This window comes from Lolium perenne, chromosome 6 (genome assembly GCF_019359855.2).
Source record: "Lolium perenne isolate Kyuss_39 chromosome 6, Kyuss_2.0, whole genome shotgun sequence".
Taxonomy (NCBI): Eukaryota; Viridiplantae; Streptophyta; class Magnoliopsida; order Poales; family Poaceae; genus Lolium; species Lolium perenne.
In genome coordinates, this window is record NC_067249.2 from 11,574,901 (window position 1) to 11,719,079 (window position 144,179).

At 42.0% G+C, this 144,179-nt stretch overlaps 3 protein-coding genes across 5 annotated transcripts; all 3 read right to left on the minus strand.

Annotated features, from left to right (window-relative positions):
• Positions 1-4,779: 4,779 nt before the first annotated feature.
• On the minus strand, positions 4,780-8,080 carry LOC127308889 (receptor-like serine/threonine-protein kinase NCRK). The gene is made up of 8 exons (XM_051339793.2): positions 7,780-8,080; positions 7,345-7,478; positions 7,138-7,263; positions 6,928-7,047; positions 6,544-6,801; positions 6,180-6,421; positions 5,745-6,047; positions 4,780-5,645 (listed from the first exon to the last, which is right to left on the minus strand). The coding sequence occupies exons 2-8, from the start codon at positions 7,415-7,417 to the stop codon at positions 4,929-4,931; spliced, it is 1,839 nt and encodes a 612-aa protein (XP_051195753.1). The 5' UTR covers positions 7,418-7,478; positions 7,780-8,080; the 3' UTR covers positions 4,780-4,928.
• A 26,906-nt stretch (positions 8,081-34,986) lies between these two features.
• Positions 34,987-50,249, minus strand: LOC127308888 (uncharacterized). 2 transcript variants are annotated; one of them, XM_051339788.2, is made up of 21 exons: positions 50,076-50,249; positions 49,063-49,743; positions 48,259-48,479; positions 47,335-47,432; positions 47,148-47,205; positions 46,825-46,964; positions 45,735-45,913; positions 45,502-45,647; positions 45,129-45,410; positions 44,537-44,677; positions 44,036-44,290; positions 43,711-43,848; positions 43,337-43,633; positions 43,036-43,209; positions 41,136-42,084; positions 40,973-41,058; positions 40,499-40,603; positions 39,303-40,403; positions 36,863-38,884; positions 36,563-36,758; positions 34,987-36,170 (listed from the first exon to the last, which is right to left on the minus strand). In XM_051339788.2, exons 2-21 carry the CDS (start codon positions 49,718-49,720, stop codon positions 35,311-35,313), a joined length of 8,106 nt encoding a protein of 2,701 aa, XP_051195748.1. In that variant the 5' UTR covers positions 49,721-49,743; positions 50,076-50,249; the 3' UTR covers positions 34,987-35,310. The 2 variants fall into 2 exon arrangements, with proteins under 2 accessions (XP_051195748.1, XP_051195749.1); XM_051339789.2 differs by having other exon boundaries at positions 41,136-42,087.
• Positions 50,250-60,922: 10,673 nt separating this feature from the next.
• LOC127308887 (pre-mRNA-processing protein 40A) lies at positions 60,923-73,252 on the minus strand. 2 transcript variants are annotated; one of them, XM_051339786.2, is made up of 29 exons: positions 72,932-73,249; positions 72,129-72,219; positions 71,958-72,026; positions 71,551-71,859; positions 71,321-71,443; positions 71,116-71,177; positions 70,893-70,962; positions 70,233-70,285; positions 70,082-70,139; positions 69,661-70,001; positions 69,499-69,571; positions 68,487-68,585; positions 68,328-68,396; positions 68,178-68,255; positions 67,978-68,064; positions 67,868-67,902; positions 67,616-67,721; positions 66,859-66,939; positions 66,689-66,781; positions 66,563-66,616; positions 66,364-66,480; positions 65,517-65,615; positions 64,466-64,513; positions 64,250-64,342; positions 64,013-64,120; positions 63,284-63,348; positions 62,577-62,679; positions 61,965-62,297; positions 60,923-61,292 (listed from the first exon to the last, which is right to left on the minus strand). In XM_051339786.2, exons 2-29 carry the CDS (start codon positions 72,162-72,164, stop codon positions 61,158-61,160), a joined length of 2,997 nt encoding a protein of 998 aa, XP_051195746.1. In that variant the 5' UTR covers positions 72,165-72,219; positions 72,932-73,249; the 3' UTR covers positions 60,923-61,157. The 2 variants fall into 2 exon arrangements, with proteins under 2 accessions (XP_051195746.1, XP_051195747.1); XM_051339787.2 differs by having other exon boundaries at positions 61,066-61,292; positions 61,932-62,297; positions 72,932-73,252.
• Positions 73,253-144,179: the final 70,927 nt, after the last annotated feature.

The following is a 144,179-nucleotide window of genomic DNA, read 5'->3' on the forward strand; positions in this document are numbered from 1 at the left end:
CCATGTTGTGCACCTTCCTCGACGGCCAGGCGAGCGGGGTGGATGTCGACCCCTGCACGACACGCATACGGTGAGGAAGTGTGGATGCGGTCGACGGTGCCAACCCCCTCCTCCTGATGCTTGCGTCGGTGGTGTCGATGACAAGTGCCTGGATGGGAGACGTCCCAGCGGCTCGTCGGCCGCCGATGGCCCCTGCATCGCCACCAGCTTGCCCCTCTTGGAAGCCGCCCTCTTCGCCTTCTGCGTGGTGATAATAGCCCAGCGGTGCCCTATTCATCTTCCTCCAAAACTGACCGGCAAGTTTGACACGTTACCCATCATTTCATGTGCCCTTCATGTTACACATGCTGTTATCATGTGGAAGAGCTGGTGGCATGACACCCGTCATTCCAAGCGGCTCCTCGCCGAAGGGTTCCTCGGAGACCGTATCCATTGCACAGGGAAGGCGAGTACCTATCATTTTATGCACGAACCACAGAGTGCACACCTTTGGTTGATGCATAAAGGTGGATACTCATCGCGTTCATGCTCGCATGTCTGGTGTCTCTTTGGCACATGCGACATCGCTCTGGGCCTGTTCGACACGAGTGTCACAAATAACTGCAGCACATTTTTTGTGACGTTTGGCGACCATGTCCGGAGTACCCAATGCACGGTTGAAAGGACACGGATGTCGCCTAGAGGGGGGGGTGAATAGGCGATTTAAAACTTTTACGAGATGGGCTTAACAAATGCGGAATAAAACTAGCGTTTACTTTGTCAAGCCCAAAGCCTATATACTATTGTTCACCTATGTGCACCAACAACTTATTCTAAGCAATGGTTCACCTATGTGCACCAACAACTTATGCTAAGCAATACAAGCAAGTATGTGATAGCAAGATATATATAACTTCAAGCACGATGGCTATCACAAGGTAAAGTGCATAAGTAAAGAGCTCGGGTATAGAGATAACCGAGGCACGCGGGAGACGATGATTTATCCCGGAGTTCACACTCTTGCGAGTGCTAATCTCCGGTGGAGAGGTGCGGTTGCTTAGTGCTCCCGAACGCCACAAGAGGCTCACCTTGAGGTGTGGTTGCTCGATGCACACCAACGCCACAAAGGCCTCACCCCAAGATGCGGTACTCACACCACACACCGAACGCCACGAAGGCGCCTCACCTAAATCTCCGGTGACCCTCGCCACAAAGGCCTAGGTCACGGTTCCACTAAGGGATTTCCTTCGAGGCGGAAACCGGGCCTTACACAAAGATTGGGGCACACATCCACAACTTAATTGGAGGCTCCCAACAAACCACCACAAAGGCCTAGATCCGTCTAGGGTTCCAAGAACCCAAGAGTAACAACTTCCTTGCTTTCACTTCCACGAATCACCGTGGAGAACTCAAACCGATGCACCAAATGCAATGGCAAGAACACCACAAAGATGCTCAAGTCCTTCTCTCTCAAATTCCAACAAAGCTACAAAAGCTATTGGGGGAATAAGAGAGGAAGAACAAAGAGGAGAACACAAAATTCTCCAAGATCTAGATCCCAAAGATTCACTCACAAAGAGGTGATTTGGTTTGGACAAAGTGTGGATCTAGATCCCCTCAATCTATCTCTCAAAAAGATGCAAGAATCATTGGTTGGGGAAAGAGAGATCAAGCTCACAAAAAGTCAATCAACAATGGTGGTGAGCTTGAGAGAGAGAGGAGGAAGAAGAAGAAGCTAGCAGTAAAAAACAAGGAGAGAGAGGGGCTTAAAAAGGATGCCCCAATTTCTGCCCGTTGGAGTGCTGCGCGCGGGGAAGAAGAGGACCGGTAGTACCGGCCAGGTTGGGCCGGTACTACCGGCCAGTGCTGGCAGGAGGCGGCGGGGGGCGAGCTGCGGGCAGGGAGGGGGAGGCCGGAGCCTCCGGCCATGGTACCGGCCGGGGTACCGCCGGACCTCCCCAAAGCCCTGGAGCTTCACTGAGGCACTCGGCGCCTTAGCGGTACCGCGGGCGGTACCGAGCCCGGAGGCTCCGGCCATGGTGAGGCCGGTGGTACCGCCCGTGCCTCCGGCGGCTGCCCCTCCTCTCCTTTTCCTTTTTCCTTTAAATCAAATTGAAGACAAACTTCAAAAGACAATATCTAGAGTTTGGAAACTCGGATTAAGACGAAACCAATTTTGTTGGAAAGAGGACGACAAGAGCTACCCAACACCTCAACATGAGAAACTAGCTGGGGGTGATTTTCTATTATTTTTAGAGGTGCAACACCTCAACATGAGAAACCGAGAAAATCACCAAACTCGAAAACGCAACAAGTGATCTATGCGAAATCCGTTTTCGAAGAACTAGAGCTTGTCATGAGAATAAGCACAAGCTCTAAAACATCACAAGGATAAGATCCAAATAACAACCAAGAAAGATGATGCAAGGATGCAAAGGTTTGAGCTCTCTCCGAATGATACGATCGAGTTACTCACTCGAGAGCCCTCTTGATAGTACGGCAACTAAACTAAGAACCGGTCTCCAACTACACCATGAGACCGGTGAGAAAGAAACCCTATCAAGAGCAAACCTTAACCTTGCGCATTCCACTTGAGCTTGATGATGATGGTCTTGACCGCAACAAGATGGAACGCCTTTCTTGATTGTGCTTGCTTGACGAAGTCTTGTAGATTGCTCCCCCATAATCCACCATGGGAGAGCTTCTTCTTCGGCGCATCTTCTCAAATCCATGAACACCATATGGATGGCAAGCTTCAAGCATATGATCTCTTCGAGTTGGCTCATCTTGAACTTGCACATCATTTCTTCATTCTTCATCATGTTGATGTCTTGAGATAACTTGAGGGCTCACTTCATCTTCATCTTCAAGACATACTTGACACTTGATATCCTTCATCAATTTCTTCTTATTGCAACCTTGAAGCCAACATATGGTTCAAGAATTGCCTATGGACAACTCCTACAAATATAACTCAATGCAAACATTAGTCCATAGGGATTGTCATTAATTACCAAAACCACACATGGGGGCTCCATGCACTTTCAATCTCCCCCATTTTGGTAATTGATGACAATCTCTTTGAGAGGGTTTATATAAGGAATTATGAGAAATGCACAAGCTATTTTTTGAGATCATTTTCTGTTCTTTTCTTTTTCATTTCTGTTTTCTTTTTCATTCCTGTTTTTTCTTTTTTGTTTCTTTTTATTTTCTGTTTATTTTTCTTTTCTGTTTTTTTCGTTCTTAAGATTTAATTTTTTTAATTAAAATATATATTTAAATGTAAAATGTTTTATCTCAAATATTCGAGAAAATTCAAATTCGAAAATTGTTCAAATAAAAAATTGTTCAAATACGAAAATTGTTCAAATAAAAAAATTGTTCAAATACGAAAATTGTTCAAATAAAAAAATTGTTCAAATAAAAAATTTGTTCAAATTCGAAATTTGTTCATATATAAAAAATAATAAATTTTGAATTTTTTTGTTCAATTTTAAAATTTGTTCCAATTTAAAATTTGTTCCAATTTGAAAATTGTTCCAATCTAAAAAATGTTCAAATTTTAAAATATTTAAATTTCAGAAAAACTAAAATAATTTTTAAAATCGGGTCTAAAAAGAATCAGCTTTTAAAAAACGTAAAATGAAAATTAAACAGAAAAATCAAAAAAGCAAAAGAAACAAAAAAAAGAAAGAGTGGGAATGTTGGGCCGGCCCAACAAACCGCCTGGGGGGTGTGCGGCGCCTGGTCCGCACCGACCAGGTCGGCGTACAGCACCCCCCGCTCTCCCCTCGGCTCGATCATACCTAAGAAACTGCTCCAAGATTTGGTTGATTTAGGTTGCTGTATCGCAGTTGTTGAGCTCCCGCGACTTGATTCGAGGGATGGGGGTTTGGTCGATCCGGCCCATGGGGAACTGCTGTAGCCCCAAGATCATCTTCCACAGCGCCGCCTGCTCGCTTTCAGGTGCGTGCTCCTTCTGTCTACTTCAGAGCCCTCAATTGTGACGAGGCTGCTTCGTCTCTACTTTCCCCCACAGTTTCCCTTATCAAGTCTTGAATGAAGTTCAGTAGTACTACTAGAGCAAACAACTGCTTAATCAATCGATCAACAAATGATTTGCTCTAATTTTGGAGTACTTTGCATCTGTTGATCTCTTCTCTTCTGCAAACTAGTACTATTAGGTTATCCTGATGACGGCTCAGTTTAACTTGCTTATCATGTAGGCTAGTCTTGTCTGTAAGATTAGTTTTTAATCATAGACTTCATCGTGACTGACTTGGTCTACAAAAACTAGGTCGGGCTCCTAGTATACTTACTTAGGTTATGCTGATTCTGTTTCAATTTAACTGGATCAACATAGACCAACCTGTAATGACCGCAAACTTTAATATGGATACTAGAAAAAATCAGATCATCCTTTTTTATATATTAAAAAAAAATCTACCTTTAGCTTAGATTCTTCGTATTGGACTTTTCCATAGGCATGATTCTTAAGCGATTCTTAATCACTACTAGAAAACAAGCATTATTCATCTTTGACTGTTTCAAATGAACATTATGAAACTGGGAGAAAATAGGTACTGTAATTATTGTATTTCGTTGACACATAAGATATTATAACACATTATGTTTATTAATGTATTTTTTCAATTGAAATAGGGGCCTATTTCGCATACGGCCCCGGATATTGCCGGCTCGGCCCTGCTACGAATATTGGGGTTTATGGGGGCTATGCACCCATGTGCCAAAAGTTCGCCTCGGATTACATTCCTTCTTTCTTATACCATGAGACAGAAATATCTCAAATAAATTTATTTTTTGAAAATTACTTTTTCGATAAAGGGAATTTTGAAAATTACTTGTCTGTACAAAATCTTGCTAACGGACTAGTGTAGTCTACCTATCTATTCTCCGACGTACAGTATGTTTGATCCATCTTCATTCGTTCACCTGAAGAGGGTCGTCGTCGTCGTCGGCTGCGTGAACGTCTCCAGCCGCGGCTCTGTCAGATCCACCTCCTCCGGTTCGGGGGACCGCCAGCTACGACCTATCGTCGTCGCGGGCATGCCGACGTTAACCGCAACCTCCCCCGACACGGCAACGTTACCGTTCCCTCTGTGTAAGTGATCGCGGTCACCGTCCTGCCACCGTTCTAGCGACACCGAGCATTCCCGCGGCCTCTCGGCATGGAAGCCTGCGGCGGGCAGGTGGTGGCGGCGGCGCTTGTCTCCGGCGTGGGGCGCGATGGTGGACAGGATCTGGACGACCTCGGTCATGGTGGGCCTGGCCTCCGGGTCCCACTGCAGGCACTCCCTCGCCAGGTGCGCCATGATCTGCATCTCCTCCGGCGGGAACCCGCCCTCCTTCAGCGCCGGGTCCGGCAGCTCCGCCACCACCAGCCTGCTGTCACGCAGCCGCGACGTCGCCCACATCACCAGGCTCTCGTCACCGCCTGCGCCCCTCCTGTGCACCGGCTGCCGGCCGGTGATCAGCTCCAGCACCACCACGCCGAAGCTGAACACGTCCGACTTGAGCGACGCCTTGCCCACGATCGCGTACTCCGGCGCAAAGTACCCGAACGTGCCCAGCATCCGTGCCGGCGAGCTCGAGCAGCTCGTCACGCCGTCGTTCATTAGGCACTTGGCCATGCCAAGATCAGTGATCTGCACGCACCAAAATGTATCGAGTATCGATCATCTCCCCAGAACCTCGAACGGAAATTTTACTGACAAATTAAGAATGATAATCGAACCAAACTAGACCTTGGCTCTGAACTTGTCGTCGAGGAGGATGTTGGTGGATTTGATGTCGCGGTGGAGGATGCGCGGCGCCGCCGCCTCGTGGAGGTACTCGAGGCCCCTCGCGGCACCGAGCGCCACGCCAACACGCGTCGGCCAGTCCATCGGCTTCCTCCCTTGGCTCTTGAGGTCCAGGCACTCCCTCAGGTTGCCGTTGGGCATGCACTCGAACACAAGCAGCCTCTCCAGCTGCCGGCCCTGCCGCTCCGAGCAGTACCCCAGCAGTGGCACCACGTGGCAGTGGTTCAGCCGTGACAGCAGCTCGATCTGTTCATTGTTTGTTTGTTTGTTCATGGAGGAAGAAGATGCAGATGGTCATGGATGCGTACTTCTTCAGCGTTCAGAGAAAGCTAGGTGCCTGATCATGGTGATAACAGAGCATAATTTGCATTTGCGTACCTCGGACAGGAACTCATAGTCTTCATCCGCGCCTCCTAGGGGCCGAAGCTTCTTCACGGCTACGACTTTGCCATCGCTGAGCTGGCCTCGGTACACCTTGCTTGTCCCGCCAACACCGATGAGATGTTCGTCCGAAAAATTTCCGGTTGCTTGCTCCAGCTCCACATAGGAGAACCGGAGAACGACGCCGGGGAACGGACCTTCTTCGATCCGGAAAATTTGTGGGCAGCTACACAAAAACCCTGCAGGTGGTAGCAAAATGAGTCTCTACTATGTTCTGAAACCCTGCAAGAACCAGGGTATGTCTCTACTATGTCCTGAATAAAATTTTGAAGCAATTCAGTCTTGTAAATGTCTGCCATGCCTTTGATGACACTGAACCCCGGTTTTGGTTTCATTTGGGGAAGAGGAGAAGATCGGTTGCTGACGAGGTTGGATCTGCTACTCCAGCTTGCGTACTTATCAACAGAGTGCATCCGGGAATGCGGAGAGAGAGCGTCCTTGCGGCGGAAGTAGTACGCTGTGGTGACGATGAAAGCAACAGTGGTGAGTATCACACATACTAGGAGTGTAGCGATGACTGTTTTGCTAGAGAAATGCTTCCTTCCTTCTTCAGAATTTCCTGGAGAGTTGAAGTAGGCAACTTCAGTTAATCACCAGTAGCCACAATACAGATTTCCATCCCAGAATTTTGTATCCAAAGCTTATATGATGCATGTCTGAATCAATAGAAAAGAATGTCATATACCGGATGTGCAGTTACAGGAAGTGAAGCAGCTCGTGTCGTGTAACACAGCGTGTTCTTGTTTTTGAAGGGCCTTGTCAGACTGGCACGAGCAGTTCCATGACCCTGTTCCGCCGTTGTCATCTGCAACGGCAAAGACCCCAGTTCAGGTATCTTGTTGTCTAATGACTTGATAACTGCTAATAAGGATGAATTGTGATTAATTGCTCGTACCTTGTAGGCAATGGCACGACGAAGAGCAATTGGATGACACGCTGCTATTTGAGTTTGGTTCACCTAGTGGATGAGCGGCGCATACGCAAGTCCAGTTTGTCGCTCCAGGCCCCCCTGTGGTATTATCTGTATGTCAATGTGAAGTTCAGATGTTAAACTCCATTCCGTCGGCCGTTCCATAACAAATAATGAGTGTTCGGTACTTACCAGATGATGCTCTTTGAATCAGAAGTAGACAGCTGAAGGAGGCAAGGAGAAGCTTCACGCGAAGATCCATCATCAGCTAATGTGCAGGTAGAGAGTGGAAAAAATATCAAACAGGCCCCATCCAGCTGCAATCTCTGAAAATATGACAGTAAAATTACAACGGATGTTTGAAATCACCACCGCTTATTGACCAAAATGGGAGGAAAAAACATCAATTCGATACATGAGTAGCACTATGAACAAGTACACTTTTGATATTGCTGGACAGTACATTGTTGACTATCTATTAGTACTATCAAATTAGGCCTATATATAAATACCAACGAGAATAGATAAAACAAAAAAGTCAAGTACAGATAACCACAAACACATTCAGTTCATCATGAACAAGTATAAACTAGGAGGAGAAATGGGCACCACAGAAATTATACTTACAGCTAATTAATTGCTATATAGATCTACGATGCTTGCTGAACCAATGACACTGACATGATCTCTCTGAGAGTTTGCAGGTAGAAATCCGCCAAAAGATCAACAAGACTATAGAAGGACTAACTAATGAAATGCTTCATGCAGTATCCTCATCTGAGAGTAGAACCAAATAGAGCTAGTGTTCTAACTTCTAAATACTGATTAACAAAGGGGTCAGCTTATATGCAGGGAAGAAAACCCGAGCAATGAAGGGACAGGAAGCTATCAACTTCAGCAACAACAACAAAAACAAGAAGTCATCTAAATGCACTGCACGTCCATCACTGTAATCATAAACTCACTTCAGGACCAGCACAAAGAAGATAAGGGACATCTCAACCTACAGCACTACTGCAGTAGGAAAGGCAAGTAAATAAGCCTAAAACGACTAGACCAGGAGCCACCTGTTTCCAATTATAAAGGGACTGGATTGCATGTGCTTAGTTAGGTGTGATGTTGGATGGAGATTTTAGAAGTTGAAAGGACAACTGACCTGAGACAAGGGATGTTACGGACGCTTAGTTTGGCGGTGGTCGCAGATTTCAGGCTTGGCAAAGCTTCTAGAATCCACGCTGTGCAAGAACATAGTTGCACCGAATTGTGAGTTTATGAGTATGGCCAGGTTCCAACTTATCTTCTACTATAAAACACAATGTTCTCAAGTATCCGCTGAAGAAGACAAAATCAGGGCCTTCATTCGTACCAAGTTTTTACAGGAATTTGATCACAGCAGAACATGTTTCTCTGATATCAATAGCAACTTAGCACCGCAATTCTCAAAGTTATAACGAGTGGCACTACTTTTGTAATGAACACAATTTTGGCCATTGGATTCTGTCGGCAAAGGATGATACAGGAACTTCTTGAAGAGGCCAAAACTTTTATTTTCAGTTCAATGTATTGCTTACTCTGATGGTTACACCTCAACTCTAGCTGCATGCTCAAGGACGTGCCTTCTGCAACCACCACTGCTTAAACTATTCCATCCATGTTGGTAGTAGTGGGCAGCAGCTTTGCTTGCGTTTTTTAAATTTCATTTGGTGGTTCCGTGTGCTCCATCCGAATACTAATGATTACGTTGCCAAAATGGTTGCGATATACACATCGATGGCATTGTACGTAGATTCTATACTGTATAAATAATAACAGTAAGATTTGTAATGGATTAAGCTAATTAATAACGTTTTCTTGAGTATGTTAGGTGTTGACCAGCACTCGAGAGCCAGGTTTATCTTTCCCCTTTGAGAACCACTGAGAAAACAAGGTATACCACCAATCAGTAGCGTGGGCCTGTTCTTCAGATAAACAGATCCCACATAACTGTTGAAATGTTTGTTGACGCCGACATGGCGAGAAAACAAAAAATGAAAATTCATTCGAGGATTGCATCCGTGACGGCTAAGCTGGGTAGGCCAAGGTGGAGAATGCTGAAAAGAAAAGGAAGGAAAATGATTTAAAGAGCTGCTGCTCAGTGCTACTGCTACCTGATAGGCATCACTGGGTTTCAGGCCAGGCAACTTAATCTTCAGACCACCAGGAGCAGAGTTTCCAGGCCGGCTACCCGCACGCAGACCAGAACTATACCCATGAGGCCATCTAGTACGAACGGCGCGCCGATCGCCGACTGGCCGGCATGGGATCCACGGGTGAATTTGGGTGCAATGCATCTCGATTTCCTTCTTTTTCCTCTTTTTGTAACCACTGTAATAGTAGACTAATGATGGCTAGAGCGACTGTTATCGGAGGCTAGAGGTGATATTAAACTAATGGTGCTCCTGACAGCAGGTAATACTGTAATACTAACAGATAGCACGAGCAAAGGTGGAAACTGTCAGAAGAATCCTATGTTTCTCTGCAGCACCTTGGGCCCATGTGGTCGATTCCTTTGACAATAGGAGCTGGATTGCATCGGAGGCGGAGAAGAATTCCCCAATCGATCCAACCTAGAAATTGGTACTACTACTATCTTTGTAAGGGAAATGTGGGCAGGCCACCTTGGAGGAGGTAATTTACCGTTCCCCAGATAGGTGGGCTGGCCAGGAAGGTCAGAAGATGGCATCTTCCCGTCAGAGTCAGGCTCCCATGTTGGCATGTTGGGACTTTAACCGCCCTCTTTTCTTTTGAAGTCTATAATGCGAGTGGAGACGGAGAGTGCAGTGGGGCGATCTTCTTCTTGCCCGAATTCAGACTGACCAAATCAAGAAATGAGAATTCAGATTGCACATTCTGAAATTGGCAGGTAAGGCAGCGGGGCGGAGGTGGTTGGGGGCGAAGCGGGCGGCGGCGGACGAACGGGCAACGACAGGCAGGCAATGACGGCATCCGACGAGGGAAGAAAATCGAGGAGCATGAACCAGACATTGAGGAGAGCAGCAGCCATTGTAATCGGCACAAGGAAATAGCTAGAGTTGAGAAGAGGAAGATACCTCTCAACGGTTCAGCTCAGCTTCTTCCATGGAGCTCCTCCTCCTCCATTTCCAGCTCCGGCCATGCCCCGCCCGCGTTCGTCCGGAGAGGGAGAGGGGCTGAGATTGGGAAGGAGCGTTCTCCGTTTGGGTTTGGAGCGAGGTGAGTGAATGGCACTGTAGATAGACGACGAGGAGCGGAGCCCGTTGGTGAGGTCAGGCCATTAAATTAGTAGAGCAGGAGGATGAGGGAGCGTGATGCTACCACCAACACCAAGTCCACTGCAGCTTCTGTCTGTCCTCACGCACGACACCGCCCGCAAAATCAATCCATCGCACACACAATCATAGCAGTCACGCGCCGGATTTATGCGCTCCCTACGTACGCACCGCACCGCTTGCATTTGCAGCACACCTCGGTCCCAAGACCAAACGCACCGTCCGGATTCTGAAATTCTTGCCAAGCACGGGGCAGCATGCAACCGGGCACACAGCACTATGGTCGAAATCTACCGTGCGAGGTTCGCTTGCATCTAGGGGTGTTCCAAGCGGTTCAAGGCATATTTTTTTTCTATGAAAATCCATAATTTACATAATTGTAAAAGTACATAAAAAACTAAATAATAAGGGGCAGCAAGGCCTACTAAAACTTAGCTACGAACTAGTGCTCGTCGTCGCTGACGAGGTCGGTGAACTTCGGCATCTGTCATAGGAGCTGGTAGGCCGGTGGTGGAGGAGGAAGGGCGGCCTGCGGTGACTGCTGCCAGACCGTCGACAGAGCAGGATCCCAGACCGTTATTGTCCTCCTCCTCGCTAATGTCCGGCGGTTGGGTCTCTGGATCCCACGCTGTGCCGCCGTCGTCATGGCTGTTGTCTCCGCCTTGGACATGGCAGTCCGACGGGGCCTCGTACTCGGCCTCAACGGCGGCGGCGGCATCCAAATCCTCGTCCACGTCGTCGTCGCCGTACTCGCCCTCGTCGTCGTCATCATCCACGGCGAGCTCGCGGTTGAAGTAGTCGATGTCGTCGAGGCATCCCGCTCAGTGGCGCGGGTCGAACTCTCGCGTCCCGAACGAGATCTAGTTGTAGGAGTTGAGCGCGTACGTCGGATCTTCTCGCAGGTCGTCCGACAAGATGGCTCGGCGGCACACCTCGGCCCTCGCGTGGCACGGGAGGGACCGACACGCACCTGGAGTTGAGGTACCAGCCTCCTCCCGGCAGGCTCGCATCCAGCTATAGCACTGGTCGGTTCTCCTCCCAGAGGAGGCGCGCGAATTCGATGCGAACCGGCTTCTTGTCGGACTGCGAGCCGCTTGCCTCGTGGTCGTTCTTCGTCTTATGGTACGTCCAACCCTTTCCCATGGCGTCGGTCGGTCGAGTAGTTATGAAATGCTCTAGCAATGGCATGATCGAGAAAATGGGTGCCGCCAACGGACTTTAAAAAGGCTCGGACGCCACCTTGCCTTCAATGCTCTACCATTAAAGCCGATGAGTCTATGCCCACCAGTGCACGCGGTGGAAGGCGAGGCGCGCCATTAAGACGGCGCAGGAAAGCTGCAACGCGCCACCCGTAAGTTATGCCGCGCTGAAGATGAATCATCTCTGTCGTTGCCAGGCGGGCCCATGCAAGAAGCGAGCGAACGACCGCGCTGTCTGATACGTCTCCGACGTATCTATAATTTCTGATATTCCATGCTAGTTTTATGACAATACCTACATGTTTTGCTCACAATTTATAATGATTTCATGCATTTTCCGGAACTAACCTATTAACAAGATGCCGAAGTGCCAGTTCCTGTTTTCTGCTGTTTTTGGTTCCAGAAAGATTGTTCGGGCAATATTCTCGGAATTCGACGAAACGAAAGCCAAACATCTTATTTCACCGAGACGGACCAGAACACCGAAGGGGAGCCGGAGAGGAGGCCCAGGGCCTCCAAACCATTGGCTCGCGCGGCCTAGAGGGGGGCGCGCCGCCCTATGGGGTGGGCCCCCCAGGCACCTCCTTGTGCCGCCTCTTCGCCTATAAAACCCCTCGTGACCTAAAAACCCGACACGAATTGACAAAACTCCAGAAAGACTCCAGGGGCACCGCCGCCATCGTGAAAATCCGTTTCGGGGGACAGAAGTCTCTATTCCGGCACGCCGCCGGGACGGGGAATTGCCCCCGGAGTCATCTCCATCGACACCACCGCCATCTTCATCGCCGTTGCTGTCTCCCATGATGAGGAGGGAGTAGTTCTCCCCCGAGGCTGAGGGCTCTACCGGTAGCTATGTGGTTCATCTCTCTCTCCCATGGTGTGATCTTTATGTGATCATGAGTTTTGTATCACTATTAATCTATGTGCTACTCTAGTGATGTTATTAAAGTAGTCTATTCCTCCTCCATGATGTAATGTTGACAGTGTGTGCATCATGTAGTACTTGGCTGTCAACACCCGGATTTTTAAGTCCATGTGCCTGTTATGCCATACATCGCAATCCCAGGAATATTGTTGTTGCGAGACATAACAGTTGAATATCATAAGTCATCATTCATTACATACCATAGTCGTCTTACAAATAGAGATCACATGATCCAATATTACACAAATAGTTGATCTATTGATCAACAGACACAAGGTTCATAGTTTCATAGCGGAAGCGTAAGTAGAAGGGACTCTCTAGTCCACAGGCCAACGTCTGACGTCAGAAGATTCCCTAGTTGTCGTAGGCGTCCTGTTGGTCGTCATCTTGATAGTTCTGCTCCTCTTCATAGTCTGGCCATTTGAATAGCCAGGGACACAGCCGTGAGTACTTTAAAGTACTCGCAAACTAATACTAATGTAAGTGCTAACAATTCTAGTAAGGGGTGCTAAACTCTAGTTTATTTTGCATAAAGCCAATTTTAGTTCACAAACATTTTAGTAAACAACTCTTCATGTGCTAACTAACTCAAGTGGGAACATTAGTGTCATTCCCACAACTTCGTTGTGATTCAAGGTCAATGTCACCTTTCAAGTTCAAATTCACAAGTCACCATTCATAGTTTTTAGAAAAGTTCTGATGACGGAACAGTATGGCCTTCCCAACTGTCCATGACCGCGGACGCGGCTATTCGAATAGGTTTAACTCTGCAGAGGTTGTACACTTGTGCCACAACAATTGCAATAGCTCGTCAGGGGTAACTGGCCCTGATTTATCGTACGCGGTACGCGAACTACCAATCCTAACCTTTCATTTACATATTCTAGTATAGGCACCTCTCCCCATGAGCTTGGCCTCCCAGTGAAGACACACCGTCAGCCTGGGAACTGCACAGGGCTTGGGCCGGACATTCACCTCATTTCATGTCATTTCATATTACTTCACCAGTACGGAGGCAGCCTCGGCATAACCCCTATGACGCTTGTTCAGAGGGAACCCATACTAAAATACATAAGTGTCCAGCTAAGCCTTACCCAGATTCAGGTATTGTGGGGGTACTTGTAAAATTGGAATGGTATCACATCCGAACCCAACCATCAGTTTTTGTAAAGTTCACCAAGTCATTCACAGATCATATTCACCTTCAAAATCTTTCAAAGAGAATGACTCATCATTCCAAGGTTTTCAAAGTCATTTCATTTCACAAGTTCCCAACTAAGGTAGTCACTTTTAATTTAGCACTAGCATCTAAGTATGAGGGGTGCTAAGTACTTTGCTTTGCTTCTAGGCTAACCTTGATACTTTTGTACTAATCCAATACTAATCAAGTGAATCATAAATAAAAAGTACTTTGATAAAACAAAAGTAAATAAAGCTTGTAAAGCAAAACTGGGAAATAGGATCATAAGCATAAAGTAAATGGGGTAATGCCTTGCTCATGGTGAGCTATGCACTTTGCAAGAGTATTATCTTGCTTTGCTTGAGGGAGACTAACTTTACTACTCTAGTAAATTTCTCTACTTTGACCCAAGTTAACCATAAAAGTAACTTCTTGAGAACACAAGTAAAAACTTGTAAGATATAAACTTGGGATAGGCTTATGTAAGAAAAGATAAGATTCATGGTGCCTTGCCCCAAGGGGCTTTGCACTTTGCAAAAATATTAGCTTGCCTTGGTTGAGGTGGTGGTCAAAGTTCTCTTCTCCTTCCTCTTTGTAGAAGACCTCCTCCTCCTGATAGTCTCCGGTACTAGCGTCTAAAATACAATACGGGGTACACAATCATCATACCATTTAATAATGCCTATTATGATTTAAATTCACCAAGCATTTCATTTGAGAGTATTGGACCAGGGGTCAATACTTCATATGAAAGTATTTGGGACAAGATTTAAATGAAGTGAACACTTCATAGAATTTACATAATAGTTTTGGACAATATCAACTAACTAGAATAGCCATATAGTCCTTTAATTAATCTAGGCCATGATCATGTACAGAACCCATATCATATTTTTACATAGTAAATTAGAGCTTGTTAAATGTGAATTATTGCAATTGGATTCACTTCAAAATTCAAAGTGGTTGATTTTTAAGATTAATTTGAATACTGAAAAAGTCTCTGTTTTGTTATTTTTGTTATTCAAATTCTACACAAGATATGTGGTTGAAACCAGTGGCAAATGTAGATAATTTCATAGGCTTTCCAGAGATATGTAGTTTGGTAAATTTGGTGCAGTAGTTTGAAAGTTATTAAATTTTGAAGTGGGCATCAGTATTTGAAATTTGCTGAATCAAATTAATTGAATTTAGCCAAATGGGCTCGGCGGGAAAGCAATTGGGCCGAAACATTTGAAAACAGAGAAAGTGGCCCAGTAACGGTTCGGGCCTGCTGACATGGGGTCCCACACGTCAGCGACTTGTTTCCTTACGGAAACGGTACGCCGCGTCGGCCGTTGGATCAGACGACGATCGCACGGCTGTGCGTCTTCGTCGTCATCGGGGAGAAGGGGGCTGCTGCTCCGGCGAGGTAGGGGGTCGGCAGCGCGACGGAGGTTCCCGCGGGGGCGGCGTTGGTGCTGGAAGAGGTTGTCGACGACGAGGATCTCACTGGTGGTCGTGGGAGGAGCGGAGGTGGTCGGGATCGCTGGCGTCACTGAGCTACTGTGGCGGTGATCGATGTTGCAATTGGGGCTATTCCGGCGAAATTGGGATGGGGGAAGTGGTCGAGGAGCTCAAGGAGGAGGAGGGGAGGCGACTGGTGTGAATGAATTGGCCGCGGGTGTCCTCCTTTTATAGGCGCTCGAGGTGGTGCGGGTGCCCGTGGGAGGTCGTCGACAGTGTGGCATCTCCGGTGCTCGAAGGGGCAATCTAGGGGGCGCGTCGTGTAGGCGACGTCTAGGCGAAGCTAACGCGCGTGATGGCGAGGTGGGGGACGGCCAGTTGAGCGCGGGCGACGTCAATGTCTGGCGACATGGTTGCGGGTGAACGGCGAGGTGGTCGACGGCGGCGGTCCTCGCGCGAGCAACGGAACGTGTCTGGCGGGTTGGCGTTGCGACGGCGATGCTCAGCAGGCAGGAGTGGGGTCTGGGGGAGGCTTCGTTCGCCGTGGCGACAGGTGGCCGTGGCGCGCTCTGGTGCGTGCTCACGTCGTGATCGGCATGCCTGGGCCGCCCTGGGCGCGCGATTTCCGGCTAGCCTCGGCATCCTCTCCGACCAGGGTTTGTATAGACTGAACTAGGGAGGTGAGGTGGAGCTAAATGGCAGCAGGGCCATGGCTGGAGAGGAAGGGGAGAGGAGATGGCACGGCATGGTTGTGACATGGCCGGCATGGCCATGTCCTTGCTCCTCTAGGGTTTTCCTTAGGGTCTCTGTGCTGCTGTGAGGAAGAGAGGGGACAAGGGGACAGGGTAGAGGAGTTAGGGACATTAGGGTTGAGGGTAGAGTCACTATTCCAAATAGTGGCAAATAGTTACATATTGGTAATTTACAATTTTGCCCAAATTTGGTTGAGTTCATATGGTTATAAAATTTGAAAGTGATGAATTGAGTTGAGTGGTAAATGATCAGAGACCACTATGTGTGGTGGTGAAATTTTAAAATTCAAAGAATAGCAAAATTTGATAAGGTGAGATTGTTGTTCATATTAAAAAGTCTCAACTTTGCATGAGCATAGTTTTTGATCCAAGATAAATTTGGCATGGTGGTCTTTACCAAAGTTGTTCACCTTGATGTGCTCTTGGATGACATGCAAAGAGTTGGGAAAGTTTAGTTTGAAAAACTTGAAATAAAGAGGCTCAAAGTAGTGATCAGGCTATTAATGGCAGATTTGACCATTATTGTATGTGAGCCAATTTTGAGTTTGAATTTGATTTGAATTGTGTTTCTTTGATTCCAAAAGTTGTAATAAGTGTTTAGTAACATTATTCAACTAATGGTGAAGACCAGATTGGTCTAGGGTCAAAATTTATAAAAATGGCATAAGCCATATGTGAGGGTTTTGTGAATTTCTAACTTTTATTCTTTTACTTTTCTTTGCTTCCTTTTGACAAAAGTGAGGTTTAGTTGGGGTTAAATTGAGTTAGGTGAAAGGTTCAAACCATTTTGAGGTAATGGAGGTGGCTAGGTCCAGATTTGATAATTTGGCCCTATGTGTATGTGAGTGAAAATGGAATTATCTTACTATTTGATTTCTCTCCATTTGATTTGACTTTTATTGACTCTAATGTGATTCTTATTAGTTTAGAAACATTTTCAAACCATTGAAACCATTTCAAATGGTCTTACTCAACGATTTGTAAAATTGGCCATAACACATGAGAGGTGGCATGTCAATTTTTCTTATTCTTGTAATGTGCTCCCCTTGCTTCACTTGGGCAAGGTTGAGGGTCAATTTAGGGTTAGATTAGGTTTAGAGATGGTTTCACACCATTTGGTCAAAGTAGAAGTGCATAGGACAAGAATTGGTGAAAATGGCTATGTGTCACATATGCCTCTATGCATATGTGGCATTTGATTTTTAATTTGACTAGGCTTGACCCAATTGATGTTGTTGAGTGCTGAAATGGTATATAGGAGTGCTCCAACCATTCACTACAAGTCTTAGGGTCAAGATCCTTAATTTCACAAATTGGATATTTTGCTCTCATATGCCTCTATGGCATTATTACTTTCTTTTAAAAATCTTTGTTTCACTTTGGATGGTGTTTGAGAAGTACTAGATAAGGTTTATGAAGGTTTTCCAATCCTCTAAATAAAGTAGAAATGCCTAGGGTAAAGTTTTACAAAAATAGCCATAGGCACATATGCCTCTATGCATATGTTTGATTTTATTTTGTTTCACACTTGAATTGGTTGGTAAGTGCTTTGTTGAGTGTGTTGAGGTATTTCAATTCATCTACTCAAGGTAGACAAGGCAAAGCTCATCATTTTCAACAAGTATCCATAGGCTTGCATATGCCTTTTTCTTAAATAAGATCCTTCCTTTTTATTTTATTCCTCAAAGATTGATGACAAGATGGATGAGGTTTAGGGTTTAATAAGTTTTGCAATGGTTCACCATTATTTAGCAAAGTAAGAAAAGGTAGGGTTCCAGATTTACATATTAAGGCTATAGGCCCACATATGGCTTTTTCTTTAATTTAGGTTTCTCAAAATAGATCCAAATGATTTTTGAGAAGGTTAGGGTTTAGGGTTTTTCTTATTTGATTTCTTTCTCTTTTAATTTCATTTGGTTTGTGATCTTCACTTGATCACTTTAGGGTTTTAGGGTTTATCACATTAGCATAATAACACTCATCATGGCAAAAACACAAGTAATAGGTAGGAGCACTAAGCATAGCACCCTATATAAGAAAAGTTTTTGTTGGTTCTCATTTTTGGAAAAAGGAAATTTATTTTCTCTTTGTTTTGAAATTTGGGGTGTTACAAACCCTTCCCCCTTAAACAAATCTCGTCCCGAGATTTTAAGAAAAGTTAGGTTCCTAAGAGAGATTGGGCGATATGATTTAGCAGGGAACATACTTGGCATGTTCTGAGGTGCTTCTTGAGCTTCGGTGGCCATCATGTTGTAGTAGCGGCCGTTGTTGTTCGGGTTCTTTCTTGCGGCAAAGCGGCGTTGGTTCTGAGCCGGTGCAGCGGTGTTGCCGGCGAGCTTGGCGAGCCCCTTGGGACACTCGTTGGAGTAGTGCCCCACTACACCACACTCATAACAAGTGATGGTGGCCTTGTCCTTCTTGTTCGCAACAGGGACGGCGTTGCTTCCGGTTCTAGTGCCAGTGTTGTGGTGGTTGTTGTTGTTGTTCCCGTTGTTGTTGTTGTTGAGGTTGTTGTTGTTGCCTCCAGGCTTCGGGGGTCCTCCGTGGTTATTGGTGTAGTTTGGGCGGTAGTTCTGAGCAGGGGGCTTGTTGTATTTTGGAGTATATCCTCCAGATGAGTTGTTGCGGTACTTCTGGGTATTGCTGGACCCATGCTGGTTCATCATCCGGCGTTTGCGGTTCTCGTTGGCTTGATGAAGCTTGCCCTCCATCTGAATGGCGGAGTCCACCAGGGCTTCTAGGTCAGCAAAGGGAATGTTGACCAGTACAGTCTGCATCTCGTCGTGGAGTCCGTTCAGAAATCTTTCTTTCCTCTTCTCATTGGTATCGGTCTCGTCCGGGGCGTACCTTGACAGAGTAAGAAATCTGTCGCGGTATTCTACCACGGACATCCTGCCTTGCTTGAGTTCGCGGAACTCGTCTCTCATCATCTTGATCAGTCCTTGGGGCACATGGTACTTGCTAAACTTGAGCTTGAAATCCTCCCAAGTCATGAACTGACCTCCGTTCATGGCACGGGTGCTTGTCTACCAAGCGCGGGCTGGTCCGGCAAGATAGTGGGTTGCAAACAAGACCTTCTCATTGGCTTCCACTCCAGCTACTTCCAAGTTATTCTCCATCGTCTGGAGCCAGTCATCGGTGTCGAGGGGCTCTTCGGTCTTGTTGAAGATAGGTGGGTTGGTGTTCTGAAAGTTCTTCAGTTTTGACCCAGGGTGGTCATGATTTCCATGGCCCTGATTGGCAATGTTCTGCAAAGCAGTGAGGTTGGCTTGGCGTTCGGCTCTTTCGGTCTCCCTGTCGGCAAGCAGGGTTTGCAGCAGTTGCATCATCGCGTCGTTGGTGCGATTGGGAGGGGCCATCTGGAGATATGGAAGATCATGAGGTAAGAGGGAAATTTCTACGGTTTGTTTGAATTAAAGTTCACGAAGTTCAAAACTTGAAAGTTGAGTAGTGTTGAGGGGGTAAAAACCAACAACACTTTTTCATTCATACCAAACATCACACATTACAAATCTAACACACCGTTGGTTTAAAGAACCATTCATTCGCTCTACGATACAAGGGGATCTTGATACAACTCACACCTACTTAAGTGCTGGGGTGATACTACTCTTCCGGGTGGATTCTTCATCTTCACGGGTGATGTGCTTGGCGAGAGACGAGGGCGTTGTCCAAATCCCTGCGGGTTTTGTACAGCCTGAAGTCCCGGTGTGCTACATAGGGGTTCATCTCCATGTGTGGGGGAATGGTCATCAATTGTCCCATGGAGTCATGTCTTGGGTAGTAGATGAAGCGAGTGTTCTTGATCTTGTTCTCATTTTGTCCACACAGACGGGAAATTGCTTCTTGCATAGCTCTGACTAGTCCTTCCTTCCAAGTGTTTCCCGTTACAGAAATCCAGATGGTTTCCCATACCGGGGCTCCAAGCTTTCTTCGTAGATCAGTAGAAACTTCCCACCGAGGTGTTTCTCCGGAGTGGTTGTTGAGGGGTATTCCGAAGAACTCGGGATACGGGTGTCCTAGATATTCCACTAGTTGCTTCAAATCCTTTTCGAACCTTAGGTCGCCTCCGGGACCAAGCTGATAGAACTCCCATTGGTACTCCATCTGTGAGCAATTAGGATAAGTAAGTTAAAGAAGTAGTCAAGTGTGCAAAGTTTTAGGTAGTTCTACAAGGAAAAATTAGGGCATGAATTTCTCATTTTTGAAAAAGATCTCAAGGATGAGAGGGAGAATAAGTTTTTCCAAGTATTCACTTCTTTGGTTTTGAAACTAAGTTTTTCAGACGTCCCTTCTAACTAGGGTCTTCTAAGGTCAAACAATGGCTCTGATACCAACTTGTCAACACCCGGATTTTTAAGTCCAGTGCACATTATGCCATACATCGCAATCCCAGGAATATTGTTGTTGCGAGACATAACAGTTGAATATCATAAGTCATCATTCATTACATACCATAGTCGTCTTACAAATAGAGATCACGTGATCCAATATTACACAAATAGTTGATCTATTGATCAACAGACACAAGGTTCATAGTTTCATAGCGGAAGCGTAAGTAGAAGGGACTCTCTAGTCCACAGGCCAACGTCTGACGTCAGAAGATTCCCTAGTTGTCGTAGGCGTCCTGTTGGTCGTCATCTTGATAGTTCTGCTCCTCTTCATAGTCTGGCCATTTGAATAGCCAGGGACACAGCCGTGAGTACTTTAAAGTACTCGCAAACTAATACTAATGTAAGTGCTAACAATTCTAGTAAGGGGTGCTAAGCTCTAGTTTATTTTGCATAAAGCCAATTTTAGTTCACAAACATTTTAGTAAACAACTCTTCATGTGCTAACTAACTCAAGTGGGAACATTAGTATCATTCCCACAACTTTGTTGTGATTCAAGGTCAATGTCACCTTTCAAGTTCAAATTCACAAGTCACCATTCATAGTTTTTAGAAAAGTTCTGATGACAGAACAGTATGGCCTTCCCAACTGTCCATGATCGCGGACGCGGCTATTCGAATAGGTTTAACTCTGCAGATGTTGTACACTTGTGCCACAACAATTGCAATAGCTCGTCAGGGGTAACTGGCCCTGATTTATCGTACGCAGTACGTGAACTACAAATCTTAACCTTTCATTTACATATTCTAGTATAGGCACCTCTCCCCATGAGCTTGGCCTCCCAGTGAAGACACACCGTCAGCCTGGGAACTGCACAGGGCTTGGGCCGGACATTCACCTCATTTCACATCATTTCATATTACTTCACCAGTACGGAGGCAGCCTCGGCATAACCCCTATGACGCTTGTTCAGAGGGAACCCATACTAAAATACATAAGTGTCCAGCTAAGCCTTACCCAGATTCAGGTATTGTGGGGGTACTTGTAAAATTGGAATGGTATCGCATCCGAACCCAACCATCAGTTTTTGTAAAGTTCACCAAGTCATTCACAGATCATATTCACCTTCAAAATCTTTCAAAGAGAATGACTCATCATTCCAAGGTTTTCAAAGTCATTTCATTTCACAAGTTCCCAACTAAGGTAGTCACTTTTAATTTAGCACTAGCATCTAAGTATGAGGGGTGCTAAGTACTTTGCTTTGCTTCTAGGCTAACCTTGATACTTTTGTACTAATCCAATACTAATCAAGTGAATCATAAATCAAAAAGTACTTTGATAAAACAAAAGTAAATAAAGCTTGTAAAGCAAAACTGGGAAATAGGATCATAAGCATAAAGTAAATGGGGTAATGCCTTGCTCATGGTGAGCTATGCACTTTGCAAGAGTATTATCTTGCTTTGCTTGAGGGAGACTAACTTTACTACTCTAGTAAATTTCTCTACTTTGACCCAAGTTAACCATAAAAGTAACTTCTTGAGAACACAAGTAAAAACTTGTAAGATATAAACTTGGGATAGGCTTATGTAAGAAAAGATAAGATTCATGGTGCCCTGCCCCAAGGGGCTTTGCACTTTGCAAGAATATTAGCTTGCCTTGGTTGAGGTGGTGGTCAAAGTTCTCTTCTCCTTCCTCTTTGTAGAAGACCTCCTCCTCCTGATAGTCTCCGGTACTAGCGTCTAAAATACAATACGGGGTACACAATCATCATACCATTTAATAATGCCTATTATGATTTAAATTCACCAAGCATTTCATTTGAGAGTATTGGACCAGGGGTCAATACTTCATATGAAAGTATTTGGGACAAGATTTAAATGAAGTGAACACTTCATAGAATTTACATAATAGTTTTGGACAATATCAACTAACTAGAATAGCCATATAGTCCTTTAATTAATCTAGGCCATGATCATGTACAGAACCCATATCATATTTTTACATAGTAAATTAGAGTTTGTTAAATGTGAATTATTGCAATTGGATTCACTTCAAAATTCAAAGTGGTTGATTTTTAAGATTAATTTGAATACTGAAAAAGTCTCTGTTTTGTTATTTTTGTTATTCAAATTCTACACAAGATATGTGGTTGAAACCAGTGGCAAATGTAGATAATTTCATAGGCTTTCCAGAGATATGTAGTTTGCTAAATTTGGTGCAGTAGTTTGAAAGTTATTAAATTTTGAAGTGGGCATCAGTATTTGAAATTTGCTGAATCAAATTAATTGAATTTAGCCAAATGGGCTCGGCGGGAAAGCAATTGGGCCGAAACATTTGAAAACAGAGAAAGTGGCCCAGTAACGGTTCGGGCCTGCTGACATGGGGTCCCACACGTCAACGACTTGTTTCCTTACCGAAACGGTACGCCGCGTCGGCCGTTTGATCAGACGACTGATGTCTACGCCCCCTCCTTTTCCTATAGACAGTGTTGGGCCTCCAAGAGCAGAGGTTTGTAGAACAGCAGCAAGTTTTCCCTTAAGTGGATCACCCAAGGTTTATCGAACTTAGGGAGGAAGAGGTCAAAGATATCCCTCTCATGCAACCCTGCAACCACAAAGCAAGAAGTCTCTTGTGTCCCCAACACACCTAATAGGTGCACTAGTTCGGCGAAGAGATAGTGAAATACAGGTGGTATGAATAAGTAGTAGCAACGTCACCAGAAAAGTGCTTTGCCCAGGACAGTAAACAAGCAGTAGTAACGCAGCAGTAGTAACGCAGTAAAACAGTAAACAAGCAGCGATAGCAGTATTTAGGAACAAGGCCTAGGGATTATACTTTCACTAGTGGACACTCTCAACATTGATCACATAACAGAATAGATAAATGCATACTCTACACTCTCTTGTTGGATGATGAACACCACTAATTGCGTAGGATTACACGAACCCTCAATGCCGGAGTTAACAAGCTCCACAATATTCAATGTTCATATTTAAATAACCTTAGAGTGTAAGAAAGATCAATACGACTAAACCAAGTACTAACATAGCATGCACACTGTCACCTTCATGCTAAGAAAGGAGGAATAGATCACATCAATACCATCATAGCAATAGTTAACTTTGTAATCTACAAGAGATCACAATCATAGCATAAACCAAGTACTAACACGGATGCACACACTGTCACCATTACACCGTGCAGGAGGAATAAAACTACTTTAATAACATCACTAGAGTAGCACATAGATGAATTGTGATACAAAACACATTGCAATCATAAAGAGATATAAATAAGCACTTCACTATGCCATTCATAACAGTGAATAAGTATTCTGTGAAATATAGCCTAAGAGACCCACACGGTGCACACACTGTCACCTTTACACACGTGGGACAAGGAGTCTCCGGAGATCACATAAGTAAAATTCACTTGACTAGCATAACGACATCTAGATTACAAGCATCATCATATGAATCTCAATCATGTAAGGCAGCTCATGAGATTATTGTATTGAAGTACATAGGAGAGAGATGAACCACATAGCTACCGGTACAGCCCCGAGCCTCGATGGAGAACTACTCCCTCCTCATGGGAGACAGCAGCGTTGATGGAGATGGCGGTGGTGTCGATGGAGGAGCCTTCCGGGGGCACTTCCCCGTCCCGGCGGCGTGCCGGAACAGAGACTCCTGTCCTCCAGATCTTGGCTTCGCGATGGCGGCGGCTCTGGAAGGTTTTCTCTGGTTTCGTCGAACGTATCAGGGTTTTCGCGACGGAGGCTTTAAATAGGCGGAAGGGCAAGGTCGGTGGACTTCTGGGGGGCCCACACTATAGGGGGGCGCGGGCCACCCCTAGGCCGCGCCGGCCTATGGTTTGGTGGGCCTGTGCCCCCTCTCTGGCGGTTCTCGTGTGTTCTGGATGCTTCCGGGCAAAATAGGAACACAGGCGTTGATTTCGTCCAATTCCGAGAATATTTCTTTACTAGGATTTACGAAACCAAAAACAGCAGAAAACAGCAACTGGCACTTCGGCATCTTGTTAATAGGTTAGTTCCAGAAAATGCACGAATATGACATAAAGTGTGCATAAAACATGTAGATATCATCAATAATGTGGCATGGAACATAAGAAATTATCGATACGTCGGAGACGTATCAGCATCCCCAAGCTTAGTTCTGCTCGTCCCGAGCAGGTAAAACGATAACAAAGATAATTTCTGAAGTGACATGCCATCATAACCTTGATCATATTGTAAACATATGTAATGAATGCAGCGATCAAAACAATGTATATGACATGAGTAAACAAGTGAATCATATAGCAAAGACTTTTCATGAATAGTACTTCAAGACAAGCATCAATAAGTCTTGCATAAGAGTTAACTCATAAAGCAATAATTCATAGTAAAAGCATTGAAGCAACACAAAGGAAGATTAAGTTTCAGCGGTTGCTTTCAACTTGTAACATGTATATCTCATGGATATTGTCAACATAGAGTAATATAATAAGTGCAATATGCAAGTATGTAGGAATCAATGCACAGTTCACACAAGTGTTTGCTTCTTGTGGTGGAGAGAAATAGGTGAACTGACTCAACAATAAAAGTAAAAGAATGGTCCTCCATAGTGGAAAAGCATCGATTGCTATATTTGTGCTAGAGCTTTGATTTTGAAAACATGAAACAATTTTGTCAACGGTAGTAATAAAGCATATGTATCATGTAAATTATATCTTACAAGTTGCAAGCCTCATGCATAGTATACTAATAGTGCCCGCACCTTGTCCTAATTAGCTTGGACTACCGGATCATCGCAATGCACATGTTTTAACCAAGTGTCACAAAGGGGTACCTCTATGCCGCCTGTACAAAGGTCTAAGGAGAATGCTCGCATCGGATTTCTCGCTATTGATTATTCTCAACTTAGACATCCATACCGGGACAACATAGACAACAGATAATGGACTCCTCTTTTATGCATAAGCATGTAACAACAATTAATTTTCTCATTAGAGATTGAGGATGTTGTCCAAAACAGAAACTTCCACCATGGATCATGGCTTTAGTTAGCGGCCCAATGTTCTTCTCTAACAATATGCATGCTTAACCATAAGGTGGTAGATCTCTCTTACTTCAGACAAGACGAACATGCATAGCAACTCACATGATATTCAACAAAGAATAGTTGATGGCGTCCCCAGAAACATGGTTATCGCACAACAAGCAACTTAATAAGAGATAAAGTGCATAAGTACATATTCAATACCACAATAGTTTTTAAGCTATTTGTCCCATGAGCTATATATTGTAAAGGTGAAGAATGGAAATTTAAAGGTAGCACTCAAGCAATTTACTTTGGAATGGCGGAGAAATACCATGTAGTAGGTAGGTATGGTGGACACAAATGGCATAGTGGTTGACTCAAGGATTTTGGATGCATGAGAAGTATTCTCTCTCGATACAAGGTTTAGGCTAGCAAGGTTTTATTTGAAACAAACACAAGGATGAACCGGTGCAGCAAAACTCACATAAAAGACATATTGTAAACATTATAAGACTCTACACCGTCTTCCTTGTTGTTCAAACTCAATACTAGAAATTATCTAGACCTTAGAGAGACCAAATATGCAAACCAAATTTTAGCATGCTCTATGTATTTCTTCATTAATGGGTGCAAAGTATATGATGCAAGAGCTTAAACATGAGCACAACAATTGCCAAGTATCACATTATCCAAGACATTTTAGCAAATTACTACATGTATCATTTTCCAATTCCAACCATATAATAATTTAACGAAGAAGAAACTTCGCCATGAATACTATGAGTAAAGCCTAAGGACATACTTGTCCATATGCTACAGCGGAGCGTGTCTCTCTCCCTCAAAGTGAATGCTAGGATCCATTTTATTCAAACAAAATAAAAAACAAAAACAAACCGACGCTCCAAGCAAAGCACATAAGATGTGATGGAATAAAAATATAGTTTCAGGGGAGGAACCTGATAATGTTGTCGATGAAGAAGGGGATGCCTTGGGCATCCCCAAGCTTAGATGCTTGAGTATTCTTGAAATATGCAGGGATGAACCACCGGGGCATCCCCAAGCTTAGACTTTTCACTCTTCTTGATCATAGTGTATCATCCTCCTCTCTTGACCCTTGAAAACTTCCTTCACACCAAACTTCTCATAAACTTCATTAGAGGGGTTAGTACATAATCAAAAACTCACATGTTCAGAGGTGACACAATCATTCTTAACACTTCTGGACATTGCTCAAAGATACTGGAAGGTAATGGAACAAAGAAATCCACCCAACACAGCGAAAGAAGCAATGCGAAATAAAAGGCAGAATCTGTCAAAACAGAACAGTCCGTAAAGATGAATTTTTAATAAATACTTCCGTTGCTCAGATCAGAAAACTCAAAACTAATTAAAGTTGCGTACATATCTGAGGAACACGCACGTAAATTGGCATATTTTTCTGAGTTACCTACAGAGAAAACAGCCTAGATTCGTGACAGATAGAAATCTGTTTCTGCGCAGAAATCCAAATCTAGTATCAACCTTCGATTAGAGGCTTCACTTGGCTCAACAAAACACAAAACTAAGATAAGGAGAGGTTGCTACAGTAGTAAACAACTTCCAAGACACAAATATAAAACAAAGTACTGTAGCAAAATAACACATGGGTTATCTCCCAAGAAGTTCTTTCTTTATAGCCATTAAGATGGGCTCAGCAGTTTTAATGATGCACTCATAAGAAATAGTAGTTGAAGCAAAAGAGAGCATCAAGAGGCAAATTCAAAACACATTTAAGTCTAACATGCTTCCTATGCATAGGAATCTTGTAAATAAACAAGTTCATGAAGAGTAAAGCGACAAGCATAGGAAGATAAAACAAGTGTAGCTTCAAAAATTTAAGCACATAGAGAGGCATTTTAGTAACATGAAAATTTCTACAACCATATTTTCCTCTCTCATAATAACTTTCAGTAGCAACATGAGCAAACTCAACAATATAACTATCACATAAAGCATTCTTATCATGAGTCTCATGCATAAAATTATTACTCTCCACATAGGCATAATCAATTTTATTAGTTGTAGTGGGAGCAAATTCAACAAAGTAGCTATCATTATTATTCTCATCATCAAATATAGGAGGCATATTGTAATCATAATCAAATTTATCCTCCATAACAGGCGGTACTAAAAGACCAATATCATTACAATCATCATAAATAGGAGGCAAAGTATCATCAAAGTAAATTTTCTCCTCAATGCTTGGGGGACTAAAAATATCATGCTCATCAAAGCCAGCTTCCCCAAGCTTAGAATTTTCCATATCATTAGCAACAATGGTGTTCAAAGCGTTCATACTAATATGTTCCATAGGTTTTTTAATTTTCGCATCAAACCATCCATGTCTTAAATCAGGAAATAGAATAAGAAGCTCATTGTTGTCCATTATGCCAAACTAGTGTAAACAAGAAACAAAAAGATGCAATTGCAGGATCTAAAGGAAATAGCTTCGAGTACTTACAACGGCGGAAAATAGCTTAGTAGCCGAGATCCGGAGTGTGAGTACCTTTTACCTTTCCTCCCCGGCAACGGCGCCAGAAAATAGCTTGATGTCTACGCCCCCTCCTTTTCCTGTAGACAGTGTTGGGCCTCCAAGAGCAGAGGTTTGTAGAACAGCAGCAAGTTTTCCCTTAAGTGGATCACCCAAGGTTTATCGAACTCAGGGAGGAAGAGGTCAAAGATATCCCTCTCATGCAACCCTGCAACCACAAAGCAAGAAATCTCTTGTGTCCCCAACACACCTAATAGGTGCACTAGTTCGGCGAAGAGATAGTGAAATACAGGTGGTATGAATAAGTAGTAGCAACGGCACCAGAAAAGTGCTTTGCCCGGAGACGATAAACAAGCAGTAGTAACGCAGCAGTAGTAACGTAGTAAAACAGTAAACAAGCAGCGATAGCAGTATTTAGGAACAAGGCCTAGGGATTATACTTTCACTAGTGGACACTCTCAACATTGATCATATAACAGAATAGATAAATGCATACTCTACACTCTCTTGTTGGATGATGAACACCACTAATTGCGTAGGATTACACGAACCCTCAATGCCGGAGTTAACAAGCTCCACAATATTCAATGTTCATATTTAAATAACCTTAGAGTGTAAGAAAGATCAATACGACTAAACCAAGTACTAACATAGCATGCACACTGTCACCTTCATGCTAAGAAAGGAGGAATAGATCACATCAATACCATCATAGCAATAGTTAACTTTGTAATCTACAAGAGATCACAATCATAGCATAAACCAAGTACTAACACGGATGCACACACTGTCACCATTACACCGTGCAGGAGGAATAAAACTACTTTAATAACATCACTAGAGTAGCACATAGATGAATTGTGATACAAAACACATTGCAATCATAAAGAGATATAAATAAGCACTTCACTATGCCATTCATAACAGTGAATAAGTATTCTGTGAAATATAGCCTAAGAGACCCACACGGTGCACACACTGTCACCTTTACACACGTGGGACAAGGAGTCTCCGGAGATCACATAAGTAAAATTCACTTGACTAGCATAACGACATCTAGATTACAAGCATCATCATATGAATCTCAATCATGTAAGGCAGCTCATGAGATTATTGTATTGAAGTACATAGGAGAGAGATGAACCACATAGCTACCGGTACAGCCCCGAGCCTCGATGGAGAACTACTCCCTCCTCATGGGAGACAGCAGCGTTGATGGAGATGGTGGTGGTGTCGATGGAGGAGCCTTCCGGGGGCACTTCCCCGTCCCGGCGGCGTGCCGGAACAGAGACTCCTGTCCCCAGATCTTGGCTTCGCGATGGCGGCGGCTCTGGAAGGTTTTCTCTGGTTTCGTCGAACGTATCAGGGTTTTCGCGACGGAGGCTTTAAATAGGCGGAAGGGCAAGGTCGGTGGACTTCTGGGGGGCCCACACTATAGGGGGGCGCGGGCCACCCCTAGGCCGCGCCGGCCTATGGTTTGGTGGGCCTGTGCCCCCTCTCTGGCGGTTCTCGTGTGTTCTGGATGCTTAGGGCAAAATAGGAACACAGGCGTTGATTTCGTCCAATTCCGAGAATATTTCTTTACTAGGATTTACGAAACCAAAAACAATGCAGAAAAACAGAATCGGCACTTCGGCATCTTGTTAATAGGTTAGTTCCAGAAAATGCACGAATATGACATAAAGTGTGCATAAAACATGTAGATATCATCAATAATGTGGCATGGAACATAAGAAATTATCGATACGTCGGAGACATATCAACGACGATCGCACGGCTGTGCGTCTTCATCGTCGTCGGGGAGAAGGGGGCTGCTGCTCCGGCGAGGTAGGGGGTCGGCGGCGCGACGGAGGTTCCCGCGGGGGCGGCGTTGGTGCTGGAAGAGGTTGTCGACGACGAGGATCTCACTGGTGGTCGTGGGAGGAGCGGAGGTGGTCGGGATCGCTGGCGTCGCTGAGCTACTGTGGCGGTGATCGATGTTGCAATTGGGGCTATTCCGGCGAAATTGGGATGGGGGAAGTGGTCGAGGAGCTCAAGGAGGAGGAGGGGAGGCGACTGGTGTGAATGAATTGGCCGCGGGTGTCCTCCTTTTATAGGCGCTCGAGGTGGTGCGGGTGCCCGTGGGAGGTCGTCGACGGCGTGGCATCTCCGGTGCTCGAAGGGGCAATCTAGGGGGCGCGTCGTGTAGGCGACGTCTAGGCGAAGCTAACGCGCGTGATGGCGAGGTGGGGGACGGCCAGTTGAGCGCGGGCGACGTCAATGTCTGGCGACATGGTTGCGGGTGAACGGCGAGGTGGTCGACGGCGGCGGTCCTCGCGCGAGCAACGGAACGTGTCTGGCGGGTTGGCGTTGCGGCGGCGATGCTCAGCAGGCAGGAGTGGGGTCTGGGGGAGGCTTCGTTCGCCGTGGCGACAGGTGGCCATGGCGCGCTCTGGTGCGTGCTCACGCCGTGATCGGCATGCCTGGGCCGCCCTGGGCGCGCGATTTCCGGCTAGCCTCGGCATCCTCTCCGACCAGGGTTTGTATAGACTGAACTAGGGAGGTGAGGTGGAGCAAAATGGCAGCAGGGCCATGGCTGGAGAGGAAGGGGAGAGGAGATGGCACGGCATGGTTGTGACATGGCCGGCATGGCCATGTCCTTGCTCCTCTAGGGTTTTCCTTAGGGTCTCTGTGCTGCTGTGAGGAAGAGAGGGGACAAGGGGACAGGGTAGAGGAGTTAGGGACATTAGGGTTGAGGGTAGAGTCACCATTCCAAATAGTGGCAAATAGTTACATATTGGTAATTTACAATTTTGCCCAAATTTGGTTGAGTTCATATGGTTATAAAATTTGAAAGTGATGAATTGAGTTGAGTGGTAAATGATCAGAGACCACTATGTGTGGTGGTGAAATTTTAAAATTCAAAGAATAGCAAAATTTGATAAGGTGAGATTGTTGTTCATATTAAAAAGTCTCAACTTTGCATGAGCATAGTTTTTGATCCAAGCTAAATTTGGCATGGTGGTCTTTACCAAAGTTGTTCACCTTGATGTGCTCTTGGATGACATGCAAAGAGTTGGGAAAGTTTAGTTCGAAAAACTTGAAATAAAGAGGCTCAAAGTAGTGATCAGGCTATTAATGGCAGATTTGACCATTATTGTATGTGAGCCAATTTTGAGTTTGAATTTGATTTGAATTGTGTTTCTTTGATTCCAAAAGTTGTAATAAGTGTTTAGTAACATTATTCAACTAATGGTGAAGACCAAATTGGTCCAGGGTCAAAATTTATAAAAATGGCATAAGCCATATGTGAGGGTTTTGTGAATTTCTAACTTTTATTCTTTTATTTTTCTTTGCTTCCTTTTGACAAAAGTGAGGTTTAGTTGGGGTTAGATTGAGTTAGGTGAAAGGTTCAAACCATTTTGAGGTAATGGAGGTGGCTAGGTCAAGATTTGATAATTTGGCCCTATGTGTATGTGAGTGAAAATGGAATTATCTCACTATTTGATTTCTCTCCATTTGATTTGACTTTTCTTGACTCTAATGTGATTCTTATTAGTTTAGAAACATTTTCAAACCATTGAAACCATTTCAAATGGTCTTACTCAAAGATTTGTAAAATTGGCCATAACACATGAGAGGTGGCATGTCAATTTTTCTTATTCTTGTAATGTGCTCCCCTTGCTTCACTTGGGCAAGGTTGAGGGTCAATTTAGGGTTAGATTAGGTTTAGAGATGGTTTCACACCATTTGGTCAAAGTAGAAGTGCATAGGACAAGAATTGGTGAAAATGGCTATGTGTCACATATGCCTCTATGCATATGTGGCATTTGATTTTTAATTTGACTAGGCTTGACCCAATTGATGTTGTTGAGTGCTGAAATGGTATATAGGAGTGCTCCAACCATTCACTACAAGTCTTAGGGTCAAGATCCTTAATTTCACAAATTGGATATTTTGCTCTCATATGCCTCTATGGCATTATTACTTTCTTTTAAAAATCTTTGTTTCACTTTGGATGGTGTTTGAGAAGTACTAGATAAGGTTTATGAAGGTTTTCCAATCCTCTAAATAAAGTAGAAAGGCCTAGGGTAAAGTTTTACAAAAATAGCCATAGGCACATATGCCTCTATGCATATGTTTGATTTTATTTTGTTTCACACTTGAATTGGTTGGTAAGTGCTTTGTTGAGTGTGTTGAGGTATTTCAATTCATCTACTCAAGGTAGACAAGGCAAAGCTCATCATTTTCAACAAGTATCCATAGGCTTGCATATGCCTTTTTCTTAAATAAGATCCTTCCTTTTTATTTTATTCCTCAAAGATTGATGACAAGATGGATGAGGTTTAGGGTTTAATAAGTTTTGCAATGGTTCACCATTATTTAGCAAAGTAAGAAAAGGTAGGGTTCCAGATTTACATATTAAGGCTATACGCCCACATATGGCTTTTTCTTTAATTTAGGTTTCTCAAAATAGATCCAAATGATTTTTGAGAAGGTTAGGGTTTAGGGTTTTTCTTATTTGATTTCTTTCTCTTTTAATTTCATTTGGTTTGTGATCTTCACTTGATCACTTTAGGGTTTTAGGGTTTATCACATAAGCATAATAACACTCATCATGGCAAAAACACAAGTAATAGGTAGGAGCACTAAACATAGCACCCTATATAAGAAAAGTTTTTGTTGGTTCTCATTTTTGGAAAAAGGAAATTTATTTTCTCTTTGTTTTGAAATTTGGGGTGTTACATTGGCGTAGGTTATGATTGTAATCTCTTGTAGATTATGAAGTTAACTATTACTATGATATTATTGATGCGATTTATTTACCCTTTCATAGCTATTGTTGACAGTGTGTATGCTATGTTAGTACTCGGTCTAAATTGCAACGGTCTATTATGCACTCTAGAGGTTATTTAAATATGAACTTCGGATGTTGTGGAGCTTGTTTACTCCGGCTTGAGGTGTGCTTTTATAGCCTACACAATGAATGGTGTTTGTTATCCAACAAGAGAGTGTAGAGTAGTTTTATTATGTGATCATTGTTGAGAGTGTCCACTAGTGAAAGTAGGATCCCTAGGCCTTGTTTCCAAATATTGAATCTCCGTTTCCAATAAGTTTTGTTACATGTTTGCTTGCTGCCATCTTTATTTCAGAATGCAATTACTACTTATAACCATCCATATTACTTGTATTTCACTATCTCTTCGCCGAACTAGTGCACCTATACATCTGACAAGTGTATTAGGTGTGTTGGGAACACAAGAGACTTCTTGTATCGTAATTGCAGGGTTGCTTGAGAGGGATATCTTTGACCTCTACCTCCCTGAGTTCGATAAACCTTGGGTGATTCACTTAAGGGAAACTTGCTGCTGTTCTACAAATCTCTGCTCTTGGAGGCCCAACACTGTCTACAGGAATAGAAGCGTGCGTAGACATCACTGTCCGTGCAGACACAAGCGTGCCACATATTTGGGCCACGTTCGCGTCTAGACGGACGGGTCGGACGCTATGCGTCGGGCTGCTGGGCTCGGGTACATACGCATTTTTCGACTGCACGGTCGCATATATGCGTATGTTTGTGTCGCCCTGTTGGAGATGCCCTAATGCTTGTTAGGTTACACCCATTCATGCCTCTTCCGGGTCGCTTGTGCGGGTGACCTCGAGGAGATCCTATCCTCCCAAAAAAAATACCTAGCTCGGGCATCTGTTGGCCGGCGCTAGCGCAGGTGGTGGTGGTGGTGCGCCAGCCGCCGAAGGCTGTAGGTGAGGATGGCTCACCCCTGCTCCATCCCTTCGCGTGGATAGGTGGTCTCGGCGGGCCAGCGCGGCAGCTATTATGGCGTGGCGGTGGAGCAGCGAGCCATGGCGGAGGTGCAACACGGCGATGACTATCTCGCTTCGACCGTGCCGGAGGACCGCGGCAGCTGCGAGCAGATGCAGCTGCCTTGCAGCGGTTGGTCGACCCTTTGCCCGGATCTCGGCCGTAGCGTTGCTCCTCGTGTTGTTCGCGGGCATCGTAGCCAGGGTCGTCCTTGATCTGCCAACAAAGTTCTAGTGGGGTCTAGCTACGAATAAAGGTGGTCTGGCCCTGCTGCGCTTCAAATACCATGGACGTCGATCTGCTTCAAGTCGGCTTCCTCGATCTAGCCGTAGATGAGTTCTGTTCTTCCGCTTGGAGGTTTCCAAAATTTTGCGCAATATGTTAATGATTATCTAGAGCGAAATCGATGCGGTCGTGTGTGTCCTTACCTTCTACCAGAATGGCGTGAAGCTTCGCCTTCTTGCCGGTAACATGGTTCATGTCTTAATATATATTTCCATGGGTGGAGAAATCCAATGGAGCTTTGATCGGAGGATGGCATAGGCGGAGAGGGTCATGTTTGCGATGAGGATAATGCAACACAGGTTCGCTCTATGTGTCAGGTGTTTGGCGACTTGCAGCAACAACATTGGCAAATGGGGGTACCAGCACACATGGAATCCACTCTTGGTGGTGCTCCTCAAGTACCGAACCATGATTTCCAGGATGAAAACTTAAGGTCTGACCTTTAATTGTTGTGCATGGCAATGGTCTTGCCAAAGACATATTTTTGGAAACTCGAGTTTTCTCCAGGGTGAAACCCTAAGATTTTCGATCGGGCGACGACAACAGTTGTACATTGTTCCCTTCTTGGAGACGTTCCTCGAGTACTGAGCCATGATTTTTAGGGTGACCCCAGATAAAAAAATGCAGAAAATAATGAAAGCGCAAAACTAGTTAATTGATTAATTCCCTGGCATTCCTAGACCTGGATCAGTGTTCTTCCCTCCCTTGGCAAGTTGACATACGCATCTGCCATGTGCAGCTGAGTTGACTCAACCCGAGCCATACCACACCTCTGCATGTCAATTTTAACAGCACGAACTGTACCAGATCGGATCGAGTACAGGTCAGCTCAGCTCAGCTTATTTCATTTCCCAGTGAAACCAACCAACCTCATTGCAGCAAAAGGAGGAGCAGAATACAACATATGAAATAAAAAAGCAAAATCAAAGAAAAATCTGAGAAAGCCATACAATACGGGTACTCCCTCCATTTCAAAATAAGGGTCGCAATTTTTTCTAGATTTGTATGTATCTACCAACTAAAATGTGTATACATGCAAATCTAGAAAAATCTGCACACTTACTCTAGAACGAGGGGAGTATATATTAAGATTGTCACCAGACATTAGGAGAACCCTGGCATGGTAGTAGACTCAAGCCAGGACTGGTCTCAAGCTAACAAAGGGTCAGCCAGCCTGCCTGCCAGTCAGATTCGCATGAAAAGAAATTGTCAGACATTTGCTATGAAGACTGGCACTACACAAAACTTTGTAATAACATCAGTACAATGTTCTCTCAACAGGTGCAATGTTCTCCCTGATTTGCAACTGTCCATCGCTTCGCTACATAGATAATGATGCGAGAGGCGTTAGATTGGCGGCTACTAAGTCAGTAAGACATCGGACTATTCGTCGTCAGAAAGGCACACCACCGCTGTGTCCGTGGGACTGCTACCCAGGCCGAACCTAGCTGGCATATACGGGTTCAGCGACGCCGGTTCAGAGCCAGGCTGATTGTGATTCACGCCGGCTATCCGAGCGCCTCTGTGCTGCTGGATTCCTGGCGCTGCATTCTGCGGACCTGAGGCGCAGCCCAAGGCCATGCTTGGATATGGTGATTGTTGGTGGGCTGGCATGAAGATGGGGTTTGAACTAGATGGCTGCAAGTTGACCATGGACTCTGGGTGTCGGCCGGGTGGCAGCGAGGACGCTCGGCGAGGTGGGCGTGAGCTTGATGCTGGTGGCAGCATTGCTTGGTGAGCTGAACTTGGGTCCATGGAGTTCAGTACGGCGCCTCCCTGTGGAACTGCCGATACGTAGCTTCCCATGGTAGCAGCGGCATACTGTCCCAACGAAGCAACCGCTGTACTGGCAGCAGGAAGCTGCTGCTGGTCCGTGTGCATGGCATGCTGAGAGGGTATCCTGAGCTGCTGGAGATGAGGAGAGGACGGACGCAGTTGGTCTGTAGCAGATCTGTAGCTGCCATGAGGCAGATGCGGCGGAGGAACATGTGACATTGTTCTTCCATAGAGATTGCTGGCTAAGGCTGATAGTGGTTGGACAGCAGTTGGTTGTGCTCCAGCGGATCCGTAGCTGCTGTATGATGACGATGATGATGATGATGATGATGCTTCAGCCACAAACGGAGGTCGGACATAAGATCCTGGTGGTCTGATGGCTGATGAGGAAATAACTGGTAATGCTGCAGTCTGAGCAGCTGAAGAAGACTCAAATTGCCGCTCCATTACAGGGTTCGTCGACCTCCCTGCATTGCACGGGGAAAAAGCAAACCATTACTCACCTGACTACAGAACAGATCCTAGATCTAAATTGCCCTTTTACTTCTGAAGATCAATGTAACGCAGCCACCTAGCATGGCATTACTGGAAAAGAAGCCAGAAATAGCGAGAATGACACTGCTAAGAGATCACGATATAATATGTTCGCCATATAAGACGCCCAAATATACACAAGACGCTGGTAGATTGAATCATGCAAGAACAACATGGTCCACATTATAGGTCCATCAAAACAAAAATAGTGGAGTTGAAAACTATGCATTAAACAAAGCAAAATGGTGAAGACTAGTTATGAACTTATCATCAGAATATTATTTTGGAAAACAACGAGATATGCTAGTAATTTTTAGTTGCATACCTTGAGCTGCAGATGATGGTGTGAACATCCCTTGAAAATTATCAGCTAGTGATTTGTTTACAAACACTTTCCTGAAGAGATCAGTAAGCTCACGCTGGGTGTGAAGATAAGCGGAATCTTCTTTCTGAAGTAAGAAGTCATACTTCTTTTTTATCTTCTCTATTTCTTGGTTGTACTCTATTACAAGTAGTGATTTCTGTTGAAAAATAGAGGTGCAGCCAAGGAAGAAATGAAAAAACTGACCGACTAGCACAGACAATTCACAGTAAAAACAGATAACAGACAGAATAAAAAGCAAACCTTATGTTCATGGTCTTTACTAAGCACATTGTTGCAATGCATTAACCTGTCCAACTCATTTTTCAGCGGTTCGTCACTAAGAATTGGATTATTAAACACTAATCTTGTGACTGGATGTTGTTGGGTGGGCTGCTCAAGAGCAGGTACCCTATGTGGCTGAAAACCAATTTGTGTCCTTTCTTCAGTGTGCATTCTTTCAGGTGGAACATGAACTGTGGTTGATGATTGCAGTTCAGGCTGCAAATCCTGGGCTGCCGTGGAACCTAACATAGCTGCTCCTTCTCCTTCTGCAGGTCGATCCTGCATTGAGCCTGATGGACGTACTTCAGTATGCAGATCATGAGCTATCAGTGAACCCAAAGTATGTGTTGATTCTGCTCTGGCATGTGGATTCAGTGAAGATTCTACACTATAACTTTGTAGCACAGGCATGCCAGCCAGATAGGTTCTTTCAGAAGGAGCACTCTGCGCTGATGTTGATGGTTGTGTTCCAGGCTGCAAGCTCCGAGCAGCTATGGCGCCCAAGATACATGCTTCTCCTTCTGTAGGTTGATCCTGCATTGTGGTTGACACTTGCACTTCACTTTGTGAAGGCTGCAAATCGCATGTGCCCTCTGCCTGTTCAGCTTCTGCTGGTGAATGTCCTGAAGTTGCTAAACTTTGTTGGGCAGGAAGGCTTGTACTTTGTTCCGTAGGCACTGAGGCTGATGGTAGTATTTCGGACTGGGGATCGTGAGCTGTGACCATGCCTGCTGAGTCTACCATTGCATGTGGATCCAGTGAAGGTTCTACATGCGTGGTTGATGATTGCATTTCAGGCTGCAAATCCTGAGTTGCTATGGCACCCAAGGTACCTGCTCGCTCTGCCTCTGGAGGTTCATCCTCTTCCTCAAGTACCTCAGGTTCATCCTCTGCCTCGGCAGGTTCATCTGAGGTTGATGGTTGCACTTCGGGCTGCAAATCGCAGACTGCCTCTGTGCCTAATATATCTGCCTGTTTTGCTTCTGCTGGTGGACGTCGTGAAGTTGCTAGACTTTGTTGGGCAGGCAGACATGTACTTCGTTCAGCAGGCACTGAGGCTGATGGTTGTATTTCGAACTGGAGATCATGGGCTGTCACCATGCCCACTGGTTTATCCTCTACCTCAGGCTCATCCTCTGCCCCAGGTTGTATTTCGGACTGGAGATCATGGGCTGTCACCATGCCCACTGGTTTATCCTCTACCTCAGGCTCATCCTCTGCCCCAGGTTCATCCTCTCCCTCTGCAGGTTCATCCTGCATTGAGGTTGATGATTGCACTTCGGGCTGCAAATTCCAAGCTGCTTCTGTGCCTATACTTGATGGTTCTGCTTCAGCTGGTGGATGCCGCAAAATTGCCAAACATTGTTTCGCAGCCATACTTTGTTCGCAGATGTGGGATTCAACTTCCTTAGACACTTGTAGAGTGACTGTGCTATCTGCAGGGTAAGTTGGAGGCTCTGGAAGCACTGGATCAGCAACTACATTGCCATCATCTTTTTCCTGGACTTGCATTCTGACATCACCTAAATGGTGAGAAGTTGCTGCACCTCCCTTTGACAGTCCAGTTGCTCTATCTAGTTGACAACCTGCTTGGCTCCTGTCATCAGGGTGCTTCTTTTGAGGTGGAGCATCTGAAAGTAAGATTGATGGTTGCATTTCAGGCTGCAAAACTTGAACTGCCTGTGTGCCCGACAAACCTGTCTGCTCTGCTTCGGCAGGTGGACACTGTGAAGGTGCTACAGTTTGCTGAGCTGACGGATCTGTGCTTTGTTGGGGAGGCATGCATGATAGAACAGCTTGAGTTCCCACCAAAGCTGCAAGGCTTTGTGAGGAAGTCAAATTTGGCGACTCCAAGTGGACTCCATCTGTGTCAAGAATGCCATCATTGTTTGCATGACCTCCCCTAACAAGAGAAGTTGCACCTCCCGGCAAGATAATTGGCTTCGCAATATTGTCTATCTCAATATGTTCAGTATTTCTACACTCACTGGTTGAGGATTCCTGATAATAGTGATAAATGAACACATAAATAAGTCAAGTATAATAATACGAGGAGACACAAAATGCAAAGCATGACGCACTGGTGATTTATGAACAGTGGAAAAAAGGACAACTTTGAAAAGTTCTGCACCAAACAAAAGAGCTAATTGCTCAGAAGAATACTCTTGTTAAGGTAACATGTATCACTCTCAATGCCTAGAGCACAGCGGTAATACAGGCAGCAAAAAAGATAATAGGGTGCATACACATCAGTACAATCAGGACGAGCCAAATAAATGGTGTACGATCATTTATGTAGTCAAATGTCATGCGACATAAGGAGATTTTGTAGTCCACATGTAAGTCAAGAACAAAGAAGCTTATGCACATATCAGCATATCACAAGGATAATGCATTTTAAAAATGAGCAACATAATACCTGACCAGTGGAATCGTCATTTGCAGGAATAGTACTTGATGAACAACCAGCTCTTTGTACAATAATGCCATCAGAACTAAATTGGATGTTGTTTTCTTGAAAATCAGTGGCTTCTGACGCTGGTCCTCCGCCAGAGCCCACAGAAGTCTCAACTGGCTCATTTTCCATTGCATGTATAGATATGGGCTCTGACAAAGCTTCACTTCGTACTAATGTACTTTCCATCGACAATGCGTCATTTGATGACTGCTGACAATCTGACACAGAACTTTCAGCAATGTGATACTCATCATTCTGTTCCTTGAGATGGATGAATTCCTCCATAACAAAGTTTGAGTCAGGTAGAGCAATATGCCGATCAAAGTCTTTATCTAATTGGCCTGATTTTGCTACCTGGTGGAGCTTCTCCTTCAGTTGACGCTCTAAAGACCATGTATCAGATTGCAGTCCCTCAAGCTTGTCATGCTGGAGCTTCATATGCCCCAAAAATGCATACATGAGCATAACGAACCACTGAGCAGTCAGCTTTATTTTTTCAGTCCTGGTCATTTCATCAATGTGACTTCTACGAATATGTTCGAGAACTAACGTGCAAACTTCTTTCAGTCTCATGACATTGTTCTGCCTGTGTGTCACTAAACCTGATATCTCAAGCTGTTGTTTGCAAAGGATATTATTTTTTCTTAGGGAGAAAACACTATCAATTAAATCTATGTTTTTCTCCACAATCATATTAGGAGGCTCATCATTTGGCACGTGACACTCTTTGCGAGTTTCTTCAGCAACAGATGAGACCTCTTGTGGTGCACCATTTGTGAAATTACCATGAAGATCAATTTCCTTGTTTTGGAACATGTTGTCATTTTCCAAGTTAGTAGAGGTTTCTTGCCATGAAAGCTGGGTGTCCTCTGCTGATACTGGTTGACCCTTGATACTTGTTTCACCTGCTCTATTCGGGAATTTTTTCTTTAGGGTCCTTAATTTCGTATAGATCAAACCCGCAAGCACTTCATTGTACTCACAATTGAAGCTTTTTTCAGCAAGGGCAACTGACTCTCTGCGATCTACCTTATAATTTACATGAGAAGCAGCACGCCAACACTGATGAAAAAATCAAAGAACATAAGCATATTTGATAAATATAAACATGAAAAGCAAAAAAACATTAAAAAAAATTGTATGGGTGCCTTTCTTACCAAGGCTATGTTGAATGCATGCAATATGTCCACTGGCTCGGGTGGAACTAGATGATTGTTCAAATAATATTCAAAGAACTGTTCAGCCTGAAGTCTTGCATTATCCTGCAATTGTTATTTATACAAAATGCATGTCAGATCAAATAAGCACAAAGAAGCAGTGAGAGAGCCAAGGAATAAAAAATCAAAAGAACCATTAGCAAGAATATTATTCCAGTCCTAAATCATTATTTCAACTTCCACGTGGGTGTAAAAAATGTATAACCATTAGGCATATCAGATAAAATTGCAGAAAATGCAGATGAGCATGTCTGAACTAGAAAGTTTGGTTTTGCATGCAGGATTTTGTGCACTTCGCATAACATTTTGTACATTAGCGGAACATACTCTGAGCATGAATAAATGTTATTTTGATGTCAATAGTGTATTATAACGAAAACACAGATTAGGTGGAAGAACTAAGAAAATGCATACCGGCAATTGTAACACCTTAATTAGTTTTGACAGCTCTTGCTTAAGTTGAACGTGAAGATTCTTTGGTGTCGTCGGTTTTTTCATCCCTTCAGAACAAAATCATATCAGAACAATGTAATATGCATATCTGCAACAGAGTGTATTCTTGACACAAACATGATACCTTCTTTTTGGTGCGTGTCATGAAATTGTTGAAGATGGGGGCTCACTGTATAACAATTTTTAGGTAAGATATCATCATGACTGTTGTAAGATGAACGTTTTGAAGATGGAACTGTGATTCCGTCAACCTTTCTACGCTTCCTTCTGCCTTCATCGGCTTCTTCAGCAGGAACTCTGGCTGGTTCTTCTCTGTTCTGTACCAACCTGTGGCTTGCTTGTTGTGGCTCCGATATATTGCTCCAGCAAGGGGATTTCCCATCCAGTAAATTTAACCAGAAATTAGATGGATCTCCATCCGAAGCAGGCATTGCCACATTTTCGCCTATTAAAACAATGCTTCTTGAATAAAACTCCCCGCTCATATTAGCTTTCGATATGGACGTGCAATTTATTTCAGTGTTGTCTTCAACATTTATGGCCAATTTTAAAAACTCCAGAATAACTGTATCCCTTTCAAAACTTTTACTTGCATAGTTACCATGTTGAAGCTCGTCAAATCTGGTGAAAAGAAACAATGCACCCCAACTGATCACTGAATGGCACAAACTATGTGGCATATCCTTGTAGTTACCAATAAGCACGCCCTCTTTTGCAAGCACGAGCTGCTTCTCTTCCATTGTGAAAGGAGTGTATAAACGGAAAATGCCCGGATACTTCTGTGATTCTATTTTGATTCTTTGAATAGCCTTCAGATCATTTAGTGGGTTACAGTCACTATTGTATATGATAACAGCGTCAATAGATGACAGCTTAACACTTGGGAGGCATGCCCGACTTTCAATCAGAATAACAAATCTCCCCTTAGTCGTGTCATTGAACATGTTTACTGCTGCATGTTTCCTTGACAATGGTGCACCACTTTCAATACGCTCATATGACTCACGGCCAAATCTGTCACAAACAACACCTTCCAATATATCACCCATTGATTTCCCACCTGCTGCACCAGACTTCTATAGCACCCCAAAAAGAATGCTGAATTAGTAAATGAAGAAAATTAAAGGAAAGTTGCCAAAGGGACAAATTCCCGAGAAGAGCACAAAGGAGATACTTCAAAAAGGAATAAGAGTGATGAGTACTTAAGGGAACAAGTCCGTAACAATATGAGAACACGTTTGGAACAATATGTGAGATGGGATTTATAGATCAGACTTAGGAAACTGTCATATATAATTCCTCTGCATTGTTAGTTACTTGTTAAGAAAAAATACTTCTGCAGGTCACCATGTTCATTCATGTAAATATCTGCTGGCATAAATAGCATATGGAATTTCTGTAGCATGATGCCATCAAAACCAAGGCAAGATGCAAGCACCAAAGCTAATGAGCATACTCTAGCAATGTACAGAATAGTATTAGGGACTATTTACGATTTTTCAAAGTTCAGATGCTAATTATACCTATCCAACTTCTAAGGAATTTATAGGCAGCAGTGTTCGCAAAACAGAGATTGTATGGTATAAAAAGGAACAGGTGCATCTACATGTTCCCGTATAATCACCCGTTATGCCCCATAACTGGACCAGTTAGGGCCACACGATCGCTACTAGGTGTCTAGGTGTATGACTGAACAAATATAGGCAGCAAATGTTCAAAAAATAGAGATCTGAGATCATATCATATGGCATAAAATGGAACAGGTGCCTGTTATATGTTACCGTAAAATTACCGGTTAGGGCCCATAACTGGACCAGTTGGGGCCACCTAATCACCACTAGGTGTCTAAGTGTATGACTGAACGAAAACTTTATAATAACATTCAGAAACTTGAATTGTTGATTACTGATTACCATCAGGGTTATACAATAGATAGCAAGAAACCTTCCAAGATGATTAACTATTTGTATAACATGGAACAGCATAGGTAATAAGTAAAGAGGGTAATGACATGAGCATCTCACTTGAAAAAGAATAATGACTCTCAGCCTCTTGTTCCTTATCTCCTTGAGCATGTTTTCAAGAAGCAGTAATTTGCCACATGCTTGTACTCTGGTATCTAGAGTATCACTACGATCGTGATTGTTGACAGGCGAATTTTGCAGGAATTCATCAACGAGGTAAGGGTGATCACAGCACTATAACATGAGGACAAGAACAGATCAAATTCAGTAACTTCACAGAAGAAGAAAAGTACATCACTGCAGATTGCACAAAATGATTACTTGTTATCATGCAAGCTGTATATATGTTTGCAAAGCACACCTTTGAGAGGGACATAATAATGCCGCAAAGAGAGCCATCACTTTTCATCTTTGACTGGAGGATAGATGAATTTGAAAGAAGTATGGAGCAATACATCTCTAGCTGCAATTGTGAAATGTAAGCAGGAACCCAGTGCTCCGATATTTTTGAAGAATCTGCTCGGCGCTCATATGCGATATGACTTTTGAAGTTTACTTTTGACATCACAAGGGCATCAGCAGTATCAAGGCAACTGCCATTTTCTTGCTCTCCGGAATTAAGGAAACCTAAGAGTTTCATGTACTCAGGAAGATCGTCCTGCAAAATAGCAAGATTCAGCACGGCTTATTTGTGGCACAGAAGCAGTTATACAGGCGAGAGCTAGTGATAGGCACCTTAATTGGGGAGCTCACAAGCAACATTCTAAAATCAGTGGAAAGTTGCTTCAGTTGTTCGAGATATTGTAGGGTTGATTTTTGATAATAATCAACTATAACTGCCTCCCAACCAATGCGTGCTATAGGTTCGATATCCTGTGCCATGGCAGAGAGAATGAAATTAAATGAAAAAACATATGCTTAACAGAGCTAGAGGTGTCTTAACTAGTACCAATGACACCAATATGATCCAGGTGGCTCTGTGCAATTTATGTGCTCTTGAGTGGTAAACAGCATTTGCTTGCTAAGACTAGCAAAGAGATACTTAGCAGTTGGCACTTACCTCTAAGATAGCATCAGCATGGCATAAGAGAACCTGCAACATAATAGAGCTTCCGCTCTCATAGAATTCCAGATCTTGAATTAATTTGAGCGTGTCTTTCCCTCCTTCATACACAACAACATTGATAAATGGTGCCAAGGTATTGAATTGAACCTCCCATAAGGATAGAGAAGCAGGAGTTGTGACAATTAGGATGGGTTGATTGACATCAGGTAATACAGACATTGTGAATAAGACAGTCTTTATTACAAACTCCTGCACGGTAGTTAACACGGCATCCTTTTTATTCAGGAAGGAGTTCAAAAATAACCAAGTACAACTGTAAGAGATGTACTTATAACAGTACAATCTGACATTCATGTAAGGAAGCAGTAGAACATATGACCTTGCCAGTGGCCATAACTACTACAAACAAGTATATGGGTGGAAAACTTGAATAGAAGGCTTGTTTCTTGAACTTTTTTAAGACTAATGCTGCTAAGCTACTTGCATTATTCGTACCTTATCATCAACTAGAACAGCACCACGGGATTTATACCAGAACTCTCGGAGGTGATTGATAGAAAACAAGTGATCATTGTCAAAATCAGAATGGCATCCATCTGGTAAACTCTCAAGTTTCTGAAATGAGCTTTGCTTAACCTGTAAAGACAAGTAATAATTCCACAGAAGAAGAAAATTAGCAGTTTCATGAATATGTATAGTAGGTTTTAAGCACACAGGCATATCTAACACATGACAAAGAGAACAGACGTACTATAATATCAATGCTGTGATAGTTCAATACAGGTAGGTGAAAAAAAGTGTGGAAAGATAATATGGTGCAGTTAATATGCACTTAACCTTTTTTATGGAATTATCAAACCAGCTAACCTGACTTTCAGTTTTCAATTTTTTGGTGGCTAGTTTATCGATCATCCTAAACATCGATAATCTTAATAGTGTATATAACCTAATAAATGATGTTACGTTTCCACGAAGTTTATTATTTTCAAACTGGCCAGGCTACTCCCTATCATACTTGTATCCTGCATGGATTTTAAACAATATTAGGAGTACAAGAAAAGCATTAAAATTAGGTTTCCCATCACACCTTTGATTGTGTAGGGATAGATGATTGTTTTGCAGCTTCACGGCGGTTCTTGTAGTTCTTTTTAAGTTGGTCAGCCTCAGGCGTACATAAACAGGGCGAAGTCTCTAATTCCCATGTTGCATGATCATAGCCAAGACCCCTCCATTTAACTAACCATTCAAGAGTACAATATGAGTATTTAACACCAGATGAGGAAAAGAAATCATCAGCTAATTTTGGGGGCATGAGTAGCCTCTTCCTTAACAGGCGGTGTGGCTTAGTCCATTCCTCCTTCCAAATTGCCTGGAGAATCATTAAAAGAAAACATCAGCACAGTTCTTTTGCAATCATCTCTCATATGCAAAATAAAATAAGGAAAGAAGAAATTAATCACCTTTTCAGTATGATTCCTCTTGTTAAACAAGGAAAGAAGATCAGGACCTCCAGGAGTGATATTGATATCAACTTCTGGAACCCAACGATTATGGACATGCGCCAGATTCTTATATTTAACAAAATACAGCTTGCTATTTTGCATTCCTACAAACATAGAGAGGTAATAAATTTGGAAGTAGAAGAACTGCTTTAATAGATTTTGATTCATGCCAGAAGAAAAATTGCACTTACCCTCAGCCTCCTTGACATCCCAGACCGACTCTATTACATCAACAACAGAATGTAAACCAAACTGGAACCTCTTATTTGTACAGCTGGTACAGAACCAAATTCCAGGAGACAAATATTCCAGAGAAGGATCCAGACAAGAGATATGGTATCTAGTTTGGCAACCTTTTCCATCACAAGACCTATTATCAATTGAATATATATATCAGAACATAAAGTGAATGTTGTGCATGATGGACAAAAGTGTACGCAGAACATCAATAAAATACACAGATCAGATGACATGTTTTGATCGTGTGTTCTCTTACCATGCAACAGTACAAGAGAACAGGGGATTTACATGTGCACTTAATTGGTATTCATAAAACAGGTTATCTGATTCCGATACATTTTAGGTAACCCACTCAAAATTAAGTAAAGCTTTTTGTGTAGGTTCTACTAGCCTGGTGTTCGGCTGAGATTATACCCATCCATACAACCATTAATATGGGTGACATATTATGATAACTCACCTAACAAAAAATGCAAAAAGTAGATGATTATAGAGATTGGAGATGTGGAAAGTGAAACTGTGAAGAAAGCAAAACCATGTCCAGCACTCGATCGTTCGTCAACGCACAGTCATCACACGGCATGACATTCCTCCATTCCTCATGATGGAACAAGGCCAAAGTATACATATGGGGCTTAATATGCATGAATCCATATATACTTTGAGTGCAGTAAAAATTGGTATGTTCTTCAGGATGAGAATTTAGTAAGATTTGGCATCATAGAAGCCAAAACAGAATTCAGTACCAGGGTAACACACATACTGTGTACTGCATGGTTCTGTAACAAAATGACTGAAGAAGACATAACCAGCATAACTAAAATTCAGAGCAGGTCCTTGGATCCATGGGGTAATAAAGAGCATACAGGGCTGAACATTCTATTTGAGTAGAGAAACCCGGAATTTTACCATAGTTCAGGAAGGGTAGATGATTTTTCATTTATAGATCACAACAATTAGTTCTTATGCTATCCTGAATAAATGGCTTCATTTACACGACTATTTTAATATGACATTGACAAGAAAAATGAATCAACTTACCTAAGAGTTCCTGAGGTTCCACAAGCAACACATATGTTGGAGTTACCATCAGTTTGATCAGATGGGATCACCTTGCTATGCCCTGAAGCTGAAACTTCTTTCTGAATGCTAATAGCACCATCTCCAAGTGTGTTTTTGATCTAACATGATGTCCAAGAGCAAACATTGATCAAAACGAAATAAACAGAAAAAAGTTTGGATATCACATCCGTTGATGCATAAAGTTATGAAAGCACATCATGGAGGGGGCAGGAGAGTTAGTGCATATAAAGATGTTGCCAAAAGAATCAAAGTACTTGTGAGTTATAGTTAAAGTGTGGTACCTCTTCACAGTGAACAAGAGATACTGGCACACTTTGCAATGATGATAAACAGCTTTGTCTGCAAGATGGCAAGGTTAACACAGAATCGGCATGGATCCAAAATGCATACCCAACTGCCTAGTATATATCAAATAAGCCACGAAGGCTGAGTTGAAAATAACGATTCTTGCTATGACAAAGAAAGCACCTTGCAGGGACAGTGGATCGATTTCTAGCCTTCCCTGGAAGACTGCTTTCATCCGTTATATTTTGCAGGGGCACATCGGTAGGTTTACGCGGCTGCACCTACAAAAATTGACGACAAAAGTTAGTCACGGACACTGTTTCAAATGGTTTCCCATGGAGTACAGGGCATCTAACTGCTGTTAGTGATTGGATGTTGCAGTGTGGTGCCTCTATACAGGACATATATTGGCACGTTGCATCTTCATAAGCATATGCACGTCATTTATCATGAGCAATCAATGCATGCAATTGCACTTAACATGCTTGTGCCTTAATACTCCGTCATCTTATCTAGCCATCTGTCACTAGGAATCTCTATCCATATCCAAGACATGCACATAGACAACCAAATAACAGAGGGAATGAAGAACGCATCGGTCCACAACCTTCGTAGGAGAACGAAAGCTATTAATTCATGATGCTAGATTTTACATTCTGGTGGTATTTTAATCACGTTTACTTATATATCTTAATTCTTCAGTATTCTACTGTAAGATGGATGGAGTTGAGTGACTTAACAAACTTGCAAATACAGCAAGAGTTTTGCTACAGGAGAATACACAGCCACTATGCTTGCACCACACGCTATTCAAAACACTGGTCCTGCCTGATGCACATTCCAAGGTACATGAGATGACAGCAGAATCAGAATACTGTAGAAACTAGCAAATAGCTATCTATGTAGCTCGGAGATGTTTTTTATTAGATGTATAACTTTTCCAGTGTAACAAACCCTCTGCCAGTAACATGGAGGGAAAGAAATAAGTATCGCAACATTAGAAAAATTCTGCAACCGATGTTGTTCAAGTCTACCAAGAACTCGCAGAGAGCGAAAAAGATGGCATTGCCGCTGGTTAAAAAGAAATATAGACATTAGAAGACAAACCTCTGAAACCGGTACAGAATCTTGGTTAACTCTTGTCTCTGAAGTTTCATGTAGACCAAAACCAAGACTTTTGGAAACTTTGCATGCATCATCGCTTGAATGTCTCTTGTTGTTCTCAGTTAACCTGCTACCTTTGCGTAGCTTAGAGATGTTGCTGTCTGCGACATGCCCGCTTGAAGTGTTTTCCTTGCCCACTCTGTCAGGAGAAGCAACGGCTACATCTGGAAAGTAAAGGATAAGTTTGGTATGATAGTATTCAGATGAATTAGTGCAGACTAAATGACCAAGAGTACAGCTAATAGGTAAAGCCGCATGAACCAGAATGCAATTGCGCTATCCGATAACGCATGATTGGAAATTCCCATGTTGATTTGGTAACAGAAGTTGTTTTGTATGCTTGCACCTAAATGATGGTGCCCTAGATATGCCCCCACCATTAAGCCAAAAACCTTGACTAATTAAAAAGACTTCACTGTTTTTTTAATGCATGGTCTCCCACCTTGAAGCATAAAACCTTAACTAGATTGCGACATAATGTCTTTGTAAAGTTTAACCCTTTTCCTTAATGCATGGAGCATGGTGCAGTCAATGGTGTCTGGCTTGTGTGTTCTATACATTATATTATTCCCCACTAAGCCTAAAGCAGTTCCTAACCACAAGAAAACCCCACGATTAGGATGCAACTGGGTAACAAAGTGCCACTTAAAGCCCACATAAGCCATAAAAAACTGATTGTCTCACAGGAAGGGAGCATTCGGCCCCTAAGTAGATATACCAAAGGCACAGCATAAGAGGATTCGATACCTGCGTCATTCGCTCTTTTGACTGTCTTGAATAAATTCACGTAATTTCTCGAATTGCCGAGCCTTTTCCGCTTCTTTAACAAGCTGCTGGCGCTCCCGTCCCTGGCATCCTCGCTCCTCGGCGTTTCTGCGCCATTCCGAGAGCCAGCGCTCCTGTCTGAATCTCTTGACAGGGAACCTGAAGCGCTGTTCTTAACAGTGTCTGACGTCGCGCCACTCTGCTGCTGGTCGGAGGATGGACTCACCACGTTCCCTGGCCCGGTGGAACCGCTCTCCCGGCCTAGACCTCCACGCAACGGCAGGCGGGGAGCAGCCCCAGTTGCGCCGCTTCTGGCCGCCGGCGCCGGGATCACAGGGCCTCCAGGAGCACGCTGTGTGCCTGTGTCCTCCCTCCCCGTGCTGCCAGCGTTCCCATTCCCCTTGTTGACGAAAGTTTTCGTTCCGTGACTAATGCCAGGGGAACCCCTCTCCGGACCTGGGCTCCTCGGACCCAGCTCGCCTGGCCCTCCTTGAGAAGGCGGGCGTGCCTCGTTCGCGCCGCTTCTCGCCGCCGTCCCCCGGGTTCCGGAAGCACGCGGCGTGCCGGCAACCCCGTCCTCCCTCCCCGTCTCGCTGCTGCCTCCGACTGCTCCTCTCGCCGTCCCTCTGCTGTTGCCCATCCCGCCGCGCGCCGCCCTGGTCTCTGCAGCAACACTCACAAAACAGAAACTTTCCGTCAAAGATCACGCATTCGCATCAGGAACCCGGACCAGGAACAAAACCCCAATCTTGGCTGCGAAACGGGGAAGGAAAAAAAAAATCGAGAACGGCGGAAGACAAAAACCCCAAGAATCCGAGCAGGGGAGGAGTCCCCTGCCGGACAGGGGGCCGCCGAACCCTAGGCTCCCGGCCTCTCCCCCTCCCCACGAGCGCGCGGAAGGCGCGCCGACGGGCGGGCCCATGGAGATGGGAAGAGGAGAAGCGCGGACGGAATAGGAGGCGGCCGGGCGACCGGGCGGCGCGGTGAAGACGTACCTCTTCCGGGAGCGGGCGGTGAATGCTGTGGGCGGAGTGGTCCGATCGTCGCGGCGGCGGCGGCGGCGGCGGCGGTGGCGGCGGGGTCTAGGGTTTCGCGCGATCGCTGCGGCGGAGGCGGCAGAGCCGGCGACGGGGTTTTGAGCCGGCGACGGAAAGAAGCCGTTTTTACCGCATCTCTGCCTCTGCTTTTTACCCCGCGCCGCCTCGGCCGTCACGTCAGCAGCAGGTGAGCCGGAATATTTGCACACCTGCCACATTTTACATTTTTTATTGCAAATTTGCCCTATGACCACCACATGTCAGTGACATATGATGTGGCAAATATGCAAAATGCAAAAAAAGTGTGGCAAATGTGTAAAACTCCCCCGGCTGAGCCACACCAACTATTGCACATTTACTGTCCAGAGGAAACGCCTCACATTAATTGTACTCGAATTAATTCCCTATATCTAATATATTTGGTGCAACGCAATAAATCTAGACCAAATATCGATTAATTCGATATCTACCGTATCTACAAGATCACTAGGGCCACATATGGAACACTGCCAAAATTTGATTTTCGCAATAATTTATTTATTGCTAAAGAATGATGCGGCGATATAGCGATGTACTAACAATTCATCACTTTTAAAAGGGGAAATAAGACATCGGTATTTTCCTTGGAAAGGGGAAATAAGATATCAATTGAATCTACCCACACCATCACTACTTTTAAAATATCAAATTAGCGTTCTCCTCGCCGAAATTCCCATCTACTGTATCATTCTTCAGCAGTAAACAAGTTATTACGAAAAACATTTTTGGCGGTGTTCCATATGGGACCCCAGAGATTTTCTAGATACCGTAGATCTCCATCTAAGCAATATTTGTTGGCGATTTACTGCGTGGCACCAAATATTAGATACATTGAATTAATTCCAGTACAATCAATGTGGGCCGTTTCGGAACAGTAAATATGCAAATAGTTGGCGTGGCTCAGCTAGCTAGTACTAGGCTCACCTGCTGTCGCTACGGTGCCTGACATGAAGACCGAGGCGGGGGTAAAAACCAGAGAGAAGGGGCAGAGATGCGGTAACAACGGCGTCCTCCAGCTTCTTTTTCCGTGGTGCCTCAAACCCCCGTCGTCGGCTCTACCGCCTCCCGACAACAAATGCACGAAAACCCTAGGATCCGGACCGCCCCACCATCTGGAGGTGCATAGGCTTTTCTCCCCCGTGCAGCTGTCGCCGTTGTTGCCTCGTCCTCAAGCCCAATGCCACCCTTTTCGTGCTTACACCTCCTCCTCCTTCGCCGTCTCCATCCCTAGCGGTTAGTGGAGACCCAGCGATGATACGGCGATCTGGCGATGTACTAACAATTCATCATTGTTTTCCCTGATATTTGGCTTAGAAAGAGGAAATAAGATATGAATTGAATTTACTCACCCTAGCACCACTTTAAAAAGATCAAATAAGTGTTGCCCTCACCCAAATTTCCATCGAAAAAAAACAATCAACTTGCGGATTGAATGATTTCGACGAGATTCTACTAAACAATAAGGCTACCTCCTGTCGAGGACCATGGCGATGGCGTCGTGGACCACCGTTGCGGCTCGAGCTTTTCCTGCCGAGGACGATATTTGGCTCAGAAAGAGGAAATAAGATATGGATTGAATATACTCGCTCTAGCACCACTTTTAAAAGATCAAATAAGTGTTGTCCTCACCCAAATTTCCATCGAAAAAAAACAATCAACTTGCGGATTGAATGATTTCGACGAGATTCTACTAAACAATAAGGCTACCTCCTGTCGAGGACCATGGCGACGGCGTCGTGGACCACCGTTGCGGCTCGAGCTTTTCCTGCCGAGGACGATATTTGGCTCAGAAAGAGGAAATAAGATATGGATTGAATATACTCGCTCTAGCACCACTTTTAAAAGATCAAATAAGTGTTGTCCTCACCCAAATTTCCATCGGAAAAAACAATAAACTTGCGGATTGAATGATCGACGAGATTCTACTAAACAATAAGGCTACCCCCTGGCGAGGATGATGGCGACGGCATCGTGGACCACCGCTGCGGCTGAGCTTTTCCTGCCGAGGACAATATTTGGCTCACAAAGAGGAAATAAAATATGGATTGAATATACTCACTCTAGCACCACTTTTAAAAGATCAAATAAGTGTTGTCCTCACCCAAATTTCCATCTCAAAAAAACAATAAACTTGTGGATTGAATGATTTCGACGAGATTCTACTAAACAATAAGTCTACCTCCTGGCGAGGACGATGGCGATGGCGTCGTGGACCACCGTTGCGGCTCGAGCTTTTCCAGCCGAGGACAAGGACGATGGCGACGGCGCTATGGACCGCCGCTGCGGCTCGAGATTTTCCTGCCAATTCTGGATCTCCCCCTTGGATCGCTACAGTCCGCATGGCGGCGGAGGAGGAGGATATGGGTCGATTTTCTGGCGTGAAGAGGATGGTGTTGGGTTGGCGGACCAGGTGGCGGCGGCGGCTACACGATGGGGGAAAACAAGAAGAGAGAGGGGAGGGAAGTCAGTCGAGGTGACGGGGCGGCTTTAGGTTTTATAAACCCTAGTTGCATACTACGCGTACATGGACCGAAGAAAGCCCTATAGTTTTCCTAGCCCACACATAATGAGATCCCACCTGTCATGCACCTTCCAAGACTAGGAAATGGTAAAACGAGGAATATCGGGCTTTTCCTACCGAGTTCAGATCTATTCCTTGGGCCTCCACTTACCGCTAGGGATGGTGGTAGCGGAGGAGGAGGAGGTGGGCTACTAAGCACGAAAAGAGTGGTGTTGGGCTTAAGGACGAGGCAACGGCGGCGACAACTGCATGGGGAACAAAAACATGAAGAGAAAGGGGGGAGTCAGTCGTTGCTTTAGGTTTTATAACCCCTATATTGCATGTTTCTCGCACCACCAACGGAGCAAATACTTACCATTTTGTGGCAACCACATAACAAGGTCTACCTGTCATGCACCTTCCAAGACTAGGAAATGGTGAAACGAGGAATAATGGAGCATAAGTTTTCAGGTAGTAAAAATGTATGTGCGCTCTGAGCTGCATCTAACGATCGATGAACATGATCGCGCGAGGATGCCCTAGTAGACCAGGTGGATTAACGCCCTTCAAGGCTATAACTAATTTGACATATTTGAAAAACGTATTTGGCATCACAAATTAAATCGTGATCGGATACAATGTTGATAAAAGGCATTTGGCGTTGTTGCGGTAAAATGAATTTGATGTACACGAAATTAAATAGTGACCAAACATAGCAGCGATACAAAATGGCACTGTTTAAAAACTAGGCCGATTCAACGATTACTAGGCCGATTAATCGCTACTAGGGGCCTGACCGTGTCAATTACCATTAATCGCTTGTGTTAATCCTTTAGCCCGATTAATCAGTCCGGAAGTCCGATTACTGGGTATATTCCCGATTAACTACTACACTTGGTCAAAAAAATTACAATATTTTCAATGCATATCGCTAATATAGGCGCTACCTCTCCCCAGTAAAGTAGGTTTTGCGAAACTCCCGCTTGATTGTAACCTCCAGTAGCTTCATTTCCACTGTTGCCAAATAGTTCCTTGCCCTCCCAGACCAGTTACTCGTAGTTGCCCAGACCTTAGATACAGGAGCTCGACCACCTTGAGGAGCTCGTCCAGGAGCTGGAGTACGCCTTCAATAGGTTAGGTGGTTGAGATGTAAGAGGGATCGTACCCTAGGTAAGTGGTGGGAGAATATAAACTTCAGAGGTGAGAGGAGAAGGAGTGGAAGGAACGAACGCGGCTTCGGCTAGTGGATCCTGATTCGCTCGTGACCTTGAAGATTAGGTCATGGAGGAGAAGCGTACATGTTTTTCTAGGATTTCAGGCTTTAGAGAAGTAGGGAGAGACATATATATAGAGGCTCATGTACCATTATTTTTTATAAACTGTTAAGTGCTAATTTGTGTAGGCCGACCGATTAAATCAGTTAATCGTCCGAATTCCGATTAATCACTAGTCCCAAGCCGACCGAGCAGTTAACGATTACCGATAACATTGCAAAATGGTGGTGTGGCATCAACCATACGAGGGGTGGGAAAATGCTCTCTCACTGAGGTAAGAGGATTCATCATATTGCACTTGGCTCATCATGTATTTTAGGTCATGTTTGGTTGTTCACATGCTCTGCATTCATTTTGGCCCCATGGTCCACGTGAGTCTGGTTGGGTGCGTCCAAGCTTGGGGTCGTGTTCAACAACTAAGTTTCATCTATTGCTGGGCAAGCCAAGCTCGTCCCGGAACAATCCTAGAGGCCCCTTATCAGGTCTCGTCCGTAGCCAGCCGCCGCCTCAACCCTAGCTGCCTCCAGTTCATCCTCCTCCATAGATTGGTTCTCCCTCCTCCGGTCGGCTTCGCCGGCGTCAGGAGGAGTGGGGAACCCGATCTATGCGTGGAGTTTCGAATCAAAGTATTGTTTTCATTAGATTATGTTAGAAATTTGGTAGCCGCCTTCTTGTTGGTTTCCCCTCAATGAAGATGGCATCGTCTGCAATAAGTGATCTTCGGCCTTTCGTTCGACGACGAGATCTTCTTCCCGGCGTCAATGGTGGTGTTGAACAATCACAATTTTCTAGGTATGGGTCTTCGGATCTTGCTTCGTCATATCGATTTTGGATCTTTTGTCATTGTTGCCGCGAGGAGGATTATCCTTGCAGTTTTTGTCCCGGCTTCTACGTCCTCGACAATGGTGATTCGTACTCTCGGCTCTCCATCGACGATGACAAAGCTAGTCGGTTATTATTCCCTGACATACTGGTGTTGGTACTCTTGCCGATGTTGTATGACTGCTTTAATGGTTGCGTGCATGCACGCAGCCTTGGCATTGCGGCTCAAAAAATTATGGGAGAACTTTCGTCGGTATCTACAGGTCTATGGTTCATTATCTATCTTTGGCTGTCTTCAGAAGAGTACAAGATTGTGTCCTGGAAGAAGAAAGAAATTGAAGACCTCGAAGATTTGTTACTATCTTTTAGACTTTATTTTGTAATCGTTGGAGTCAGTCTCTACCATGTATTATTTGTTGCTATGAATATATGTGGTATTGATTGTCAAAAAAAAAAAGTTTCATCTATTGCGCTGGCTTGCATGAAATCACTCGCGATCGCTGTGTGGAGGCGGGCAGAGGCGGTGACGGGGTTTTGAGCCGCCACCGGAAAGAAGCTGGATGGCGCCGTTGTTACCGCATCTCTGCCCTGTCTCTCTGCTTTTTACCCCGCCGTCCCGGCCGTCATGTCAGACACCGTGGCAGAAGCAGGTGAGCCTAGTACTAGCTGGCTCACGCCAACTATTTTTGCACATTTATTATTGTTCAGAAACGGCTATAACATTAATCATACTGAATTAATTCACTGTATCTAATATATATTTGGTGCCACGCAATAAATCGAGAGCAAATGTCGCTTAGTTGTACATCTACTGTATCTAGAAAATCTTCGGGGTGGCATATTGAACACTGCCAAAAATTGTTTTTGGCAATAATTTATTTATTGCTAAAGGATGATACGGCGATATAGCGATGTACTAACAATTCATCACTTTTAAAAGGGGAAATAAGATATCAATATTTTCCTTAGAAAGGGGAAATATTTATTGCTAAAGGATGATACGGGCGATATAGTGATGTACTAACAATTCATCACTTTTAAAACGGGAAATAAGATGTCGATATTTTCCTTAGAAAGGGGAAATAAGATACCACACCATCACCATTTTTTAAAGATCAAATTAGTGTTCTCCTCACCGAAATTCCCATCTACTGTATCATTCTTTAGCAATAAACAAATTGTTACCAAAAACATTTTTTTGGTAGTATTCCATTTGTGACCCAGAGATTTTCTAGATACGGTAGATCTCCACCTAAGCAATATTTGCTGTCGATTTATTGCGTAGCACCAAATATTAGATACATTGAATTAATTACAGTACGATCAATGTGAGCCGTTTCTGAATAGTAAATGTGCAAATAGTTGGCATGGCTGAGCCAGCTAGTACTAGGCTCACCTGATGCCGCTACGGTGCCTGGCATGAAGGCTGAGGCGGGGGTAAAAAGCAGAGAGACAAGGGCAAAGATGCGGTAACGATGCCGTTCTCCAGCTTCTTTTCCGGTGGTGCCGCAGAATCCCGTCGCCGGCTCTGCCGCCTCCCGACAGCGATCGCATGAAAACCCTAGGCTACGACCCGCCCCGCCGTCTGGAAGTGTATAGGCTTTTCTCCCCCGTGCAACTGTCACCGCCGTTGCCTCATCCTCAAGCCCAGTTCCACCATTTTCGCGCTTAGTACCATATACACCTCCTCCTTCTTCGTCGTCTCCATCCCTAGCGGTTAGTGGAGACCCAAGGATGATACGGTGATATGGTGATGTTCTAATAATTCATCATTGATTTCCCCGATATTTTGGCTCAGAAAGAGGAAATAAGATATGGATTGAATTTACCCCACTCTAGCGCCACTTTTATAAGATCAAATAAGTGTTGTCCTCACCCAAATTTCCATCAAAAAACCAAAAAAAAGTTGTGGATTGAATGATTTCGACAAGATTCTACTAAACAATAAGGCTACCTCCTGGCGAGGATGATGGTGATGGCGTCGTGAACCACCGTTGCGGCTCAAGCTTTTCCTGTAGAGGACAAGGACGATGGCGACGGTGCTATGGATCGTCGTTGCGGCTCGAGATTTTCCTGCCAATTTTGTAGCTCCCCCTTGGATTGCTGATGACCGCATGGCGGCGGAGGAGGAGGATATGGGTCGGTTTTCTGGCGTTAAGATGGTGGTGTTAGGTTGGAGGACGAGGTGGCGACAGCGGCTACACGATGGAGGAAAACATGAAGAGAGAGGGGAGGGGACCGAGGGGGCGGCTTTAGGTTTTATAACCCATAAAACCCTAAACATGTCATGCACCGACCGAAAAAGCCATACCATTTTCCTAGCACACACATAACGAGGTCCCACATGCCATGCACCCTCCAAGACTAGGCAATGGTAAAACGAGGAATATCGGGCTTTTCCTACCGAGTTCAGGTCTATTCCTTGGGCCTCCACTGACCGCTAGGGATGGAGGCGGCGGCGGAGGAGGAGGAGGTGGGCTACTAAGCGCGAAAAGGGTGGAGTTGGGCTTAAGGACGAGACAACTGCGACAACAACTGCACAGGGGAGAAAAACATGAAGAGAAAGGGGGAGTCGGTCCTTGCTTTAGGTTTTATAACCCCTATGTTGCATGTTTCTCGCACCACCAACGGAGAAAATACTTATCATTTCTTGGCCCCCACATAACAAGGTCTACGTGTCATGCACCTTCCAAGACTAGGCAATGGTGAAACGAGAAATAATGGAGCATAAGTTTTCAGGTAGTAAAAATATATGCTCCAATTTCTATTACTCTCTTCAATAGATTCTATCTTAAAACATACATTGTTAACACAATAAAACTTTCTGTTTCTTTCTATTGAGATTAAAAAGGAGAAAAAGTGGATTTATAGTCGCAGGCTGAAAAATTCAGAACAAATTGGAACCATGCTAACGCCTTTTTAGGCTATAACTAATTTGACATATTTGATAAATGTATTTGGCATCACAAATTAAACGTGATCAGATACAATGTTGATAAAAGGCATTTGGCGTTGTTGCGGTAAAATCAATTTGATGTACACGAAATTAAAGGGTGACCAAATATAGGGGCGATACAAAATGGTGGTGTGGCATCAACCATAGGAGGGGTGGGAAAATATTGTCTCACTGAGGTAAGAGGATTCATCATATTGCACTTGGCTTAGGTCGTGTTCGGTTGTTCACATGATTTGCATGCATTTTGGCCCCATGGCCCATGTGAGTCTGGTTGGGTGTGTCCGCTCGAGGTCCTGTTCAACAACTAAGTTTCCTCTATTTTCCTCTATTGCGCTGGCTTGCATGAGATCACTCGCGAAGGGAAAAAAAAACGAGGCAATTGTTATTATATATTTCCAAGTCTTAATTAATTTTTTATTTCGTTATGCTATAGTTGTTGTGTGATTCTTGAATATGAGATTCGAAGGAAAGTCGCAAGCACGTGTAGATATTTAAATACCAAGTTGTTCCTAGTCCAGCCTCTAGAACTAGTTCATGTGTTGTGTGATGATCGTGTTTTCCTCATCATGGATATTGTTAGTGTAACAAAGAACACGAACAACTATGAAAATACATTATTGGCAGAATAAGGGTAATGAACAAATCAAGTTATGTGATATACTACAAGATAGTATCGTCATACTTATTAGTATAATCATGGTGTTAATTAACTTATGTACAAATCTTTAGACCATGAGAATATCAACTATCCTTATACCGTAGGGTGTGTCTTGGTCATTATCACATGTTGTTCATAACTAGGCAATTATAACGGTGATGATCGGGTATATGTGAAAGTACGTCTGGATATTAGGATAGTTCAAGATTGGGTGTTACTCCTGGCAATGAAGAGATACACTCTAGGCCCATACTAAATTTCAGATATTTCTATAAATCTCAAAGCACAAGTGTGATAGCCCATGTGAAATATAGCTTAAGTTGGTGGTTGCTTACATGAGGCATGGTAAGAGAATTGTAAGCTAAACTTAGTCCCACGTATAACCTAAGATGCATACTTGCATCTGCAAACTAGGCGCTACACAGTTTACACTCAGCTTTCTCTCTCTGCACTCCCTCTACTAATACTTTCGTCTGCCCCTGAAATTTTTATTTCTTGATTTATTAGTGTATCTCTAACATGTACTAGATATTTGTTAATATATGGATACATATGGTATTGATTGTCAAAAGAAGATGATAAATTAATTATCTCAGTGCTACGTTTTTCTTTACCTTAACATATATTTTCACTCCCATAGCGCCAATAATAACCGTCTTTCTCTTGCATACAGAACGTGTTTGGTTCAGGATTATGTAATGTAAATGGAAACGTAACTAAATGATACTGAATGGGTAAAAGTCGAAACTTGTTTGGTTCAACAAATGTAAAGGTAATTGGTTGCAACATTCCAAATATGAACACAAAGGAGAGGGCGATGAGGAATTGGCGGCTCCAGATGCCGTAGTTCTCCTTCTCGTAATCCAGAATTGGTGGGGAGAGTTTGAGTTGCAACAGGAATACCGAACTGTTCGAAGGCATCGTCGTCGAAGTCCGAGGAGGAGGAGGTGGAGTTGTAGCCGATCGAGCTCATGGCGGCGAGGGAGAGGGGAGGTGGCGGCGAAAGCTGGAGAGGGGATTGGATCTAGGTATCTGATACCATGAAGGATCCTAGACTACGAACGGCAGGAGGAGACTTGGTTTGGGGCAACTGATTTCATTGATAGGAATCGTTGCTATATATAGCCTACAAACAGTGCATGCCTTGCACAATAAGAATAGCAAGATCAGGCCGTGATCAGTTAGAGTTATCAACAATAACAATAAGTAGGCTATCTTAGACAATATCTAAACAATAAGTAGACTATCTTAGAGTATCTGTTAACAAGAAACAGATTTGTAGAAATCCACACCAGGAGATATGATATTTCAGATCTGGGCAAGGTTTTTTTTTTTCTTTTGAAATGATCTCAACGAGATCAGATGCACCAACACTGAAGAGACACTTGGATTCGCATCCACCTAGGACTCAGCACGCGCTCACCCACCGCCATGGCCATCTATACACGGCTTCACTAGCAAAGCAGAGTTGCTCGGTGGCAGCTGCAAAGGAGCGATGTCCGCTAGGTGGGGAAGAAGACGCAAACAGGCCATATCATTCATATTATGATAACAATCAGTGGGAGGCCGAATCAGACTTGTATATATCAAATCGCTTAAAAAAGCAAGCGAACCGAACACATATTTTAACAGTACTTGTTACCACCGTAATCAAATCAGTTTGTTACTAAGTCATGAAACAAGCACGTCATTTTAGTACCTAGAGTAGAGATGGTCCAATAATATTTGCTGACCAGACAACTGCAAACATGTTCGGGAAAAAAGGCCCCAAGCTCCCTCCGACCTCCCACATCAACAAAAGAGGAACTGTGGCTCCTACTGAAACACAGTAATGCGCTAATTCTGTTTGAAAAGGTTATTATCTACAGCAGCAATCAGCCCAACAAACTTATGAGGACCTGCTGCTGGGATGTCGGCTTTCAGCACCAGCAGTAAATAAGCAGACAATCCTCGAGGATACCTAGCTCAAGCAGTACACGATGTTAAACAATTAAGTCGATGATGGAAAAGTTCGATACAATCAAGGTCCAAGTGCTCAAAAGTCGAAACTACCATCAAAACATCTTCCAGTAATATCAAATCAAATATTCTAAAGCATCTACAACTGTGACTAGATCAAAGTACACATGCATGCATGCATACAAATGTACACACAATTACAATCTGTCAATTAAATCTACATCTCTGCCAGATGATGAACTGCTGCCGCGGCAGGACCTGCCATGCTTGCAAACAGGTGTTAGTGCTGCTATACGCATCCATGTCCATGCTGAACGGCAACAGGCACATTGAAATAAATCCATCAATGGCCGAACCATGGCTGTAGATATCGCCTACAATCAGGACACACTACCCACACGCTCATGTTCCACCGAAAATTGTCAGTAACAAACTTGTTCAGAGATGAGCACAAGGCTATAGAGGAAGTTAGAAACATGCGATAAATCGCCAGAGCTATATTCACCACTACAACCACAAGTTAAGATGAAAGGCCGACAAAGCCTTCTAAAAACATACCTCATACACTACGATTCTGCACACACACAAACAAAGAAGTAGATTGGCAATGGTTCGCGTTTAAAAAGAGCGAACCCAGTTCATGGATTTATGCTACTGCAGAATAGTAGAATCAGGAGCAGATGCCAGATAATGTAACACTAGTTTCAATAACTGTAACACTGGTAAGTTCTGAAGCAGAGTTGATGCTAGGTAAAAACAAATCAAAATAGTACCAATGGACAACATGACAGGGGGCAGTAAGTACTGACAATCTTGGAGGTGAAAGGAAGGCCTAATGAATCTCCCCGTCTTCTCCAAGCTCACCATCTTCAAGCTCCTCATTTACACCATTCTTGCGGGAACTGTCTCGGTCCCTTTTATGTCTTCTATGCCGGCTTTCAGTATCCGAGTCTGAAGCATGGGTATGCTGCATAAATGAAAAAAAATCTCAATATCATGCATATCCATGTGATATAGGTGTATGAAGCATTTATGTGGTGCACGAATCACTGACATGATTTATGCCAGAGATATTTTACATAATACATATCTGACATACTGGCAATAGCACAAGTGCACCCTTTTTTACCAATATGAAACTACTGTGTATTACACAAATGTCTCACTAAATCACGACATGATTTATGCCAGAGATATTTTAGATAATACATATCTGACATACTGGCAATATCACAAGTGCACCATTTTACCAATATGAAACTAATGTGTATTACACAAATGTCTCACTAAACTGTCAAAGTATGTAAACATCACAATACAAAGGCAAGAATACTCTAAAATTCATTATCACATAAACAAATACCATATACTGGCAATATCACAAGTGCACCATTTTACCAATTTGAAACTTTGTGTATAAATGTGTAACAATACATACCACACATGCCTCACCAAACTGTCCAAATGTTTAAACACCACAATACAAAGGCAATAAATTATTTTAAGTTCACTATCACATATTGCAAACAAGGGGGGCACTTAATATTGCACCAAGACTTGAATGGAGTAGGTGTTGGAGGCAATGTGCCAACCATATTCTAAGTACCTTCATTGCACAAGAGGACAACAAATGTTATACCTTCCTAGATTTCTTGCGATCACTGCTATGCCTTCGGGACTTCTTCGACTCATCTTTCTCATCTCTATCTGAGCTTAGATCATCTGTGGTGTCATGGTGGCGTCTTTTATGCTTCTTTTCTTTATCCTTCTCCCGTTTCTTATCCTTCGAGCCATGAATCTCCACATCATCACCATCAATCTCCATTTCATCTCTCTTTGACCGATCCTTTCCTTTTTCCTTTTCTCTTTCCTTCTCTCGATCTCGTTCTTTTTCTTTGCGATCTTTCTCCTTTCTTTCTTTTTCTTTATCTTTCTTCTTTTCTCTCTCTTCACGGTCTTTCTCTTTTTTTGCCTACATAGAAGAAAACTTACATGAAGGCGTATCTAGGTAAACAATACAAGTATCTAAGCTGTTGTTGTGTATATACACATGTGGGCAAATAGCGTAAGGTAATACATTCAGGTTAGTGAGGAGTGCGGAAAAATACAGGGGGTGGATAAAGTTCAGAAAAGTTGTAGATAAAGATCATTTGCCGCAGCTCTCCATAACATAAAAATAGCACAACAAGAACCAAACAGTTGATAGGAGTGGACTAATGGTAAATGATTCAACACAAAACAGTAGCATTACCTTTTCCTCCTCCCTCATGCGCTCTTTCTCTTTAAACCTTTCTTTGAGGCGGACGATATACTCCTCAAAAAGCTCTCTAGCATATGTCTCACCACCCAAATCCCTATGTGACATTACAACAGACAAAATATTGCATGTCACGAGAGGAAAAAATAGCAAATATAAAATACATGTCATGTCGCCTCCAATTTCAGAGAGATGTAAGCATTCAACGCCCAGACCAGCATTTTTCTTATGTTTGTTGATGGGTACTGGCGCAGGCCCCCTTTTTTACCAGAATTGATTCAACGTGCCAATTTTGCATAGGTCATCAGGACACTTATAATCCATTAACACATAGAGCGCAATAAATCTCAAACTGACAGAACTTAGGCTTAATATCAATTAAGCTGGGTTTAAAAGCTTTAAAATGTATAAATAAATTCTTGAAAAGTGATTATCATGTAACTTGTAATTGCACGGGTTTATTACAAATCTAAACTCGGCACCTTAACAGACTTTTTTGGGATCTACAAACTCCGCTTCTTTTTTGCTAACCAAACTGCACAAATGTTATGTGCAAGCAGAAGTAACTAGCCAAGTACCACTTACCACAACTACAAAATTAGATGTATTGCACCACGAAACAGAGATGATTGGTGAAAGTATTTGCATAAGTAGGTGGCATGGCTCACTGTTAGGAAATAATAAGCAAAGAGGACCCTTACTTGTACTCCTGGGTATCATCAAACAATGCTTTAGAATCATCCCATGTTGAAGCAGCTGTTATTTCCTACAAATTTTTGTAGAAGATAAATTAGATCAAAAGGATAGCATTCCAACAATAATATTCCTCAAGTTATCTCGTTGAAAATAATGGAGTAACTATGGATAAAGTTGCTCTCAGTGAAGCAAAACATAGACTGATGAACCACTATTGGCAATGATTCAATATGTTCCTAAAAACTGAAGTCCAACACCAAAATTATAATTAAATAAAGAAAAAAAAGAGCTTCGAGCAAGTTTTTGGACCTAAAGGATTTGGCATTAGGACGATTTAGGACCTGAGCCATCAACTAACATTTAGGACCAAAATATGTCCTTTTGAATAGCTAGTGCCACACCAATTATTAGAACAGCTTGCTACTGCTAGTGACTAACTAGAGGAACTCATACACTACTTGTGTACCAAAGGAGGTCTATCTGCCGCCATGCTGGTGGATTAACACTAGCAGTGCAACTGAAAGGGTCAATCCACTGGCTCATTTGACTGAACCTCAAAATAGGTCTAAAAGAAAAAAACAGAACTGCCAGTTAATTTGAAGGGCGACTAAATACATTGAGATGAGATGGCCAAACCAAGTTTGTGGCCAATGTGATTGTATAATCATACTCAACAAATTTGCTGATCCAGTGTTGGTTTTCAAAAGTTGTTCAAAGCTGTGATTGAATTTTACCTTGATTGAGTATAGAAGATCCAGAAAATTATCACCCAGTCGCTGACGCTTCTTAGCCTCCTTTAGTTCCTTTTCCTTGAGCTTTTCAATTTGGTCCTCATAAATAAGCTGTAGCACATCCACAAAAGAGAAACAACATTATCAGTCACGATGAAAACTCAATGTTGCAATCACTTGTAATACCAATAGATAATATCTGAAGTATCTCCGAATACTGATAAAAGCTTAAGACCACACCTTAATATTTATGTTTGATATTCCTTTACATTTTTCATCCTCTGTAACGGCAGCCTGGAAGTCTTCTAGTGCCCACGAGGCCGTCATATGAATCTAGAAAAAATAAGAAGGTAGTCAACCATACATGTGACAAGTTGATGCATATAAACTATATCATAAAATACACTTATGCACAACACTTTTTCTAGGAGTGAAAATAAATTAATGAAAAAGTACCTTTCCAGACTTCATTTCATCTTTAACTAAAGTCTTGTCATCTTGATACTGAATGAAAAATAGATACAAACCATCAGCTCGGACGAACAAAAAGAGGAACACAAGTACCCGAGTAGGCTTGGCTTGTAACATGAAGGGAACTAATACCTCCCCGGCAGTTTTTATTCAAACCATGAACATCAAATGAATCAGCAAGTACGATTTTACAGAGAATATTCAACTCGAATTAGAATAATGTGACAAAACATCTGATACGACATATTTAATGCTAAGCTTGCAACTGCTGGAAGCAAAAGTGCAAAACACACCCAGAGCACAATATACAAGAATGTTCTACGATTATATTACTTTAATGAGACTAACGGTTTGAATTTGAACAACATAAAAGTGGGTATCAAATGGAGAAGCAAGACAAGGTTGTAATCAAATTATCAAAGAACAAAGACACAATTTGCATATCCTAACATATAAAACGCCAGATTGTCACCATAAAACAATTAAACTCTGTCCTAAAACTCCACATTCTACTTATTTCAGAGGTAAGAAATTTATTTCGAAGAAAACTATTCTTAACCATTTTTTATAGTAACTAAGAATTAGGGCATCCCAGAAATGGCAGCTCGAGTACAGCTTGCCAATTATCTTTATCTTTACTATCGTATAAATAAGTCTATCTATCCCACCATACAACTTACTAAAAGACAACCAATAAATATTCCCCGAGAACTAACCCAACCATGGCTAAAATGTCTTCAACAAAACTGGAGCATGACATATAGCAGAGGCATGACACTGTCGTGAGTTAAACATGAACGAGCTTAGCAGCTTAGCAGAGGTATGGAGCTGGCTGAGACGATAACGATGACTTAATATGACCGGTTAATCAGGTTCTACATATATTTCTATCCACAATGAAGCGCAAGTATTTATCTAGTATAACTAAACAGTTAGTTCACCAAAGAATTTGTCATAGTTTGGCGATCACCAATAGTCGACATTTATACATTCATAAATGATTACAAGAATATACCCAGTTTTTTCAGAAATTAACCTGTTTATCAAGCTCCTCCATCACATCGTTGAAGAGCTCTCTTGGCATGGAACCAGACGTGTTTGAAGCTACAGCCAGGTAAGCATGTGAATCTTTTACCTGCAAATTGATAAATTTAATGAATCAGGGTATTGTACAACATTTCATTTAGAAAAAAGTGTACTCATTCTGTAACTATTGGCAATGTCCACATTTTGTCTACTTTTCATCCCTGGGACAATACCTCCCTGGTTTAAAATCCAAAATTCACATTGTGTTTCATGTAAGACCGTGTGCCAGATAGGTGGCTCCTAGAGCTTCCAGCTCAGAGGGTGTAGCTGTGCCCAGCAAGAGTTTGAGGGCCCAAGAACACCCGACAGGTGGGCATTGTAGCCAGCACAATGGGCGGCAGCGAAGAAGAGAGATTTCAAAGGCAAGACTAATATTTACTGGTGACTTGAGATTCGAGACTTCCGAGTACAGTATGTAGCTCCTTATATATCAGAGATTCCAACTCAAAGCAGACAGAAGGGAAATCCTAACACGACTCTAATCCTAATGTGATACGAACATATGAATCTGGTACCAATGCAGACTTGACAACTCTAGGATCCAACAGGGCCTCTTCTGGTCTGCTCCCAACTACTGCTAGGCTTCAGGCTATACATCTGCTGGTTGGTCCTTGCGTCTGCTATAAGTTATTCCCCACACCAGTGGCAGACATGGATGTACGTGGGCCAAAGTAACTTTGAAATAATCATAGGGATGAATGTAAGGCATTGATAGCTGAGGGACCAATTCTGTTTGGTTTTAGAGTTGAGGGACGAAGGGCTTCCTCGAGCTTATTGCCAAAAAATATTCCAATTACCTGTGCACAGTAGCCACGCCAATGAGTTTTTGCATTAAGTGTGCCATCAGCAACATGTTCTTCCAACATCTTGCGGAACTCATCGCGGTTTTTCCGCTCCTGTCTCCTTGTTTTCTCCTGCATATAAAGAATAATGTAGCTTATACGTCTATAGGAGTAGAGAATTAGATACTAGTGATGAAGTAAGATAACGAAATACCTTCTGCATTCTCCTCTGCTCTTCCTCTTCTTTCTCTAGATGCCGTATATACTCCTGTAATGGCCAAAAATGTTATGTTAAACCATAAAATGAGAGAAGTTGGTATAGGGTGCAGAAAATACGAACTTGGAAAACATCCAAGCGATCAATCTTCTCAAGTCGGAAACAGCGTTCATCATCCTCTAGCCGCTCTTGAACTTTTCTCCACTGGGAGTTTGCCTGAGCATATAAAAAGAAATCACAATGATAGCAGTCTGAGGATACTAATTCACTAGATGATAGGGTCTAATAATAACCTTGATGAAATCACAAGATTCAAGAAAGGCTCTATATTCCACTACGTATCTTTTGTGCAATTCGGCAGCCTTTGCTTTTTCCTACAAAGCAAAGCAATATGATTAGATCAAAATCAGTATGTGATATACTTTAAGCTACAAAGTATGAAAACTTCCCAGAATACTTTCCGCAACAAAACTCCTAGATACTACTTGCTAGATCTAGAGAGTATGCGATAACTTCAAGCTATTATATGGTCAAGTACAAGCCTTAAAAATCTGTCATTCTGAAAAGTGGTTTGTATGGTTTGGGTAATTATTCATCATAGGATCTTTAATCCACTCACGTTCGGTTTAAGAGAATCACGTAGCCATTCACCACAACATTCATAATTAGTAGAATGTCTATAGAAAATAAAAATATGATCATGCCACAAAAATCATGGAACGGTGCCATGGGAGAGCAGCCAGCACTTAGCAATGCTCCAGACTACTTATTTGAAACGAACAAAACATCAAATTGTTGGCTACATGTGACAAGTTAAAAGTATAAGCAGCCTGACAGGAAAATTTGTGAGATAAAGCAATAAAAGTAGAATTAAATTGCAAAAGCAAGCAGTTAATAAACAGACCTATCCCTAGAACAGACAAGCATGAAAGAAGGACAGCACTGGCTTGACCAGTAGTCTCCACTCTGAAGAGTCATATATAACAACATTCAAATTAAATAGCATGGCAACTATCACAATCATAAGTTAGTGTTTTCATCACAGATAACCTTCTTTTGTAGATCCACAAGATAGTTCTCAAATAAATCTTCACGCTCCCTTGGGCGGTCAACAGCACTGAACCTTTCATCATCCTCAAACATAGTTATTGCTTTGCTGCACAGTGAAAACAACACGCTAAGTGTATGCAACAGAAATAGAAAGAGGCCATACTGACAAACAGAAAACTCAATTATGAAAAGCATAGAGCTTTCCGTTGTGGTTTTCATATAATCATATACAAAAGGAGTTGGAGAATATACCTCCATCTTGTTGAGGATGTAAGGTCCTTAGATTCCTGAAATACACCAGAAAGTGGTTAATATGGTAAAAATATATAAAGGAAAGAGAAAGGTTACTAGCGCGATCTTACTTCCAGCATTGTGAGAAAATCATCGCGTGCTTTCCTCTGCTTGACACGCCTCTCCTCAGCTTCAATCTTTTTACGCTGGTTTAAGTACTGAAAAACAGCAGATGTAACCCCTAAGTGAACCATTTACCACAATCTAAATGACGATATTACACTGAAGTATTCCACAAAAATGTTATCTCTTATAAGAAAGAAATGTTAACCTCATTGAAAGCTTGTTTTCTCTCTCCAAGAGTTTTCAAAGCACCATATCTTTTGTCATTTATAATAACTCTCATAGCCTGGGAAGATATATCACTGTCAGGCATTTGATTAATTAATAGTAATTAAATACTTAAATTCAAGTTGCGTACATGCTCCCATGACCAATCAGCCTCAACATTTGCGGATTCAAGCAAGGACTTAAAAGCATTCTTTTGTTCCTACGGTTGGAAAAAAAGAAATAGAAGTTAGATTCACAAAAATAAATTAATTGGTGATTCTTAATTTACTTCTGTACTAGTCTTCCTCACCAACTTATTAGCATAAATAACAGGTTCTTCTTCATTTGTTTTATCCTCCAGTGGAGTAACATTGACCTTTCCTGCAGTTGGCATCATCTTTTTGGCCTCCTAGATGGCAGTAAGAAAAATAATCATAATGTAGAGACATAGAGATGCTTCTCACAGTGCAGCATAGCAAATGGAAGCAGAAAATACAATTAAACACGCTAAGAAAGTGTAGCCCTATTCAAATTCCATATTCATGAAAATATACATATCAGAAAATGCTAGTCCCAACTCAAGTAGGAACCTCAGATTATCCAAGGAACTTTTCACTCAGAAATATAAGAGTTCAGATTACTAAATGATGCATTGAGAAGTAGTTTTTGGCAGACCTAAATAAAAAAAACGGAAATAAAACAGAACTTTAGTCCTCCTTTATGAATTAAATTACGAAATGAGATTATGTACTACGGTAGTCCTCGGCTCCTTGTAATAAGGCAGGCATTTCACAGTAATTGTAGAGAATCATGGTAATTTGGTAACAGTTTTTCACAAGGAAAAAGATGTGCTCGAATGTAGCATGGTAAAATAGCACTTCCCAAACGCCTTGAATATTTTGCCAAAACTGAGAAATAATACAGTATCAAGAAACTGCAGTATTTTTCCCCATTCCCCAAATAGCTCAACAAATCGGTAAATAAGGAACTACTCGATCAGTTTGTGTATGGAGGACTTGGATAAAAATACCCACAGGATTCCCCTTTTTTCTGAACACCCCATTAGAGAAAAACACTAAACTAAGAGCCATTAACAGGCAAGGTAACGATGTTATCAGGAGAACCATTCACAGACAAATATAAGCAACGACACAAACATTATGACTAAGACAAATAAAAAGCTGATAATGTAAAAAATGCAGGCCTTGCTCAAAATAGAGGAAATGAATCATTTCACAATAATTGCAAGTATATCGATTCCTGCTAAAGACACATGCTATTTTTGCCCAATAAAAAACAAGTGAAAAGGTACAAAAACATACCTCCAAATCTTCAGCAGATGCTCCAACTTTGGTGTCGGCAGTGCTCGTTAGAGATGAGCTTTCATAGTTATTTCTTCAAAGTTAAACATACAAGACAATCTGAGCTGCATTCAAATAATGCCTGGAAGAATCAAGGGAAATTGAGAAAACATCTGCAAATACCTGCTTGTCTCTGCATCACTTGCAACTGATGAAACTCCCATGCTCGATGTAACAGGGGTGACAGCAGCAGTACTTGCTCCACCATTTTGCATGGAACCATAGGAAGAAGATATATCCCCATTGTACGATTGGCCAGCAACAGGAGGAGCACCAGGAGGCAAATTTGCTATCGTATCTTGTGTGCTTGAAGCACTTATTCCTACTAAAGATGAAGACTGGTTGGGAGGTAAAGAGGAAGGCTCCGCAGGAACTGAAGCAGATCCAATAGGGGCATCAGTAGTGGTTTCGGTCTCCCGGTCAGGCTGTTGATTTGATATCTTTTCTGCTAATTCACGTGCAATCTGAACAGGAAGTGGGAAGTAATTGTAAAATATTCTCACTTATTAGACAATAATTATCGATGTTAAGTCAAAAGAAAAACCTTAAGCTCATCAGGAATAGTCCATTTGGATTGCTTTGTCACTTTGTTGTAATAGTACCTGGAACAACAGAATAGTGAAACTATGGAATAAAGAAAATCCATGACCTGACCAATAATAGAACACGTGGCAAGTATTTCAATACGAACTTACTTTCGTCCTTCTGCTGTAGTAAATTCTTTCCATTCAGTTGAGGCATCAGCCCGCTGTATCATTACCAACAGTATAGAATAAAAACCGTAAATGACCATTTAATATAGACCAAAAAAGAATAAAACAATGAAATGCAGTAAGGTCCTACAAGACACTAACATTTTTCTTCAGTTACCAAAAGTATATGATGAAGAATGCATTTCGGGTTAATTGTAAATGCTGCTCGGCGAGAATCGCACGAAATAAATGATACGGTGGCAGGAAGAAAACATGTTGCAATTATCATATTATAAATAAGTTATGGTGTGGCACTGCTGACTTCATAAAGCAGACTCGTGCAAGTATTGTCCCATTATATTCTCAATTTTTTAAGTTTAGATATATAAATCATGTGAAAAATGAAAAGAATTCGTAAAACACAAGCCCACAACGCAAAAGCTGCACATGTTACTGATAAAGATGAATAATCAATTTATACAAGCAAAGTTTCAGTTATACCAGCTACACCAAATGATAATCATGCCCGTAAATATTTTGATAAAATGAGCAACGATATATATATCGCAAAAATAGCACACTAAAATCTTCATCAGAACAATGAAAACATTAGGGGAGCAAAGAAAATATATATGACGCATATAAGCAGACAGCAGAGCTCACCTCCAAAGGTGTCATCAACTCGGCAGGTTTCTCCCAACTTGATTGCTTCGTCCTCTTATTGTAGTAATACCTACATAAAAAGCGGAACCAAGCATAGCAAATAAGCAAAAGGACCAAAAGATGCAACAATAGTATCAGAAAAGACTAAAAGATCCATAATAGAATCAGAATGTCTATCACAAAGTTCCAACTTGAAACAGTAAGTAATAGAAAGATGACTTACTTCTTTCCATCCCCTGAACTGTGCTCTTGCCAATCCGAAGAGCTTGGGTCAGTTGAGCTAACCTGCACATTTGCTAACTGAGTTGTTGCATGGGCAAGGATTTCAATTTTATGTAACATGCATAACGGAATGATGGGCCAAAGGTCTTAAATTAGTAGACAACTATAAAGGAATGGAAGTGTAGCAGAGGACCCGCGGTACTTACTGGGGGCGATGAAGCTGACAGAGACTGATGTCCAGGCTGCACCATCGGTGGCACGAGAGGTACGCCCTGACCCGGAGCTGTACCCCAGGGTTGAGCTACAGGAGGAACCGATGTTGGTTGAAACTGAAATGCGGCATTAACCATCTTGTCAGCAAGGTATACATATGCTATTAACAGGGAGAAGCATTTCATATGTACATCAAAGGAAAACAGTGAAAAACAAGACATACAGTATAAGAAGGAGGCGGCATAGGAGCGCCCATGGTGGGCATATGTCCACCAGGGAATACAGCTTGCGGCGGCTGCTGCATAGGCGCTGATGACATAGGTCTAGCTGCCTGATACGCCATAGGGACAGCTTGTGATGCAGGCTGAACATGGCCCGAGTGAGGCATATGTTGCCCAGGTTGCAGAAAATGTGGCATCTGCCCTGGCATGCCCATGTTAACTCCTGGCATGGGCTGACCAGCAGGTCGAAACTGTTGCGGCGCCTGTTGCATGAACTGAGGAGGCTGTTGCGGCGGGCCCACTGGCCTAAACTGAAAATGGAGCACATAATAGCAACATTAAAAACTAACCTATGGATACTAAAGTCCATACTGGAGAAAGAAGCAAGAAATCAGATGTTCTAGTTCACCTGCATGGGCATTGGTGGTCCCATATTTTGTTGTGGAGCAGCAGAACCCATCATAGGAGGCCTGGGGGGCTGCTTGGAAGACAGTTAAGGGGTTACCAGACTTGCACACCACACAATAACAATAATCCTTGGTACTGAGAATGACCACATTACAAGCTATCGTACAGTTACCTGAGGCGGCCCAGTAGTCTGCATATTACTCGACATTAAACCACATCAAACGAAACGGAAAGAGGTAGGGTGTCCTCCAAAGATCAACAGTCTGCCAATGAGAAATCAAGATGTTAGAACATATAGCATGCAGATGGCACAATCAACTGTCTGCCAATCAGTGATTGTATTGTGGTAACACGCATCGGACAAGAAACAATCCCATGTTTTGAAATACACCCATCTCAAATCTCCCGCGCAAAAAATTAAAAAATAGAGCGGAAGCCTTCCTTTATTATCTAATTAAACAGACATGTTTCTCGTGAGCAAAACCAAACCGCTGGATCACGCTTGACTCACCCAAACCCCGTGATCCACCAACGGATACAGCTTAGGCATCTCCTGACCTTGCTCATTAATGCTTATCTATCTACGGTCAGTAGAAAACAAACGGCTTTCTAGTGGCAGCTCTTCTCTCCTGCATCTTCTATACACGTAAAAAAAGGCGCGCACAGCACTCAGGTCGAAATGCGCTGGAATCGAGTCTACGAGCCTTACCAGCTGCTACTACTGCTACAGATAAGCCATCCAATCCACCTGCTCTTGTACACGGGGGCAGGAAATTCTAGGGTTCACTCCTGCTACCGATAATCTACGGGTCACTTATTAAACCTCCGATAATTCAGGAAAAAAGCTGCTCCTGCCATTAGTAGTGGGCGGATCTAAATCCTCCGCCGGATGAGCACCGGCAACGCAGAAAAAATCGCGGAGGTCAGCCAGTCCGGTCTGGGGCAATCGCTAGATGGCTGGGAGCTCGTACGTACCTCGGGAACCAATGCCCAGGGGCTGCGGACGGGGTCGGGGCGCAAGGGGCGCGGCGCCGCGGTGAGGTGGACCGGCGCGGGCGATAGCGGCGGCGCGCGTGAGGCGGCGCGGCGACCAACAGATGTTGGCGTTGGCTGTAGTGTGTAGAATAAGGGCTGAAGTCGGCGCGGACGGGCGGGGCGGCGGGAGGAGGGGGCGGCGGGTGGGAGGAGGGGATTGCGGCGGAGCAGGCGGAGGGGACGGCGGCGGGGATGACTGGCGGCGGCGGCGGCGAGCGAAACCCTAGCGAGTCGCTCGCTGGGGAGTGCGAGGCGTGAGGGGCCGGGGGAGGAGGGTCGGAACCGTACTAGGCAGGCAGGCACCTTCCGATTTTATTATTTTTCCCTTTAAATATACTCATTGTCATTAAAACCGTCCTTTAATAGCATATCGCCCATAAATAAGAACTTTGTAAACAAAGATATTTTACCTCTAGTCCTACTCCTACACAAATCCTGAAACTATAGACTTTTTTTTTGTTTCGAAGGAAAGTCACCACGTACATCATGCGCCAACACACTAGCAATGAAATCAGGAGGATCATCGTGCCATACAATGGCATCGATCTTTCAGCATGTGTAGCTAAAGTATGTGATGTCGTGGCTTTCCTATGACTATGAAAAAACACAGTTTCGGTAACACTACGATAAAGCAGAACGCCCTCCTCGTAAATAGCAGCAGCTGGACCAAGAGAATTTCCGCATTGATTCATCACCTCAATCACGTCCATGCAAACTTCAATCATGTTGCATCCCACTTATCCTACCAAAATTAGCCCGCCACGAATAGCTCTTGCTTATGTTGTTGATGGATCAGATATAAATGGAATACCACAGCAGCTCGCCGCTAGAAATCTTCCACTATCATCTCGAACACTATTACTACCAGACTCGTGTTTGTGCAAACAAAATGGCGCTTGTTTGATCTCCAACACCATGATTATCCCCAAAGTCATATTTTCAAAAAAAAAATTGGTTGCTAGATTCGGTTTCTTTTCCCTTTGTGGATACTTTTGTAGCGAGGGTATTTTTGTCTACGCTAGAGTGGATGATGCAATTAATAAAAATAGGAGAACATGCTTAACTTCCTTCGACATTAATGAGTAACATTTTCCTCCTTTCTATTCATGTGCATATATGTCACCCCAAACCCTGGAGAACCGGAGGACCTCCAGATTACTCGCATTGCAATCGCTCATTTGACCTTGGTCCTCCTAGTTTTGAGATCTTTGAGAGTGGACAAATATTTTGATTGTTATCTTCACATCCACAACCTTTTGATGTTAGCTCTGTAACCTAGTACTTCCTTCTTCTCAAATTAGGATGCATGTAACTATTGGTCAAAGTCAAACTTTAAAAACTTTGAGCAACTATATACAAAAAAATATCAACACCTACCATTTTAAATGCTCATATTATGAAACCATATTTCATGACGTTTTCAAAATTATTGATTCGGGATTAAAATTGTTAATACTTTTTCCTATATTGTTGGTCAAACTTTGAGAAGTTTGACTTTATCATTACAGCCTTACAGGCATCCTATTTTGGTAAGGAGGTGTATCTACTTTAGCGTGTAATTTGTCACTAAACTCATTGATGCCAGTTGTTCGTGTTTCCGTGTAGCTCTTTTAGACAATGATTAATGCTAAGTTCCGGCTGATTCATCGGGGTGTTTTAATAGTATTTATCTCAATCCTTAGATTATGCTCATTCAACGTGGATGGTCATAGATTGCTTGTTTTATTAACTGAGAATAAATCTACATTCATTAATTTAGCGAACTACAAATCGAGCTTTGATTGTTGTCGTGTGACAGTTGACAATTTACCTCGGTTAATAACAACCCGACAATGGATGCCCACTAAACGACAATATAATTGACTACACCTCAGACAATAATCCTACCTAACTTGCGACAATATAACTGACTACACCTCCACAATGATCCTACCTAACTTGTCTTTTGTTAGCTAGCATATGCTCGAAAGTGTTAGTGAAATCTTGGTCTAGCTGCACTCAGCATGATTTTTGAGTCGTCGAGTCAAGCCAAGTCGCCATGGCTACGGCTAGTGACTTGCCTTGATTAGTCACCCCAAGTCGTCACAGGTGATTCTCTCCTTTGCACAGCCAATTGATGCCATATAAGCAAAGTTCGCCTCTCATCTATTGCAGTCAGGCATGTCAGGCCCAACGCGGCCCAGCTGAACTCTCCCAGACTCACCCGCTCACTAAACCTATACCCCATCACGTGAACCCTCCCAGCGTCGCCAGCCTTTAGCGCACTCCCGCACGCAGCCAGGCTTGACCCTCTCCCCTAGAACTCCTTCATCTACGCCGTCGGCGAGGAGCAGCGGCGCCTCAAGCCTCACCTTCGGATCATGTCCTTCCTCTGCACCGCTGGCGAGGAGCGGCGACAGCTCGAGCCTCTCCCCCGAGCTCTGCCTTTTCTCTCCCTTTACATCTCTCTCTCAAATCTTGTGGCAGGAGCGACCGGCGACGATCTCTCTCTCAAATCCTGTGCCAGGAGCGACTGTCGACTATCAGCCACCGTTGTACAGTCGATGTATAGTCATTGGCTAGCCAGCAACTCACGCAACTCGCCCCCGTGAGTCAAGTTGCTTGCGCGACCTAGCCACGTCGCGCCGACTCGGCGACTATACAACGACTCAAAAAGCATGGCACTTAGTTCTTCAAAAATTGAAATAAATGATATTTAAAAGTATAAAAATTTGAAATTAATTTTTGCATATACATATTATCTTGATACTTACTTTTAAATATTTTTAAGAAAACATACGAATGTATATGACGTGCACGAAAATAGCAAAATTTCCAAGTAAAACTATAATGATTGGATTTCTACTGTTCAAAGAAATACTAAGTTTCATTTCCTATTTTTGTGTAGGTCACATATTGTTGTATTTTGCCTTTAAAAATGCATGGGTAAGTGAAAGTGTTTCCTCTCTAGCGATGCCGCCGGTAGCCTCCGCATGTCTTATAGTTGGAAGCAGGAAGGATGGCTGGGGATCAAGTAGTGTCCCCCTTATGGAGGGGAGGGATGCATGAAGGGCCCGTTGCGATGGCGGTGCTGAGAACCTCTGAGGAACTCCATGAACATCTCTTGCAATGGGTGCAAGGGGAAAGTACCATGCAAGGAAACACATGGGGAATAGAGACGGCGGCGACAAATTCCATCGTGGGGGTGGCATCGGAGTGGGGAGATGTCGCCTCACCAGCTTGACTCAACCCATAAATCAGGAGCAACAACGGATTTGGCTGCGAAGGCGGACATAGTGAATGGGGTGGCATCATTGTTTGGTTTGCGAGGAGGCATGGTTCGTTGTTTGGTTGTGCATCATCACGCAAATGTTGATGCTTAGATTAAGAGGATCAACGATATAACCTACGGAGGTATGGCAGCATGGCCGGTGGCGAAGCGTGCAACAATTATTTTTTGACGGGAATGGCTCATTCCATTAAACTTCAGACACAGCAATATCGCGGCCATAATGTTTACAACGCAACTGGGGATAGTATCCACCCAGACCAAGTCATGAGACTCACCCTTTGCTCCCATTTTAGCAAGTTCATGGGCAGCAAAATTACAATCACGTTTGCTAAAGGAGAACAAGTATGAATCAAAATCAAAATTCAAAATTTAAAATTACAATCACGTTTGCTAAAGGAGAACAAGTATGAATCACGTTTGCTCCCATTTTCTCCCCCTTTCAAATTTTTGCAAGCAACTGATGTCTACGCATGTTTCTATTCCTGTAGACAGTGTTGGGCCTTCAAGAGCAGAGGTTTGTAGAACAGCAGCAAGTTTCCCTTAAGTGAACACCCAAGGTTTATCGAACTCAGGGAGGTAGAGGTCAGAGATATTTCTCTCAAGCAACTCTGCAATTAAGATACAAGAAGTCTCTTGTGTCCCCAACACACCTAATACACTTATCAGATATATAGGCGCACTAGTTCGGCGATGAGATAGTAAAACACAGGTGGTATAGATGGTGGTAATATTGCAGGAAGTAAAGATACAGTAAAACAGTAAACAAGCGATGTTTGCAGTATTTGGAAACAAGGCCTAGGGATCATAATTTCACTAGTGGATACTCTCAACATTGATCACATAACAAATAAATAACTTCTCCTCACTTGTGCTACATACACTCTCTTATTTGATAACAAACACCATTCATTGTGTAGGGCTACAAGAGCTCCCTCAAGCCGGAGTTAACAAGCTCCACAACATTCGGAGTTCATATTTAAGTAACCTCTAGAGCATAATAGACCGTTGCAATTCAGACCGAGTACTAACATAGCATACACACTGTCAACAATAGCTATGAAAGGGGGAATAGATCACATCAATACTATCATAGTAATAGTTAACTCCATAATCTACAAGAGATTACAATCATAACCTACGCCAAGTACTACATGATGCACACACTGTCCACATTACATCATGAAGGAGGAATAGACTACTTTAATAACATCACTAGAGTAGCACATAGATTAATAGTGATACAAAGCTCATGATCACATAAAGATCACATGGGAGAGAGAGATGAACCACATAGCTACCGGTACAGCCCTTAGCCTCGAGGGAGAACTACTCCCTCCTCATCATAGGAGACAGCAATGGCGATGAAGATGGCGATGGTGTCGATGGAGATACCTTTCGGGGGCAATTCCCTGTCCCGGCGGCGTGCCGGAACAGAGACTTATGTCCCCCGAACTTGGCTTCGCGATGGCGGCGGCTGCATAACTTTTCTCGTCCCGTGGCTTATCTTTTTAGGGTTTTCGAGGCGGAGAGAATATATAGGTGAAAGGGCGGCCTCGGAGGAGCCAGGGGGTGGCCCCCCATAGGCTAGCGCCCCCCTTGGCCGCGCCGCCATGTGGGGTGGGGCCCCCATGGCTCCCATCTGGTCCCTCTCTGGCTCTCTGGAAGCTTCCGTGAAATATAAGATCGTGGGCGTTGATTTCGTCCAATTCCGAGAATATTTCCTTTGTAGGATTTCTGAAACCAATAACAGCAGAAAACAGGAACTGGCACTTCGGCATCTTGTTAATAGGTTAGTTCCGGAAAATGCATCAAAACGATATAAAGTATGAATAAAACATGTAGGTATTGTCATAAAACTAGCATGGAACATAAGAAATTATAGATACGTTGGAGACGTATCAAGCATCCCCAAGCTTAGTTCCTACTCGCCCTCGAGTAGGTAAACGATAACAAGGATAATTTCTTAAGTGACATGCTACAAACATAATCTTGATCAATACTATTGTAAAGCATATGAAGTGAATGAAGTGATTCAAAGCAATAGTAAATATAATGACTAAATAACTGAATCATATAGCAAAGACTTTTCATGAATAGTACTTTCAAGACAAGCATCAATAAGACTTGCATAAGAGTTAACTCATAAAGCAATGAATTATTAGTAGAAAGTTTTGAAGCAACACAAAGGAAGATATAAGTTTCAGCGGTTGCTTTCAACTTCAACATGTATATCTCATGGATAATTGTCAACACAAATTAATATGATGAATGCAAATAAGCAAGTATGTAGGAATCAATGCACACAGTTGACACAAGTGTTTGCTTATAAGATAGAAGGAAGTAGGTAAACTGACTCAACATAAAGTAAAAGAAAGGCCCTTCGCAGAGGGAAGCATGGATTACTATTTTTGTGCTAGAGCTTTTATTTTAAAAACATAGAAACAATTTTGTCAACGGTAGTAATAATTCATATGTGTTATGCATAAGACATCCTATAAGTTGCAAGCCTCATGCATAGAATACCAGTAGTGCTCGCACCTTGTCCTAATTAGCTTGGATTTACATGGATTATCATTGCATAACATATGTTTCAATCAAGTGTCACAAAGGGATACCTCTATGCCGCCTGTACAAAGGTCCAAGGAGATAGATCGCATTTGATTTCTCGTTTTTGGTAGATCTCAACTAAGGACATCCATACCGGGACAACATAGAAAACAGATAATGGACTCCTCTTTAATGCATAAGCATTCAACAACAGATAATATCTATAATATCTATAAAGTTCATCCCCACTAAAGTGCATTTAATATTTGCAAGCTGAAATATGGTGTTGCCACATCTCCCCAATTATTTTTCTCCATCGGATTTCGAATGGACGGTCATTAGTTGTCCGGCCGGATGCAACCTCATTTTGTAGCATACTATTTCCGTCCCTATTATTCCCCAAGAAAAAAAATCAGGTATCTATTCAGCCATGTTGCCTCGCCTTCCCCACCAAGCCATTCGCCGTTTCATATACGCAGGTGGATTTCTCTAGAAGGTGGCGTCATATTCGGGACTCCACCACACAGCCACAATTTCGCGGGAGCCGTTTATAAAGGAAGGGGCATAGAGGATGGATCATGGAGGAGGCCTAGCTATATCGACCACAGCAGGGACGTAGGTGCCCCATGTAGTCGGCAGACCAGCAAGGCAGGAGGACCTCCCCTCACGTCTCTTCTCTCCACCTGTCTCATGCCTTTCCCTCACACAGGTACTACCCAATCTGAATCCTTTCATCTCTTTAGTTAGTTGCTGCTATTTCACAGGTTCTGATGTCTCTATGTCTTCTATGTCCCCGGCCTTCTTTTTTGCGAATCCATGTCTCCGGCCAATCTGCATACGTGCTCCCTGGTACCTTTTCTGTTTGACAAACATAGAATTTCAAGTACATAGGATAATATAACTAAGCACTTTCATATGAGTTTTGCAGATAATTCAAATTTGCTTGGCTAATTCTACCGGTCTAAGTTTCTTCCTGAAACAAACAGTTGGTACATTGGACTGATTTCTGCAACTTATGATGGAACAGCCAGTTGCTGCATTTTACTTATTTCTGCAGCCTACGAGCCTTTTATTACATGAAATTTCTCGGAGTCCCATTTTCGGATCACTACATATTTCTTTCACTGTAGGAATGTAGGATTCACATGGTTACATGCTAACTGCAGCATTTGAGGAAAAATAATTGCAGGGACAATTATTCGATTGCTATATCTATAGAAGAAGCTGAAATATGAATCCAGTTCACTTATCAAGATGAAATATTTTTATTTCTTTATGATCATATACCATGCCATCTGAACTTCTGAACCCCTTTAAGGCATTGGTTCCATTAATTAGTCCGATCTGCCTATTGATCTCCTCGGACGTATTCGACCGTTTTGATGTGTGTTGTTTCTATGGTTCATGATGACGAGTATATCAAAGCATTGGTTAACAAGTATTATTAAACAGGTCAAAGTATCTTCACCTTATGAGGTTCAGCATAAGAGATCATCCTGGTTGAATTGCCCAGGGGCGTGTATTTGCTTGATTCTTCCGTACACGTACAAATTAACTTGGCTATGATGCCCACACACTTCAGGTATGAAATATTTGACCATGTTTGCGTAACATAAGTGTAACTAATATCTTCATTTTCCTGGTTGTCTTACAATAAAATAGGCGTTGTTCATCATGAAGCTGAATGCATAATCATTTCCTAAAATTATAGTGGATTAGCGTTCTTATTAATCTGCAACAAATATGTAGACATATTTTTGACACAACATTAAGAGTTTATCAGTGCTTCTTATGAATAAAAGCAATCCAGTTTTTACATTTTTTTTTGTTCCCGTAGGTAGTCATGCTTTTAGTTGCTATTCCTATGTAGATCTATTTATATTATCTTTCTTTCAAATACTATGTGTCCCGCAGCAACGCGCGAGGTATCAACTAGTTCTCATAAGAGATTGAGGATTAGTGTCCAAACTGAAACTTCCACCATGATTCATGGTTTTAGTTAGCGGCCCAATGTTCTTCTCTAACAATATGCATACTCAAACCATTTGATCATGATAAATCGCCCGTACTTCAGACAAGACGAACATGCATAGCAACTCACATGATATTCAACAACGGTGTAAAAGTTGATGGCGTCCCTGATACGTCTCCGACGTATCGATAATTTCTTATGTTCCATGCCACATTATTGATGTTATCTACATGTTTTATGCACACTTTATGTCATATTCGTGCATTTTCTGGAACTAACCTATTAACAAGATGCCGAAGTGCCGATTCTTTGTTTTCTGCTGTTTTTGGTTTCAGAAATCCTAGTAAGGAAATATTCTCGGAATTGGACGAAATCAAAGCCCAGGGGCCTATTTTCTCACGAAGCTTCCAGAAGTCCGAAGGAGAGACGAAGAGGGTCCACGGAGGGGCCACACCATAGGGCGGCGCGGCCCCCCCTTGGCCGCGCCGGCCTGTAGTGTGGGGCCCCCGTGCCGCCTCTTGACCTGCCCTTCCGCCTATAAAAAGTCTCCGTGACGAAACCCCCAGTACCGAGAACCACGATACGGAAAACCTTCCAGAGACGCCGCCGCCGCCGATCCCATCTCGGGGGATCCAGGAGATCGCCTCCGGCACCCTGCCGGAGAGGGGAATCATCCCCCGGAGGACTCTACGCCGCCATGGTCGCCTCCGGTGTGATGTGTGAGTAGTCTACCCCTGGACTATGGGTCCATAGCAGTAGCTAGATGGTTGTCTTCTCCCCATTGTGCTATCATTGTCGGATCTTGTGAGCTGCCTAACATGATCAAGATCATCTATCTGTAATTCTATATGTTGCGTTTGTTGGGATCCGATGAATAGAGAATACTTGTTATGTTGATTATCAAAGTTATGCTATGTGTTGTTTATGATCTTGCATGCTTTCCGTTACTAGTAGATGCTCTGGCCAAGTAGATGCTTGTAACTCCAAGAGGGAGTACTTATGCTCGATATTGGGTTCATGCCTGCATTGACACAGGACAGTTGATGAAAGTTCTAAGGTTGTGTTGTCTTTGTTGCCACTAGGGATAAAACATTAGTGCTATGTTCAAGGATGTAGTCACTAGTTACATTACGCACCATACTTAATGCAATTGTCTGTTGTTTGCAACTTAATACCGGAGGGGTTCGGATGATAACTTTGAAGGTGGACTTTTTAGGCATAGATGCGGTTGGATGACGGTCTATGTACTTTGTCGTAATGCCCAATTAAATCTCACTATACTCATCATGATATGTATGTGCATGGTCATGCTCTCTTTATTTGTCAATTGCCCAACTGTAATTTGTTCACCCAACATGCTGTTCGTCTTATGGGAGAGACACCTCTAGTGAACTGTGGACCCCGGTCCAATTCTCTTTCTTGAAATACAATCTACTTGCAATACTTGTTCTACTGTTTTCTGCAAACAATCATCTTCCACACAATACGGTTAACTCTTTGTTACAGCAAGCCGGTGAGATTGACAACCTCACTTTGTTTCGTTGGGGCAAAGTACTTTGGTTGTGTTGTGCGGGTTCCACGTTGGCGCCGGAATCCCTGGTGTTGCGCCGCACTACATCTCGCCGCCATCAACCTTCAACGTGCTTCTTGGCTCCTCCTGGTTCGATAAACCTTGGTTTCTTTCGAGGAAAACTTGCTGCTGTGCGCATCATACCTTCCTCTTGGGGTTGCCCAACGAACGTGTGAAATACACGCCATCAAGCTAAATTTGGCGCTCGTTGCCGGGAGATCAAGACACGCTGCAAGGGGAGTCTCCACTTCTCAATCTCTTTACTTTGTTTTTGTCTTGCTTAGTTTTATTTACTACTTTGTTTGCTGCACTAAATCAAAATACAAAAAAATTAGTTGCTAGTTTTACTTTATTTGCTATCTTGTTTGCTATATCTAAAACACAAAAAAATTAGTTTACTTGCATTTACTTTATCTAGTTTGTTTTATTTACCGTTGCTAAAATGGCCAACGCTGAAAACACTAAGTTGTGTGACTTCACAACCACAAATAATAATGATTTCTTATGCACACCTATTGCTCCACCTGCTACTACAGCAGAATTCTTTGAAATTAAACCTGCTTTACTAAATCTGGTTATGCGAGAGCAATTTTTACAGTGTTAGTTAGATGATCTTGCTGCCCATCTTAATAATTTTGTTGAACTATGTGAAATGCAAAAATATAAAGATGTAGATGGTGATATTATTAAACTAAAATTGTTCCCTTTCTCATTAAGAGGAAGAGCTAAAGATTGGTTGCTATCTCTGCCTAAGAATAGTATTGATTCATGGACTAAATGCAAGGATGCTTTTATTGGTAGATATTATCCCCCTGCTAAAATTATATCTTTGAGGAGTAGCATAATGAATTTTAAACAATTAGATACTGAACATGTTGCTCAAGCTTGGGAAAGAATGAAATCTCTGGTTAAAAATTGCCCAACCCATGGACTGACTACTTGGATGATCATCCAAACCTTCTATGCAGACTAAATTTTTCTTCGCGAATTTATTGGATTCAGCTGCTGGAGGTACCTTTATGTCCATCACTCTTGGTGAAGCAACAAAGCTTCTTGATAATATGATGATCAACTACTCTGAATGGCACACGGAAAGGGCTCCACAAGGTAAGAAGGTAAATTCTCATCAAGAAACCTCTTCCTTGAGTGATAAGATTGATGCTATTATGTCTATGCTTGTGAATGATAGGACTAATATTGATCCTAATAATGTTCCGTTAGCTTCATTAGTTGCACAAGAAGAACATGTTGATGTAAACTTCATTAAAAATAATAATTTCAACAACAATGCTTACCTAACAATTCTAGTAACAACTATAGACCATATCCTTATAATAATGGCAACGGCTATGGTAATTCTTATGGGAATTCTTACAACAATAATAGGAGTTCACCCCTGGACTTGAAACCATGCTTAAAGAATTTATTAGTACACAAACTGCTTTTAACAAATCTGTTGAAGAAAAGCTTGGGAAAATTGATATACTTGCTTCTAAAGTCGATAGTCTTGTCGCTGATGTTGATCTTTTGAAATCAAAAGTTTTGCCTAATGAGAATCATCATAATAAAATTACTACTACAGCAAATGCCATTCAAGTTAGAATTAATGAGAATATAAGATTAATGGCTGAACTGCGTGCTAGGTGGGATAGAGAAGAAAATGAAAAACTAGCTAAAGAAAAGAATATAGCTAAAGTTTGGACTATTACCACCACTAGTAATGCTAATGCTACACATGTTGATGCACCTCCCACTAATACTAATAAAAGAATTGTTGTTAGCAATGTTTACACTTCTAATGAAAAGCGAGAAAAACCGCTCGAAATCGCTAAAAGCTATTTAAACCGTCGTGATAAAGTCATGAAATTTTTTCCAACATTGGGGATGATGATCCCATTGCTTTAGATTATAATGGTTTGAATTTTGATGATTGCCACATCTCTGAAGTTATAAAGTTCTTGCAAAAACTTGCTAAAAGTCCTAATGCTAGTGCTATAAATTTGGCTTTTACACATCATATTACAAATGCTCTTATAAAAGCTAGAGAAGAGAAACTAGAGCGCGAAGCCTCTATTCCTAAAAAGCTAGAGGATGGTTGGGAGCCCATCATTAAGATGAAGATTAAAGATTTTGATTGTAATGCTTTATGTGATCTTGGTGCAAGTATTTCTGTTATGCCTAAGAAAATTTATAATATGCTTGACTTGCCACCATTTGAAAAATTGTTATTTGGATGTTAATCTTGCTGATCATTCTACAAAGAAACCTTTGGGGAAAGTTGATAATGTTCGCATTACCGTTAACAATAACCTTGTTCCCGTTGATTTTGTTGTCTTGGATATTGAATGCAATGCATCTTGTCCCATTATATTGGGAAGACCTTTTCTTCAACTGTTGGTCTTTGTTATTGATATGAAGGAAGGTAATATAAAATATCAATTTCCTCTCAAGAAAGGTATGGAACACTTCCCTAGAAAGAGAATGAAGGTACCTTTTGACTCTATTATGAGAACAAATTATGATGTTGACACTTCGTCTCTTGATAATACTTGATACACACTTTCTGCGCCTAGCTGAAAGGCGTTAAAGAAAAGCGCTTATGGGAGACAACCCATGTTTTACCTACAGTACTTTATTTTTATTTTGTGTCTTGGAAGTTGTTTACTACTGTAGCAACCTCTCCTTATCTTAGTTTTGTGTTTTGTTGGGCCAAGTTAAGCCGTTGATAGAAAAGTAAGTACTAGATTTGGATTACTGCACAGTTCCAGATTTCTTTGCTGTCACGAATCTGGGTCCACCTCCCTGTAGGTAGCTCAGAAAATTAAGCCAATTTACGTGCATGATCCTCAGATATGTACGCAACTTTCATTCAATTTGAGCATTTTCATTTGAGCAAGTCTGGTGCCATTTTAAAATTCGTCAATACGAACTGTTCTGTTTTGACAGATTCTGCCTTTTATTTCGCATTGCCTCTTTCGCTATGTTGGATGAATTTATTTGATCCATTAATGTCCAGTAGCATTATGCAATGTCCAGAAGTGTTAAGAATGATTGTGTCACCTCTGAATATGTCAATTTATATTGTGCACTAACCCTCTAATGAGTTGTTTCGAGTTTGGTGTGGAGGAAGTTTTCAAGGATCAAGAGAGGAGTATGATGCAACATGATCAAGGAGAGTGAAAGCTCTAAGCTTGGGGATGCACCCGGTGGTTCACCCCTGCATATATCAAGAAGACTCAAGCGTCTAAGCTTGGGGATGCCCAAGGCATCCCCTTCTTCATCGACGACATTATCGTGTTCCTCCCCGAAACTATATTTTTATTCCATCACATCTTATGTGCTTTTTCTTGGAGCGTCGGTTTGTTTTTGTTTTTTGTTTTGTTTGAATAAAATGGATCCTAGCATTCACTTTATGGGAGAGAGACACGCTCCGCTGTAGCATATGGACAAGTATGTCCTTGGTTTCTACTCATAGTATTCATGGCGAAGTTTCTCCTTCGTTAAATTGTTATATGGTTGGAATTGGAAAATGATACATGTAGTAATTGCTATAAATGTCTTGGGTAATGTGATACTTGGCAATTGTTGTGCTCATGATTAAGCTCATGCATCATATGCTTTGCACCCATTAATGAAGAAATACATAGAGCATGCTAAAATTTGGTTTGCATATTTGGTTTCTCTAAGGTCTAGATAATTTCTAGTATTGAGTTTGAACAACAAGGAAGACGGTGTAGAGTCTTATAATGTTTTCAATATGTCTTTTATGTGAGTTTTGCTGCTTGTGTTTGTTTCAAATAAGCCTTGCTAGCCTAAACCTTGTATCGAGAGGGAATACTTCTCATGCATCCAAAATACTTGAGCCAACCACTATGCCATTTCTGTCCACCATACCTACCTACTACATGGTATTTTCCGCCATTCCAAAGTAAATTGCTTGAGTGCTACCTTTAAAATTCCATCATTCACCTTTGCAATATATAGCTCATGGGACAAATAGCTTAAAAACTATTGTGGTATTGAATATGTAATTATGCACTTTATCTCTTATTAAGTTGCTTGTTGTGCGATAACCATGTTCACTGGGGACGCCATCAACTTTTCATTGTTGAATTTCATGTGAGTTGCTATGCATGTCCGTCTTGTCTAAAGTAAGAGAGATCTACCACCATATGGTTAAGCATGCATATGTTAGAGAAGAACATTGGGCCGCTAACTAAAGCCATGCTCCATGGTGGAAGTTTCAGTTTTGGACAACAATCCTCAAATCTCAAATGAGAAAATTATTAATTGTTGGTATATGCTTATGCATAAAAGAGGAGTCCATTATCTGTTGTCTATGTTGTCCCGATATGGATGTCTAAGTTGAAGAATAATCAATAGCGAGAAATCCAATGCGAGCTTTCTCCTTAGACCTTTGTACAGGCGGCATAGAGGTACCCCTTTGTGACACTTGGTAAAAACAATGCATTGTGATGACCCGGTAGTCCAAGCTAATTAGGACAAGGTGCGGGCACTATTAGTACGCTATGCATGAGGCTTGCAACTTATAAGATATAATTTACATGATGCATATGCTTTATTACTACCGTTGACAAAATTGTTTCATGTTTTCAAAATCAAAGCTCTAGCACAAATATAGCAATCGATGCTTTTCCTCTATGGAGGACTATTCTTTTACTTTCAATGTTGAGTCAGTTCACCTATTTCTCTCCACCTCAAGAAGCAAACACTTGTGTGAACTGTGCATTGATTCCTACATACTTGCTTATTGCACTTATTATATTACTCTATGTTGACAATATCCATGAGATATACATGTTACAAGTTGAAAGCAACCGCTGAAACTTAATCTTCTTTTGTGTTGCTTCAATATCTCTACTTTGAATTATTGCTTTATGAGTTAACTCTTATGCAAGACTTATTGATGCTTGTCTTGAAGTGCTATTCATGAAAAGTCTTTGCTATATGATTCACTTGTTTACTCATGTCATATACATTGTTTCGATCGCTGCATTCACTACATATGCTTTACAAATAGTATGATCAAGATTATGATGGCATGTCACTCCGTAAATTATCTCGTGTTATCGTTTTACCTGCTCGGGATGAGCAGAACTAAGCTTGGGGATGCTGATACGTCTCCGACGTATCGATAATTTCTTATGTTCCATGCCACATTATTGATGTTATCTACATGTTTTATGCACACTTTATGTCATATTCGTGCATTTTCTGAACTAACCTATTAACAAGATGCCGAAGTGCCGATTCTTGTCGTTTTCTGCTTTTGGTTTCGTAAATCCTAGTAAGGAAATATTCTCGGAATTGGACGAAATCAAAGCCCAGGGGCCTATTTTCTCACGAAGCTTCCGTAAGTCCGAAGGAGAGACGAAGAGGGTCCACGGAGGGGCCACACCATAGGCGGCGCGGCCCCCTTGGTCGCGCCGGCAGTAGTGTGGGGCCCCCGTGCCGCCTCTTGACCTGCCCTTCCGCCTATAAAAAGTCTCCGTGACGAAACCCCGATCACGAGAACCACGATACGGAAAACCTTCCAGAGACGCCGCCGCCGCCGATCCCATCTCTGGGATCCAGGAGATCGCCTCCGGCACCTGCCGGAGAGGGGAATCATCCCCGGAGGACTCTACGCCGCCATGGTCGCCTCCGGTGTGATGTGTGAGTAGTCTACCCCTGGACTATGGGTCCATAGCAGTAGCTAGATGGTTGTCTTCTCCCCATTGTGCTATCATTGTCGGATCTTGTGAGCTGCCTAACATGATCAAGATCATCTATCTGTAATTCTATATGTTGCGTTTGTTGGGATCCGATGAATAGAGAATACTTGTTATGTTGATTATCAAAGTTATGCTATGTGTTGTTTATGATCTTGCATGCTTTCCGTTACTAGTAGATGCTCTGGCCAAGTAGATGCTTGTAACTCCAAGAGGGAGTACTTATGCTCGATAGTGGGTTCATGCTCGCATTGACACCGGGACAAGGATGTAAAGTTCTAAGGTTGTGTTGTCTGTTGCCACTAGGGATAAAACATTAGTGCTATGTTCAAGGATGTAGTCACTAGTTACATTACGCACCATACTTAATGCAATTGTCTCGTTGTTTGCAACTTAATACCGGAGGGGTTCGGATGATAACCTGAAGGTGGACTTTTTAGGCATAGATGCAGTTGGATGACGGTCTATGTACTTTGTCGTAATGCCCAATTAAATCTCACTATACTCATCATGATATGTATGTGCATGGTCATGCTCTCTTTATTTGTCAATTGCCCAACTGTAATTTGTTCACCCAACATGCTGTTCGTCTTATGGGAGAGACACCTCTAGTGAACTGTGGACCCCGGTCCAATTCTCTTTACTGAAATACAATCTACTGCAATACTTGTTCTACTGTTTTCTGCAAACAATCATCTTCCACACAATACGGTTAACTCTTTGTTACAGCAAGCCGGTGAGATTGACAACCTCACTATTTCGTTGGGGCAAAGTACTTTGGTTGTGTTGTGCAGGTTCCACGTTGGCGCCGGAATCCCTGGTGTTGCGCCGCACTACATCTCGCTGCCATCAACCTTCAACGTGCTTCTTGGCTCCTCCTGGTTCGATAAACCTTGGTTTCTTTCTGAGGGAAAACTTGCTGCTGTGCGCATCATACCTTCCTCTTGGGGTTGCCCAACGAACGTGTGAAATACACGCCATCAGTCCCCAGAAACATGGTTACCGCTCAACAAGCAACTTATAAGAAATAAGATACATAGCAACATATTCAATACCACAATAGTTTTTAAGGTTGTTTTCCCATGAGCTATATATTGCAAAGACAAAGAATGAAATTTTAAAGGTAGCACTCAAGTAATTTACTTTGGAATGGCAGAGAAATACCATGTAGTAGGTAGGTATGGTGGACACAAATGGCATAAGTTTTGGCTCAAGGTTTTGGATGCACGAGAAGAATTCCCTCTCAGTACAAGGCTTTGGCTAGCAAGGTTGTTTGAAGCAAACACAAGTATGAACAGGTACAGCAAAACTTACATAAGAACATATTGCAAGCATTATAAGACTCTACACTGTCTTCCTTGTTGTTCAAACACTTCACCAGAAAATATCTAGACTCTAGAGAGACCAATCATGCAAACCAAACTTCAACAAGCTCTATGGTAGTTCTTCATTAATAGGTGCAAAGTACATGATACAAGAGCTTAAACATGATCTATTTGAGCATAATAATTGCCAAGTATCAAATTATTCAAGACAATATACCAATTACCACATGAAGCATTTTCTGTTTCCAACCATATAACAATGAACGAAGCAGTTTCAACCTTTGCCATGAACATTAAAAGTAAAGCTAAGAACACCAGTGTTCATATGAAACAGCGGAGCGTGTCTCTCTCCCATACAAAGAATGCTAGGATCCGAGTTTATTCAAACAAAAAAACAAAAATAAAAACAAACAGACGCTCCAAGTAAAGCACATAAGATGTGACGGAATAAAAATATAGTTTTACTAGAGGTGACCTGATAAGTTGTCGATGAAGAAGGGGATGCCTTGGGCATCCCCAAGCTTAGATGCTTGAGTCTTCTTAAAATATGCAGGGATGAACCACGGGGGCATCCCCAAGCTTAGACTTTTCACTCTTCTTGATCATAGTATATCATCCTCCTCTCTTGACCCTTGAAAACTTCCTCCACACCAAACTCGAAACAAACTCATTAGAGGGTTAGTGCGTAATCAAAAATTCACATGTTCAGAGGTGACATAATCATTCTTAACACTTCTGGACATTGCCTAAAGCTACTGGAAGTTAATGGAACAAAGAAATCCATTCAACATAGCAAAAGAGGCAATGCGAAATAAAAGGCAGAATCTGTCAAAACAGAACAGTCCGTAAAGACGGATTTTTCTGGGGCACTTAACTTGCTCAGATGAAAAATCTCAAATTGAATGAAAGTTGCGTACATATCTGAGGATCACGCACGTAAATTGGCAGATTTTTCTGAGTTACCTACAGACGGGGCTGCTCAATTTCATGACAGTAAGAAATCTGTTTCTGCGCAGTAATCCAAATCTAGTATCAACCTTACTATCAAAGACTTTACTTGGTACAACAATGCAATAAAATAAAGATAACGAGAGGTTGGTACAGTAGTAACAACTTCCAAGACGCAACAAAACAGTAGTAAAATAAAAACATGGGTTATCTCCCAAGAAGTGCTTTCTTTATAGCCATTAAGATGGGCTCAGTGATTTTAATGATGCTCGCGCAAGAAATAAGAGTTGAAGTAAAAGAGAGCATCAAGAAGCAAATTCAAAACACATTTAAGCCTAACCCACTTCCTATGAAAAGGAATCTTGTAAATAAACAAGTCATGTAAGCATAATGCAACAAGCATAGAAAGGCAACACAAGCGCAACTTCAAGATTCTCAACATAAAGAGGGGAAACTTAATATTATTAAGATGCATATAACCATGTTTCCCTCTCTCATAATAACTTTCAGTAGCATCATGAACAAACTCAACAATATAACTATCACATAAAGCATTCTTATCATGAGCTACATGCATAAAATTATTACTCTCCACATAAGCATAATCAATTTTATTAGTAATAGTGGGAGTAAAACTACCATAACCATCATTGTAATCATCATAAACTTATCATGAGCTACATGCATAAAATTATTACTCTCCACATAAGCATAATCAATTTTATTAGTAATAGTGGGAGTAAAACTACCATAACCATCATTGTAATCATCATAAATTGCAGGCATGGTATAATCATAATAACCTTTATCCTCCATAGTAGGTGGCACCAAAATACCACTATCATTATAATCATCATAAATGGGAGGCAAAGTATCATCAAAGTAAATTTTCTCCTCAAAACTTGGGGGACTAAATATATCATGCTCCTCAAAATCAGCTTCCCCAAGCTTAGAATTTTCCATAGCATTAGCAACAATGGTGTTCAAAGCATTCATACTAATAACATTGCCATTAGCATGCATATAAAGTTCCATAGGTTTTTTAATTTTCTCTTCAAACACCTCATGTCCTAACTCAAGATAAATACTATAAAGATCTCTAATATTTTTGTTGTTTTCCATTAAGCCTAACTAGTGAAAACAAGAAACAAAAAGATATAATTGCAGGATCTAAAGGAAATAACTTCGAGCACTCACACACCGGCAACAGTGCTAGGAAATAGCTTAGTAGTCGGAGGATGTGAATACCTTTTACCTTACCTCCCCAGAATCTGGCGCCTTAAAAATAGCTTGATGTCTACGCACGCTTCTATTCCTGTAGACAGTGTTGGGCCTCCAAGAGCAGAGGTTTGTAGAACAGCAGCAAGTTTCCCTTAAGTGAATCACCCAAGGTTTATCGAACTCAGCGAGGTAGAGGTCAGAGATATTCTTCTCAAGCAACCCTGCAATTAAGATACAAGAAGTATCTTATGTCCCCAACACACCTAATACACTTATCAGATGTATAGGCGTACTAGTTCGGCGAAGAGATAGTAAAACACAGGTGGTATAGATGGTGGTAATATTGCAGGAAGTAAAGATGTAGTAAAACAGTAAACAAGCGATGTTTGCAGTATTTGGAAACAAGGCCTAGGGATCATACTTTCACTAGTGGACACTCTCAACATTGATCACATAATAAATAAATAACTTCTCCTCACTTGTGCTACATACACTTGATGTCTACGCACGCTTCTATTCCTGTAGACAGTGTTGGGCCTCCAAGAGTAGAGGTTTGTAGAACAGCAGCAAGTTTCCCTTAAGTGAATCACCCAAGGTTTATCGAACTCAGGGAGGTAGAGGTCAGAGATATCCCTCTCAAGCAACCCTGCAATTACGATACAAGAAGTCTCTTGTGTCCCCAACACACCTAATACACTTGTCAGATGTATAGGTGCACTAGTTCGGCGAAGAGATATTAAAACGCAGGTGGTATAGATGAATATGAGTGGTAATAACAATCTGAAACAAATATGGTAGCAAGTAAACATGCAACAGAACAGTAAATAAACGGATTTTCAGTGCTTGGAAACAAGGCCTAGGGATCATACTTTCACTAGTGGGCACTCTCAACATTGATCACATAACAAATAAATAACTTCTCTTCTTGTGCTACATACACTCTTTTGTTGGATGACAAACACCATTCATTGTGTAGGGCTACAAGAGCTCCCTCAAGCCGGAGTTAACAAACGCCACAACATTCGGTGTTCATATTTAAGTAACCTTTAGAGCATAATAGATCATTGCAATTTAGACTGAGAACTAACATAGCATACACACCGTCACCAATAGCTATGAAAGGGGGAATAGATCACATCAATACTATCATAGTAATAGTTAACTCCATAATCTACAAGAGATTACAATCATAACCTACGCCAAGAACTACATGATGCACACACACCGTCACCTTTACATCATGAAGGAGGAATAGACTACTTTAATAACATCACTAGAGTAACACATAGATTAATAGTGATACAAAGCTCATCATATGGATCTCAATTATGCAAGGCAATTCATGAGATCATTGTATTGGGGTACATGAGAGAGAGATTAACCACATAGCTACCGGTAGAGCCCTCAGCCCCGGGGGAGAACTACTCCCTCCTCATCATGGGAGACAGCGATGGCGATGGAGATGGCGGTGGTGTCGATGGAGATGGCTCCGGGGGCAATTCCCCGTCCCGACGGCGTGCCGGAACAGAGACTTCTGTCCCCCGAAACGGAGTTTCGCGATGGCGGCGGCGTCCCTAGAACTTTTCTCGTATCGTGGTTTATTCGTATCGAAGATTTAGGTCAGGGAGGCTTATATAGGCAAAGAGTCGGAGTCGGAAGGGTTCTGGTGGAGCCAGACCATAGGGGGCGCCCCCCCTTGGCCGCGCCGCCTTGTGGGGTGGCCCCATGGCTCTCCTCTGGCCCCTCTTCGGTGCTCTGGAAGCTTCCTTTAATTAAATATAAGATCGTGGGCGTTGATTTCGTCCAATTCCGAGAATATTTCCTTACTAGGATTTCTGAAACCAAAAACAACAGAAAACAGGAACTGGCACTTCGGCATCTCGTTAATAGGTTAGTTCCGGAAAATGCATCAAAATAATATAAAGTGTGAATAAAACATGTAGGTATTGTCATAAAACTAGCATGGAACATAAGAAATTATAGATACGTTTGAGACGTATCAAGCATCCCCAAGCTTAGTTCCTACTCGCCCTCGAGTAGGTAAACGATAACAAGGATAATTTCTGAAGTGACATGCTATCATAATCTTGATCAATACTATTGTAAAGCATATGAGATGAATGCAGCGATTCGAAGCAATTGTAAAGACAATGGTTAAACAACTGAACCATATAGCAAAGACTTTTCATGAATAGTACTTTCAAGACAAGCATCAATAAGACTTGCATAAGAGTTAACTCATAAAGCAATAAATTCTTAGTAGAAAGCTTTGAAGCAACACAAAGGAAGATATAAGTTTCAGCGGTTGCTTTCAACTTCAGCATGTATATCTCATGGATAGTTGTCAACATAAAGCAATATAACAAGTGCAATAGGTAAACATGTAAGAATCAATGCACACAGTTGACACAAGTGTTTGCTTCTAAGATAGAAAGAAATAGGTAAACTGACTCAACATAAAATAAAAGAATGGCCCCTTCGCAGAGGGAAGCATGGATTACTATTTTTGTGCTAGAGCTTTTATTTTGAAAACATAGAATTTTTTTTGTCAACGGTAGTAACAATTCATATGCGTTATGCATAAGACATCCTATAAGTTGCAAGCCTCATGCATAGAATACCACTACAAGAAAAGTTGCCATGGCCGACGAAGTTGAAGTCGCGCCGTGGTTGCTGGTGTACCATGGCCGACGATTTTTGGTCCCTCCGTGGTGCATGTCAAAACTTTTTTTTTCTCGTTTTTGAGGCCACCTAGCCCGACGAAAGCGGCCAAAACCTCGCGTATGGTGGCCCGGGACGTGGTGCATCTCGAAATCTCGGGTTCGCCGGCCGAGTCAACGCAAATCCGCACCGCCGAGGGATGTAGGGCCCAGATGGCAGCCTCTCTGGCATTATTTTTTTTCTCGATCGCGCCATCTCGTTCAACGTTCTCCGATCGAGCCGTTTACGATGCAGGATCATGGGTCCCGCATGTCATCCTCTATGAACCAAAATTCTTTCTATTCTTGGATTTTTTTTGACCCCCCGATTTCTGGCTACTTCCTTTTTCTTTTGATCCCTTGCCGCCTTGGAAACGTTGAGACCGCTGCTGCTAAATGGGACCCGCATGTCATCCTCTATGTGCAATCAACTTTCTTTTCTTGGAGTTTTTTTTGGCACCTCAAATTTGGTCACTTGCCTTTTTCTTTCGATCCCCTGCCGCCTCTCAAACGGTGATACCGCTGCTGCTAACTGGGACCCGCATGTCATCCTCTATGTACTATAAAACTTTCTTTTCTTGAATTATTTTTGGCACCTCATATTTGGTCACTTACCTTTTTCTTTCGATCCCCGCCGCCTCTCAAACGGTGATACCGCTGTCGCTAAATGGGACCCGCATGTCATCCTCTATGTACTATAAAACTTTCTTTTTCTTGAATTATTTTTGGCTCCTCATATTTTTTCACTTGCCTTTTTCTTTCGATCCCCTGCCGCCTCTCAAACGGTGATACCGCTGCTAAATGGGACCCGCATGTCATCCTCTATGTACTATAAAACTTTCTTTTCTTGAATTATTTTTGGCTCCGATATTTTTTCTCGTGCCTTTTTCATTCGAGCTCATGCCACGATTGAACCGTTGAGGAAGCTGCAGGCTCATGGGACCCGCATGTCATCTTCTATGTACTATAAAAGTTCATTTTGTTGGTTTTTGTCATCCTCTTTGTTTTGGCAATTTAATTTTTCTTTTGATCCCCTGCCGCCTCTGAAACGGTGAGACCGCTGCTGCTAAATGGGACCCGCATGTCATCCTCTATGTACTATAAAACTTTCTTTTCTTGAATTATTTTTGGCTCCTCATATTTGGTCACTTGCCTTTTTCTTTCGATCTCATGCCACGTTTGAAACGTTGAGGAACCTGCTGGCTCATGGGACCCGCATGTCATCCTCTATGTGCTATAAAAGTTTATTTTCTTTATTTTTTTTCACCCTCCGATTTTTGGCTATTTCCTTTTTCTTTTGATCCCCCTGCCGCCTTGGAAACGTTGGGTAAGTCATGACTCATGGGACCCGCATGTCATCCTCTATGTACAATCAACTTTCTTTTTCTTTTGATCTTAAGCCGCATTTGAAACGTTGAGATCGCTGCTGCTAAATGGGACCCGCATGTCATCCTCTACGTACAATAAAGTTTCTTTTCTTGGATTATCTTTGGCTCCTGATATTTTGTAACTTGCCTTTTTCTTTCGATCTCATGTCGCCTTTGAAACGTTGAGTAAGCTGCTGGCTCATGGGTCCCGCATGTCATCCTCTACGAATAATAAAAGTTTCCTTTCTTGGAGTTATTTTTTGCCCCTAATTTCTGGCTATTTGCCTTTTTCTTTTGATCTCCTGCCCCCTCTGAAACGATGAGGACGCTGTTGGCAGGTCGGTCCCACATGTCATCCTTTATGAACAATAAAAGTTTCCTTTGATGGATTTATTTTGAACCCCTAATTAATTTCTGGATATTTCCCCTGCCGCCTTGGAATCGTTGAGGATGTCGCTTGCCTCATGGGTCCCGCATGTCATCCTCTCAGAACGGTAAATGTTTATTTTCTTGGATTTTGTTGACCAAACGATTTTTGGCTTATTTTTTCTTTCGATCACGTGCAGCCTTTAAAATGTTGAGGACGCTGCTGGCTCACGGGTCCCACATGTCAACCTCTATGAACAATAAACGCTGAGGATGCTGCTGCCTCATGGGTCCCGCATGTCATCCTCTCAGAACGAAAATGTTTCTTTTCTTGGATTTTTTACCAACAGATTTATGGTTTATTTTTTCTTTCCATCCCCTGCCGCCTTTAAAACGTTGACGACGTTGTTGGCTCATGGGTTCCCGATGTCAGCCTCCCCGTACAAGAAACATATGATATCTTGATTGTTTTGCAGACAATAAACAATGTATTGCGCACTGAGCTATTTCAAACGGATAATTAAATCTTTATTTTTACATAAACAAACTTATATGTTGAATCTCCTTGTTTTTTGTCTTTGCGAAGCATAGGACTTTCCTGTTTTTTTAGAAAATTCGGAACTTTCCTGTTTTGGAGTGGGATGAAATTGTACGAGTCAAAAGGCCAAGCAGATAGTTCGAAGGCCCGTATGTCCAGATGCAAAGCCCAATTGAAATCTTTCTTCTTGGATTTTTTTCGCCCCCTGATTTCTGGCTACTTCATTTTTCTTTTGGTTCTGTGCCGCCTTGGAAACGTTGAAACCGCTGCTGCAAAATGGGACCCGCATGTCATCCTCTACGTACAATAAAATTTCTTTTCTTGGATTATTTTTGGCTCCTGATATTTGGTCACTTGCCTTTTTCTTTCGATCCCGTGCAGCCTCTCAAACGGTGATACCGCTGCTGCTAATTGGGACCCGCATGTCATCCTCTATGTACAATCAAGTTTCTTTTCTTGAATTATTTTTGGCTCCTGATATTTGGTCACTTGCCTTTTTCTTTCGATCTCATGCCACGTTTGAAACGTTGAGGAACCTGCTGGCTCATGGGACCCGCATGTCATCCTCTATGTACTATAAAAGTTCATTTTCTTTGTTTTTTTTCACCCTCTGATTTTTGGCTATTTCCTTTTTCTTTTGATCCTCTGCCGCCTTGGAAACGTTGAGTAAGCTGCTAGCTCATGGGACCCGCATGTCATCCTCTATGTCCATCAACTTTATTTTCTTGGATTTTTTTGACCCCCTAATTTCTGGCTACTTTCTTTTTCTTTTGATCTCAAGCCGCATTTGAAACGTTGGGACCGCTGCTGCAAAATGGGACCCGCATGTCATCCTCTATGTAAATAAAGTTTCTTTTCTTGGATTATCTTGGGCTGCTGATATTTTGTCACTTGCCTTTTTCTTTCGATCTCATGCCGCCTTTGAAACGTTAAGTAAGCTGCTGGCTCATGGGTCCCGCATGTCATCCTTTACGAACAATAAAAGTTTCCTTTCTTGGAGTTATTTTTTACCCCTAATTTCTGGCTATTTGCCTTTTTTCTTTTGATCTCCTGCCCCCTTTGAAACGATGAGGACGCTGTTGGCAGGTGATACGTCTCCGACGTATCGATAATTTCTTATGTTCCATGCCACATTATTGATGTTATCTACATGTTTTATGCACACTTTATGTCATATTCGTGCATTTTCTGGAACTAACCTATTAACAAGATGCCGAAGTGCCGATTCTTTGTTTTCTGCTGATTTTGGTTTCAGAAATCCTAGTAAGGAAATATTCTCGGAATTGGACGAAATCAAAGCCCAGGGGCCTATTTTCTCACGAAGCTTCCAGAAGTCCGAAGGAGAGACGAAGAGGGGCCACGGAGGGGCCGCGCCGGGCGCGGCCCCCCCTTGGCCGCGCCGGCCTGTAGTGTGGGGCCCCCGTGCCGCCTCTTGACCTGCCCTTCCGCCTATAAAAAGTCTCCGTGACGAAACCCCCAGTACCGAGAACCACGATACGGAAAACCTTCCAGAGACGCCGCCGCCGCCGATCCCATCTCGGGGGATCCAGGAGATCGCCTCCGGCACCCTGCCGGAGAGGGGAATCATCTCCCGGAGGACTCTACGCCGCCATGGTCGCCTCCGGTGTGATGTGTGAGTAGTCTACCCCTGGACTATGGGTCCATAGCAGTAGCTAGATGGTTGTCTTCTCCCCATTGTGCTTCATTGTCGGATCTTGTGAGCTGCCTAACATGATCAAGATCATCTATCTGTAATTCTATATGTTGCGTTTGTTGGGATCCGATGAATAGAGAATACTTGTTATGTTGATTATCAAAGTTATGTCTATGTGTTGTTTATGATCTTGCATGCTCTCCGTTATTAGTAGATGCTCTGGCCAAGTTGATGCTAGTAACTCCAAGAGGGAGTATTTATGCTCGATAGTGGGTTCATGTCTCCGTGAATCTGGAGGAGTGACAAGAACCACTAAGGTTACGGATGTCTTTGTTGCCACTAGGGATAAAACATTAGTGCTATGTTCAAGGATGTAGTCACTAGTTACATTACGCACCATACTTAATGCAATTGTCTGTTGTTAGCAACTTAATACCGGAGGGGGTTCGGATGATAACCTGAAGGTGGACTTTTTAGGCATAGATGCAGCTTGGATGACGGTCTATGTACTTTGTCGTAATGCCCAATTAAATCTCACTATACTCATCATGATATGTATGTGCATGGTCATGCCCTCTTTATTTGTCAATTGCCCAACTGTAATTTGTTCACCCAACATGCTGTTCGTCTTATGGGAGAGACACCTCTAGTGAACTGTGGACCCCGGTCCAATTCTCTTTACTGAAATACAATCTACTGCAATACTTGTTCTACTGTGGTATGCACACAATCATCTTCCACACCATACGGTTAACTCTGTGTTACAGCAAGCCGGTGAGATTGACACCCTCCCTGTTTCGTTGGGGCAAAGTACTTTGGTTGTGTTGTGCGGGTTCCACGTTGGCGCCGGAATCCCTGGTGTTGCGCCGCACTACATCCCGCCGCCATCAACCTTCAACGTGCTTCTTGGCTCCTCCTGGTTCGATAAACCTTGGTTTCTTTCTCGAGGGAAAACTTGTCTGCTGTGCGCATCATACCTTCCTCTTGGGGTTGCCCAACGAACGTGTGAAATACACGCCATCAAGCTCTTTTTCTCGCGCTCGTTGCCGGGAGATCAAGACACGCTCGCAAGGGGAGTCTCCACTTCTCAATCTCTTTACTTTGTTTTTGTCTTGCTTAGTTTTATTTACTACTTTGTTTGCTGCACTAAATCAAAATACAAAAAAATTAGTTGCTAGTTTTACTTTATTTGCTATCTTGTTTGCTATATCTAAAACACAAAAAAATTAGTTTACTTGCATTTACTTTATCTAGTTTGCTTTATTTACTACTACTAAAATGAGTAATCCTGAAGTTGAAGTTCGCACGGTTAAGCAACGAGGGGGAGAATGTTTGAGAGATGCTTGGTATAGAATTAGCGATGCTCATAATAGATGCACTAAGAAGCACTCCACCATTATTTTACTCAGGAATTTTTATGTTGGTATCTCTAGCTGGAATAGATATGTTCTTGATAATCTCGCAAAAGGTGACTTCCTAAGTACTCCTGCATTAGAAGCTAGTTGCATTATTGAGAGCTTATTTGGAATACCCCCTGTTGATAAAGTTAAAACTGAAATCTCTCTTGAAGATGTTATGAAAAAATTGGAAACCATAGAGAAAAAATTTCCAAGTATTGAAGCTAAATTGGAAATATTACTTGATAAAACTGATGAACTTGATAAATCCTTAGGAGGAATTGATGAAAGAATTAGTGTCCTAGGAACTAATTCTGTCCATGATGATCAAATCAATAGGATTGACGAACTTGAAAAAGCTATGGGAACCTTGGGTTCAACATTTTCTTCTCTTAAATATAAGGAGAAAGCTTATGTGGGAAAGGAGCAAAAGTTTATGTACGTCTCTAAAGTGCCTAGACCAAAGAAGTATTATTATAGGCCTAAAATTGACAAAGCCCTTAGTACCACTATGGATGGGGGAGCTCATGATAACAATGCACCATCTCTTGATAATACTTGATACACACTTTCTGCGCCTAGCTGAAAGGCGTTAAAGAAAAGCGCTTATGGGAGACAACCCATGTTTTTACCTACAGTACTTTGTTTTTATTTTGTGTCTTGGAAGTTGTTTACTACTGTAGCAACCTCTCCTTATCTTAGTTTTGTGTTTTGTTGTGCCAAGTTAAGCCGTTGATAGAAAAGTAAGTACTAGATTTGGATTACTGCACAGTTCCAGATTTCTTTGCTGTCACGAATCTGGGTCCACCTCCCTGTAGGTAGCTCAGAAAATTAAGCCAATTTACGTGCATGATCCTCAGATATGTACGCAACTTTCATTCAATTTGAGCATTTTCATTTGAGCAAGTCTGGTGCCATTTTAAAATTCGTCAATACGAACTGTTCTGTTTTGACAGATTCTGCCTTTTATTTCGCATTGCCTCTTTCGCTATGTTGGATGAATTTCTTTGATCCACTAATGTCCAGTAGCATTATGCAATGTCCAGAAGTGTTAAGAATGATTGTGTCACCTCTGAATATGTCAATTTATATTGTGCACTAACCCTCTAATGAGTTGTTTCGAGTTTGGTGTGGAGGAAGTTTTCAAGGATCAAGAGAGGAGTATGATGCAACATGATCAAGGAGAGTGAAAGCTCTAAGCTTGGGGATGCCCGGTGGTTCACCCCTGCATATATCAAGAAGACTCAAGCTGTTTAAGCTTGGGGATGCCCAAGGCATCCCCTTCTTCATCGACAACATTATCGTGTTCCTCCCCTGAAACTATATTTTTATTCCATCACATCTTATGTGCTTTTTCTTGGAGCGTCGGTTTGTTTTTGTTTTTGTTTTGTTTGAATAAAATGGATCCTAGCATTCACTTTATGGGAGAGATACACGCTCCGCTGTAGCATATGGACAAGTATGTCCTTGGTTTCTACTCATAGTATTCATGGCGAAGTTTCTTCTTCGTTAAATTGTTATATGGTTGGAATTGGAAAATGATACATGTAGTAATTGCTATTAATGTCTTGGGTAATGTGATACTTGGCAATTGTTGTGCTCATGTTTAAGCTCTTGCATCATATGCTTTGCACCCATTAATGAAGAAATACATAGAGCATGCTAAAATTTGGTTTGCATATTTGGTTTCTCTAAGGTCTAGATAATTTCTAGTATTGAGTTTGAACAACAAGGAAGACGGTGTAGAGTCTTATAATGTTTTCAATATGTCTTTTATGTGAGTTTTGCTGCACCGGTTCATCCTTGTGTTTGTTTCAAATAAGCCTTGCTAGCCTAAACCTTGTATCGAGAGGGAATACTTCTCATGCATCCAAAATACTTGAGCCAACCACTATGCCATTTGTGTCCACCATACCTACCTATACTACATGGTATTTTCCGCCATTCCAAAGTAAATTGCTTGAGTGCTACCTTTAAAATTCCATCATTCACCTTTGCAATATATAGCTCATGGGACAAATAGCTTAAAAACTATTGTGGTATTGAATATGTAATTATGCACTTTATCTCTTATTAAGTTGCTTGTTGTGCGATAACCATGTTCACTGGGGACGCCATCAACTTTTCATTGTTGAATTTCATGTGAGTTGCTATGCATGTCCGTCTTGTCTGAAGTAAAAGAGATCTACCACCTTATGGTTAAGCATGCATATGTTAGAGAAGAACATTGGGCCGCTAACTAAAGCCATGATCCATGGTGGAAGGTTCAGTTTTGGACAACAATCCTCAAATCTCAAATGAGAAAATTATTAATTGTTGGTATATGCTTATGCATAAAAGAGGAGTCCATTATCTGTTGTCTATGTTGTCCCGGTATGGATGTCTAAGTTGAAGAATAATCAATAGCGAGAAATCCAATGCGAGCTTTCTCCTTAGACCTTTGTACATGCGGCATAGAGGTACCCCTTTGTGACACTTGGTAAAAACAATGCATTGTGATGACCCGGTAGTCCAAGCTAATTAGGACAAGGTGCGGGCACTATTAGTACACTATGCATGAGGCTTGCAACTTATAAGATATAATTTACATGATGCATATGCTTTATTACTACCGTTGACAAAATTGTTTCATGTTTTCAAAATCAAAGCTCTAGCACAAATATAGCAATCGATGCTTTTCCTCTATGGAGGACCATTCTTTTACTTTCAATGTTGAGTCAGTTCACCTATTTCTCTCCACCTCAAGAAGCAAACACTTGTGTGAACTGTGCATTGATTCCTACATACTTGCTTATTGCACTTATTATATTACTCTATGTTGACAATATCCATGAGATATACATGTTACAAGTTGAAAGCAACCGCTGAAACTTAATCTTCTTTTGTGTTGCTTCAATATCTCTACTTTGAATTATTGCTTTATGAGTTAACTCTTATGCAAGACTTATTGATGCTTGTCTTGAAGTGCTATTCATGAAAAGTCTTTGCTATATGATTCACTTGTTTACTCATGTCATATATATTGTTTCGATCGCTGCATTCACTACATATGCTTTACAAATAGTATGATCAAGATTATGATGGCATGTCACTCCGTAAATTATCTGTGTTATCGCTTTACCTGCTCGGGACGAGCAGAACTAAGCTTGGGGATGCTGATACGTCTCCGACGTATCGATAATTTCTTATGTTCCATGCCACATTATTGATGTTATCTACATGTTTTATGCACACTTTATGTCATATTCGTGCATTTTCTGGAACTAACCTATTAACAAGATGCCGAAGTGCCGCTGTCATTTTCTCTGCTTTTGGTTTCGTAAATCCTAGTAAGGAAATATTCTCGGAATTGGACGAAATCAAAGCCCAGGGCCTATTTTCTCACGAAGCTTCCGAAGTCCGAAGGAGAGACGAAGAGGGGCCACGTAGGGGCCACACCATAGGGCGGCGCGGCCCCCTTGGCCGCGTCGGCCGTAGTGTGGGGCCCCGTGCCGCCTCTTGACCTGCCCTTCCGCCTATAAAAAGTCTCCGTGACGAAACCCCCCAAGATCGAGAACCACGATACGGAAAACCTTCCAGAGACGCCGCCGCCGATCCCATCTCGGGGGATCCAGGAGATCGCCTCCGGCACCCTGCCGGAGAGGGGAATCATCTCCCGGAGGACTCTACGCCGCCATGGTCGCCTCCGGTGTGATGTGTGAGTAGTCTACCCCTAGACTATGGGTCCATAGCAGTAGCTAGATGGTTGTCTTCTCCCCATTGTGCTTCATTGTCGGATCTTGTGAGCTGCCTAACATGATCAAGATCATCTATCTGTAATTCTATATGTTGCGTTTGTTGGGATCCGATGAATAGAGAATACTTGTTATGTTGATTATCAAAGTTATGTCTATGTGTTGTTTATGATCTTGCATGCTCTCCGTTATTAGTAGATGCTCTGGCCAAGTTGATGCTAGTAACTCCAAGAGGGAGTATTTATGCTCGATAGTGGGTTTATGTCTCCGTGAATCTGGAGGAGTGACAAGAACCACTAAGGTTACGGATGTGCTGTTGCCACTAGGGATAAAACATTAGTGCTATGTTCAAGGATGTAGTCACTAGTTACATTACGCACCATACTTAATGCAATTGTCTGTTGTTAGCAACTTAATACTGTTAGCAACTTAATACTGGAGGGGGTTCGGATGATAACCTGAAGGTGGACTTTTTAGGCATAGATGCAGTTGGATGACGGTCTATGTACTTTGTCGTAATGCCTAATTAAATCTCACTATACTCATCATGATATGTATGTGCATGGTCATGCCCTCTTTATTTGTCAATTGCCCAACTGTAATTTGTTCACCCAACATGCTGTTCGTCTTATGGGAGAGACACCTCTAGTGAACTGTGGACCCCGGTCCAATTCTCTTTACTGAAATACAATCTACTGCAATACTTGTTCTACTGTTTTCTGCAAACAATCATCTTCCACACAATACGGTTAACTCTTTGTTACAGCAAGCCGGTGAGATTGACAACCTCACTGTTTCGTTGGGGCAAAGTACTTTGGTTGTGTTGTGCAGGTTCCACGTTGGCGCCGGAATCCCTGGTGTTGCGCCGCACTACATCCCGCCGCCATCAACCTTCAACGTGCTTCTTGGCTCCTCCTGGTTCGATAAACCTTGGTTTCTTTCTGAGGGAAAACTTGCTGCTGTGCGCATCATACCTTCCTCTTGGGGTTGCCCAACGAACGTGTGAAATACACGCCATCAGCAGGTCGGTCCCACATGTCATCCTCTATGAACAATAAAACTTTCCTTTGATGGATTTATTTTGAACCCCTAATTAATTTCTGGCTATTTCCTTTTTTTTCTTTGATCCCCTGCCGCCTTGGAAACGTTGAGGATGCTGCTGCCTCATCGGTCCCGCATGTCATCCTCTCAGAACGATAAATGTTTTCTTTTCTTGGATTTTTTTACCAACTGATATTTGGTTTATTTTTATTTTCGATCCCCTCGCCACCTTTGAAACGTTGACGACGCCGCCGGCTCATGGGTCCTCGATGTCAGCCTCCCCGTACAAGAAACATGTGATATCTTGATTATTTTGCAAACAATAAAAAAGTGTATTTCGCTCCGAGCTATTGCAAACGGATAAATTAAATCTTTATTTTTACAACTTATATCTTGAATCTCCTTGTTTTTTGTTTTGGCGAAGCATAGGACTTTCCTGTTTTTTTTGAGAAAAATCCGAACTTTCATGTTCGAGTGGGCTGAAATTGTACGAGTCAAAAGGCCCGAAGGATAGTTCGAAGGCCCGTATGTCCAGATGCAGCCCAATTGAAATCTTTCTTTTCTTGGATTTTTTCACCCCCGATTTCTCGGCTACTTCATTTTTCTTTTGGTCCCGTGCCGCCTTGGAAACGTTGAGACCGCCGCCGCAAAATGGGACCCGCATGTCATCCTCTATGTACAATAAAGTTTCTTTTCTTGGATTATTTTTGGCTCGATATTTGGTCACTTGCCTTTTTCTTTCGATCTCATGCCACGTTTGAAACGTTGAGGAATCTCGACTCATGGGACCCGCATGTCATCCTCTATGTACAATAAAAGTTTGATTTCTTGGATTTTTTTCACCCTCTGATTTTTGGCTATTTCCTTTTTCTTTTGATCCCCGCCGCCTTTGAAACGTTTAGTAAGTCACTGGCTCATAGGTCCCACATGTCACCGTATGAACGATAAAGCTTTCCTTTCTTGGAGTTTTTTTTGACCCCTAATTTCTGGCTACTTTCATTTTCTTTTGATCTCAAGCCGCATTTGAAATGTTGGGACCACTGCCGCACAATGGGACCCGTATGTCATCCTCTATGTACAATCAAGTTTCTTTTCTTGGATTATTTTTGGCTCCTGATATTTGGTCACTTGCCTTTTTCTTTCGATCTCATGCCACGTTAGAAACGTTGAGGAACCCGCCGGCTCATGGGACCCGCATGTCATCCTCTATGTACTACAAAAGTTTATTTTCTAGGGGTTTTTTTTCACTCTCCGATTTTTGGCTATTCCTTTTCTTTTGATCCCCCGCCGCCTTGGAAACGTTGAGTAAGCCGCTAACTCGTGGGACCCGCATGTCATCCTCTATGTACAATCAATTTTCTTTTCTTGGAGTTTTTTTACCCCCTAATTTCTCGGCTACTTTCTTTTTCTTTTGATCTCAAGCCGCATTTGAAACGTTGGGACAAGCATGTCATCCTCTATGTACAATAAAAGTTTCTTTTCTTGGATTATTTTTCACCCTCGATTTTTGGTCACTTGCCTTTTTCTTTCGATCTCATGCCGCCCTTGAAAACGTTGAGGAACCCGCTGGCCCATGGGACCCGCATGTCATCCTCTATGTACTACAAAAGTTTCTTTTCTTGGATTTTTTCACCCTCCGATCTTTGGCTATTTCCATTTTCTTTTGATCCCCCCGCCGCCTTGGAAACGTTGAGTAAGTCACTCGATGGGACCCGCATGTCATCCTCTATGTACAATCAAGTCTCTTTTCTTGGATTTTTTACCCTCTTATTTTTGGTCACTTGCCTTTTTCTTTCGATCTCATGCAGCCTTCAAACGTTGAGGAAGTCATGGCTCATGGGACCCACATGTCATCCTCTATACTATAAAAGTTTCTTTTCTTGGATTTTTTTCACCCTCTTATTTTTGGCTATTTCCTTTTTCTTTGATCCCCTACCGCCTTCGAAACGTTGATTAAGCCTTGACACAAGGGCCCCGCATGTCATCCTCTATGTACAATCAACTTGCAAGATCTTGGAGCGAAAGAGCTTGTATAAGTGGGACCCATATGTCATCCTCTATGTACAATAAAAGTTTCTTTTCTTGGATTATTTTTTGCTCCCGATATTTGGTCGCTTTTCTTTTTCTTTTGATCTCATGCCGCCTCGAAACATTGAGTAAGGTGCCGGCTCATGGGACCCGCATGTCATCCTCTATGTACAATAAAGTTTCTTTTCTTAGATTTTTTACCCCCGATTTTTGCTAACTTGCATTTTTCTTTTCGATCATATGCCGCCTTTGAAATTGAGGTCGCCGCTGGCTCATGGGTCCCACATGTCAGCCTCTATGAACAAAAAACCTTTCCTTTGTTGGATTTATTTTTACCCCTAATTTACGGCTATTTGCCTTTTTTTTCTTTTGATCCCCTGCGGCCTTTGAAACGATGAGGACGCCGCCGGCAGTGTCGGTCCCACATGTCATCCTCTATGAAGAATAAAAGTTTCCTTTTTGGATTTATTTTTGACCCCTAATTTCTGCTATTTGCCTTTTTCTTCGATCCCCGCCGACTTCGAAATGATGAGGATGCAAATGCAGATCGGTCCCACATGTCAGCCTCTATGAACTATAAATGTTTCCTTTGTAGGATTTATTTTTTACCCCTATTTTTGGGCTACTTGCCTTTTTCTTTGAAACGTTGAGGACGCTACTGTCTCATGGGTCCCACATGGCATCCTCTCTGAACGATAAACCTTCATTTCTTGTTAACGACAGGTTTATCAGTATTATTTTCGCAGACTAATACAAGCTCTTTCGCTCCAAGATCTTGCAAGTTAATAGAATAAATCATGGAATTATTAGGATATGTTTTAAATTTCAAATCCACTTTATGAATTTTTGAAAATACCGTGATCTATGTGGGTATGGAGCGATCAAGGATTTTCATATTGGCCATGAGCAGTTTCAAAAATTGCAACCCAATAATTCAAAATAAATACAAACAACTTTTATGTAGAATCTCCGTGTTTTTGTTTTTTGCCAATCATAGGATCTGTGGTTCTTTAGAAAAGGGCCAACATTGCATGAGCAGCAAGGCCCATTTGTAGTTATTGGGCTTCGACAGCCGGAGCAAGTAGGCCTATAGCAAATACCTTGTAGATGGCCGTTGGAACCCAAAAGTATTTGTTGCCTAGACTTAGATGCCAAACTCAGCCTTATTGACATGAACCTTGCTATGCACACGACAATTTCAGTCCGATCCGTGTACGAAACACAAGATCCAACCCTTCGTGTGAGGAAGCAGGTGGCAGCACACCTCCAGATGCTCAATCGTACATACGCATATCATATAGGAGTTGTCGTATGTACATCAGTTCCGTATTGACATGTTTTTTTCTTTGGTTCACATGTGGGGTCCGCATAGTCACCTAGTCGCACATCTACTTCCTTGCTCGTAGTTGATGCATGTTCGGTTTGGGGATGGGGTGGAACCGAACACACCCCCGTGCCAGTGGATGTACTTTACCCTTTAGCGGCGAAAAAAATAGGAATGGTCCTCTCATGAGTATGATCAACAAGAGGTGGCTATATTATAAAGAACGTACACACATTGTAATTATAGTGCTGAAATAAAGTCAATCCTAAAACAGCCATGCATGGGTTATAATATGAAGGCAACACGAAATACAAAAGCAAGGCAGTGTTCAAATAAATTGATTCAAACTAGTACATACTAAAAATAGTGTACTACTTCTCAACACTTCAAGCATAATAAAAAAGTGTCACTGTTTTTTTAAAGGTAACACCGAACGGGCAATGTTTAAAGCAGGCTTAAACCACATAGCCGCTTGTCGGACACTATCCCAACCATCCTTGGGAAGGCTGATAACTCCCACAGTCTCACCTTCATCTCGTCGGAGGTTGCGCGCAAAATTTTAGGGTATTGATTATAACGAATATTCCGGTATGCCGTGTAGACGCAGCTTTTTCTCATGAATGGAACCAATGTGCCATCAGAGCTTTGGATTCACGCTTCTTCAAAGTTGGCAATGATTGGGTAATTGAGTCCGAGGAACAGAGAGTGGTCGTCGAGGCTGTTAACCGCCTCCAAAGAAAGTCCCCTCGCACGTGCGGTAGATAAGGGATCCAGCTCAAAGACGTAGGTGGCAACAGAGGATACCGCCGTAGCCGAAGCCCATTAGCAAGATAGGGAATGTCAGAGGTACTTCAAAGATTGGCAATCCCAATCTTGTTTACCGTAAGGATGATCATCAATCGCTTGCCATCGCCAGATGGAGCGAGGAACCACGCGTCTTGATCATCCACCACCGATGGTGGGATTACAAACGGGAGCATCGTGTTTTCGCAATATTAGAAATGGAGACGAATAGGGTGTTACCGGCAACCATATTCAAACAAAGCAGCATTGTTCATCGTTCATGCTCACAAGATAAATACGACTATGTAAGCTAAGGACATTGGTCATTCATGTGTTCAAATCGAGTGTCCAATATATCAGTTATACTGCATCCATCCCACGAAACTAGTCTAAACTTCGCCAAAACTAGACACTAGTTAGTGTATACACAGTTATATACTACCTCTGTCCCACCGAAAGTGTCTGAGATTTGTCCAAATTCAGATGTATCTAGACAGTGAAAGCATATAGATACATTCAAATTTTGACAAATATATATCATCTTAAGTTTAAGTCCTGTGCTGTAGTTAATTCCCTTTGTCTTAAGTGATCTATTAGAGAGCTTCCCTGTGACCACCCGAAGGGTAAGAAATGTTTAACTGTATAAGTGGATTGCCTAGACCTTTCCATCAGTTCGGACTTTTGGTTGCGTTGGCTAGTCCATGAAGCTTGACATGGTGTCAGAGCCAGGGTCTCGAGTTCGAGTCCTGGCTTTCGCAATTTATCCTAAAATTGTTGTTGCCCCCTCGGAGTCCACGTATATGCCTCTTGAGCTATACCTTCGAGTCTTTCCACATGTTGACTTGTCTCCCATCACACGTGAGGGGGGTGTTGAATTGTATAAGTGGATTGCCGCCCTTGCGATCGTTCGGACTTTTGGTTGTGTTGGTAGTGCATGAAGCTTGACAAGAAAGAAATGCTCTTTGTAGCTAACCCCAAGTCTGGTAACATTTGCAAAATAGGTATCGATGCGACTATCCATTCAAAAGAGAAGAATTTGCATTTTAGAGTTGAAGGTTCATAATCTCTTCTCTACTATTGATAGTAAAGGGTACACATGGTATTTGTTTACCTCATTTTCGCGTTCTAAAAAAGGTACGCTATATGGTTGTGCTAAGTTAAACTGATTTAAGTCCTGTTCAAGTTTATCGAAAATTATACTACCAACATCTAAAACATCAATATAGGTTCATATATTACAAAAGATATTTAGATTTTCTTTTCTAACACATGCCTAGTCGTGCATCATTATATATTAGAGCATACAGGGTTTGTAGCAAGGCTACGAAAAACTGAGAAAGCAAAAAGAAAGAACTATACAGGGGACTAGAGGCAGCTAACTTTGTTAGGCCTGCAGGTGCTAAATCTTATATATATATATGAGGTTGTAGATATTAATCGTAAACTTACTCAAACTTAAATATCATTGAATTAGGAAAAAGATAACCTGAGTTATTTTGAATGAGGGGACGTCACAATCACTAATGAAAGATAATTGTGGGAAACTGAAATCTATTCAAGAAAATGGGAGAAAAAATGTATCAAATACAAAATTAATTATACCATTCTGCAGATTGTTCACCGATATAAACAAAGAACTGTTTGATCTGCATGTAGGTACATCCAATCAAGGCTTTTTCCCCGATCTCTAGAAAATATAAGCTACGCATGTAATTACAAACGATTTTCTTCTATTTTTCTGTTTCTACGTTAACATTTGAGATACTTGTTAATTACATCCATATTCTGCAGTTGCATAGAGTTACTAATTCAGGAATGCATTCACATACGGAGTATACTATGTTTGCTGATGACTGACTAGTACTAATTCATTGCAAGCAACGGTTCATTCATATTCAGATAAAGGATGTGATCGTTAAGTCATATACTTATGAAAATCCTTATGCATCTCTCTGATGCAGATGGCGGGGGTCTCTCGTCCTCCTTTTGAAGGCAAAATCAATTAGTTATATATGAAACAATGGGTGTAAAAGGTTATCAAAAAGGGTGCCTTCATAGTGCCACGTTATCTTTTGAGATACTGGTTAATTACACCCATATTCTGCAGTGGCGTAGAGTTACTAATTCAGGAATGCAATCACATACTGAGCATACTATGTTTGTTGGTGACTAATTAGTACTACTAATTCATTGCAAGCAACGGTTCATTCATATTCAGCAAAAGGGGGTGTGATCATTAAGTCATATAAGAAAGGTAAAATATAAACAAGGCAGTTCATGAATAACTTCATTGGTTAAGGCAGTGTATCATGCAATGCAACATAAGGACTGAAAAAATACCATTTGCGGTGTCCCAGAAGTACGTGGAGCCGTCAGTTTCGTCCACCGCAAAAACGTGGCCAAGGAGTTCAATGGCATCACAGTAATTTGGATAATCAGGTGCAGGTGTAAGGACCTCCAGCATTCTCCAGTCGCCACCCCCTTCAAGGTAGAAAATCGTTTTGTCGAGCAAGGCGATGAGCTTGTAATCTGCGTACCTCCCACCTTTTGTGGGCACTTGGCAGATTACAATCTTCAACAAATAAATTGCTGGACCCCAGTTAAAAGAGTATGCAGGTCGATATGAAACAATACTATGATGAATCTTCAAATCAGGTAGGGATGGAAGGGGGATATGTCGCTTGGTGTAGACGTTCACGAGGCACCACTCATGATGATCGGCGGCGGCGATCCAGTCGCCGTTCGCGCCAAGCCATTTTCTGTCGTGCATGAACGGCAGTGCGACAGAATGGCGAGGATGGTCGAGGGGCACCAGGTCGTATACGGTATCATGCAGACGAGATGCTATCGCCAGGTCCCAGTGTTCACCGAACCAATAAGGTGCGGAGGCATCACAGTGTGGTTCATCCCAATGGTGCATCTTACCTTCATCCTTGCCGATCATGTCGTAGAGCTCCCTGGAACATGCAGCAAGTCGACGGTGTAGGTAACATCCGTGATGCGCAGCCGATGAGGTCGATGTTGTCGCCGGTGAGAGCCTCCAAGTGGCCGTCCCCTCGCCGCCCCGGCAAAGCCTAGAATAATCCATCACGTGAAGATGGATTTAGGTGGATGGCGGATGCAACTGCGCTTGGGGTTTTCGGAGGAGAGGGCGAGCGCTATGGAAGGAACGATGCGGCGCGCGGCCGGCCGGGGTAAGGAGAGAAAGGTATACGGAGTAGTACTAGTGATGCGGCGTGGTGGGGATCGAGATCCTGCGCGTGCGCGTGATTCTGGGAGGGTGAAGAAGAAGATTTTTTATTTTTTTTGTAACGGGATGAAGAAGAAGATGATAGACATGCAAGGGGCAAAAACTAGGTAGTACTCTAGGCTGCTGCTGCGACTGGGCGCCGATTTGACTGTTGGTAGACTAGCACGCCACCCATCTATAAATTTGCGACGACGTTTGGTGCAGTGATGTCTCGTCACATCAAAGTTGACCAGAGAGGGCTTTTTTTACGCTTTCCATTTCGATATATTTTTCGCCAATAATCGTAGTTCTCTACATGCCAGAGACACGTACCTTAACACGTGGGCAGCATGCAACCGCGCGAGCACCAAAATGGAATGAGAAATGTTTTAGAGCAGAACTTCGTTTTCAATGCCTTTCCTAGCTTGGTTTGGAAATCGGACAGAGCTTCAGTGACTTGATGCTTCCAAGATACATTGTGACTGTGTCCCACCATCTACCATCCATTTGAGATCCAACGTTCCAAACTATCTCTTATTTCGAAGCTAAAAAAGAAAAACTATTCAGAAAATTTTGAAAAAAATCCAAGAATATGTAGATTCCTTGTTTTAAAATCTATGAATATTTCATCCCATTCGGATGACTAGCTTGTGATTAAATAGATTCTTACGTACTCGAGCACTAGTTTAAACTAAATATATATTTGCTCACAAACCTATGATTTAAATCGAATGAAACTTCACCAAAATATAAATCGAAATATGCATGATTTACTGGAAGTTTTTCAAAATTTTCATGGTCCATGGGGTCCTCCAAAGTGCAAGCTTTTTTTTTCTTGGTTGGTACTTCAAAACCGAGTTTGGATGGTGGCAAGACTTGCACAAAGAGGATGTCAAAATTTTGGCCTTTGTGAACTTTGCAATCAACATCAAGTGTCGGACTCTCGAGAAAAAAAGATGAGTTGGCGCCCACCTTTCTTTCAACCGTTGGTTCTCAATCCGAGGGTGGTCCAACTAGCTAACAAAATTGGCTTGGTATTCATGGTCTTGAACCAACGATTTGGCATGGCTTTCAATCGGTATGAGAGGTGATGTATGGAGGTGATTCATACGAGAGGGCAATAAAGAAATGTTTTGTCATCCTCGCAAAGCTAGTCTATTTGGAAAGAAATGAATAATTGGTTTTTCGCAACATTGCATGATACTAATTCATGATACTATGCATTGAAGGTGTTGTATCATAGACTAGTATCAGTCTCACGATACTTCCCATTGTGACTAGTCTAAGTGCTTTTGCACCATGAACACTAGCTATGCACAGACCTCAAAAAACACTTCTCCATCATTCTACTATTCACACTTTCTTTTTCTAATAGAACTATGTACCATTGTTTTTAATATAATCTTGTGTCGAGAGTATATATTTCTAAAATAGTCATTTATGTTTCGCATAAGCTCAAAGAGGGGTACTTACTTATGAGAGATATCTTTCAACTAATACGTTGTAGGAGTACTTTAATTATGTGAGCTATAGTGTGAAATGCTTACTAGAACGAATACAAAAGGTGTTTGATAACATTACAGGCCACACGCCCAGTGTAGCCTGCATTGTAGGAGCATTACATCAATTTAACAACTACGGAGGAGTAGCCTAGGTAGAGATAACAGGCAAAGGAAATAGTTCAACAGATAGTACAACACAACTACGGAAAGGGAGTAGCCTAGGTAGAGATAAACATGCAAATGAAATAGTTCAACAGATACAAATCTTGCATTACAACACGAGTATTACATAAAGTACATCAGCCCTTCTTTCTGGACCTGTGACACGAAGGCAGGTTCCATTGCCGGCGTTGGCGAAGCTTGGGATGAGCCACAACGAACCTACCGCCATGTCCATCTAATGTTGGTTTGGAAACCAACAAAGATGCCTTCTAATTCAAACTGAAGCGGCAAATTTCTGGAGAAGGAGGATATGCAAGGCCTACTACATGGTGCGATGTGTAAACAGAGTTGCTTCTCGCCATATTTGGACGGTCATGTTCTGCCCCGTCTTCTACTGGAATGATAATCGGATAGTTCACTCCAAGGAAGAGAGAATATGATCCAAGGGAAATAATCCTCCTCCATGGCCTCGGTGGCATCAATTGACTGGTGTCCATGTTGTACACCTCGCAGCCAAGTAAACCCTTACCATACCCGCGAATAGTGCGACCATGACGACCCTCGAGGTAGCAAGAGCAGGTATAATCCGAACCAGTCCAAGATAATCCCGCCCGTCGCAACGCCTGTATGGACCGTAAAAGTCTAGAACCATCAGAGATCGTGCTAACCACCAGGAGCCAAGATTGTACCGACCTTGTTCATCAAGTTCGCGGAATAGGTGCCGTGCTGATCAACAAAGGACCTTGCAACGGAAAGCACAGCTTGAAGTCAGTTCAGCAAAACTTGATTAGTTCATTACATACATGAATAATGATGTAGCTAAAATACTGCCTCCGATCCAAATTAATTGACTCAACTGGATGTGTCTAGCTAGATATGCACAAATTAATTGACTCAAGTTTGTCTAGCTAGATGCACTGGCTAGACAAAGCTGCGTCAATTTGATTTGGATCGGAGGGAGTACTTTATTTTGACTCAAAGGCATATCGCTGCTGATTTTGATTGAATATAGAGGGGGAAAGGTACAGGCATGACACGAAAACTGCACAATAAAAAGAAAAAGGCTAAAGCTAAATCTGAAACTAGCAGGTAATAGCGAAAACACATCATATGAGATGAGAAAAATTACCCCAAGAAAGTTGATTCCATGCATAAACTTCGCCTGTCTGAGTTACAGCAAATACAATACCCTTGTGGATGATTGCATCGGAGTAGCCATACGCTAAGAACTGGTTGTCAAGAACTGTCCATCTGCTAGAAGCACAGTGAAGGACTGCAATTGCCGTGTTGAAGATGGCAAGAACAGAGAAACTAGTATAGTTTGAAGCAGCTGTTGGAACTCGGCAAATAGCTATCTTCAGCAGTTGAAGATGTTGATCATTAGACTCGAACACAAGTTTATCCGGGGTGGATTTAAACTCACTTATTGGTGGTAGAGGTGAAAGATCGAGATGTCGCCTAGAGGGGGGGGGGGTGAATAGGCAATTACAAACTCTTGCGGATTTGTCTTGTATGAATGCGGAATTAAACTATCGTTTAGTTTACAAGCACAAACCCTAAATATGCTAAGCTCAACTAAATGTAACAATAGCAACTAGAGCTAAGCAAGATAGGCACAAGATATATGTAGCACAAGTGATAGCAAGATATATGTACTTCAAGCACGATGGCTATCACAAGGAAAGAGAGCTCGGGTATAGAAATAACCGAGGCACGCGGAGACGAGGATGTATTCCCGTGTTCCCTTGCTTTGCAACAAGGTACGTCACGTTTGGAGGAGTGGAGGTCCCACGAAGGATTCCCCGCGCCACGAAGGCTCACCCTATTCTCCGAACCACACCCACGAAGGATAATGGCCCTTTCCTTATGGTTAGCTTTTCCTCCGCTCCGGAGATGGCAAGATCCACAACCACTTCACAAGCTCCACGAAGGAGAAGCCCGGGCCTCTTCACAATCTTCTTGAAGAGATCACCGGAGCACCAATCACCAAGCCAACTAGGAGGTCACCCTCCAAGAGTAACAAGCTCACGGTCTCTCACTCGAACAAATCGTGGTGGAGAGCTCAACACTATGCAATGATGCAAAGCAAGAACACCGGAGGTGTTCAAGTCCTTCACACTCAAATCCCACCAAAGCAACGAATGCTAGGATGAGATTGGAGAGGAAGAACAAGGGGGAAAGTCAACCAAAGACTCCAAGATCTAGATCCCAAGAGATTCCCTCACTTAGAGAAGAAATGGTTTGGTGGAAGTGTAGATCTAGATCTCCTCTCTCAAATCCTCAAATATGAGCAAGAATGGTTGGAGGAATCAAGGGGGAGAGCAAGTTCTTCAAATAGCAACAATGGAGGTGAGAGAATGGGAAGAACTTACTTGCTCAAGGTGGAAGAAAGGGTTATTTATAGCTAGGGAGCAAATAAAACTGTTGGGGGAAAAGACAGAAAAAACGGGCAGAAAAACGGGCAGAAAAACGGCCCAGCCGGTCACCAGGCCGACCGACCGGAGCAGCAGCCGGCCAGGCCGGTCAAGAGTCGGTCGGACCGGCCCAAAGAACTGGCTGAGCAGCAGCCGCGCGGCGGCAGGAAGCTGGGCGACGCGCGGGGTTGCAGGCCGCGGGTGGGCCGCACGGCGGTGAGGCGGCCCAGCTTGGGAAGCCGGTCGGACCGGGCAGCGGCTGGCAGGCCGGTCACGGACCGAGCCTGCGACCGGACTTGGGCCAAAAGGCCCCGGGAGGCGGCCCGGATGGCACCAGCGCCGGACCCGGTCGCGGACCGGGTGGGCCGGTGGCTGGGCCGGTCGGCCGGCCGGCTCCCTCCCCTTTTTCTCTTTTTCTTTTTATTCTTTTCTCATCTTTCCTTTTTCTTTAATAACTATTGCTCCCGAACTCCGATTGATATGAAACCAATTTTGTTGGAAATATAACGACAAATAGAACCCCAACAAAAACTGGAAATATGGAGACTCCTCTCAGAACATTTTAGATGATTTTAGAGAGGGAGTCTCCCACCGTCAAGAACCGGTGAAGACGTCCAAACTCGAAAACGCAATAGAAGATGCATGCGGATTCCGTTTTCGATGAACTTGGGCTTGTTGTAAAGCTAGCAACAAGCTCAAGAACCTCACACAGATAAACACCAAGAAGCAATAAGGATATGCAAAGTATGCAAAGATTGAGCTCCCTAAGACGATGTGATCAAGTTACCCAACCGAAAGCCCCTCTTAATAGTGCGGCTATCTATCCTATAATCCGGTCTCCCAACATCCACCTTGAGACCGGTAAAAGGAAAACCTAGCAAGTCCATACCTTTGCCTTGCGCATCCCGCTTGATCTTGATGATAACTCTTCAAGCTTCACTCAAGCCGAAATGCCTTACTTGATCAATGTTGCTTCGTGAAGACTCACAAATACTCCCCCATACACTATGATGGGAAAGCCCCATTGATGCACATCTTCACATGTCCATTATCACCAAATGGACGGCAAGCTTCAAGCATGTGATTCACTCAAGATGCTCATCTTGAACTTGCCCAACTCAACCTTGTATCTTCTCATACTCACATAAGATAGAGCATGGCTAATATTGAGTTCCACATAAGAACTCCATCTTCATTTCTTCTTCTTGATCATATCACATATATATCTTCATACCGATGATCTTGATGCCAATACACAAGGTATACCTTTATCTTCATGGCATCCATACTTGAATCCAACACATGGAGAGCAAGTAGTACCTATGGAATATTCCTTCATATAAACTCAATGAAAACATTAGTCCATAGGGGTTGTCATTAATTACCAAAACCACACATAGGGGCAATATACCCTTACAAGAGGAATCTGGCGACCAGTGTACACATTGACAAGCTCCCAATTCCAGGGGAAGCCAAGAAGGGCGATCCAATCTCCATTCGCGCCTGCCCACATGCCCGTACCACCATCTGGAATCACGGCATCGGAAGAGATCCTGTCCAGCGGCGTCAGTTGGCACAAGGTACCCTTGCGATCTTTTGCATCATGCTGCTTGTCCTTCTGCGCACCCTGCTGCTTGAACTTGTGGACGCGGGAGAAGGGATTGTGCGCTGCGGTACCTCGCCTTTGGTGAGTATGAAGAACACAGGGCATGCCAAACGGCTGAGATGCAGGCAGAGCTACACTTTGTGTTGCTGAATAATGATAAAACTTGCATGAACCGACGAGGCTCGCGGCGGTGATGACATCGCATCGGGATGCGATTTCTTCAAGGGGGCCATCAGGAAACACCCAAGAACTGCCACTCTCATTGATCGATCTCGCCATTGGAAGGATGCGGTCAAGTGGGTGTGGGGGTGTGGGAGTGGGACGCTGGCGTTTGGGTATGAGGTATTGGAGGACAGTGCCAGCGGCAGCTGGTAGAGCGATATGGATAAAAGTCCACAACTCCTACTAGTACCATCAAACAGGTGGCTCGAGATGATCCGAAAAAGGCATGGCGGCGGTGGTGCAGGGGCTGCTGGTGTAGGCGGGGTCGCCAGAGAAGATGGAGATGAAGAAGACGGAGAAGCAGGCAAAAAAAAAACAATTTGAATTGAAATCAATAATACGAGTACTACGGGCGTGCCTTCTCTCTCTGGTCTCTGCTGCACTACTGCACCCGAGAAGAAGCTAATGTACTGTATACTGTCCTTGCACGCCGTGGAGCTGTATTTTGTCTCATCAAATCAGCTCTGGACAGTTTCAGCAGAGAAAAGATCCTTTGCCATCATCATGATATATTACCACGGGCCCACGGCAGTGCACATTCATCTTGTACTACCATATAATGTACTGCTCTATATGTTGCACAAACCACCACTTGGACATTTTTTTTGCAGTTTCCACCATGTGGTGGTCTAATATGTTGCAAATTTTACCACTTGGTTATCTAATCAGCTAGTTAGTCATGTTGATAGCAAAATCGACAAGTGGGTTCAACATGTCAATGCTCCAATTAATGTTTTAGAAAAAATAAATTTTTCAAAATTCATACTTCTTTTATTTAGCTATTTAAAAATGCTTATTCATTTATTTCAACAAATATTGTGCGGTCTTGAATTTTTTTCAAACAAATATTATGGCATCGGGTTCGGGACTCTGAAAAGGATCGGCCGTGGTACGGGAACCCGAAATGATGCCCACAACATGGTCGAAAGTGGCAAGGAACCCGTCGAGGTGGATGAACTCGGGAAACCTTGGTAGAGGTAGGGATCTTGAGGAGGCCATTAGGGTTAGCCTACCCCCCAATAAGCGTATGAACGAAAAAAATTCACATAAGTAGTAGCTATTATTAAAATTTCACAAATATTACGCGCTTTTGAATATTTCATAAGTATTGTGGCGTCACGCTGGCCTTGCCCGAATTTTACCTTTCAGGCTGGATGTCACGAGCATGATCACTCAACCAACCGGGTCCAAACATATATATACAATTGGCCTCCTCGAGCCTACACCGACCAGATTGTCGCTGAAACTGGATCATATAGTTTCTATTGGATTGATGTCCTAAGGAAATATTCCAACAACGGAAGTTGTTTGTTCGTTGTATTATATTCCTTTGGAATCTTATTGGGCTTGTTTGGTTCGAAGAAAATTCATAGAAATTTTGTGGGATTCAAATCTCAGTGGCTCCTTTGATTCTTGAATACATGATAATTCATACTAATTCACGTGTTTTTTATGTAGCACTACAACCAAAGAACATGCAATTCAAATTTGTGTGATTTCTCTCATATAGGATTAATTCAACATGCAATCATATTCAATTCCTACATTATTTCTATTTTAACATTTTGTACACATCATGCATGTGACCCAAACATGCGTACATGGTGGGGGGTTGTTTCGTTGCAAAAGCAGTTGGTCACACCACAAACAAACATGCAACAATTAATCTAAATTCACGCGGTTTCCCCGCGATGCAACCAAACAATATTCGATGAAACTAAGCATGGCATAAACATATACAATACACACCATACATTTTGACTGCTTTGATTATTCGCAAGATTTTCAAAGTGCGGGAATATGAAAATTGTATGATTAGAGAGTGATGATCATCTCCAAATATATAGGATTGAGAAACAACGGTATTTGGATCCAATAACATTTGATTGCGTGTGAAAACCAAAAGAAATACTAGTAGTAACATACGGTTACACAATGAAGGATTTTTTGTTTTTGTATAAAAATGTATTATCAATGAATTCTGAAAATTGCAATCCTATGAATTAAACAATCAAAAATCGTGTCAGACTAATTCCTACGTTTCGAGATTCTAGTACGGAGTATGATTTCTTTGAAGGGGCGCAGAGGGACGTGGGTAGCAATGTCTAGTCCCTGTCTTGTCTGTATACACTGTACTTACGTCAGACTAGTGTTGCTCATGAAGTCTTAATCGACGTACTGAAGCTAGATGCATCACCGTTTCCAGTCTCTGTCCTCGTTTTTTCGGCAAAATAGACAGAAATAACCCAAAGTCGAAAAGATTGGGAAAAACAAACTTTCGACATACTAGCAAGATTGGGTTATTTTTGTCCAAATTCTCGTTTTTTTCTCTTGGCTTCCCTACCCTTGAATCCATGTCACTTACGTGTGCTGCCCATGCATGCGTCATGTTCCACACTTCAGTGAGCACAAGTGACGTGCTGTACGTACGCAAACTCCCAGCGATCTTCTTTGTCAAGAGAAGACGCATCAAGATTCAAGACCCGATCGCATTTCTTGCTTTCAGCCTGGGGTCCTCCATGTAAAAGTTAGGGATTTAGATGTAATTTCATGTTTATTTTGTGTCTTTGTTGTAAACTGTTGATTTTTTATGTCCATTTGAATCTTGGTCAAATCCTAGGTTTGACCTAGATTTAAACAAGTTTAAAACATGAAAATGAAAAAGTAAGCCTGGATTCTCCTTAGTCAATCCAAAATGAAGCTTTTGGGAGGTTTTTGAAATTTCCATGTTTGAAACCCAAAACCACTTCTTTTCATGCTAGACTTCATAAGACATAGTTTAGGGATAGGGGTAGATACATGATTTGTCTGGTTTCAGTATGTCTAGAGCTTGTTTATCCACTTGAATGCTTACTATATGACATAAGAAGACTATGTGCTATGGTTTTTCATTTATCTAATTTTTTTGAATTTTATGCCCATTTGAATCTTGGTCAAATCCCAGGTTTGACCAGGTTTTAAACAAGTTTAAAACTTGAAAATGAAAAGGTGTAAGCATGGATCCTTCGTAGTCACTCTAAAATGAAGCTTTTGGGAGGTTCTCGAAATTTCCATGCATGCTTGAAACTCAAAACCGCTTTTCTTCATGCTTGACTTCATAAGACAGAGTTTAATTAGGGTTAGGGGTAGATACATGATTTTTCTGGTTTGAATATGTCTAGACCTTGTTTATCAACTTGAATGTTTACTATATGACATAATTAAGAAGGCTATGTACGTGCTTTGGTTTTTCATTCTTTAGATTTTTGTCTGAATTTTTATGCCCATTTGAATCTTGGTCAAATCTAGGATTTGACCAAGATTTAAATAAGTTTAAAACATGAAAATGAAAAGATAAGCATCGATCCTTCTTACTCGCTCTAAAATGAAGCTTTTGGTAGGTTTTTGAAATTTTCATGTTTGAAACCCAAAACCACTTCTCTTCATGCTTGACTTCATAAGACGAAGTTTAGGGTCGATAGGGGGTAGATACATGATTTGTCTGGTTTGAATATGTCTAGACCTTGTTTATGAACTTGAATGCTTACTATATGACATAAGAAGACTATGTGCTTTGGTTTTTTTATTTTTTTTATTTTATGCCCATTTTAATATTGGTCAAATCTAAGGTTTAACCAAGATTTAAACAAGTTTAAAACATGAAAATGAAAAGGTAAGCCTGGATCCTTCTTAGTCACTCTAAAATGAAGCTTTTGGGAGGTTTTTGAAATTTCCATGTTTGAAACCAAAAACCACTTCTCTTCATGCTTGACTTCATAAGACAGAGTTTAGGGTTAGGGGTAGATACATGATTTGTCTTATTTGAATATGTATAGACCTTGTTTGTCAACTTTTGAATGCTTACTATATATATATGTGACATAAGAAGACTATGTGCTTTTGTTTTTCATTTTTCTGATTTTTTTAATTTTATGCCCATTTAAATCTTGGTCAAATCCTGGTTTGACAATGATTTAAACAAGTTTAAAATATGAAAATGAAAAGGTAAGCATTGATCCTTCTTAGTCACTCTAAAATGAAGCTTTTGGTAGGTTTTTGAAATTTCCATATTTGAAACCCAAAACCACTTCTCTTCATGCTTGACTACATAAGACAAAGTTTAGGGTTAGGGAGTAGATACATGATTTTTCTTGTTTGAATATGTCTAGACCTTGTTTATCAACTTTAATGCTACTATATGACATAAGAAAACTATGTGCTTTGGTTTTTCATTTTTCTGATATTTTTTGGAATTTTGATGCACATTTGAATCTTGGTCAAATCCTAGGTTTGACCAAGATTTAAACAAGTATATATAGAACATGAAAATGAAAAGGGAAGCATGTATCCTTCTTAATTAGTCACCCTAAAATGAAGTTTTTGGGAGGTTTTTGAAATTTCTATGTTTGAAACCTAAAACCACTTATCTTCATGCTTGACTTCGTCATAAGACAGAGTTTAGGGGTTAGGCGGTAGATACATGATTTGTCTAGCTAGTTTGAATATGTCTAGACATTGTTTATCAACTTTAATGCTTACTATATGACATATAAGAAGACTATGTGCGCTTTGGTTTTTCATTTTTCGGTTTTATTTTATTTTATGCCCATTTGAATCTTGGTCAAATCCTAGATTTGACCAAGATTTAAACAAGTTTAAAACATGGAAATGAAAAGGTAAGCATCGATCCTTCTTAGTCGCTCTAAAATGAAGCTGAATTTTGGGAGGTTTTTGAAATTTCCATGTTTGAAACCCAAAACCACTTCTCTTCATGCTTGACTTCATAAGACGAAGTTTAGGGTCGATAGGGGGTAGATACATGATTTGTCTTGTTTGAATATGTCTAGACCTTGTTTATCAACTTGAATGCTTACTATATGACATAAGAGGACTATGTGCATTGGTATTTCATTTTTTGATTTTTATGCCCATTTGAGAATCTTGGTAAAATCCTAGGTTTGTTGAGCAAGATTTAAACAAGTTTAACATGTGAAAATGATAAGGTAATTAAGTCTAGATCTTTCTCTTAGTAACTCTAAAATGAAGCTTTTGGGAGGTTCTTGAATTTACCATGTTTGAAACCCAAAACCACCGTACTTCTTTTCATGCTTGACTTCATATGACAGAGTTTAGGGTTAGGGGTAGATACATGATTTTTCTGGTTTGAATATGTCTAGACCATGTTTATCAATTTGAATGCTTACTATATGACATAAGAAGGCTATGTGCTTTGGTTTTTCATTCTTTCGATTTTTTTCTGAATTTTTATGCCCATTTGAATCTTGGTTAAATCCTAGGTTCGACCAAGATTTAAACAAGTTTAAAACATGACAATGAAAAGGTAATTAATCATGGATCCTTCTTAATTAACCAGCCAGTCTAATTAAAATGAAGCTTTTTGGGAGGTTTTTGAAATTTCCATGTTTGAAACCAAAAACCACTTCTCTTCATGCTTGACTTCATAAGACAGAGTTTATGGTTTTAGAGGGGTAGATACATGATTTGTCTTATTTGAATATGTCTAGCTAGACCTTGTTTATCAACTTTTGAATGCTTACTATATATATGTATGTGACATAAGAAAACTATGTGCTTTGGTTTTTCATTTTTCTGATTTTTTTTGGAATTTTGATGCACATTTGAATCTTGGTCAAATCCTAGGTTTGACCAAGATTTAAACAAGTATAGAACATGAAAATGAAAAGGGAAGCCTGTATCCTTCTTAGTCACCCTAAAATGAAGTTTTTGGGAGGTTTTTGAAATTTCCATGTTTGAAACCCAAAACCACTTCTCTTCATGCTTGACTTCTTAAGACATAGTTTAGGGGTTAGCGGGTAGATACATGATTTGTATGGTTTGAATATGTCTAGACCTTGTTTATCAACTTTAATGCTTACTATATGACATAAGAAGACTATGTGCTTTGGTTTTTCATTTTTCTGTTTTTTTTTTGAATTTTCTGCCAATTTTGTTTGACCAAGATTTAGACAAGTTTTACACATGAAAACGAATAAGTAAGCCTGGATCCTTCTTAGTCACTCCAAAATGTACCAATTGATAGGTGCGTTAACTTTGCTTCATGGAAAAAATAATGTCATGTAAATGAGTTAACTTGGATTTCCTACCCTTGAATCCATAGGAAACTTTGTTCTAATGCACTATAATAATCAACCGAGCTTTTACACCAGCAGGTCTGTCACTTACGTGTGGTGCCCATGCGTGAGGTCCCACACTTCAGTGAGCACAAGTCACGTGCAATAGGTACGTGATACGTCTCCGACGTATCGATAATTTCTTATGTTCCATGCCACATTATTGATGTTATCTACATGTTTTATGCACACTTTATGTCATATTCGTGCATTTTCTGGAACTAACCTATTAACAAGATGCCGAAGTGCCAGTTGCTGTTTTCTGCTGTTTTTGGTTTCAGAAATCCTAGTAAGCAAATATTCTCGGAATTGGACGAAATCAAAGCCCAGGGGCCTATTTTCTCACGAAGCTTCCAGAAGTCCGAAGGAGAGACGAAGAGGGGCCACGGAGGGGCCACACCATAGGGCGGCGCGGCCCCCCCCTTGGCCGCGCCGGCCTGTGGTGTGGGGCCCCCGTGCCGCCTCTTGACCTGCCCTTCCGCCTATAAAAAGTCTCCGTGACGAAACCCCCAGTACCGAGAACCACGATACGGAAAACCTTCCAGAGACGCCGCCACCGCCGATCCCATCTCGGGGGATCCAGGAGATCGCCTCCGGCACCCTGCCGGAGAGGGGAATCATCTCCCGGAGGACTCTACGCCGCCATGGTCGCCTCCGGTGTGATGTGTGAGTAGTCTACCCCTGGACTATGGGTCCATAGCAGTAGCTAGATGGTTGTCTTCTCCCCATTGTGCTATCATTGTCGGATCTTGTGAGCTGCCTAACATGATCAAGATCATCTATCTGTAATTCTATATGTTGCGTTTGTTGGGATCCGATGAATAGAGAATACTTGTTATGTTGATTATCAAAGTTATGCTATGTGTTGTTTATGATCTTGCATGCTCTCCGTTATTAGTAGATGCTCTGGCCAAGTTGATGCTAGTAACTCCAAGAGGGAGTATTTATGCTCGATAGTGGGTTCATGTCTCCGTGAATCTGGAGGAGTGACAAGAACCACTAAGGTTACGGATGTGCTGTTGCCACTAGGGATAAAACATTGGTGCTATGTTCAAGGATGTAGTCACTAGTTACATTACGCGCAATACTTAATGCAATTGTCTGTTGTTAGCAACTTAATACTGGAGGGGGTTCGGATGATAACCTGAAGGTGGACTTTTTAGGCATAGATGCAGTTGGATGACGGTCTATGTACTTTGTCGTAATGCCCAATTAAATCTCACTATACTCATCATGATATGTATGTGCATGGTCATGCCCTCTTTATTTGTCAATTGCCCAACTGTAATTTGTTCACCCAACATGCTGTTCGTCTTATGGGAGAGACACCTCTAGTGAACTGTGGACCCCGGTCCAATTCTCTTTACTGAAATACAATCTACTGTTTTCTGCAAACAATCATCTTCCACACAATACGGTTAACTCTTTGTTACAGCAAGCTGGTGAGATTGACAACCTCACTGTTTCGTTGGGGCAAAGTACTTTGGTTGTGTTGTGCAGGTTCCACGTTGGCGCCGGAATCCCTGGTGTTGCGCCGCACTACATCCCGCCGCCATCAACCTTCAACGTGCTTCTTGGCTCCTCCTGGTTCGATAAACCTTGGTTTCTTTCTGAGGGAAAACTTGCTGCTGTGCGCATCATACCTTCCTCTTGGGGTTGCCCAACGAACGTGTGAAATACACGCCATCAAGCTCTTTTTCTGGCGCCGTTGCCGGGGAACGAAGAAAAGTTACACCACAAAGATTTTCAACTCCCACGTCAACAGCTCTTTTTCTGGCGCCGTTGCCGGGGAGATCAAGACACACTGCAAGGGGAGTCTCCACTTCTAAATCTCTTTACTTTGTTTTTGTCTTGCTTAGTTTTATTTACTACTTTGTTTGCTGCACTAAATCAAAATACAAAAAAATTAGTTGCTAGTTTTACTTTATTTGCTATCTTGTTTGCTATATCTAAAACACAAAAAAATTAGTTTACTTGCATTTACTTTATTCATCATGTTTCCTTTTAATTTTACCACAAAAAACATACCGGTAGGACGTGGGTCTATAGTTGGGAGAAATAATATAGAAGAATTTTTCAATCATGTTAGTACTATTGAAAATTTTGAAGATAGACACTTGGTAGACCTTGCGCCTACTTATGAAATTGCTGCTGCGCATTTAGTTCGCCTGTTGGAAACTAAATTTGTTAATCTTAATCCTATAATCCAACACATGTTTTTCACACTTGGTGATATGGAAGAGGGGGAAAAGAAAGATTTTGTATTAGAAACCCTTCTTAGAGAATTTGGTGGTCTAGCAAGAGAAGCTAGAAAGGTGTTTGCTAAATTTAATATGCTTGGTTCTCCTACTAATTTTGTTAGTCTCCTTGAAAGGATGGATATGGATAGAATAAGATACACTAATAATATTGATGATGGAGGGGAGATAAAAGCACCAATACCATGTAAGCTCTTAGCTATGAATGATGCATTAGAAAATAACTATGCTTGGCTAGTTCCTGAAAATTTGTTTGATGAGAGTAGCACGCCTAAGACTAATGAAAAGGGAGATGCTGAAACTTATGTATCCAATATACTATGCCTAGTTGAGAAAACTCCACACCCCGCTGAGAATGCATCACCCTTCGATAATACTTGATACACACTTTCTGCGCCTAGCTGAAAGGCGTTAAAGAAAAGCGCTTATGGGAGACAACCCATGTTTTTACCTACAGTACTTTGTTTTTATTTTGTGTCTTGGAAGTTGTTTACTACTGTAGCAACCTCTCCTTATCTTAGTTTTGTGTTTTGTTGTGCCAAGTTAAGCCGTTGATAGAAAAGTAAGTACTAGATTTGGATTACTGCACAGTTCCAGATTTCTTTGCTGTCACGAATCTGGGTCCACCTCCCTGTAGGTAGCTCAGAAAATTAAGCCAATTTACGTGCATGATCCTCAGATATGTACGCAACTTTCATTCAATTTGAGCATTTTCATTTGAGCAAGTCTGGTGCCATTTTAAAATTCGTCAATACGAACTGTTCTGTTTTGACAGATTCTGCATTTTATTTCGCATTGCCTCTTTCGCTATGTTGGATGAATTTCTTTGATCCACTAATGTCCAGTAGCATTATGCAATGTCCAGAAGTGTTAAGAATGATTGTGTCACCTCTGAATATGTCAATTTATATTGTGCACTAACCCTCTAATGAGTTGTTTCGAGTTTGGTGTGGAGGAAGTTTTCAAGGATCAAGAGAGGAGTATGATGCAACATGATCAAGGAGAGTGAAAGCTCTAAGCTTGGGGATGCACCCGGTGGTTCACCCCTGCATATATCAAGAAGACTCAAGCGTCTAAGCTTGGGGATGCCCAAGGCATCCCCTTCTTCATCGACAACATTATCAGGTTCCTCCCCGAAACTATATTTTTATTCCATCACATCTTATGTGCTTTTTCTTGGAGCGTCGGTTTGTTTTTGTTTTTTGTTTTGTTTGAATAAAATGGATCCTAGCATTCACTTTATGGGAGAGAGACACGCTCCGCTGTAGCATATGGACAAGTATGTCCTTGGTTTCTACTCATAGTATTCATGGCGAAGTTTCTTCTTCGTTAAATTGTTATATGGTTGGAATTGGAAAATGATACATGTAGTAATTGCTATAAATGTCTTGGGTAATGTGATACTTGGCAATTGTTGTGCTCATGATTAAGCTCTTGCATCATATGCTTTGCACCCATTAATGAAGAAATACATAGAGCATGCTAAAATTTGGTTTGCATATTTGGTTTCTCTAAGGTCTAGATAATTTCTAGTATTGAGTTTGAACAACAAGGAAGACGGTGTAGAGTCTTATAATGTTTTCAATATGTCTTTTGTGTGAGTTTTGCTGCACCGGTTCATCCTTGTGTTTGTTTCAAATAAGCCTTGCTAGCCTAAACCTTGTATCGAGAGGGAATACTTCTCATGCATCCAAAATACTTGAGCCAACCACTATGCCATTTGTGTCCACCATACCTACCTATACTACATGGTATTTTCCGCCATTCCAAAGTAAATTGCTTGAGTGCTACCTTTAAAATTCCATCATTCACCTTTGCAATATATAGCTCATGGGACAAATAGCTTAAAAACTATTGTGGTATTGAATATGTAATTATGCACTTTATCTCTTATTAAGTTGCTTGTTGTGCGATAACCATGTTCACTGGGGACGCCATCAACTATTCGTTGTTGAATTTCATGTGAGTTGCTATGCATGTCCGTCTTGTCTGAAGTAAGAGAGATCTACCACCATATGGTTAAGCATGCATATGTTAGAGAAGAACATTGGGCCGCTAACTAAAGCCATGATCCATGGTGGAAGTTTCAGTTTTGGACAACAATCCTCAAATCTCAAATGAGAAAACTATTAATTGTTGTTATATGCTTATGCATAAAAGAGGAGTCCATTATCTGTTGTCTATGTTGTCCCGGTATGGATGTCTAAGTTGAAGAATAATCAATAGCGAGAAATCCAATGCGAGCTTTCTCCTTAGACCTTTGTACAGGCGACATAGAGGTACCCCTTTGTGACACTTGGTAAAAACAATGCATTGTGATGACCCGGTAGTCCAAGCTAATTAGGACAAGGTGCGGGCACTATTAGTACACTATGCATGAGGCTTGCAACTTATAAGATATAATTTACATGATGCATATGCTTTATTACTACCGTTGACAAAATTGTTTCATGTTTTCAAAATCAAAGCTCTAGCACAAATATAGCAATCGATGCTTTTCCTCTATGGAGGACTATTCTTTTACTTTCAATGTTGAGTCAGTTCACCTATCTCTCTCCACCTCAAGAAGCAAACACTTGTGTGAACTGTGCATTGATTCCTACATACTTGCTTATTGCACTTATTATATTACTCTATGCTGACAATATCCATGAGATATACATGTTACAAGTTGAAAGCAACCGCTGAAACTTAATCTTCTTTTGTGTTGCTTCAATATCTCTACTTTGAATTATTGCTTTATGAGTTAACTCTTATGCAAGACTTATTGATGCTTGTCTTGAAGTGCTATTCATGAAAAGTCTTTGCTATATGATTCACTTGTTTACTCATGTCATATACATTGTTTTGATCGCTGCATTCACTACATATGCTTTACAAATAGTATGATCAAGATTATGATGGCATGTCACTCCAGAAATTATCTGTGTTATCGCTTTACCTGCTCGGGACGAGCAGAACTAAGCTTGGGGATGCTGATACGTCTCCGACGTATCGATAATTTCTTATGTTCCATGCCACATTATTGATGTTATCTACATGTTTTATGCACACTTTATGTCATATTCGTGCATTTTCTCGGAACTAACCTATTAACAAGATGCCGAAGTGCCGATTCTTTGTTTTCTGCTGTTTTTGGTTTCAGAAATCCTAGTAAGGAAATATTCTCGGAATTGGACGAAATCAAAGCCCAGGCCTATTTTCTCACGAAGCTTCCGGAAGTCCGAAGGAGAGACGAAGAGGGGCCACGGAGGGGCCACACCATAAGGCGGCGCGGCCCCCCTTGGCCGCGCCGGCCTGTGGTGTGGGGCCCCGTGCCGCCTCTTGACCTGCCCTTCCGCCTATAAAAAGTCTCCGTGACGAAACCCCCGCATCGAGAACCACGATACGGAAAACCTTCCAGAGACGCCGCCGCCGCCGATCCCATCTCGGGGGATCCAGGAGATCGCCTCCGGCACCCTGTCGGAGAGGGGAATCATCTCCCGGAGGACTCTACGCCGCCATGGTCGCCTCCGGTGTGATGTGTGAGTAGTCTACCCCTGGACTATGGGTCCATAGCAGTAGCTAGATGGTTGTCTTCTCCCCATTGTGCTATCATTGTCGGATCTTGTGAGCTGCCTAACATGATCAAGATCATCTATCTGTAATTCTATATGTTGCGTTTGTTGGGATCCGATGAATAGAGAATACTTGTTATGTTGATTATCAAAGTTATGCTATGTGTTGTTTATGATCTTGCATGCTCTCCGTTATTAGTAGATGCTCTGGCCAAGTTGATGCTAGTAACTCCAAGAGGGAGTATTTATGCTCGATAGTGGGTTTATGTCTCCGTGAATCTGGAGGAGTGACAAGAACCACTAAGGTTACGGATGTGCTGTTGCCACTAGGGATAAAACATTAGTGCTATGTTCAAGGATGTAGTCACTAGTTACATTACGCACCATACTTAATGCAATTGTCTGTTGTTAGCAACTTAATACTGGAGGGGGTTCGGATGATAACCTGAAGGTGGACTTTTTAGGCATAGATGCAGTTGGATGACGGTCTATGTACTTTGTCGTAATGCCTAATTAAATCTCACTATACTCATCATGATATGTATGTGCATGGTCATGCCCTCTTTATTTGTCAATTGCCCAACTGTAATTTGTTCACCCAACATGCTGTTCGTCTTATGGGAGAGACACCTCTAGTGAACTGTGGACCCCGGTCCAATTCTCTTCTTGAAATACAATCTACTGCAATACTTGTTCTACTGTTTTCTGCAAACAATCATCTTCCACACAATACGGTTAACTCTTTGTTACAGCAAGCCGGTGAGATTGACAACCTCACTGTTTCGTTGGGGCAAAGTACTTTGGTTGTGTTGTGCAGGTTCCACGTTGGCGCCGGAATCCCTGGTGTTGCGCCGCACTACATCCCGCCGCCATCAACCTTCAACGTGCTTCTTGGCTCCTCCTGGTTCGATAAACCTTGGTTTCTTTCTGAGGGAAAACTTGCTGCTGTGCGCATCATACCTTCCTCTTGGGTTGCCCAACGAACGTGTGAAATACACGCCATCAGTACGCAAACTCCCAGCCATTTTCTTTGTCAAGAGAAGACGCATCAGGATACGTATTGGAAGTCTGTGGGTCCTTCTCGATCCTTCGGTTGTCCCTCTCACAAAAAAAAACAAATCTCTCTCATTCTCGGCCTCGCTCGACTCGCTCGCTCGCTCGCACCTCCTGCTCACTGACAAACCCTGCACAAAAGTCAACATCATCACCCGAAAAAGGGGAGACACCATAATTCTCTCCCTTCTTCTCTCCTTCCGAGTGATCCTTCTTCCTCCGAGTTTCACTCGACGGGCAAACACACATGTGCTGCATAGTAATAATAAAAAGGTAGAAAAATCGACCTACGAATCTATAATTAAATAGGTTAAACTAGGATTTTGCCCAGTACTACAGATCAAGGTTCAAAAAATCCAACTACGGGGTTCGAACAACCCCATTTCTAATCCAAGATTTTTTTCGACCTCATCCAATGGCCTCAAACTATAGGCCGGGTTAGCATCTAGTGCAGTATGTGTGAGAATGTATGCACTATGTGTGCTATAACTTGTGTGTCTTTCAAATTTGAACTAAATTTGAATAAGTTTGAAATATTTGAAATGGGGCTTTTGGCTTAAACGTTTGAAACCCAAAACGACTTCTCCTCATGCTAGACTTCATAAGACCGAGTTTAGGGTTAGGGGTAGATACATGATTTGTCTGGTTTGAATATGTCTAAACCTTGTTTATCAACTTGAATGCTTACTATATGACATAAGAAGACCATGTGCTTTTGTTTTTCATTTTTCTATTTTTTTTAAGAATTTTATGCACATTTGATTCTGGTCAAATCCTAGGTTCAACCAAGATTTAAACAAGTTTCAAGCATGAAAATGAAAACGTAAGCCAAGATCCTTCTTAATTAGTCACTCTAAAATATATGAAGCTTTTGGGACGTACTTGAAATTTCCATGTTTGAAACCCAAAACCAATTTTCTTCATGATTGACTTCATAAGACAGAGTTTAGGGTTAGGGGTAGATATACACATGATTTTTCTGGTTTGAATATGTCTAGACCTTGTTTATCAACTTGAGTGTTTACTATATGACATAATTAAGAAGGCTATGTGCTTTGGTTTTTCATTCTTTAGATTTTTTGTCTGAATTTTTATGCCCATTTGAATCTTGGTCAAATCCTAGGTTTGACCAAGATTTAAATAAGTTTAAAACATGGAAATGAAAAGGTAAGCATTGATCCTTCTTAGTCGCTCTAAAATGAAGCTGAATTTTGGGAGGTTTTTGAAATTTCCATGTTTGAAACCCAAAACCACTTCTCTTCATGCTTGACTTCATAAGACGAAGTTTAGGGTCGATAGGGGGTAGATACATGATTTGTCTGGTTTGGATATATCTAGACCTTGTTTATCAACTTGAATGCTTACGATATGACATAAGAACACTATGTGCTTTTTATTTTTTATTTTTTTGTGCCCATTTGAATCTTGGTCAAATCCTAGGTTTGACCAAGATTTAAACAAGTATAGAACATGAAAATGAAAAGGGAAGCCTGTATCCTTCTTAGTCACCCTAAAATGAAGTTTTGGGAGGTTTTTGAAATTTCCATGTTTGAAACCCAAAACCACTTCTCTTCATGCTTGACTTCTTAAGACATAGTTTAGGGGTTAGCGGGTAGATACATGATTTGTATGGTTTGAATATGTCTAGACCTTGTTTATCAACTTTAATGCTTACTATATGACATAAGAAGACTATGTGCTTTGGTTTTTCATTTTTCTGTTTTTTTTTAATTTTCTGCCAATTTTGTTTGACCAAGATTTAGACAAGTTTTACACGTGAAAACGAATAAGTAAGCCTGGATCCTTCTTAGTCACTCCAAAATGTACCAATTTATAGGTGCGTTAACTTTGCTTCATGGAAAAAATAATGTCATGTAAATGAGTTAACTTGGATTTCCTACCCTTGAATCCATAGGAAACTTTGTTCTAATGCACTATAATAATCAACCGAGCTTTTACACCAGCAGGTCTGTCACTTACGTGTGGTGCCCATGCGTGAGGTCCCACAGTTCAGTGAGCACAAGTCACGTGCAATAGGTACGCAAACTCCCAGCCATTTTCTTTGTCAAGAGAAGACGCATCAGGATGCGTATTGGAAGTCTGTGGGTCCTTCTGGATCCTTCGGTTGTCCCTCTCACAAAAAAAACAAATCTCTCTCATTCTCGGCCTCGCTCGACTCGCTCGCTCGCTCGCTCGCACCTCCTGCTCACTGACAAACCCTGCACAAAAGTCAACATCATCACCCGAAAAAGGGGAGACACCATAATTCTCTCCCTTCTTCTCTCCTTCCGAGTGATCCCTCTTCCTCCGAGTTTCACTCGACGGGCAAACACACATGTGCTGCATAGTAATAATAAAAAGGTAGAAAAATCGACCTACGAATCTATAATTAAATAGGTTAAACTAGGGTTTTGCCCAGTACTACAGATCAAGGTTAAAAAAATCCAACTACGGGGTTCGAACAACCCCATTTCTAATCCAAGATTTTTTTCGACCTCATCCAATGGCCTCAAACTATAGGCCGGGTTAGCATCTAGTGCAGTATGTGTGAGAATGTATGCACTCTGTGTGCTATAACTTGTGTGTCTTTCAAATTTGAACCAAATTTGAATAAGTTTGAAATATTTGAAATGGGGCTTTTGGCTTAAACGTTTGAAACCCAAAACGACTTCTCCTCATGCTAGACTTCATAAGACCGAGTTTAGGGTTAGGGGATAGATACATGATTTGTCTGGTTTGAATATGTCTAAACCTTGTTTATCAACTTGAATGCTTACTATATGACATAAGAAGACCATGTGCCTTTGTTTTTCATTTTTCTATTTTTTAAGAATTTTATGCACATTTGATTCTGGTCAAATCCTAGGTTCAACCAAGATTTAAACAAGTTTCAAGCATGAAAATGAAAACGTAAGCCAAGATCCTTCTTAATTAGTCACTCTAAAATATATGAAGCTTTTGGGACGTACTTGAAATTTCCATGTTTGAAACCCAAAACCAATTCTCTTCATGATTGACTTCATAAGACAGAGTTTAGGGTTAGGGGTAGATATACACATGATTTTTCTGGTTTGAATATGTCTAGACCTTGTTTATCAACTTGAGTGTTTACTATATGACATAATTAAGAAGGCTATGTGCTTTGGTTTTTCATTCTTTAGATTTTTTGTCTGAATTTTTATGCCCATTTGAATCTTGGTCAAATCCTAGGTTTGACCAAGATTTAAATAAGTTTAAAACATGGAAATGAAAAGGTAAGCATCGATCCTTCTTAGTCGCTCTAAAATGAAGCTGAATTTTGGGAGGTTTTTGAAATTTCCATGTTTGAAACCCAAAACCACTTCTCTTCATGCTTGACTTCATAAGACGAAGTTTAGGGTCGATAGGGGGTAGATACATGATTTGTCTTGTTTGAATATGTCTAGACCTTGTTTATCAACTTGAATGCTTACTATATGACATAAGAGGACTATGTGCATTGGTATTTCATTTTTTGATTTTTATGCCCATTTGAGAATCTTGGTAAAATCCTAGGTTTGTTGAGCAAGATTTAAACAAGTTTAACATGTGAAAATGATAAGGTAATTAAGTCTGGATCTTTCTCTTAGTAACTCTAAAATGAAGCTTTTGGGAGGTTCTTGAATTTACCATGTTTGAAACCCAAAACCACCGTACTTCTGTTCATGCTTGACTTCATAAGACAGAGTTTAGGGTTAGGGGTAGATACATGATTTTTCTGGTTTGAATATGTCTAGACCATGTTTATCAATTTGAATGCTTACTATATGACATAAGAAGGCTATGTGCTTTGGTTTTTCATTCTTTCGATTTTTTTCTGAAATTTTATGCCCATTTGAATCTTGGTCAAATCCTAGGTTCGACCAAGATTTAAACAAGTTTAAAACATGACAATGAAAAGGTAATTAATCATGGATCCTTCTTAATTAACCAGCCAGTCTATTTAAAATGAAGCTTTTTGGGAGGTTTTTGAAATTTCCATGTTTGAAACCCAAAACCACACTTCTCTGCTTCATGCTTGACTTCATATATAATTAAGACAAAGTTTAGGGTTAGGGGGTACATGATTTGTCTGGTTTGAATATGTCTAGACCTTGTTTATGAACTTGAATGCTTACTATATGACATAAGAAGACTATGTGCTTTGGTTTTTTATTTTATTTATTTTTTATTTTATGCCCATTTGAATATTGGTCAAATCCTAGGTTTGACCAAGATTTAAACAAGTTTAAAACATGAAAATGAAAAGGTAAGCCTGGATCCTTCTTAACTAGTCACTCTAAAATGAAGCTTTAATTTTGGGAGGTTTTTGAAATTTCCATGTTTGAAACCCAAAACCACTTCTCTTCATGCTTGACTTCATAAGACGAAGTTTATTGTCGATAGGGGGTAGATACATGATTTGTCTGGTTTGAATATGTCTAGACCATGTTTATCAAATCCTAGGTTTGACCAAGATTTAAACAAGTTTAAAACATGAAAATGAAAAGGGAAGCATGTATCCTTCTTAGTCACTCTAAAATGAAGTTTTTGGGCGGTTTTTGAAATTTCCATGTTTGAAACCCAAAACCACTTCTCTTCATGCTTGACTTCATAAGACATAGTTTAGGGGTTAGGGGGTAGATACATGATTTGTATGGTTTGAATATGTCTAGACCATGTTTATCAACTTTAATGCTTACTATATGACATAAGAAGACTATGTGCTTTGGTTTTTCATTTTTCTGATATTTTTTAGAATTTTGATGCACATTTGAATCTTGGTCAAATCTTAGGTTTGACCAAGATTTAAACAAGTATATATAGAACATGAAAATGAAAAGGGAAGCCTGTATCCTTCTTAGTCACCCTAAAATGAAGTTTTTGGGAGGTTTTTTAAATTTCCATGTTTGAAACCCAAAACCACTTATCTTCATGCTTGAGCAAGATTTTACCAAGATTTAAACAAGTTTAAATCATGAAAATGGAAAGGTAAGCCTGGATCCTTCTTAGTCGCTCTAAAATGAAGCTTTTGGGATGTTCTTGAAATTTCCATGTTTGAAACCCGGCCAAAACGCCTTTTCTTCACGCTAGACTTCATAAGATCGACACGGGGTACATACATGATTTGTCTGGTTTGGATATATCTAGACCTTGTTTATCAACTTGAATGCTTACGATATGACATAAGAACACTATGTGCTTTTTGTTTTTCATTTTTTTGTGCCCATTTGTATCTTGGTCAAATCCTAGGTTTGACCAAGATTTAAACAAGTTTAAAACATGAAAATGAAAAGGGAAACATGTATCCTTCTTAGTCACTCTAAAATGAAGTTTTTGGGAGGTTTTTGAAATTTCCATGTTTGAAACCTAAAACCACTTCTCTTCATGCTTGACTTCATAAGACAGAGTTTAGGGTTAGAGGGGTAGATACATGATTTGTCTTATTTGAATATGTCTAGCTAGACCTTGTTTATCAACTTTTGAATGCTTACTATATATATATGTGACATAAAAAGACTATGTGCTTTTGTTTTTCATTTTTCCGATTTTTTTAATTTTATGCCCATTTAAATCTTGGTCAAATCCTAGGTTTGACAATGATTTAAACAAGTTTCAAATATGAAAATGAAAAGGTAAGCATGGATCCTTCTTAGTCACTCTAAAATGAAGCTTTTGATAGGTTTTTGAAATTTCCATATTTGAAACCCAAAACCACTTCTCTTCATGCTTGACTACATAAGACAAAGTTTAGGGTTAGGGGGTAGATACGTGATTTTTCTTGTTTGAATATGTCTAGACCCTTGTTTATCAACTTTAATGCTTACTATATGACATAAGAAAACTATGTGCTTTGGTTTTTCATTTTTCTGATTTTTTTGGAATTTTGATGCACATTTGAATCTTGGTCAAATCCTAGGTTTGACCAAGATTTAAACAAGTATAGAACATGAAAATGAAAAGGGAAGCCTGTATCCTTCTTAGTCACCCTAAAATGAAGTTTTTGGGAGGTTTTTGAAATTTCCATGTTTGAAACCCAAAACCACTTAATCTTCATGCTTGACTTCGTCATAAGACAGAGTTTAGGGGTTAGGGTAGATACATGATTTGTCTAGTTTGAATATGTCTAGACCTTGTTTACCAACTTTAATGCTTACTATATGACATATAAGAAGACTATGTGCGCTTTGGTTTTTCATTTTTTCATTTTTTTATTTTATGCCCTTTTGAATCGTGGTCAAATCCTAGATTTGACCAAGATTTAAACAAGTTTAAAACATGAAAATGGAAAGGTAAGCATGGATCCTTCTTAGTCGCTCTAAAATGAAGCTTTTGGGATGATTTTGAAATTTCCATGTTTGAAACCCAAAACCAATTCTCTTCATGCATGCTTGACTTCATAAGACAGAGTTTAGGGTTAGGGGGTTAGATACATTATTTGTCTAGTTTGAATATGTCTAGACTTTGTATATCAACTTGAATATATTATTGTACCATGTCTCCACACAGCCCAAAATGCACATATTTTCAAAAGTTTTCATGCATGAGTACTTGTAACTAGTAAAAATAGAAAGTAAAAATAGGAACCCCATGTATGAAGGATACTAAAAAGAACTCTTTCACATTTTTTTGGTATAGATTATGAGTTTGCTTGGCTTCATACACAAGTGAGTACATGTCATGCAAAAATTAACACGAAATTTAGTTATCATGACCCATTTTTAGCGAGGCATTGTGCATATCGCCTTGAGAAACATCTTTGCGAGCTAGTGTATTAAACGTTTATTCACATATAATGGATTTTTTTTTACTTTATTAGTGCACACAATGACAGAATCGGCCAAATGTGTATGATTTTTGTGAAGGTGCTAGAAAAACAAGATGCACTACGATGAAGCATGAAAGGAGGCAAGGGGAGGGATAGTGAAGAGGTGGGAGAGACCGAGAGATGAACCGCAAGGTAATTAAAAAATTGGGGCCAAAACGATTCCAACTTCCTAGGCATTGACCAACTTTGCCCCTCTTAACCCAACGTGGCAGTGAACCCGTATAAGCAACAACTTCCTCTTACTCCGCTTCTCCGAAATGGTAAGAGAACCTCTCCAGCTTAAGTGACCAATCGACATAGCTATGGCCTTCCGACTTGGCTCTGGTCGCCGCGCGCGTAGTCCTACCACCGACGAGGAAGCGGAGCATCAGCGCCGCCTTCGCTTCGTTCATCGCGCACCAAGGCATAACCCGCCCGCTCCGCATCAAGCCGGTTGTTCAGCCCGCGGCGGCGGCGCTGGCCGTGGAGCCCTCGCCGCCCGCTTCCCGTGCGGGCCGATGGATGCAGAGGCAGGGATCTCCCACGCAACCCCGCATGCGACGCCCGCTCGGCCCTGGCCGGCTTTTCCGCCCGCGCATGCCGCATGGTTTTCTTTGCCAGCAGGTGAGATCCCCTTCCCGGCCGGCGCGAACGATGCGGAGGCAGGGAGCTCCCGTGGCCAGCCGCCTAATCCGACCGCACTTCAGGCGGTGCCGGCCGTGGAGCCAGGCCGTTCTTTCAAAGCGCATCACGGCGACGCCTTGCGTAAGCAACACCGCCAAGGAGCTCGTATATAACGTGATGTTCCCGGCACTCTATAGATGCCGGGATGCTCGCAAGCTTTCGTGCAGGCTAAGAATGCGGCGGCTGCAAATCCCAGGGATGCAAAGAGCAGCGGCGCGCCGATGAGGCTAAGGTGGCGCACGCTTTCCACCGGGCGTGCCTCGACAGGCTTAACATCCAGACGGCTTCGTGCAACCGCCAAACGCCGCTCCAGCTAAGATCCAAAAATACTCCGGTGAGCATATCACTCCGAGTAGAACAATCCAATTTCTAGTACTCGTAGGAGTACTTTATTAGTGCACAAACCTGGCGAAATTAAAGGTGTGTTCTTTGTGTGTGATGTAAATCTAAAAATTTGAAGGTTATAGCAAAAACATTTCTTCACAAATATTCGATGTGTTTGCTTGGCCTTATCTATATATCCGGTGAGCATATATGGATGCCAAATCCTTTACAAACTTAGGGCTCCTTTGATTCATAGGAATATGAAGAGTGTAGGAATAGGAAAGGTGTAGGATTGGAATGTCATGCCAAGTTGAATCCTATAGGAATATGGTGTGTCTTTGATTGTAGCAAAGGAATTTTTCCATGAGGTATGAGCTAATGCTTTTTTCCTATAGGATTTGTACTACAAGATTCCTGTAGGAATAATTCCTATAGGATATGTTCCTATGAATCAAATGACTTGTATAGAAATTTTCCTATAGGATCCAATTCCTACATAATTCCTATATCAATCCTATGAATCAAAGGAGCCCTTATATTTTTTAAGAGATCGATGTGCATGCATCTATCTCGCCATGGTAAATTAATGAAACAAGTTGCATATTTGCCAGAATTCCAAACTTCGTGAGTAATATAGAGATCGAGACCTTAATTAATTATTATGGGTAGGATGCATGCATGCATGGCCATTTTCTAGGGTTTTAAAGGATACTAGAGCTTTTCTAGGTTAATTTGCAACTATATGTATATTTGTTTTCTAGTTCTGGGCTGATCATTAAACTCAACATTGAGTTGTAGATTATGTGAAATTAGTACATGCCATAAAATATAGTAATTTTTTATGTACCCTACGAGGCAGTACGTGTGGTGTACCCTTAATTATTAATTGGTAGACATGTACCGTTGGCATGTTTGAAGAAAATTTGAATTTGGAAGAAGTTTTTTAAGTAAAATTAACGCAAGCACAAAATCATGTGTGATGGTGAAATTTCTAGAACAAATTAATACAAACCTAGTAATATGAGTTTGTTTGGCTTTCTGCCCACAAGTGAGTATTGTGCGCATGTACTTTGATGCAAAATCCCGCCATACAAAACTTTTTAGTTATCATATGACCTCAAGTTTGGAAGAGATCGTATTTTAAGCAACTTCACAAACAAGAGATTCTAACAATTATATGCATGCATGAAAGAATGATTTCCCTTTTTTATTACTCTACAAAAATGGCTAGATGTGTGTTATTTGTGAAGGAGGGCTACCAAATTTTAACAGTTGCACATTATTGTCATAATTCCACCTTTTGGAAGCAGTAGGGTAGACATGCTTTCCGCTTGGTAGGATGTGTTAGTGCCATCAATTTTGTAGATATAGGTTCAAGGATTTGTTCATCTTAATCTGCAACTATATATGGATTTTTAAGCTTTTGCCTAGTAATTAAACTCATAATTGAAATAATGTAGGTTATTTAACTACATACATGCCATAAATTCTGACAGGAAATACTTGGACATGCCTTGCAAGGGTGGTAACAAACAAGAACACAATGACCAAACTTCAAATGCCAATCAACCCACCAAGCTATACGATTGGCATGTACAATCGATCGACTCCTTCTAATCAAATTTGAATACAATAGAAGAAGTTTAAAAAAATTTCAAAATGAGATCAACTTGTGCATTGAGTCATCCTTTGTTATTTATTTGCTTGTAAAAATAGAAACATAGGCATATGAATGTATTCGAAACACTTCACTTTTCAACGGGGAAGGGACCCGAAGGTCCCAGAAAAACAAAAAAAGATTACAATAGTAGTACTCCTTTGAGAAGGCAGTAGAAGAAGGATCCTCGAAGAGCCAAATGCTTTTATTATCCACAGCTGTTCGGCTCTTTTCCTTCTCGTGTAAGCTATCGCGCAATGATTATACTAATGGTCGGATGGTAGTACAACCATTTTCGCAAACTTCTGCGCCCTTCGTCATGTCAGCATCGTATCCCAGTGTGCAAGCAGTCTGCTCGAATGAAATACTCCTAAGTACGTACGGTATTCCCTCCAAAGACACACCACACGGTATTCCCTCCAAAGACGCACCGTCGCCCCGATCTGCTCGAATGAAATACTCCAAAATACTTCTGCGCCCTTCGTCATGTCAGCATCGTATCCCAGTGTGCAAGCAGTCTCCTATGAAATGGAGATGACATTTTGTTGAAAAGTGTCGGTGCATGCTATATGCCACACTAGTATGAGAGTTTTTAAAGCATTATTCCGATTTCCACAGAATGCATTAAATTTGGACGCGATGCCACACTGACAAGAGTGGTTTAAACAAGGCCATTATTTTTATTATGTTATATTACTACAATACTCCAAGGTAGCACTAGTAGCCTTCGGTTGTACTCTGCCGGTCGCGCTGCCTCATTCGACCAGACTTTATTCTTCTTCTCATATATATATACAAAATACTCTCTGCCGAGGTTCGATGACCGCACCGTCGCCCCTCTCCGCGCCGCCGTCTTGGGCCGCGCCACCATTCTCCCCGCCAAGTTCTCCCCCATCCCCGACACACCACCGTCAAGCACCACCGGACCGATCTTCGCAGGTATGTACATCTCCAACCTCCGGCGAGTACAGAGGTTCACCGGTCATTGTGTTCGATATAACCTTAATTTGGGGATTGCAATGTGAGTAACTTACTGGGTTTTCTAGGAAATGAAAACGGCGTCGCTCGATGCCTACACTGCGTCGGCGGATACATGGAAAGCGGAGACGGATGCTCTGCATGCATCGGCGGAGACATGTAAAGCGGATGCGGATGCGGAGGCAAAGGCGAAGGCGGTGGCTAGGATGGGCCCGGGCGCTGTGGCGCTGGCAAATGCTCGTATCGAAGCTGCATTTTGTTGGAAAGTCTTGGCGCGTGCTTCGAGAGTTTTGGCGGCGCAGCCGGGAGAACCGTCGGAGGCTTCGAAGCTGGCTGCTTTGAACGCGTCGAGAGCTTGGATGGTGACTTCATCTAAGGCGGCGCTTGTTGCATATGATTGTGACTCGTCAACCCCTTTGTAAGTTCTAACTTCCCCAACTGCAATGAGGTTAGATCTGGTGGATTGGGTTTTTTGCCCAAACCAGACGTGATGATGCATTGAGATGTTTTTGTATTTTTGATGATGCATTCTGCTTCTTTTGTAATTTGGGTGATTCATTATGCTTTTTAGGTAGTAATTTTTCTGATGCACTCACCTCTTCAGGAATTTTTCATGGTTTTTTTTTTGTTTTTTTTTCTGTCAACCTAGCTAATGCTCTCTGCTGTTTAGCCAAAAGTTGGATGATGCATTGTACTGTTTACATATATTTTACTCTGATGATGCATTTTGCTCTTTTAGCCTTTTAGGTAACTTTTCTAATTCCTTGAACAGTATGGGAAATTTCGATGAAGAATTTTGCTGTCAACTTAGATGATGTATTGTGCTGTTTACATTTTATTACCTATATCAAAGCTAACCCCATCTGATGTTACCACAACGTTTTGGGTCCTGTAGAGGTCTCTTTTTCCTCCAATCGTGTTGACACGTTAGCAATTATTACTGTATATGCGAGATTGCCTTCCGTTGGTGCGTCCTATTTTTGTGGTGTTTTTTTTTTTTGCAAATTAAGGGCTTCATTGATTATGCAACAGGATTACAATTGCATTGTCCTGTTTACAATATTTTGATTTTGCTGATGCATTGTGCTGTTCACATTATTTTGATTTTGCTGATGCATTGTCCTGTTTACATTATTTTGATTTTGCTGATGCATTGTGCTGTTTACACTATTTTGATTTTGCTGATGCACCGTGCAGTTTAGGAAACTTTGATGATGAATTAGATGATGCATTTTGCTGCTTAGTCAAATTAGATATTGCATTTTGTTTTAAAAAATAGATGATGCAGTGTGCTGTTTACATAATTTTGACGATGCATCATGCGATTTGCATAATCCTACCAGCTTCAGTCGAAGGACACCCACAACAATCAACGATCTGCCTGGAGATGTAGTCTCTCGTATTCTTGTCGACTTCCTCCCCATCCAACCTGCTTACTAGCTGCATCAGGCACCAAGAAAGCATGGAGGCAATGTATGGGAAGCAATTATTTCAGAAAGCTAATTGTGTCACACAACGGAGGAAACCCGTTGCTAGGGTTTTTCACCAACAACTCCGAGGACAATCGATTCATCGCAGAGCATGATCTTCACCCGGCCATCTTGAAGATGCTGGCAATCCCGTCTCAAGTGAACGGTCCCAAAATCTATGTCCTGGGATGCCACGATGGTATGGTGCTACTCCATTCTAATGTATCCAGTGGGTATATATCAGTCTGGGATCCAATTAGGCAAGTTCTCACAGCGATACCAGAACCACCATTGTGGCACAATCACACAATTGAAAGCAGCGGCTCAATTCTCTGTTCGAGAAACAACTCTGAACCGTTTACACATTGTGGCAAGTTCTCGGTTGTTTGGATAACAACAAAACGTTACGATGCAATGTGCTCATATCTACTCACCAGATTCAAAAGAATGGGAGTTTCTAGCTCGATCAACTCCGATGTCGTCAGAGATTGACCGTAGACCCAACTCTCATAGGGGTATTTTGTACTGCCAACGAAGTCTAGATATATCATTGAGCTTGACCATGCAAAGAAGGCTCAAATATATTCAGTGCCCTCATGAGACGCATGATATATTCATGCTTAACATTCACATCTTCAAGGGACATAATGGAGATGTTGCCCTTGCTGTTATAAGAGACTTCACCCTACAAACATGGGCCAGTACAAGATCATCAACAGGCGATCACGAGTCATGGACATGTCATATAAATTTTGAATTGGATACTTTTTTTGGCCTTGACACATCATTTCCATACAATTGGAAACATGCAGTAAGGTTACTCTGCGTATTTGAGGACAAAAATGAGCTGGTTGTACGGGCAAAGGAGGGAGTATTCCAATTAGATATGAGCAACTGGCAGTGGAGAAAGTACAATTCTGCTAGACGTTGGTGCACTTTACATCCCTACTCAGTTAGACCGGGTTAGTCATTCATATGTAACCTTTGCATTCATTTACATATGACTTTTGCTGATCAATTTGTTCATTTCCTGACAGTAACCAACCTGATCCAGAGTGCAACATCAAGGACACGAAAAAGAACGCGCTGTCAGGAACCCATCTAATTCAAAGTTCAACATCCATAAGAGAAAAGGAAGTCGCATATGAAGGAGCAAGGCTTGTTTGGGCAAGAAGTGATAGCCCAGCTTTTGTTTGGTCTGATGTCTTTTAGTTTTCGTTCTGGTGGAAATGTCGCTGCACCATTTGTTTGTACTGCAGCTCCATAGTGCTAGCTGCTAGTACGTTGGCGTTGTCCTACGTCTGCGGGGGCATAAATATGCCACGAAACCTTTGTTTTATGTGATCAAACGGTCATCTCTGCATGTATATGTTCGGGTTCGATGAAACCTTTTTGTGATCTGTACATATATTTGAGTCAGTCTGTGTTTTGTTTTATGATGGGCAGGAGTATTTATTTTACTACACCATTGTTTATCCGAATTGTATTACTCACTCTATTCAAAAAGTTAGCGGCTCACCTTTTTCCTTCAAGATACGGATGTATCTACACACTAAAAACATATATAGATGAAACCATCTTCAGACAAAGTTTAGTCACTTATCTTATTCCCTTTGGAAG

Excerpts from the sequence above, each read along its gene's own strand:
- LOC127308889 (XM_051339793.2), bottom strand. The coding sequence starts at position 7,417 with ATGATGGATCTTCGCGTGAAGCTTCTCCTTGCCTCCTTCAGCTGTCTA. Across the intron at positions 7,264-7,344 it reads GATTCAAAGAGCATCATCTG|ATAATACCACAGGGGGGCCT; the intron begins GTAAGTACCGAA and ends ATTGACATACAG. Across the intron at positions 6,422-6,543 it reads GGGGTTCAGTGTCATCAAAG|GGTTTTTGTGTAGCTGCCCA; the intron begins GCATGGCAGACA and ends TACCACCTGCAG.
- LOC127308887 (XM_051339786.2), bottom strand. The coding sequence starts at position 72,164 with ATGTCGAGTAATATGCAGACTACTGGGCCGCCTCAG. Across the intron at positions 71,860-71,957 it reads GACCACCAATGCCCATGCAG|TTTAGGCCAGTGGGCCCGCC; the intron begins GTGAACTAGAAC and ends CTCCATTTTCAG. Across the intron at positions 67,722-67,867 it reads ACATCCTCAACAAGATGGAG|CAAAGCAATAACTATGTTTG; the intron begins GTATATTCTCCA and ends TTCACTGTGCAG.
- LOC127308888 (XM_051339789.2), bottom strand. The coding sequence starts at position 49,720 with ATGGGCAACAGCAGAGGGACGGCGAGAGGAGCAGTCGGAGGCAGCAGC. Across the intron at positions 44,678-45,128 it reads CTATCCCTACACAATCAAAG|GTTAAGCAAAGCTCATTTCA; the intron begins GTGTGATGGGAA and ends TTGTCTTTACAG. Across the intron at positions 38,885-39,302 it reads ATGACGATTCCACTGGTCAG|GAATCCTCAACCAGTGAGTG; the intron begins GTATTATGTTGC and ends CACTATTATCAG.